The sequence below is a fragment of the Agelaius tricolor genome, unplaced genomic scaffold (assembly GCF_023055355.1).
Source record: "Agelaius tricolor isolate 1412-34295 unplaced genomic scaffold, bAgeTri1.0.p SCAF_5, whole genome shotgun sequence".
NCBI classification, from domain to species: Eukaryota; Metazoa; Chordata; class Aves; order Passeriformes; family Icteridae; genus Agelaius; species Agelaius tricolor.
The window spans coordinates 43,588,281-43,732,459 of NW_027269265.1; the positions used below are offsets into that span (position 1 = coordinate 43,588,281).

A 144,179-nucleotide genomic window follows, 5' to 3' on the forward strand; every position below is an offset into this window, starting at 1 on the left:
GGATAAGGCCAGACAGATCCTCTGGCATTTTCCTAACAGTTGGTAGTGGTGAAGGGAAGCTCCCCTAGTCTCAGGGATCCTCCATAGGTGACTGATGGTGTGAAATCAGACACTTACTTGCCAAAGAGTACAGCACAAACCTGTTTCCAGATGACAGTTCATATTCTTATACCCACTTCCCCTTCATTTCCTCCCCTTTGCCTTCAGACCTGTCACAGTCCATTTGGGAAAAATGGTCTGTGCAGCTTCTGTTTAAGGAGATACTTGGATCCCGTAATGTGGTTCAAGGGCTTTCAGACAGACTTAGTCCTGGGGCTGCCACAGAGGTTCAGCTACTGTCCTCAGTCACTGTAAGAGGACTGAAGTCCAAAGCCCTTGTATTGAGCATATTTAGCAATCCAAGATCTCTCCTCACATGGATCCCAGAACCATTGGCTTCAGGTGATTGCAGAATGCCAGATCACACTGCATCCACTGAAACAAGTGCTTGTTTCTTCAAAGGAATGTGAAACCCTCAAGTGTGCCTGTGCAGGCATGTCCTGTCCACTAAGAGGTAATGAATAGCCCCTGGAGCTGCTGGTGCTACCAGCCCACCATGCAGCAGGATTAGCCTCTGTTTACAATGGGGTTATAAGGCTCATTACCCAGCAGCTGAAGGGAGGCTCACCTGACACTGTTGTATTGCCCCCAGCTCTCACCTGACCTGGGATTTCACCAGGCACGTGGCATATACACACACCCCCAGGGAAAAAGCCAAGAGCAGGGGCTGCCTTGATGGGATTAGCAGGCAGCAATGCTATTAGCACTCCAACTCCCTGTCTGCCTTTTCTGCCACAGCCTCATCCTCTTAGGGTTTTGCATTTGGTCCTCTGTCTTGGTGTCACAGCACACCTTCCCTTTACAGCCCAGAGCAACCCAAAGCCCATCCCGCTGAGCACAGCAAGTGCTTCCCTACACTGCACCTGGCCTGTGCTGGGAACAGCTCCTCTGCTTACTTCATCAGATTAACACAAAACATGCTATCAGCACATTGGCAGGCTCTTAATATCTTTGCTGGCAGATTTTAATGGCCTCAGGTCTTCTAAGGCATTTCATTCATCTGGTGACTGTCAGGCTGCAAGAGCACCAGGGTGCTCTCCCCCCACACCCCCTTTCTCAAAGCAGAGATAAGAATGCAGCTATTTTAAAAGGAGGAGGTGAGATGAAAGCACTCACTTTAGTTAGGATGCTGCTGCCATTCCATAATTAACTTCACCTAAATTTTCAAAGGAAGGAAAAAAAAGCCATCCAAAAATCATTTTGAATCACTCTCGCCCACGTTAGCCATCTCATTCTTGATATCAGTATCAAGAAAAGAAAGTGGGGACTTCTTTTATTTTTTTAATATTACCCTTCAAAGCACTATCTTGAGCTAATTTTTCAAATGCCCGCATGAAAGGCAGCCAGGTCACACTCTTCTCTCTGTAGTTCCTTGTATCTCTTTGGGCTACCTATAAACTCAGGGTCAAAATGACATTTCTCCCTCCCACCTCCTCCCCCTCCTTTCCCCTGTTCCATAAAGCAGAAAATGTCGGTGCCAGCCACCTGACAAAGTGTTCCTTCAGTGCCTGTAGTACCTGTGGCCCTCCCTCCACACACTGTAATTCCAGTGTGCATCTTTAAACCAGCATTATTTACAGCAAATCATTTCCAGTACACTCCCCCAGCTCCTTTCTGGAGTCCACATATTTGTTAAGCTACAACCTTCCTTTCTGGAAACCTACAGAAATACCTACTCTAGGTTAAGACCTAGCCTGGAATCTTACTCTAGAGCAAATCCTTCTCCATGTGAAGAGCTAGACAGAGTAACTGTTTCAATGAGTCTGCAGAAATAACAGGGCTAACAAATACCTAAAAGATAGAAGAAAATAAGGAATTCAAAGATTTGTTCATATTTTTTTGATCACTACATGAATTTTCACAAAAAAGAAAAAGAACTTAAAACAGTTACCTGCACATCCAGACTTACCTCTTTTTTTTTTTTTCTCCATAAATCTGCAAAAAATCTTCTGTTAAATAGAATGGATTTAAAAGATTTCAAATGCATGGATTAGACAACACTATCCGGTGGTCAGGAAGCTGGATCTTGGAAGATGCAGGTTCTGTTATTCCTGAAACTCATTTTGATGTCTCTCCCTGTGTCAGCTGTCCCTACTTAAACAGTGCAAGTCTTCCTCCCATCCCTGCAATGGATAAAAAGGAAGAGAGAGTGGTTAGTTGCTTGAGAAACATGATGCAAACAAAGCAGCCAAATGATTTCCATGCAGCTTCCTGAAGGAAGCTGACAATTGGTCTGGAATGATTTTCACATATTTCAGGTATCAGATACTAGAGAGACTAACTGATGCTGCCAAACCTGAAACAACCATTGGTTTTTTGGTTTTTCCTCTGAGTGCTGCACTTGCAGCTTCACAAAGGGTCACAGTGCAGGAATTTCTAACCCTGACCTGCAGCCAGCTCCTAGACTGGCCTTGCTGATGAAGATCTGCTGCATCTCTCAGATTCACAGGTTTGCTGCCTTTTTTTTTTTTTCTGTAGAAGCTCAGGTACAATTTTATTTTATGTAATTTATGTCTCAACTAGCATATCTAACATGACACCTTGCAAGTGGATATGTAAGCCAGCTCCTTTATTTCTGAAGCAAAGCACTCTCCAAATCCACTTCAGGTAATTCATTGGTTCTGCTAACTCCTCTGCTCTGCACAGATTGCCAAGGGAGAACAATAAACACAGCAACAGAGGCATGGAGAATTTTTGCTCTTGACTATGCATCATATTTGAGTAAACAGAAATTAGCAAAAGAGCAGCCAAGTATCAACCATACTTCCTTAGTCTGCAAATTCACTTATTGTGCAGCACTTAAATAGTTCTTATTCAGGTAAAAGAGCTGGAACACATAAGAAATCTCCAAAGCAGTTATATATATATACATATACATTAAACAGCCAACCTTACTGTCCTCCCCTTGCCCCACACCTCTGTGAGATAGTGCTGCTTTGGATGCAGTGTTGGGCAAGAAGCATTTGAAGCATTTTCTGAAATAACTCTGTCACCAACAAATGAGAAGAAAAATCTACTCTGTCAAACACAACATCATACTTCTTCATCACTGTGCCACTACAGGACCCACATCTGTCAAGGAAATAGCAGGTGTTGCAAATAAATGTAAGAGGCTCAGATTCATTCAGTCAAAATGATACTGCCAGGGTGCTCCTGGAGAAGTGAGAGGTTTGGGTGAAGCTGAGCTGTTACCCCTGTTGTTCCTGCACAGGTGAAGGTTATTGTACTTTTGTGTGCTGAAAAATGACAGTGGTTTCAATCTGAAGGGGTTACAGGCTGTGGTATCAAATAATGAGAAATGAAAGGTTTTACCTCAGGGTAACTGATAGGAATTAACCTTAGGTAAGAGACTAGGGAAAAAAAAAAGAAAAGCCACCTGTGCAGTGGCTGTTGGGAAGAATATAGGAAGTGATGGTCCCAAATCGATTCTCAGTGAATGGGGGTCTTCTACACAGTATCCAGCATCAAAGCAACTGCACCTACTGAAACACTTTGCCCCCATTCCCACAGAAATGCTAAGGGTCAGATCAGCCCCAAAACTGCTCCACCTCTTCTTCTCCAGCAGTCCCTGCAATAAGGCTGTAAGGAATACTGTTAGGATTTTGGGGAGCAGAGAATCATGTTTCAGTTTATCTATTCACAGTATGTTTGGCAGATAAACAGAAAAGTTAATTCCCTAGAGAGATCCATCCAGTACTTTTCCAAAGTGCTTTATGCAATATGCATACCCTCAACTTTGCTTTGAAAAGCAAAGAAGAGCTGTGAATTTCCACATGAATATGTCTTTGCTTCAGTTAATAACAGCACATCATTTTGGACTACAGCTCCCCAAACAGTGAAAAGATGCTTAGCTCTCTCTCCAACAGATAAGTGAGGCTGACTGATTAACAGACTGCTTGCTTACAAACCAGCAAGAAAAGATGTTGCACTCAGAAATCACTGCTGCCCATTTAATTTTTAAGGTGTAAAAAATAGGAACTTTAAACAAATCAAAGCAGAGAGAACAAAAAAGATTAATTAGGGAGCTTAGCTGGAGACTATGGTATTTATTATCAACATTTCTCAAGCAAAGCTTTTGCTGGGTGTGACTGAATGAGTCAGCCCTGAGAGCCCAGTATTCCCTCTCCTGCAGAGAGCCCACTGTGGCAGCCTCAACAGCTCCATCTCCCTTGTGCTGCTGGTGTGAATTCTGGAGCCACAGCTATTTTGGGGCAGTTTGCCAGCACCACACAAAGATTTTCATCTGAGAATCTGAGTCAGAGCATGTGATTTAATTAAATGAGGATAACAATAAAACTGGATGCCTTTGTGAAGTTAGCAAGAGGAAAAGAATCACAGAAGTGGAATATGCCAACTTCTGTATACTTACAGAGATTCAACAATTTAGACATAACATTTGAATTAGTTCTCCTTAGTCTGGGAAAATAACTTTATAACGTTGGGGTACTTCTTACAGTAAACCTTTGACTGACAGGACTTTGTGGGTCTGGATGGTTCCCCTGGCAGTGGTGGTGCCTACATGGGGCATCTGTCAGGGTCAGAGCCCTGACTCAGGACCACAGGCAGACACGCCGCCTCCATGGAGCATCTGCACTTGAACCTGGCTCACACACCCAGCACGTGGATCCCAGACCTGGAGATAAACAAGGACATTGTGCTAGGAACACGACTGGTGGGAAGTGGCAGGCAGAAAGGGGGAGGTAGAGGCCGATGCTGACAGCCCCCGAGCTCTGCTGGTAAATCCATACACAGCAGCCAGCTCAGAGCACAACCTCTGCTGCAGCCTCCAGAGCTTTGCAACAAAGCAGACAAAACTGGTTCTGACACCTCATCTTTGATAGCACAAACAGGACTGCAAAATGAGAAATTATAATATTAAGAAATTTTCATTGGTATAACTATGGATCACTAGATTTTTATACACACAGGTACATGTGATTTCCAATATAATTTCATTTAAAAAATATATTTAAAACCCACAAAGAGTTAACAAAACTTAACATGGCATGTAAAAGAAATTGTAAGAAGCCTCATGTAGGAGGCTATAAAACCAGAACAACTGAGACTTTATGAGACAGGGGACATGCCCACTTGTGAACAGTATTAAAACACCAATTTTATTCAGGAATACAGAATACATTTTGAAGATTTCCAGTTTACAAAAGTTTAAGACAAGGATGGCTCTCAACACACAACCTCTTTTAAAGCATTTAAGTAACATCTCAATTTCAAGTTGACAAAACCCCTCAAAGAAAGAAAAAAAAAAGACAATTGAAGGCCACAGTCCTGTACTGGGATACATTCAGGCAGAATCCAGCACAGTATTGAAATTCTTCCTGCAGTCCATATTTTAGTCCATGGGTGTAATATAACCTTGTGTTAACAAAAAAAATACTGCAGATCTACTAAGAACTGCAAGAAAAGCCCTTGTTTTACAATTTTAGTTCCAGGCATTATAGGCAAAGTAGCTTCCAATAAGAAACAGTTAAAAACAGTATTTGTCATTTGATCACCACATGAAAAACACAGCATTAATTTTTTTCTTCATTTATACAATTTTAAATATTCATTAAAAATCAGAATCAGTGTCCTTCCATCCTTTTCATCGTTAATAGTTTTCCTTATCTACTAAAACCATTTGTCTTTGCTATGATGTCTAAAAGGAAAGAGCACAAGATTAACAAGCTGCAGCATTAATTAAAGTGAGAGTCATCTCTTTTCCTCCACTCAGTTTCTAAATCTATCACAAGGGCCCTATTAGCTGTATCAAAGCGAAGTCATGTAAATAAAACTGATTTGGCTTAAAAGTAGAGGAAGAAGGAATGCAGTTATTTAAAAATTGCAATGCAGTCAGTGTTTTTGTATATGTCACTGCAGACAAGAGCCAAGAAAATTATTCACAGGCTCTCTTTTAAAAGCATCAGTGCCAGTTTTCCATTTCCAATACCAGAGAGGCAAATGGCAATTCACCTTACAAGGAACTTCAGATTACTATCAAGCAGAATCACTAATGGCTTCATTTTAAATACACAGCACTCTGATTTCAGCAGAGGTTACAGTTGAAGCTCCTGAATTTTATTTATTTGTTTGTATTTAAATGACCTTTCCAACATGCCTTCATTTACTTCAAGTAATCAATTCTTCAAACTCTTTTGTTTAAATATATTAATAGTTGCACTGAGAACTACTCAATCCAATGGTCACCATTCAGTACAGATGTGGAAACAGAATTTGGCTCTTGAAGAGAAGTTTAATTGAATTTACTTTTGTAAGAATAAGTCTTTGAAATAACATCCATTTGTCTAAATATTAAGTAGAAAGGAAAGCTCTTGGATGACTAACATCAAACTAAAAGGTTAAGAACAATTGCAAACAATAGGATGATCAATTCCAATTTTGCCTGCTACTGAAAAGAAACCCTACCACATGGTATTGGATGAACATTTAACTTCAGCCCTACAAGCTGCAGGATTTTCAATGAAATATTTAATTTCATCAGCACATTTCCCAAAGATCCCACTGAATAATGCACCGTAATGCTGTATTAACATACTAGAAGTGATACACCATAAACAATTTCTGTGTGATTTCAGCAATTTCAAAGAAAACAGCCTAGCAAACCTGTTCTACAAACCAGAAAACTGGAGTAAGATAAGCCACCCCAAGTTTTAGCACACCTTTTTTGAACAAAACACTCAATTGCTGTAGTCCTTAAAGTTCAGCAGTCCCCATAAGGAAGAGGAAGACAAGACTTGTTGCTCTTTCTGGATCTCTAGACAATGACACATAACACCCAGAAATGCAGGTAACAGCTTTTCCAATCAACATTCAAACAGAAAGGCACAATCTCCTTTTAAGTTTTGTTCTCAAAAACTAGACAATTCCTATACAAAGATAAATACACCCTTAGCTGGAAGGGAAAACATCACACCATTAAGAATATTTTTTCTTCTTTTTTGGTAAAGTCCAAATGGATTATCTTAATGCAAAAATTATATGAATATATACATCCTGAAAGAGTATCTTTTTTTTTTTAATATATATATGTACATATATGACAGTGACTGACACAAGACAGAAGAAACAAGCTATATTCACTCTTTTCCTACTTCTTAGCAATGTGAGGCAACATTTTCAAATGCCATAGGCACACAGTATTTGGGCTGCCCACCCTCTGGGGTCTTAGAATACACATGGTGAAATGCAATCCCCTGTGGAAGGCTTGTTTGAGGGGTAGTGGACACAAAGATTTAGTTTCACTAATACAGCTTTAGGCAAATAAGCTTTTAAAATAAAAAAGATACCTAATTACAATGAAACTACTGCAAACTCTTCAATGGTGTGGGGTGTGTTTTCAAGGCAAATATGAAGTTTATAAAACTATAACAGAAAACCATTAAGGTTAATACAGCATAACACAGCTCTCTTACAGAGGCCAAGCAGAACCTCATTGAAAGGCAAGAGGGAGAGCAGGGTCCAGTGATCACAGGAGATGTCCCTGCACCCATCTGTACTATTAATTCATTCACATACTTGAGTCTGATCTACCTGTAAAATAAAGAATAGCTGTCTGCTCTGTGCAATGACAACAGTCTGCCTATGGCCTTGGTCAGTCAGTAATAAAGCTAAATCCTGCTTTGTGCAGGACAGCAGATTTACATTGCTTGAGTTCTCAGCAAAGATGAAATCTGAGCCACTCTTATACATTACTTTGCAAGGACCTGGGAGCATCTTCACCAATGCACTTCACCACAGGCTGCCTAAGCCTGTAATGAAAGCTGCCCTTAATCTGCTTCCAAAGTCAGCCTAGCCCATCAGCATTAGAATTCTCCAGGACTCTCCACCATGTCCTCACACCATGTCCTCAGTCCTGGAATGACCTGTGTTTGTAAATCTATCTGGTCCCTGCCTCTTGCATATTTGGAATCTGTGGCAACAGACTCCAAAGCTGGAAATGAAAAAAAAAAAACAAACCAAAAAAACACCAACCCAATAAGCAACACCCTAACTCCCTCCCTGAAAAATCAGGTCTATTTGTAAGAACTGAGACTGAACTTGAGTTGTTGCCTCACCTACACTCCAAATTCTTGGGTTCTGAGCATGTAACCTTTGGGCAAAAGAATCTACCTTACAAAGATGGGGAGGAAGAAAGCAGAAGGTGTGGGCAGTTAGCTTCCTTCACTTCCTTTAAAAAGCAAAGTCTGTTTAATGACTATTCTTTTTTTACATAGAAAGAGTGGGAAATGTGGGATAAACAAACACAAATAATTTTTCAAGGCAAATTTCCCTCCAGACAAGAGGAAGACACTGCACTGTGTTCTGTAAGTACAGCACTGCAGTGGCATTTAAATTCACAGCTTCTTCCCTCTTGCCTCTCTAAATACCTTTAACCTCAGAGGTGCTTTCACATGGTGATTCACCAAGGTGCACTGAAACACATTTGACAGGAGACCATTACAAGACTTATGAGAGAACAGACATAAATAGTTCTGCTGCAGAAGCTACAATTTCAACCAAATAAATGTGAAAAATGCAAACCCTGTGAAAACCAATGAGCTTATCAAAACCAAAACTTTGACATCAGAGTTCTTGTGCTCCAGCAGAACTAAACCCAAGTGATACGGTCTGTACATACCTACACACAGGTAGGTATCCATGTCTGTTCACACACATGCTGTAGATGGGATGCCAAGCCCACACCTTTCACTGCATGACCTGCTTTCAGGTATTTTACAAATATAGCAAACTACTAATGTAGCAAGCTACAATAAAGCTTTCTGTCCTGGGTGTTTGCCTCAAAGCAGTTTCAGTGTTGAAGCTTTTGCTGGAACAATTTGGGGGTTTGTTTTGTTGTTCAGTTGTGGGGTTTTTTTTAAAAGGGAATATATGGAGTAATGTTATGCCACACAGGAAAAGAAGCCCTGCCCTGTTGTTTTGAGATGCTTCAGTGCCTCTGTACTCAGCCTTGACATTTGACAGATAAGCCAAGCTTTGTGGTGTTGCTGAGACAATCCATGCAAATTTGGCCTAGATACTGGCATCTGGGGGAAAAAAATCTGACTTAGAGTTGCTGCATCCTCACAAGCTTAAACCTCCTTCACAGTGAGAACGTTCCAGGCCATGCAGAGATGGGTCAATAGGAGATCTTCTGCAGTTTGGGCACTGTTAGGAGACTGGCATTGGGCACCAGACCTCGAAGCAGCAGGAGGGCCTCTCATGTGCTCCAGTGACCACCAGTTGGCACCAGACAGTAAGAAGAAACAGCTCCCACATTGAGAGGATGGAAGGCAGTCTGAAAACAAGAGTCCTTCTGGCAGTTCTCCTGTGCAACTTCTGTAAATATTATACACACACATATATACATTCATATACAGTAAGCAGTCCAATAAATACACCACATCAGTTCTTTTGACAAAGCACTGATGTATCTCTTTGTTTTCTGAACCAGAACTTGCTCACAGAAATACTGTGGAGAGATGATGTGACTCTACGTTTAGCTCTCCTTGCTCTGCCTTCGATGAGCCCAAAATGCTGAATTCAAATATTAACTCAGTGTGAACTCAGAACAAGTCATCATTCAGGCACACGTCCCCCTGAAACCTATTAGCCACAGCAGATTAACCCAGACACAGTAAATGCCTTCTGGCCATCCCAACTACTGGAAAAGTTACACTTCTCTTTCAGCAGTGTGGCTGACCAGAGGATCACTCTGATCTACTGTCCTCTCCAGCAGAGTTCTGTGCCCATCCATGCTGCCATGGAAATCTCTCGTCCAGCTGTCGGATGTGCCCACAGGGCTTTCTGCCACGCGGCTGTCTGCGCTGGCCAAGCTTCCCGACCGAGAGCGGTAAGGAGGAAGGTCTGCCTGATTAGGGGATTCAGATTCAGAACAGTAAGGTGGTGGAGGAAGGTCAAACCAAGGTGGTCTGCTGTAAGACACACAACAGAGTAAGAAGTTACTGAAAACAGTGGGACAGAAGATTGTACACAGTACTCCAATGATGAAAAAAACAAACAGTATTTCTCAGCTTTTCAGTTATGACACATATCAAGAGATCTCAGGCCTGCTCCCATTATTCAGGTAATTTCAAAATATCCACACCACCACTGGGAAGCAAGTTTTCTGGCCAAGGTGCAATATAGTAATCACAACCAACCAATTTAACAATCCACACGCTGAGTTAGATGGCTGTGAACTTCCAACAAAGCTGGCTCAAAGACAGCTGTACAAGAGGTAAAAAACTTTTCTGTTTAACATTTACTCCAGAGAAAACACTAAAAGAAGTTACATTAAGTGGTGGATTTACACCTATATATGATGATGCAAGCAGAAGAAAGCTCCAAGGAAACTTCCACTAAGTGAGAGAGATTAATGGCTTACAGTCTACAAATAAAAAACTGAATTCTCCACACTGACAAATCACTTTGGCTGTCATGAGATCACGCACAGAACAATTGTTAAGTAGGCACAGGCAAGATGAACACTGCATTCAGGAAGACTGTTCTGATAGCAAGCAAGTAAGAGTTGAGCAGATTGGTAACAGGCACTGGGAGCAATTAGCTCCAAAACTGCTGATGGCCTTATCAGCTTAGGTGAGAAATGATTACAATCTGGACACCTGCTCATTTAGTTGTCCTTAATAATGAAAATATATCATTATTATGAAAGTCAACATTAAGACAAGGGACCTGCAGCTAAAAGTGGTAGAGAATAGGACTTTACAATTATTCTTATATCCCACAGTTTGTACTGTAAATACCAACAGGGTGATAGTGAACAATCTGAATTGTTAAGTTTGTACCATATCCTTTTTAGGTACAGGGGATGCCTGCTTACAAGTTTTGTTTGGAAAGACTTTACAGACAGAGGTTAAAATGAAGGTTAATTATCTACAAATAAAACCAGTGTCATAACTACATAACTACAAAAGCATCACATACAAGCCACACCCACACCAAACTTCAAAGCACTTTCAGCTATTTAAATTAGGAAGAGTCCTTTCCATTCCAGAGTTCTGTTTTTTTTCTTCTCTTGGTAAAAGGTAAAACAGTGCAAAGTAGAAGAATGATACAGTTCTTTATAAAAGAATTGAAGAACGCTCTCACCTTTATATCGTTATCATAAATGAACAGGGCTGTATTTTGTCAGTTCTATGACCTACAACTTACTTGGGTTTTTTTTTTGGTGAAACTTCAAATTCAGTTTTCACATTTTGATTCCAGACTGGCAGAGGTTATCACTACTAGACAAGTGATACATTCTCCTGCCATTCTTAAAATCTTACTACCAATATGTGCTAAGAGACTTGAGTTTCCCTCAAATCCCTTTTAATACCAGTAACAGTAAACAGACCCAAGGACCATGAATTTTTCATATACAGAATGAGCTCAGATTTACTGAAACTTGACCCTGTGCAGGTGACAGAAGCACAGCACTGGACTTCTGTCAACAGCAGCAGTAAGTGGGGAGCAGTAGCACAGGTTACCAGAGCTGCAACCAGCAGAGGGATGCTTTGGGGAGGCCACAATCAGCTCCTGTACATACCTTTGGTCGAGCACAGCCTCAGAGTAGGATGGTGGGGAGTCCAGCTCCAATGGCCTGGGGTAGGGCTGGCTGGCCATGTACTGGATGCCGTTGTTGACATTGTAGGTGACGCTGCAGTGGTGCGGGTGGTCGAGGACCACCAGGCGGGACAGCAGCACCGGGTGCTGCAGGCGATGCACTGGCAGCGTCATCAGATTGTTGCGCTTGCGCTGGTGGTGCAGCACCAAGGCCAGGAAGGCCACCACGAGCACGAAAATGATAGAGCTGCCAATGATGGCGTAGGTAATGCTCGGGTAGTAAAGCAGCTGATTTTCAGAGGTCACGTAATCCTGGCCGCTCCCTGCTTCTGCAAGACAAAAGGAAAAGGAAGCCTGAGATTGGTTTCAATATAAAATTGATTTTGTCCTATGTTATGTTTTCTGCTAACACGCTGCGTGACAAAGAAAGCTTTTCCCTTTTCCTTCAGATTATGACAAATGAGCTCATTAAAAGCACATGCATGCAAATTGGAGATGGTAAAGTATCCCTCAGTCCATCCTCACCCACAGTAGTGCCAGCATGTAAACTACTAGGGAGAGACAAGCTGAGATACACACTGTAGTAGGAAGCATGAGCATTATCATGGGAGTATCTCCCCCACCCATACCTAACAGTCACAGCTTTGGTTTCCAGAGGTGAGATACCCAGTTCCAAGCCATAACCACAATACTTCAGCTGCACCTGGCAAAGCTCACTAGAATCAGACATATAGAAGGCACAACATGTTTTGCTTTTTTTTTTTACCATACATTCCCCTGACACCATTTAAGCCCCACACCCACAAAGTCATGCAGTCATTGAGCAATGTATTTTTGGGCAGGAATTTCTCTTTCAGTGCAGCCTGTAATTCCTTATAGCCTCAAACAGGCTATTCTGACATTCATCTACCTCAAGAAAAATGTGAGGCTGAGTAAAAACCAAACCAAACTAAACAAACAGAACCTCAAATCCACACAATTGTGGATGATCCATCCAAATTCTTAATTTCCTACTGCAGAAGGCTGGCACAGTTAAGTCTTGGCATGTGATTTTCCTCTCTTTTCCTTATCAAGCAAAACTGCTTTTCAGTCATTCAGAATAGCAACAGAACCACTAACATATTTCTCTAACAACAGATAATGAAATATACACTGTGCCCAGCATAATGGAAGATCTTTACTCAAGCATCCATTGTTTTCATCCAAGATGCTTTAGGTATCTCTCTCAATATTTGATTTTGGTAGTTCACTTCCATGGTTAAACACCAAACCACAATTTCCAGCTTCACTAAAAACAGCTTCTGCATTTGTCAGTAAAACAATACAACATAAAATGGCTAATCCTTTAAACATCTCCATTTTAAAGCATACTTTCATAAGAAGAGATGAGATGGGGAAAAAAGCCTGTAACAGAACCAAGAAAACATGATTTCTTCATTATGAGAGTAGTGAGGCACTGGAACAGGTTGCTCAGAGAAGCTGTGGATGCCCCATCCCTAGAAGTGCTCAAGGCCAGGCTGGATGGGGCTCTGAACAACCTGGTCTAGTGAAAGGCTTCCCTGCTCCCAGCAGGGGGGCTGGAACCATAAGGTCTTTATGGTTCATTCCAACCCAAGCCATTCTGTGACTACTGATCCTGCTACCAACTATGAAAAGTACCACTCAGATAGAGCTGTTCCACTAATGATGCCACTACAACCACAGACCAAAGCTTTGCAGGACAGATGCAAGCCAGACTTTTCCTGATACTTAGCGTAACACCTCAGGGAGGATCTTTGCTAACCTTATTTCCCTGTGCAACTGCGCTAGAGAAAGCAGAAATCACTGTTTCCAGTCAACATTTGGTCTCTGGCTCACTCAGCAAAGTGAACCAAGTCTGCATGAGGAATGTAAATGAGAACAGAAGGAAGGAAAGGAATTGACATGCATTAGTAATTTTAATTACAGCTCATCACATATTACTCTGGCTCCTTTAATACACTCCCTAAATTCAACAGCTGAGAAATGAATTCGTGTCACGCATCGCAGACAAGGGCCAGTGCAGGGAATATAATGACAAGCAGATCATTTTATGCAAGCATCAAGAAGTTCTGCAAGGACTGACCCATGGATGAATACTACTACCTGCAGCAAGTGCAAGGAAGGTAAATCTATTATGACATCCCAGTAAAATACCATAAGACTCACGCAACTTGGCCCACTGGTTACAGTACATTGGCATAAGGCTGAAAAGAGGATGCCTTTGCAGACCTGATGAGACCTAATTAGTTACCATGGGGTCATTCTGCAGCAGAACAGTCTCTTCTCTGTATAATCTCCATCTTACTAAAAAGGGGAGAAAAATGAGAAGTGAATTATCCATCAACTTTTTTTCCCAAGCTTTTAAAGTTATCCACCTGTTTAGGATAACATCTTCTAGGTCCTACAAGAATCAGTTCTATAAATCCAAACAAGTTAACTAGACTGCTGAAGAAAAACTGCTTTGTCAAAAGTCAGATGGGATCTGATGACCAGCTTCAGAACAGTGTGAAACAAAACGTCTCTTATCTGATTTTACAGTCCTTTTCATACAACAACCATAGACATATTTTGCAGATATTTGGGATAACTTTGCAGCTAACACGCGGTTTTGGAGATTTGGGATTACTGTGGCTAATGAAACATTTATTTACCAGTAACTATTCCTTTTTGGGTGTTTAGATCTGTTTCTCGTATTCCCATTTAATTCATTGTCTTTCTGAAACCCAGAGCAATTTAAGGGCATGACTACAGATCTGTGTAGAGGTCTCTGAACCAGAAGCAGAGCTATTAGGGTGCTCTTTTGAAAGTGCTGTCTGGAGCAACCTTTGAACCAGCCAATGCAGCAATATTGCATTTGGGACTGGAATTAGCATCTCCATCAGTTCAGCTAATTCTAGCCTATGTGTGTCCAACATGAAGCAGCACAGAGAAGTACAGATATATCCTGTGAAGAGGAAAGAATCTGGTTCATTTGTCAAGTGCTCTTTCTTGCACCCCAGGCAGAGTTGAGGATTTGCATAGAGACACCCTCCCCACACAAAGGATCCAGCTCCCTAGACATGCATAGTCTTTACACCTGTCCAGGAACGCACTGTACCTGAGATGGAGTTCTAACCAGGAAGCTTCAGCTACCATTGAAACGAAATCTTTTTTCACCACAAAAACAACATTACTCTTACCTTATTGGTGGGTTTTCTGGGCCAGGAAGACATAACCTTAAGGTCCCTTAGCAATCCAGACTCACAAGTGAAGTCCGTTGGGACTTCACTTTTGCCGTGATATAATTTATTCCACAAAGGCCAACCTGTACCTAATCTCTCTTTTCTAGCAAGGCCAGTAAATCCAAGCCTGCAAAAGATGAAAGTAACATTACCTGAGCCTATCAACACTGCTTGGCTTGCAGTTCTAGAAAGGTGAACTGCCCTTAATGGTCTTCCAAAGTAACGTTTGACAAGAAAATTGCTCTATGGCACAGCTAAAGCAAAACATAGTAGAGAACTATGCATACAGTTTTGCATACAGGAGACTTTTGCATCAAGTTTTTGCTTTGTCTTCCTATGTACCTGATCATGTTGAAATATGTAACTTTTTAAAATTCCTTTATAACATTCTGGTTTTTTTGTATAGCCTGGTGAATATTCACAGGTTTGGAAGGGAATGAGAGGTACTGAGCTGAGACTGCCTGATGAACCTATCCATTTGGCACTTGCTGTAAAAGGAAGAAGGTGAGATAAAAAGAGCACCTGAAAACTGTCTGTAGGACATGCACGACTACTTAAGGAAACAAAATCCATGACTCTTTAGCTCTGCTCTAGTAACTTGCAGCAAATGTTTACACATCACAGAAGTCATTTAACCAAATTTCTTGGTAATTCAGTTATCGTCTCCCAGGAGAAGCAGGCATTATCCAGGTAGATTTAAAAAGCTCTGTCTGCTCTGCTACTAAGCGCAAATGCATGAAAAAGAGTGAGTGGGCAAACAAATTTCATCTAAATTCATGGAGCATTTACTATTTCGTGCCTTTTCCCCTTAAGAAGATCCATTTTCTATCATGCCACATATAAACAGTTTATCAATGCCACATATGCCTATTAAACCCCAGTATCTGGGAAATGCCAAATTCACAGATTAGAGATTTTTGGAATGTAAAAAGCCTTGTGAACAATTTAGGAAAATGCTGATAAAGGAAACATAGCAGGTTGTGCTTAGAGGTCTATTTTTGACTGTGAACAAATTGGGGCTGCAGCCCAGCGTTGGGCGCCAAAATATTGGAATACGATCCCAATATTACCGGGTGGAATGTGCCTGGGCTCGTCTGGTCCTTGCTGCTTGGCCAGAGGTGGTAACTGTGGTGTTTTCACCTCAGAGACACCTTTGGCTGGCTGGATGTTGCAGCTGGCACTTGGAACAAGTCCAGGCAAGCAGGAACTCAGTTTTACCTCTGGTGGAAAGGCTTTAGGCGATGGTGAAGGAGAAAAGGAGACGGATTCTGCCGGAGGGTTTAATCCAGAGCTTTATTCCAGGGTCACAGATCTCTGAATCTTGGTAACAGCTCCAACAGAATCCCAACCGCATGGTCCCGTGTCTTTTAAGCCCCCGGGGAAAGGGGGAGGGAAGGGAAAGGTGTGCCACCAACCAGGTAGGAGGGGGGGACAAGTGACACTTGGATAACCCAATGACCCCAGGGCTGAGGGGCACCTTTTGAACTTCGCCAATCACACAACGCCCTTGCTGGCATGCCAAGATTGACAGACAGCTCTCAGCAGGACGCAAGGGGAGGGGAAGGAAGAAGGTATTGGCACACCTGGGAAAGGACTGGGATAGCTGAAACAGGATATTGCATCACACTGCAACAAAAAAAGATCTGAGAGTAACTGCATTAAGTCTGCCAGACACAGGGATGAGAGGCTATTATTTTATCTTTCACAATCCTCTGCTCAAGCCTAGCTTTTCACAGTTCATTGGAGAAAAAGCTTTTGAAATACATAATCTGAGCAGACATCTGTAGCCTTAATGAGCACGAGTCACGGTCCATCTCCAACAAAGATGCTACTGTAACAACACATTTAAATTCCAACTGGTTAAAGTGCAGAGCTGCAGCTTGGAAGGTTAAAGAACAAAAATCAAATGCAGACAGGCAGAGCCTCTGCACATTATTTACTTTTTGTGTTTGGAGTTCTTAGGGCATCCAGCTAAGTCTCTCAAAACTCTTATTAAATTTTTCATCCTTGATGATTTTATGTGCCACTAAAACAAGTTTTTCATAGATTTTTGTGCACTGAACTCTCAGAATGTTCTTTATTCAAGTGATGTTTTTCTAACTGACTTATCTTTTTCCTATTGCCCTTCTCAGTGTTACAAACAAGATCTCTCTCAGACAACAGAGCACCTTGACCTCATGAAGCCTCCTGCTAGGTTACCACTGTTCCCCTCCTGAACAGCTTCACAGTTCCCATAGACACCAGAGACAAGGATTTGTTTTCAACTGCATTCAAAGCGTGTTTTTGCCCTGCTATGGCTTTCTCTGTTTCAGGCACAGAATAGAGATTCACTAATGGAAGTGTTACACATACAAAACAGGTCTTATCTATGGGAATTGGCCAAAGGAATACAATGTGATTACATTTTTGCTTAACAGGTACTTGGTAAATGGATAAGATTTCTGGGAAGGCACCAGGATGAAGCTCCTTTCAGGTATGTCTATAAGTTATGGCTTCACAGACAGACAACAGGCACCTGCACAGATGTCGTGGCTTCAAATGGCACCAAGGTTATCTCCTGTATTTAACTCCCTGCTAATCACAAGTATCCCAAATGCCCACAGCCCAGAACCACAGCAAACAGAACAGCCCTTCATCCAAGAAGCTGGAGCAAAGGGTGGATCTATTCCCAGCTCTTGAAGTTGCCCATCAGGTAATTTTCTCCACCTCTGCCTGGCTAGCCCCACCTGGAAACTAGATAGTGATGTTCCCACATTCCCAGGACATTCTCCAAAGCTGTTCCATACTGACAAGAACTACATTTTCCTGAAAAGTCTTAAGTGTTTCAAGTATCAGTCAAAAGTCTTAAATACCACTGGACGCTCTGTCTTTACCTATTCTTTCAGATGACTGGAAAGAAAGTCATGACCTTGCCTGCACAAACACAGCAGGACCTCTTGATATGAAGAACTTGTTAGCTGTACATATATATATATTTACATCACTATTATTATTAGTATAGCAACTTCAGCTCAGAGCAATGAAACAGAATTTCTCTGCATAATGCATTTTAGAGGCTCTAAGCAAAACAATGGTTATTGCTCCCAAGAATGTAAAGCTATGTGTAAGACTTGGAACTATATATAGTTATAAATTAGCTAGCAAGACACAGATAAATCTAAGGACAGTAGCAGTCAGCAGAATTAGAAGCAGTGCCAGCATGTCTCATTCAGTGCACCAGAATGGGTGCATTACCAGTGCCTTCCTCCCCAGACTTAAATCCTCATCCTGACCACACGCTGCAAGAGCTGTGCTTTCAAGTCTTTGCAGCTGCTCTAAATGAGCAGCTGAGTCAGCCTGAAGATCAAGAGCCTCACCTCTCACATGCCATCCTTTTTTATCTTCTGCAGGGCAGGATAATTACTCCATGCACTTCACACACACACACAAAGAAAAGCAGCAAACTGAGCAAATAAGTGGAGAACTAAGAAATACTTAGCAGTAGTCATAGCAACCAAAGTTCTAAAATTAACTTGGCAGCAATGTAAAAACCTGCAAAGCCCAAACCTGCCATAAAGCACAGAAGCAAAAGGTCCAGGCTTGGCAGCTGGAGGGAGCCCAAGGAGGAAATTAAAGTGTTACTCAGAAGTAATTTAGGATTACTCCAGCACTGATCTATGCAGCAGTTCCTGGACACATGATAGGATAGTGGTGTACTTTGATTAAATCACAGCCACTACAAAAACCCAGCCCAAAAGAGGGGTAAAACATAAAAAGGAAGAACTTTGTCCTGTAAGTCTCCTCTTTCTGGTTTGCAAATGTAGAGTCACCATTAACAAGGCTACCATGAAATTAGTTACTATAGAGTTCTTGCAACATTTTAGGACAGGAAGATGCCACTCAGGAAGAGTCTGGGGCACTGAAAGCTTTAAGGGTTTGTGCTACTATTGGCCCCTCCAAGCACTAAATTAAACGTGCTCTACAGAAAGAAAATCTCTAACTGCACCCACCAGAAGGCTCTTTGGTAGACCAAGTTATAAAATAAATCAAGAATCTGCGTCAAAGAAAGAAAGACAGTATTATCTTCATAGCATAAACATGCTCTGGTGCTCTTGCTGAGACACATGACAACTACACACCTCCCAGGCTCTAGTGCCATTTCAAACAAGGTGCCTAAGTTGAAGATAACAGCCACTGATCCTAAAGCATAGCCTGCTCCTTCCTCCAATCTCCCAAGAGATATTCCAGTCTCACACAGTATTCTCCAACTGCATAAAAAGTCCAGGTTTGGGGTCTTTGGCTGCTGCGTAATCTCTTGTGTGCCATTAGTGAGTAGTATAGGACAGTCTTGAAAGTTAAAACAATAGAATGTTTTAATGGAGACATTAACAGAACGGTGAAATTCAACCAGAAAGACCCAAGCACACTCAGTCTCCAATATTTAAGGAGTAATGGGCATACACTAAAATACAAGTTCCACCTCATCATGAAAAAGAATTCCTTTACACTGAGGGTGGCAGAGCACTGGAACAGGCTGTCCAAGGAAATTGTCATCTCTCTCTGGAGACATTCAAGAGGTCACTTCGAACACTAGTGATTCTTTGGTTCTGTAACATCAGCTTCATCTTCACTTCTTTAACTAATGCATACTATTTTCTACCAAAAAACCTTGGCATCACAGGCAAATGTATGTGCAAGTGCACTGTGCTGTCTTCTGCAAAGGTTAATTGGAGCTCAGAGCCAGGAAAGAGCCTGGACATTGTATCAGCTCCCTGCCAGTGCAAAGGCATGCCCTACCTTGATTAATTTTGAAAGGTCATCAGTACAATTCTAAGCCAAAAGTATGATGGAAAACAGGTTTGGCAAAGGCCGAGGGTGGCTTTGCCTTTCCTATTCCCTAAGTGTTTAGAATCCAAGTTTCCATGACATACTCCACTAATATTCCTTGGAATCATGTGAATATCTTAGGAGGCAGAAAAACCAACAAATAAAAAAAAAGTAAACTAATTAAAATGAAAATTTGTAGATGAAATGCTTGTGTTTTTATCATCTATCAACTGTGAAAAGAAATTACACCCATTGCAAAACTGTTACCAATTTATCTTGAGTGATCCATATGCCTGAAAAAAATGCATGTTATTTCAACAGAATGTATGGGAAAAGCTGAATGTGGGATGCTGTGCAGGACAGCTGAATTGCATTTTTATAGTGTTTATTCTGGAGGCTGGCAAGAAGAGACACACAGTGCTCAGCTAGAATGTGCACATTAACTTTTTCCTGGGTGCTGATTAGTGCTATGAACAGTTGGAGCGTAAGAAGGATAATAAGGCTTGAAGAAATACAGTGCAGGATTTATGGAGCCTGCAGTCAGGTATACATGGCAAGAAGTACTGCTTAAATGTGATTTAAATCTATTTTAGAGTAAGTTTATAATCAGTTTATAAATTTAGTCTAATCGTTCAAGAACTGTATTTTAATGGCTCTGATTTTTGAAAAAGTATTAGTACAACATCCATGTCCTATTTTACATATTAATATTGTCAATCCTACTTATTTTCTAGAATTGTGAAGAAGACATGTTGCCAGATACACAGTACACATAGTTTCACTTGTTCAAGAAGCTACTAACAATCTAGAAACCATGAGCAGGTTGTGATCCCGAGTGAAAAAAGAAACAAATCTGCAGAGACAGAGAGAATACCTTCCAGGTCACCTAATCTCTTTCCATCAGCCATTCATTCATACCTACTCAATGCCCCTACAATGACTGCCTCCAGGATGCCACAGAAGAAACCAGCAGCAAATCCACTCCAGCAAGAGCCTGCAGGCCACCCTCTGGCTCTAGGAATCAAAAGGAGATGGGAGAGGAAAGCAAGACTGCAACAACTGAGCAATGTGGGTAGACACTGAGTCCAAAACAAAATTAGCTCAGTGCTTGGCTCCAACAGACAATACACCTGTGTGAAGTTATATTCTGAGATGCTTTCCCTCTTAAAATTATCCTGACTTTGCATTACATTTGTTTGACATACAAACTAATGTTTCCTTTCAGGTACAAGCTTTGTAAACTCAAGAAACTCTTGCCAAACAGTGGCCTCAGCAGCTTTACTGTCTTCAGGTTCCACATTCAGGAAGGTCTTAAGAAACATTGTACCTGGCTGCAAACTAAATTCTAAATTTTTCCTTAAATATTATATGCACATACATACATCAGGGAAAAAAAGAACAAAATACAACAGCAGAGAAGACAGCAATTGGCTGTGAAAGCAGCTCTTGCACTGCCCTTTTTGGCCTTCCTGATCACGAGACTCAGACTGTCAAATGCCAGAGAAAGAGAGAGGGAGGAAAAAAGAACAGAGAAGCAAATGAGGCAAAGAGAAGAAAAAGAAAAAAGCTGCACTTGAAAGCTAGTGTACACAAATGGGACACTAACAAGCATCTGGAAGGCATTAACACCAGGAAGAAGATAAACATTTGCTTTTCATCCTCTGATAAAAATCTCACTTGATCAGAAGAGATGACACTGAAAATAGGGAGTGGGAGGGAAACATTCAAAGGCTATGGCTGCTGTGGCTCATTAAAAAATTGAAAGCTTTTCAGGGGAGTCCAAAAGGCTCTGCTCCTGAAACTATTCAGTAATTACCCGAATGACAGAGAATGATTATTCAGCTTGCTGTTAGGCACATCAACCCGGCTAGATGAGATCAAAATTAAAACTTATTTTAAAATAGCAGAAATGGTCAGGATCACATGTAGTCAGGTGTCAGCATGGAACAATATGTTCACTGGCAGTGAAAAATACAACCCCAACAGAATCTAGCTCTGGCAAGGTGTGTGCTCAAGCAGATATCCAGCTCAGGACATCACACTTTAAAAAAATGAGCAAAGGTGAATCAGCACTTGATGGAGAACAACATGAATTATCAGATGCCCACATAGACACTATCTACCAAGAAGGGATTGTTTAGGCTGAAGAAAACATTGCAGGGAAGCCTTTAATATGTTTAAATACAGAAGTTTGAAATTAATGAGAATCAAAACCATGCCTGCTCTAACAATGTAAGTGCAGGGCTTTCAAACACTGCAGGGAAGTGTCCTAAATTACTAATGTGAGAAATCACAGCTTTATTTCACACATCTAATTGATTAGAGCTGTCACCTCTGCCAGTGAATAAACACTAGTAGCACCACATGCCTCCATGCCTAGATTTCCAGTTACACTGATCACTCTAACAGTTTCTCCATAGGGACTATTATTCCTGTAAGTCCTCAGGAGAGTTTCTCAAAGTTTTTCTGATAAATATAAAAAAAATCCTATCAATTTAAAGTATGCACAATCCAGGTTGAATTTGAACCACTGACCTCCAAAGGGAAGGCACCACAGGGACTTTCTACCTACATGGGTAGCTCTGGTGTGAGGTGCAACTTGGAAAGTGGCAAGGAGAATGCAGCACTGGAACAGATCCCCTTGAGCTAGCAATGGTCTAGCTGTGCTTTGGAAATACCCTGAGACCTCTGACAGTTCTGAATGCATACACTGGCCTGCAGTCAGAAATAACAACACTTTCACCCTGACAATCAAATAACCCAAAACACCTCACAGAACCTAAATTTGGGTTATTTCTCCTGGTGAGCTGACAAATCTGTTTGTTTCACCAAACCTGTCTTCAGATACATAGAAAAAAGACAAAAACATCTTCTAACAATGAGGATGGCGGCCCTCTTGTAAGGAGCTTTATATCACTTGTTACATGATCCCATTATTCTCCCAAGTTCAGTAGGAGTTCATACTTCATTGACAAATCAATAAATTCTGTAAGCCTTAGAAGCTAACCATGCATTCAGAATGGAAGGAGGAGCTCATCCCCTCCTTTAGAGTGCAGAGGACACTTGGACACCTTTACCCTGTGAATGGACTTACTGTAACATTTCAGACAGTAAATCAAGATATTACAGTACCTGGGACTTGATCCAGAACCTTTTTTTTTTTGAAATATGCATTATAAAAATTTTGGTCTCACTTCAGCAAGTTTTCATATAAATAAATTAAGCAAAAAATATCTTTAATTACAGAACGGAGAAAATTGCTGCACTTGATGAAAGGCTGTTTATTCAGCACTGACAAATGCAGCCTAATGAATGTGAGAGTGCCAGCTTTTATTCTTGCTGAAGATGTAGTCTTCTTTTTGTTTCCAGAGAGATTGTGGAAACATTTATTTTTCCTTTGACCCTGGCTGACTGACTAAACTAGTCATACTGAATTGTGCAATTCTTGATATGAAAAGCATGTGTACAATGCAAGAAAGAAAAATGTATTTTAAAATTTGTATTAAGAGGCAAGAATCATAATTATTAATCACTATGTCAAGATAATTACTGTATGCAAGGGCAAATGAAGAGATTTTTGGTGGCATACTTATAGTTCTTGTTCTGCCTAAGAAGACTGGAGGCAAATAATAATGATTAGTACAGCTTAGCATAGTTTAAAAGGCACTGAATTAGCTAATGTGTCACATGAGAATGAACCTTTATTGACAGAAACTTCAGCTAATGCATAGCAGTGGTAAAGAAGGTTAATAAAAAACTGGCTTATCACAAGGAAAGGATATTAACTGCATTATGGCATGATTCTGCAAAACCCCAATGAAACCATGTTTGAACACTGGCAGCCTATTTTGGCCAGCTTACTTGAAGACAGAATTAGGTTGATGGAGAGTGCAGCCTGAGAAACAAAGATGATGAATGGGGGAAACAGGGCTTAAATATCAAGAGAGAAAAAAGCATGCTTTATTTAGTATCGAGCAAATATTATTAAGAGGAGATATGACTGAAGTATTTATAATAGCCACTGGTTATAAAAAATAAGCTCAGTGAGTAATTCTTAGATTATTGGACAGATCAGAACTAAAGGTGAACGAGGGTAAAAGGGAAAAGATGCATGACAAATTTAATGAAACACTTTTCAGGAAGAAAATAGGTAAAATGATGCTTCATGACTAAATTTAAACAAAAGCTGGGGGACTGTGTGGGCTGGGTAAAAGCTTCTAGGGAGCATAATTTGTAATAGTTGAGACATGTTTCCATTTACACACACACAAGCATCTGCTGCAATTTTAAAAATCATTCTTAACAAAGGTTAAGAGTTTAGCTAATTTGAAAGAGGAAGAAACAAAACCATTTACTACTACTCCTTTATAGTACAGATACAAATGGCCAACTATAGTATTTTTTTAGCACTATTCCTTTAAGTATTTAAAGACAAATCACATAAATGTTACAGTAATCCAACAAGATAGGTAAACCTATTCCATACCTAAAAAGCAAGACTTAAATTAATAAAACAATTCACTTCAAGTTGAAGAGCTAAAGATTGTCAGCCAGGATCAGAAAATGGAAATTCTCAGCTTCCATCAGCCATACCCTGCTCCCCACACACACAGAGACTTTAATGAATTATTTACTTTTTCTTTACTATCAAAGAGGAGGCAGCTTTATTGCTTTACTCTTAAGGTGCACTTAATTATCCTTGAGCAACCCAGTCCTGTCCTCCCCAGCACTCCCTGGTATTTTAACAAGCTGTCTATATACAGTGTTCACACGTTAAAGATGGAGGCTGATTTAATATGCCTACGTCTCAGCTTAAAAACTTGTTTAAGCTCAAGTTAGGAAAGAAAATTAAAATAGAAAAAAAAAGACCAAATCACACTGGATTCTAGTCTAAGTGGAACAAATCAAGTATGTTAAAAAATACTGAATAAAAATGCATAACAAACCACAGACACACACTGGTCTGCATGACTCCTTGCTCCCTTTACAAACAGCTTTTATTTTTCAGCTGATTTTGTAGCTGTAGATAAGCACTCCATAAACAAAGACCTCTGGATGCTGAAGGCCTGACTGATCATAACATAACTATTTAGCAGTCACTCTTACCTGTGCTTGATGGTTCCTCTGCATCGTGCTCACCTGTGCAATTCTACATGCTTCTCTTTGAACTTTTTAAATACATAAACAACAAATTGTGCAATTTGCTTTCATCAGGCTTTTCACAAAAGTTTCAAGAGCTGTAAAATCGGAACATAGTGATTACCTGTAATTCATAGAGTGACAGATGACCTGGGAGACCTCTACCTAGGAAAAATAAAACCTAAAATGCAATTTTCACACACTGGGGTGTAACTATCCTGCCTTGGGAGTGTCACTGCAGTTTTGAAGGGATTAAAACAAAGAGCAGTCTCCATAACTAAGCCAGCTAAAAGTTTAATTAAATACAATTGCTTGCTGTGCTTCCCTTCCCCAAACAGCCTCATACATATTTATCACTGTAATTACAGCAGTAAAAACCTCCACAACTAATTATGCCATGCTTCTCATCTTCTGTATGCCTGGAATTTTTTACATAATTACTACTGAAATTAATTGCAAGTTAGTTAATTTTGCACTTTGTCCTTTCAAGCTTAATTGAAAATTAAAATTTTTCAAACCAGTCATTCTTGAAAGCCTGGTGCTTTTACCTCAGATGGTGCCATAACCAAAATGCTATTTTAATGGCTTTTAGTAATACAGCATAGGGGAGTAGTGTAAATGTTATCATTTAAAATACGAGAGCGTTGCTCTAATGCATATGTACCATATGCTTGGTAGTGCTACACTTTCCATAGAATATTCAGCCTGTCCAGTGGCCCTTGGCCTCTGGTGCAGTGCATTAGCATGTCATCCCTTGAGGCAGAGACTGCTATCAGCCACAGTTAGCTTAGATCCAGCTCAAACCTGGAATTTCATCTGACTATGGTTTAAGCATTGTGCTAATATTTTAAGGGTGACTATTGATTTTGGATGTCCAGTTCTACAACTGATTTTGAAAAAGTAATGAACATTTCCTCCCTTAAGAGAGGTATGGGAAGAGGGGAAGAGCCAAGATTTGACTTGGTCTAGAAAAATAATTGCCCAAAAAGTTTTGACTTAGCCCAGGCAGCACACAGTGTCCTCATATTCTAGGGTAGTCTCTGCAGTCAATTGTGATTTATTGATTTGGGAGTGCCTTTAATGAAGGACAACACAAAATCTTCCTATCAACTAAGGAAGCATCTAAATGCCATGCTGTGACAACAGACAGAAGATGCAGAACCCCTGGATGGGGATCCCAGCAATTTCCAAAACACAACTGGCACTCAAAGAGGACCAGTGACACACCTCAGCAAACCAGAGGACATTTCAAGGGCTCACACCATATAGTCCCATGTAACTCAATCCATATTTTTATTATTTCACTATTATTTTCATTTAAACCTATGTCCTTAGGATCTTATAATAGTGGCAATATTAGAGGGTTTTGCCCACTCAAATAATTCATTATTGTTTTAAACAAAACAAAGTCTTTATTTCAAACACCTTTTCAATCTTAACTTCAAAGCTTCAATCTTGCTGTGTTTATTTTTTTTCCATCTGTCAAGAAATCTTGCAAATTTCTAATCAGATAGATGACTTTCAAAAGCCCAAGAGAACTTTGCTAGGAGAGCACTTGTTCCTCACTCCTTCACTATAAGTGTCCATAAGCCAGTGACTCAATGGGTAATTTTTCTCTTACAATCTTTCAATTCTGTAGAAATATTTAAATTTCTGTAGATTAGTTGAATATCTTGTTGCAACAAAAATCAGGGTGGTTGGGGAGTAATTAAAAAGGTAATAAGAAAAATCATTGTAAGTCAAGAGCCCAAGAATGCCAAGAAAGCTCTTTCAGCAAGTGTCAAAGACCTATGACAAGTGATCGCTTACCAGTAAATGAATAAAATATTTGTTCTGTCCCAGTAGATTAAGAGCTGCCAGTGAGTAGCTGTGAACCTGTGAGCCACATGTGTATTATTAGCTAGGAGGTTCTGAGCAAACTAGACTGGTACAGTGTCAAAAAGCAATGATTTCTGTTTTACAGATAATTTGCAATTCAATGAAGAAAAATCCCTACTTGTTTACTATGTCCAGTTTAAAAGTTGAAGCAAAACACGAATTCACTTGTGTGTTTTCATAGACTGACTATAGTTCAATACTACTACCCACATAAAACTGCAAAGCTTTTTGTAAACCAGTCCCACATTTTCTTAACCAAAGAAACTTCATTCTGGTAGCAAGTGTTACACAGATGTATATACAAAAATACAATGAATGATTTGGTGTGAAATTAATTATTTTTTTGTACTCTGCAGCTTTATCTGATGAAAGTCTTCTATGCTCTTATTTGAACCTCAGAAAACACGGTTCAAAAATTTCATGCTAGTTCAGATATTCTAAGGATTTCTCAGTGCATACCTACATACTATACTAAAAAGCATTTTTAAAACCTAAAAAGAACAAGGAAAAAAAAAAGATTCTGTCAGTGTTACAAATGTTGACAGTCATTTATTTCAACTACCCCACCACAATACTTCTGCTTTAATTAAACATTAAATCAGTCAAGTAGGCATGCAGATTTAATTACTGCTGTGGTTTAAAATGAGCTTATTTTCCCTTGAAGCCAGTGAAGGTTAGCAGGATGACCTCAGTATAATGGAAAATCCTCAGTCTGGCAGGATGCTGGACACAAATTTGTCCCTTATGGCACAGTTTAAATACCATTCTCAGTAATACAATGCTCACAAAGAAGTACTGGTTTTACAAGTTTAATCCAAACATACCTGAGGGTCTATGGCAACTGAATATTTGATGGAAATAAATCAACCTCTTTTAGGGAAACAGCCTATTCAGCATTAACTTTGTCAGCTCAGTAAGAGTGGACCTGATGCAGAAGTCACAAGACTTCTTCATGTTTCATTGATACTTTTCTCCTCTGAGTCATCACTGTGACCATTTCAGCCATCTGGGTGTGGGAGTCAGGGTCAGGTCACTTCAAGTGAAATAGTCAGAGCTTTCTTGGGGACAATGGGTGGTACAGCAAAGGGGAAAGAAGAGAGGAGTCTTTCAGTCCACATGGTATCAGTTCACAGCAGTTTCCATCAGACATGAGAGTGAGGATTGTCACCTTGAGCAGAGTCTTGTCCTGTTCACACCAGGAGATTGAAAGAGGCCAAGAGCACACCCACCACAATGATGGTAAGAAGTTCTGCTCTCTCCTGAGTTATGTCCTACAGGGACTTCTGGGAAGCTGTCAGCAATCTGAAACCCACCCACTGATTTCCAGACCTCTGCGAAGGACAATTTGTGTACATCTTCATCCTTTTCCTGCACTAAGATTTTTGACCAAGAATCCCAAAGGCTCTATGTCAGATGCAGACAGTGATTCTGGTTCTGGGCAAAACCCAAGCAATGAGGGCAATTACCTGCTGAGTAGTTGAAAATAGGGCAAAGTTGTTTAGTAGGAAGCAACTACAGACATCTGTATTTATTAAAAAACCTAAGTATGCAGTGAAAAGCAACTGGCAGCTGAGAAGGTAGTTAGTAATAGAGTCCTCTTGCATTTAAAAATTGCAGATGTTCCTGAGTATCTTTGCAACCATACTCTAATACTCTGTCTAGACAAAAACACCATAGAATGTATAACATATGACACTTTCTATATCCTCTGTGGGGATTCAGCAATAAATCAGGTTTTCAGACTCAGAAAAATTGCATTCTTTTGAAAGTGACTTGCCAAATTTCAGTAAAGGAAAGGTTTTCTGCCCTTGGGAATAAACCCATGATGCTTTAAGGATCACATCCAGGAAAATAACTGAACCAGTTTTGAAGTAATAGAACCTGTAGAGATCAAGGAGAAAACAATGACATTCTATGCTGCACACCCTCTTTTTAATGCTGCATCTTACAAACACTCCAAACTTGACACTCATTGCACAGAACAAATATTATGCATGTTCCTCATTGCATGCTAATTCTGTAACAGAACTGCAGCATTATGACATTCAACACAAAATCAGTATTCTTCCATTCTCCTTCTTCACTAGTATCTGATATCAAAAGGCAACTGGGGCTGTGTGATTCTTTAATCTCCCCAAGTTACTGAACCTACCTTCTAGGTTGTGGCCTAACAATTACAGAGCTCACCCAGGAAACGCCAAGTCTCATCTCTTCTGCAAGGACTGCTTATGCTTTCCTGTACAGTGCAACATATAAATACATGAACCCTACTTATGGAGAATGGAACACAGAGCTGCCTCCTCCCACACCTCTTCTGGATCATCCTCCCTCTTTCTCTCCCTTACCCACCCAAGGACTCTCAAATTCTCTCCTACAAAGCAATAAAATGTCATAAAAAGTGTTTCCACCCATATACCCTGAAGCTGTAGAGTTCAAGGCTCTCTCTTAAGGTGTTTTGCTCATAAACATTTTAGGATGAGCGCAGCAAGGTGTTCCATTCTCCAACAAAGATTTAACTAACCCTGATAGAGGATGAAAGGGAAAAATCAGCTTTTCCTGGGTATTTCTGAGGTAAGTGAATGCAAGTGTTACATTTCTGGTGGAAATTAATCCTGTTTGTGCATGTGAGCCCTCCACCTTGGGAGTCTTTGATAAATGAACTCCAGCTGAGACCATCTCAGTCAGATACATGTGTGATACCAAAGCCAAACTGCTTTGCTCCACCCAAATGGAAGCAGGTACAGAACACTTCAGCTGCATTAATCTAGGTCCCTCTTTGGACTAACAACTTACTATACAGTGGCACAGATCTTTCAAAACCACATCCTTCTCATTCTGTCATCTCCACCATTATCATCAGCGTATTGTAGAAAGATTAGCAACAAGCTTTCTTTCTGACTATGTCTTTGGCATAGTTTCTTTATTGAAGCTCTAATGAAACTAATTCATTTGCTCACTAGTTGCTTGTTGTTCCGCTGCTAACAGGATATACAGCATTTCACTCAATGAACTGTACATCCTTATTTAACAATCCTTTATACTGCACTGTTTTTACATAAGGGACCAAGTGAAAAATCTGCTGCATTACATCATACAAGGCAAACACTTTCTTAAACAACGAAAATTTGCTTTCATCTGAAGCCCACAGACCAAATTCATTGGTTCTATTTACTTATACTTGGTGAATGCATGCCACAAAGCATAAGTATTTGCATGGCAATACATGATGTGTGATAAACATCTTAAATACTTTATGCAAATTCCTTCTTTTCCAGCACAGGAAAGCTCCTATCCATCCTACACCTGAATTTTTAACACTTCAAGGGGTGACTTAAATAAACCCTAACTCAGAATGAATTGTATGGAAATAGCCCAAGGTTCTGACTTTCTCCTGTAACTAATGACACCCTTATAGAGCACATAGTACATGCTCCTAACTATTTTTCTTGATACCCTATAGTAAACCAGGTATCCTGGAATTTTCCTTTCACCCCTCCACTCTGACAAACTCCTGATCATTAAAATATCCAAAAAAGATGCAAGCAAGTGCTTTCATCTGTCGAGAAGAATATTTTGAGCTAGGCTGAAAATCAAGAAACAGAAGATACAGACCTCCACTATTCAAGCCACAACATGTCCATGGATGAAGTCTGTTGTTCATTACCAAAAGCTTTTTGGCAGGAAGAAAACATGCCAGGAACCTGTTCTCCAGTAATATATGTACGTGTATATGAAAAAGAACACATCTGTTAAGACTGCATTAATGTTCACTTTTGATTGCTCTGGACACACAGTTAAAAACTAACCTGCACTGTGGACTGAAAAAAAAACCAAACAAACTTTCTACCCCTTCTAGTTAATACAGATGCTTTCTCCTCAGGAAGAAAAACACATTTTTCTGTAGCACCCAGAATTGTGAGTGCAGGTTTGCTGTACTGCCTCGTGGTTATACTGTGCATTTAAATCATACACCATTTAAGATAAAATAATATGAAGTTTATGATCCTGTCAGTTTTTAAAAGCTAATGATATGTGCTACTTAAAGCAAACTGCAAGCCCAGTGGGAGGCATGATAATTAATACAGTTTGTTCAAAGAAAAACAAATGCAATTCCCCCTCATCTGTCAGCCAGCTGCACTGCAACCTGAATGCAAGGAACATGGAACAATAAAGCAAGAGTGTGAGAAAATCAGACAGAATTGGGGCTCAACAAAAACCAGTAAGACTATAAGCCAACTGCATCAATATCAGGCAGAAAAATTTGAGTTTGTAACACCTATTTAATAAATATAAAATTTCACCATCTGTTCTGATTTCAGGTTTATCTTTCCTAGCAGAGATTACAAGGCAATTTTGAAATGCTCCCTCCTAAGGAGAGCTCTTCAATTGTAATTAGAAATTATGAGAATTTGCAAATTCAGGCACAGAGAAAAAGCACCGTAGAAAACAGGGGAAAGAACAAAGGAAAGTTTGCACAGCAGAATAGTCCATAGGAATTTCTCCCCAGTCCCTGAAATCTCAGCCACACCAATCAGTGGGTCCCATTAGCCACTAATCTGATATTGATTTTAATCTCATTTACACCAGATTAATTGCTACAATACCAGATGACTTACTACTCATTTAAAATGGAGTATGTTATACTCAGATTAGGTCCTTAACATTTTGACAATCTTAATATTGATTCCCTCACGGCATCTAGTCTTGCAGAATTCCTCTCAGGATATCTACAAAGCCATTATTTCAATTTATTTTTTTTAAAACAACACCACCAACAAAATTTCAAGACTGGCTGTCAAGCACTCACAACAAATTTGATCAGTACTTGCTAACATCTTCATGCTCCAATATTAGTATGGTACTTCCAAGCACTTGCTGAGGCTTGAAACAACAGAGACATTTTAGTTTTTGCACTGACGCAAATGTAAATTTTTTAACGTGCTGTGCTGCTAAAGTTAGACAGCCTTCATCTGAGTGAGAAACCAGTCCTGTGGACTGCAGGCTAGCCAACAGCTTCCAGGCAGGACATGTGAACAGGTATCCTTGGTAGAAATCTACCTAGACAATGGCAGGGACACAGCCTCCTCCCCTCCTGCTGAGCCCAAGTGATCCCAGAGCTGTCAGCTGAATATTTAAGTTGAGGTGCACATAAATGTATGGCTGAGTTTAAAGTACCATGTCAGTACCAAGGTATTGCTGGGCATGTCTTCACACACATAAACCTGCACAGCTTTATTTTCCTTCATCACCGGGCTTCATTTACGGCCAACAGCTGTTTCTATCTTTAAATTATCAATACTTCATTTTATAAGATGAGGAAAATAGTCAGCCAGGTCTTCTCTACACTATTATAAAATTCACCTGGCCTGTGAGAGGAGTAACACCAAGAATCTTCCTCTTAGCACATTTCCCCTTAAAGCACAAGGTATGCATTTCTTTTTTTGTGTTAAAAGGAAATGGGTGGATAATGACATACACTGCAGATCTACTTAGAAAGAAAATTACTCAAAATTTGGCATTCAGGAAGCTTTAAATAAATTAATTTTTTCTTGCACTGTTTTTTCTCCTTCCCTTCTCCCACACCTCTACAGATGTGAGAAAAGTCAAAATCTTATTAATACAAGTCCCAGTATTTATCTTGGTACAAAAGTTGTAATAATATACTCTTTTTCAAGCAAAAGGGACAATTCTGACACCACACAACCCAGAGGAACTCAGGATGGCATCCCTCAGCACCCAACTAGGAAAGTGAAAAACCACTGGTCACCACCAGCATCTGATCTCCTCCTCAGAGTTGATTACTGCATTGTTCTAATTTTTGCTTAGCTCAGTATTATGTAACTGTGCATACGATACATGCATCATACTTGATAGGAAAATAGAAAACTGTTTAATTGCTCATTGACTACTATAAATGTTAATAACTGTTCCACAGCCTCTATTCTTCTTGCTGCTTCCATACTCTTTAAGGGAATGATGTGTTTGCCTCACACAACATACTGACCCCATTTGCTGGATTTTCAGCTTGACTGGTCATTTCTTTGAACTGGTGATTTAAAGTGGTAGACACTGTATTTCTACCACATTTATTTGTGACAGAATTAATGTTATCTTTTAAATTTGTGTAACCTGAGGACTGTTGCACTTAGCTATGCAGAGAAACTGAACAGAAGCAGCTGTATGAGCAGCACTGAACACAGAATTCACATCAATGAACTGCATAACATACATCATATTTTACATGATGTAGAGTTTATATTAAGTCTTTTCAGTATGTACAGAATCATAAAATTCAGAATTGTCTTCACAATGGTAAATGGGTTTGAATTTTAATGTGTTAGAAGTTTCCTTTACACTCCACTTCCAAAGATGCCAAAACAAAACAGTGTCTTCTCAGATATTGATTATAAGCAATTAACAAACAAGAGCTGTTCTTTGCTGAGTTGAGGGGGCACAGGAGTGTGCCAGGTTTGGATTGCCAATAAATCAAAAAGCAATGAGTTTCCTTTCCCTAGCACCTCCACAGCACTTGTGTCATCCCCCAAACTCCATGGGGCTTGTATGTTGTAACTCAGGGGAACAGAGGCTGCCATATACACTGACTGTGTCAGCGTGATCATTATGAAGATGCCAACAAAGAAATTACTTTCCAAGTAAAAAGCTTCAATAGAACACCAGATGTTTCTTCCTGTGGTTAATAAGCAAAACTTCTCCCCCACCTCTGCCTTCCCTGTTCTCATGTTTATTTCATCTTTTGGCCTTCATCACTGATTTGCAACAAAAATTCCTCCCTCTCTATTTCCAAGAAGAGCAGATCTGAATGAGCATAGACTTATCTTTTGAGGAAGCACACCCTGGAAACACTTTTAATTGCACTGTTTTAGTGAGAAAATATTAACCTCTTCCTGATAATTAGTGGATTTAATTAATAAGGACAGTCTTTCAAAAGAACTAAAATCTGACTTTCTAATGCACACCAAGCTTAATGAAAAGAAAACCTACATAAAATCAGAAGCAGGGATAACATATCTAGAGTCATTAAAATTATATGTCAAGACTACAAAAAGGAAAAAGGCTATCCAAGAGATAAAAATTACCTGTGTAAGCAAAAAAAACCCAATAAAAAGCCCCAAAACAAAACAGATAGTAAGAGACAAAAATTATAAACTTTGATTCATCATTATTTACTTACACAGACAAAGCAAAAGAGTGATTTAATTGTTTTCTGATGTTCTGATACTTCCATTTAATCACTGGACTGATTCCAAATGGAAATGTAAATATATGGAAAGAGATAAAAACATCTGGTAGATTTAGAGGCCAGAGTAAGTATTTTGAGATCATAATGTGAATACTTATTTTGCAAATACCCTCTTGTGACCACATTATTTTTTATACAACTCTAAAGTGTTCTAAGAATTCCTAGGTGAAATGGATCTTCAGTATTAGACTCTTCTTGCTGCTCAAGAGGATTAACAAGGCATAAAAGAGTCACGCTAGAAAACAAAGACTAATGCCTACAATCAGACTCTACTGATCAGAAGGGGAGCTATATTTTTTCTGTTGCCCTTCAAATTGCTGATTGATACAAGTATGTTCCACAAACTGAAAAATGCCCATTTCACCCATGCGGAAGCCACACAGCAGTTCTGTGTGTCAACATAATGAAGTATTAAAAGCTTTTTTTGGAAACTCCACATACAGGAACACCTCTTTGCTAGAAGTGAAATAATCTACTGGGAGAAACATGATTTGAATTGAACTGCAAACATACAGCAGGATCCAATCAAGATCACCCCCTCTCCAAAACACCTTGTCGGAGATGCCCTGGGGAACATCATGAATTAACTCCTAACATTTCCAAGGGCATGTCCAAAAGAGAAATGGACTCACTACTTCTTCCTGAACAATGTCATCAAGTGAACTTGTGGCAGTATGTTTCTGTCCTGCTGGATATAAGAGACAAGATACTAATGCTTACTGTCTTTTTAACGTCTTTTTACAAGGGCATGTAGTGACAGGACAAAGGGGGTGGCTCTAAACTGAGAGCAGATTTAGATTATGTATTAGGTAGAAATTCTTTACAGTGAGGGAGGTGAGGCACTGGAAGAAGCTGTCCAGAGAAGTCATGGAGGCACCATCCTGTTCAAGGCTAGGCTGGGTGAGGCTCTGAGCAAACTGATCCAGTAGGAAGTGTCCCTGCCCCTGGCAGAGAGCTTGGAACTAGATGATCTTTGAAGTCCCAACCCAAACAGGTGTTAATGATTCCATTATTAAGTAAGCAATCAACAAATAGTTTACATAAATCTCTAACTATACCCTTTGAAGATAAAGGAAGTGCAACTGCTAACTTAAAAGTTGGGGGAAAAATTATCTCAACAGAAACTTGCTGTAAGTCACATAGTAGGATCACAGATGATCAAGGAATTAAATTTATTCTCTCAATTCTTTGATTAGATGGCTCAAATGTCAAGGATGCCTTATTTAATCTTTATGATCTCTAGTGATGATTACAGTGTGCCAGGAAACCTTTAGAGAGATCATTCCTATATTTCTCCTCTAGCTAAAAGCAGAGTAGGAATAGAAAGTATTTTTAAAAATAAAAACTATATATTTCTTGATTTGCAAAACCAGTTGCTAACAATGCAGATCCTTTTAGTAACACTGACAGGGATCAAGAGCAAGAAATACCTTCACATTTCGGCAAGTAAGCACTCTGAATCGCAATGTCAAATGCGTCAGACTCCCTCCAGCAGCTCTCTTCCTTCTCTGGAGGATGCATTCAAAAAGATAAGCTCCACAAATATACCTAGAAAATCTTTCTTCCCTAGGAAAATACTCTGTATAGAGGAATCATTAGAATCATTACAATATCAATAAAACAGCAGATTAAGACCACAAGACTTATCAGCAATACCCTGCTCCTGAGTCTGTCAATGCAGCCATGGCTACACCAGCACAAGCAGCTGGGATGTTCCCATTTACTCTGCAATTGGTCTGAAGTACAAACAACAATAAATTCTGGAGCCACAGTGGACTGGAAAATTCAGCGTAAAGAAATGACATTAAAACATCCTTCTTTACATCTCTGAAGATTAAGACAGCTCCTGCTTTTAGGTGAAATCTATTCAGCATAGGATGGCAGTAAATGAAGCATGCAATGAGTATCTACTCACAGATGGGGCTTCAATACCTTTCCTAGATTAGTGACATTCTGCTGAGCCACTGCATCCCCAGCACAAGTCTGCAGTCTGAAATCAAAAATACCTGGGCCATAATGCAAAGTGCTACTTTGGGTTAATTAATTTAAAAACAAGTGCTTGCATCTGAAAACATTGTGCTGGATAGACATCACCAGTCTTTCTTCAGCTGACCTAAACTCAATGCTGCAGTTAACAACAAAAATATGGCCAAATCTGTACCTCTGACTGACAGAACAGCAAACATTCCCAGGATTAACAATTCTGGAACCATGGTCTCGAACTGATCCTATCCTCTGACACAAGGCACTTGGAAGGAAGACAGTATTGATCATCAATGCCTTATCCATGAGCATACATTTTAATTCTTTGGGGTAGAAAAATAGGGTGTTTTTATGAATTCTTTAGATTTGGTCATTTTTACAGTTACTGGCCACTTTTAGAAATTCTACTATAGTTCAGAGGCAATATTATTCCCATGGATCAGGGAACAAAAATAATTGAGAGCAGAGAAACAGAGTCACAAGGTTGGCATAGACAGTTATAACAAAAAAGGCAAATAATTTATAGTATGAAAGGGTGCAAACACAAAAAGCTTAATGTTAACCTGATGTGATACCAAAAAAATAAAACAGACTGAAAAGAAAATATTTGACAGTACATTCTCTGGATCATTAACAATGTCTAAAAATATCCTTGGTCAGCAGCTTTCCTTGACACAAGCAATCTGTTCAGAAAGGCAAGTCAGCCTCCCACTAAATCCTGATCAATAAAAAAATCCACAGGATACAGTAACATCTTCTCTTGGCAAGTTAAATAACCAGTGCTTTGAACATCTGACTAAGCATGGTAGTGAGGGAACTAACAATTAAAGCAGCAGAAAGCTGAGGAGGCACATGAGGGAGAAGTGCAGAGGACAGAAGCTGGAAATACCAGTGTTCAAGCTGCACATGAAAATGCCACTCATAAGCACTTGATTTACACAGCTGATCTGAAAACTCATGTAAATAAATATTTCCTTTGGAAAAAATATCTACTTGGCATACAAGAATCAATCACATGATTACATGTTAATAGACAGAAACAGAATGCTCTGAATGCATTTAATTATAGTAATGGGAACCAGAAGGGAAAACATTACCCACTGGAGTGACAGAGGCTATGGCAAGCTATTCTGATAGAAAATCAAACATGTTATTCCAGAGTTTTCTATGTGTAGCCCAGAGAAAAATGATCTTCCTTTTGCTCTAACAATTTTAAACACAAATACTCAGCCCTTACATGACACCATTAACAGCAAAACAGATTTACTAAAATATAACTAGCATAACCCTGGCATGGCAAAATTATTTGAAAGGCTGATAATCCCTGCAGAGTGACTGTAACACACCAGAAAATCTCAGCCACAACACAACCTAGAGCTGACTTCTTTATCTGTGCCACAGAGGCACAGCAGCTCTTGAAACAGGCACAAACTTACTTAGCAATAGCTCAAGACATTTCACTCATCCTTGACAGAGGCAATGTAGCTGTCAACACAGGAAATTATACACAACTCTGACATTCAAGTGTGAAGTTTCTAATTTTAAAGGTTCATCTTGAAAATGGTCTAGCTCAATTTTTACACAGGAAGGTGTCTGAAGTGGCCTATTTTCAAGTCATAAAAATGCGATGAAACAGGAATATCCACAGCAAAATATCTGGGGCAAAATATGGGAACCACGCCAACATTATTTCAGCTTTCAAATCAATCTCTGTATTGGACAAGGACAAACCAAAAGCTTTGACTGTTAAAGCCCATAGTGATGAGTTGAATATTCATGAACCAGATCATGGAAAATGAGCCCACCAGCAGCAGAGATGCTCTGGATCTGCTGCTCTCTGGAAGCCAAGACCACGCTCTTACAGAAGGTGGCAGGTTCCACCACTAAACATTCACACTGCAGTTCAGGAGCCTCCCCTGACAGCGAGACAGCACTTGGGGTGTGACAAACCTGTGATGGTTCACTGCTTCACAATGAAGCCTTATCTCCATCCCTATCTGGCTGCAGATGCCAGGACAACAAAAAATGCAACTGATTTATCTTGCTGGTGTGAGGAGGAAGAGCAATGTTCAAACCAGACTGTGCTGTAAAGACATCACAAAGGTTATATTGAGTAATTATCAAGTTACTGCTTTTCACTCTAAGCTTAAAACCACATGGAAGTGATCAGATTTAATATTTAAAAAAACTGACCCTGACCTCTAGCTATATATATAAATTCATTAAATATTGTGCAACAATCAAACTACAAGTTTAGTAGTGCTAAGAAGCTGCATTGTCCATGTTTTCAGCATAACGCAGACCTGGGAAGGAAAGCTCTTTGCCAAACACAAACCTCTCAATTTAACAGGTGAAATTCACTTCCAGCCTGAGCAGCAATCCCAACTTTATCCATTGCAAGCTTCAAAGTCAGAATCCATAAACTGACAACCTTTTAAGGTTAAAGACATGTTAACTAATGGGCCTCGAAGTATGGTCTTGAACAAGCTGCCTATTGAATCTCTCCTCCCAACCCTGAGAGCTAGAAGGAATTTGTTTTCACAGAAGGATGGGACAATTTGTGAATGCTATTTCCAATGGCACTTGACAGCAATCACAAAAAGTAGTTTTGGTACCACGTACCACACATTGTACCCTCACAGAAGAACAATATTCTCCCAGGGTAAATAAATCCTCCCATGCACATCACCAGTCCCTACCAGCTCCTGCATGTACATGACTAACACCCACAACTAGACTTTAATAAGCCTTCGAATTCTATTTTCTGGTAGGTGAACTACCTGACATGGGAACTCCCAGAGCTGCCCTCTAGCCAGGAAAGTTCCAAGCACTAGGATGTTTCATGTGGTGTTCTCATTCCCCTCATGTTGGATCAGACTTACAATCAAGAACAAATACATCAGGTCTCCAGGTGTAACAGCAATAAGGCTTTGTCAAACCTCACTCCCCTGACAAACACTTCCTGTGTTGTGCTAGAAAAAATTAGGGACCCAATGCTAATTTATTTTTTTTAGCCAAATAGCCAGAAGTTTTTGTTCTATGTATTTTCACACAGCCTCACAACACATGCCTTTCTTAAAGAAAGCCAGCAAATATGCAGCAACCCCCCAAGCTTTAGTGGAATACACACAATACCATGCAGGACACGGTCTCATTTGGCAAACACTGCCATCACACTGTTAGATTTGTTTGGTTTATATTGTCAGGGTTCTTTAAACTTTTAAAGATTAGTTATAAATCAAAGCAACATGACTCTTCTTCAACAGAACAGAGAGTCCTACCCAGCTTTTGCGGATGCATCTCATGCAGCTCTATAGACAGACACTAATTCTCCTGGCAACTGCACAAGTTAACAAAACCACATTTACATAATAGGATTGTGTAATAAACTCTTGGAAACCAAGAATCTCTACGTTAACAGTCAGCTCTTTGTCAATGTTAATGATGTGCATACTTGTGTGCATGTGAGTGGGCAACAATCATCTGCAAAATGAAAAAAGTGCATTAGCATTAAATTTTGAATTTTCTGTGTCTTGCTTGGGTTGCAGATTTAATTACTTTCTAATACAGGCTTCTTGTCCATTTTCTGAAAAGGGAAATAAATAGAGGGTTGTGAAAAACGAAATGCATCCACAGAATGTTATTGCTTTAGCCAAGTGATTATTTTAAACTGTTTTAATGTTTTGAAAGCTTTGTCTCAAGTAATCAAACACCACTTTAAGGAGGCTGTTCATGATATTTATGAATGCAATTGCTACAGCAATTTATTCTCAAGCTATTAGCTCATTGGGTCTCATGAGTCAAACACAGAATTAGGCTAAATGACTTTCCTGAGACGCTTGTGACAGTGCAAGACAGGAAAAAAGGGAATCAGAAAGCTACTGCCAACAGTAGAAATAGGAATTCAGCAAGCTAAATGCTCACTTTCATCAGGAATACTGCCACACCACCATGCCAAAAGAGTCACAATATTCAAGGTTTTGTCTCAGATGAAAGCACAAGATCCTCATTGAAATATAGTCCTGTATTTAAGTGTCAATACCTGATTTGCAGTTTATTGGCACTTTTCACAGGACCCAGATTACAACTTCCCTTCCCGCTGTGCCCCATCACCCTCAATGCAATTTCTCTGGAAAGCAAAAAAACCCCCAGAGCTGGCACTACCACAGCACCAAGTGTTCACAGAGAGCAAAGCAGTTCTTCTGTGTGAGCTCTCAGGACTCCCACTTTGCCTTCTGGACTTCTATGAACATGTCTCTTCCAAGCAAGCTCATGTAATGAATTTAGCTACTGATAGTTTGCAAGGAAAAACTGATATTAGGAGGTACCTAACCGAAGACAGACTGAAAAACTTGAGCTTTGGAAGCCCATTTGGAAGCATTTTAAAGATGTAGTAGTAAGTTGTAAGAAATTATGGTGAATCTGTAGAGTGGGAAATTCTCTCTCTCCTGTAGGAATGAGAACTACACCAACACTAAGGACTCCTGCTGCAGTGACAGCTGTACTTCGATGAACCAAACCTGTGCTTCATTTAAAGCCCACTTGGGCAGAACATAGGTGGCATCATAACTCATAATAGTAAATGCTTTCAAATGACAACAGACAGGAGTTTTGTCCTTGCAAGGAATAAACTTTCACAACCTTGGGTAAGCAAGTGAAACTAGAGAAAGCAGCAGCTTTCTCCAGGGCTGACAGAACAGATGGCTAAGGTGCAGCATGAAATCAAGAGGGAAAGACAGGTTGATAATCTCTTCTGAAAATGCTCCCACTTACACATTACTGCCAGAGAACAGACCTCTCCCTCTCCTTTCTTAGACTGCATAGTGGTAAAGGACCTTGTCTCCCACTTACATCTACTTTCGCACCTTTCCCACTACTTCACCACCAACAGAACGAAAACCACATCAGCCAAACTGCAGCCATACTACACACCATTTATCACCAGAGGGGGAAAACTACCCAGGGGAAGGTGACACCGAACTGCAAAGCCCACAAGGCCCAGCAGAAAAATCTAGAGCTTCTCATGTCACTAAGACACACTGTGCAACAGCCAGCATCCCTTTCAGATTCATCAGAAAATTACAAATAAGCTGGTGTAGAGGACACACCAGAGAATTTTCCCCAGTTAGAGAGAGATGAGAGTCAAGCCCTCAGAATAACCATCACAAGCAATAACCACTCCTTTTTGTGTTCTGCACTGTGTGACACACCCCCTCATCTCAGCAGAGCATCCCTGTGTCTCAGCAAACAAAGAGCACTGAACATCCACCTGCACTTTCAGACACTCTGCCCAAAGGGCGAAGGAAAGGATTTTCACCAGCATTGGTGAGACAGGGGCTGGAACAGCATTGCCAGTGAATCAATGTGAGATGACGTAAAGAATGACAGAAAGAAAACACCTTTTAACAAGCAGCAGCAACAATTGGAAGTTTTAAGAGATACTGGACAGAAGAAAGGAAAAGTAGGACTCAAACTTCACTATTAAGGCCAAAGAGATCTCCCTTTCTACCTCACTGAATTCCCTCTGAAAGTTTCTATTATTTTCTTCTTCTTCTCCTTCTACCCTCCCATGGAAGGTTTTCTAGCCAGATCTGTTTCCTGGATCTTTCATGCAATACTTGGCTAGTACAAATGCTTTTCTGCTGCTTGAAATAATTTTCACGCAGCCTGAGAGTGCCTAACAAAACAGATGCTGTTGAGCCCTTTCTGAGGCTGCAGCAGAGCTACCTTTACCCACAGCAGCTGGACACCAGGCAAAGCTCCCTCCCTGCAACAAACCCTGGCCATTCCCTGGGCCAGGCAGGGGACAAGGGCCTGGAACTGCATCTTGCCCAAGGAAGCAGCTAAATGGGGAGGAGGAAACACCAAGCATTTACCACCAGGATCATAAGATACATTTAGTGTTCCAGACTGAAAGTGTAAACTATGTAGGGCAAAAGTAAGGTTTAGAAATTGAGATCCAGCAAAAAAACACAAATAGGCTTATAATAAATTCAGCTGGACTGAGGATGGATTCATGTGATTTACCAGTCACTGACTCTGAAAACTAACCTCAGTTACTTACATCCATGGAGAGAAAAACTAGTGCCAAGAAAAATGAAAGAGAATCCTTGTTTGATCATTGTTGTGAGTTCCAGAGATCAAAAAAGCCCAAACAGTATAATAAATATAAAAAATGAAGTCATAACATCTGTATCCCTCCTGTACTCCTCTGAAATGAAGCACCTATGCAAACACATGAGACTTGCAGGAAAAAAAGACCTCGTAACAGATAGAATGCAGAGGACAGAATGAGATCAGGCCAGGTTGAACCATGCACAGAATGTCAACAGAAAGGTTGATGTTTGAAGATGAAGCCACAGAGCAGCAATTTAATAAATTCCTAATGGCAAAATGGGGCTAAATGCAGCTGATCTAACCACTGGAAAAGTAACAAGTTAAAGGACAAGCTCAGCGCTACGTGATCCTACCTCTAGCCAATGAGAATCTTCTTGCAAGAGCAATTTAGCAAGACTCAGCAAGAACTGGTCCACAAGACCTTAATTAAAAAAATGCAGCTGGGATTGAGTGTTCATTAAAAAGAGGAAGCACATTTAATATACAGTTCACAGAAAGAGTGGAAGCAGCCCAGTGAAGGGGAAACCTCACTTATCTCAGCATCGGTTTTCATCCAAAACAACTGAGATAAATTCAATATTCTATTCAGGATAAATCAATGATCTAGAAAGTTTATTCTGGATGCAAAAGACAAAGGAAAGGTAAAACTTAAGAGTCATTCTACACTACAAGCTTGCAGAGGCCTTGAAACCACATAGGCTATATAACACTTGAGTTTTCCTTGGCTTTAGAGCAGAGGTGAGGTTAGAACTGAAAAACATGTGAGAGCTGCAGTTACAATAATCCCCCAGAAACAGTAATTAAATCCTCACAGCCTGAGGCCTTGAAATTTAGACTGAACAAAGCATAGCACAGTGTACAGGACAGGGCAAACTGAATTGTCAAGGTATGGTGATCCTTCTTGAAGCCTCTAACAAGGAAATAAGTGGAAAGAAGGACTGATATCTGCTCCACTCAGCATTCTTCCAAGCAGGGAGAAGTCTTGCTTGTATTAAGTTATCTTTGGTGCTTCATTATTTACCTCCTTTAAAGAAAACCCACACTGACATTATATAAAGGGTGATCTTTTCAAATTTGCCCAGGAGTACAGAACCTACTAGAAGTTGACCTTACTTGTGCATCTAAACATATGTTTTGGAAAAAAAAACCACTTCATAATTTTTGGCTTTCTTATTGGGACAGAGCCATAGCACACGTAAAAGAGACACATTCCTTTCTCAATGTGAAAAGGGCAGAGGTGTGCAGCACCCTCTTCATTTCCTTGGCTTTCTCACTGCATAGTAAAAGTAGAAGGGAAAAGGGTATGGAAAAGAAAAGAAAGAAAAAGCAAAAAGCTAAAGAAGTCTGTCCAAATTATCAGAAGAAGAGAGAGAATATGATGTGATTGCAATTCCAGAGACAACTGCCATAAGATAAAATAATGGTTTTGGAGAGGCAGTCCTGCAGCCCCTGGAAAGGAACAAATTGAAGAAGTCTGAATAATTTTTTTCCCCTCCCCTATCTCCCACAACTGAAAAACTTGGGGAAAAGCACAGCAGAGAACTCCACCCTGTTACGCATGACAAAGACTTGTGGTTGAAAAAAGCCAAGGGAGATTTTTCTCTGAAGCATCACTCACAGAACTCAGGGCAGTGAGGGATGCTTCTGGACAACTGCTGGCAGCAGCCTGAGCTCAACCCAGCTGCAAAGGCTTCTTCCCCCTCCACCCTTTTAATGTATGAGTGGGCAACAGTTCCCGCTCTGCACCCCAATCTCTGCAAAGCCACATTTGCTGCTGTGTGCTGCATGTGGCTGGGGTTGGCCAAAGGCTTGCCCCCAGCTTACACTCCAGAAGCAGACTATTAACCCAGTTCTTGTGGAAACTTCCTCCTCCAGCAGATGTTTAATGCAGTAACTTCTTTCAAGACATTCCCCCCACCACCTCCTTCCACTGCAAGGGTTTGGTTCTGGTGTCCAAAGGGAAGGTACTGCAGCCAACAAACACACCTCATGTCAAAAGCATCAGGACACTGCCCCCACCTAGCAAACCACAGGCAGGGAACTGCTAGCAGCATCAGAGAAACTCATGACATATGCTATAAATCATGGCCATAAAATACAAGCAGTACAAATAATATGGTAAAAAAGGCAGAAAGGAAATTCCTGCTCTAACAGCTATAGCACAACCAGAGCAGAAACTGACTCCTTTTCTCACCTGATTGTGAACTGCAGACACCACTAAACTTACACTAAATCTCTGCTGAAAGAAACACACAACTGCTATGAATACTGCCAGCTGGCAATGTTCTTGTAGAGGGCCACTGTCTGGCAATCTCATTGGAGAGAAGAGATGTGGTCCAGAGATGGAAAAGAAAAGAACTCATAACCAGTCTTCTCAGGGAGATGTGTGATTGCTCCTGCCTGTGGGTTTTGAGTGTTTTCTTATATTTGTTTATATTTTAAGCCTAGATGATCTCCTGCTCCTCCAAGGTGACACTAAAATAGGAGAACAATGATTATGTAGGAGAGATTTACCTGAATAGGGCAACAAAACTTTGTGATGTTTTAACTAGCGGTAGTAGAGTGAAGTCTGGATATGGCTTAGTGCAAAGTTCCCCTTGTCTAACACATTCAGAAAAGGCAAAAACAAATGTGTGACAAAAAAAGCAAGATGCAAAATTTGAAGACAGAAAGAAACCAAAGCAAACAAACAGAAACAAATGAGGAAAAGCCCCTGATGTCTTACAGGAAAGAAGGCATAAAAAAAAAAAAAAAGCTGGGGGAGGGGGGGAGAAGCACAAGTTTGACTTAATTTCTTTACTTAGAGAGTTTTTTCCAACAAAAGAAAGTAGAGAGTATGGTGAAGGTGAAATGATGAATGAAAGAGCACAGGAGCATAGAAACAGGAGAAACAGGTTCAGTATGTTTCCTCTTCTCTGTATTTATACCAGGCTTTCTGGAAAGATTGACCATATTGCTGATGTACAGATAAGAGAGACACAAACCAAAAGCATTCAGGTACCTTCCTGGGAAATGCATTATTCAAAGGTTAACTCATTGCACAGTGGTTTTCCAGGTGCTTGGTTTCCACCTCAGACAGGCCATACAGCTTGCAGAGGCATCTGCTGGGATCTGTCTCCAAGATGTGGGCTCACAGCACCACATCTGCACGTTTCCTCAGGCACTTCCAGCCAGCACTCCTTCACATACGGAGTCTTGAATTACGTCCACCTTGGCCAGGAAGGCACTCCCTGAATATTTTCTTGCAATTATCAGTCATGGCTAGAACTTGATCTCATATGGCTGCCAACTAACCATCAACTGGGATTTACATATCAAGAGGTGCAAAAGGTAGTCTGGAAAACAAGGGAGAGGCCAGCAGTGGCTTCTACAAACACTCAGTGATTCAGTCACATGCGCTGTGAATTCAATGAAAAAAGCAAGATTTTGGGCTCAGGATTGTAAACCTTGGCAGCTAATTCATCACAAAACTGATCATGTGTGCAGATGAACAGCATGTTACTACCACCTCAGTCTTAATTATAGGAGCTGCCTCCCACACAACAGCAATTGACAAGACCGTGGCCCACTGACCCTTTCATAAAATGCAATTTAAAAAAAAAAAAAAGAAAAAACAAGGAAGGAGGAGCACAGCTTAAGCCTCTACCTGTGATGTGCAGCTGTGCAGTACTATTTGCACAGTAAGTTCTGCTCACTGCCACCAGGCCTCATCTTTTATCACAACAGCTGCTTCCATCCTCTCATTCCTGCTGCAGCCTCCCTGTCTGAGCCCATCTCTGAAGAACCTCGTTATCAAACCTATCCCAAACACAGCTGTTCCTATCTGGTCAGACAAATTCTGCTTTAATAGCAAGTAAAAACAACAAAGAAAATCAACCTGGAATTTGTTCAGTTTTGAATGGAACATATGGTCTTCTCATTCCCCTTTTTGTGGTTGATCACAGTTGACCAGTTTCTAAGCAAGGACACAACTTCCCTCACAGCACTGCATTCCTGAAATCACATACTTATTGTTTTCTAATTCTACAGTATGAAATAAAAAAATTAAATTTGATGGTGACTTACTGTAAAGACCCATATGATATTCCCTTGCAGTATTCCCACAACTATTGATTCTTACAAGTATCAGCACAAGGTATCTTGCAGAGCTTCCATTTTAATTGCACATAATGTTCCCTTTCCCTCAAACTAACTCCAAACCACATCCTCACAACCAGTCAGCCAGGCTCCAGCCAGCATGGACTTTGAAGTCGACTGACAAAACAGTTCAAGTTTTAGTTCAGAAAACCTCTGAGGTCTAGGATTTGTGCTGCAGCACAGTTCTTAGTCTTCTGTAGTGAACCATAAACACTATTTGCAGTGAAAAAAACACCTCAAAAAGTTTAAGTGTTTTCCTAACAGCCATCGCTAAATCAAGGCTGGTGTTTGCTTGCTCTTCAGCATGAAGGAGGCAGAGGGAAATGACAATCTACAAAAAAACACTTGAACAAATGGAACGAGTTAGTTTTTAATTCCCACAGGTAACACATTTCCTGCCTCTTAACAAAAACACCAGATCCTCAAAATTATGTCCACTTAAGAGCTCAATAATAATTGCATTTACTCTAGTGCATTAATGCTGTTAGAAGCTTTGAAGATGTACTTCAGCACCAATGACCAGACTGAACAGTGACTGGCTGGTGTACTGCAGCTGACTGACAAATTCAGAAATTATGAATAATGTATTTTCTTCAACTGGCTTAATAGTATTTTACACACCTTTTAAAAGTTGAAAGTTTGGTATTTTTCCCATGCAAAATAGAGATGAGGCATACAACTCAGACTCCCCAAGGTTATTTATCACACCAGTAGCAGTGAGCATCAGACAGCTCCAGCTGCTGCCACCTCTGTGCTCAGGACACGAGAACAGGCACTCCCAAGTGTCCCTGCCTTCAGCCACATTAATGGAAGCACTATTTAATCACAGGATGACACAGCATATGTCACAGTTGAGACAGCCATAGTACACAATTTCAGAAAGCTTCAATCCATACAAAATAACACCTCACCACATCAGAAGGCTTCAGGCATCTACCCATACAGAGCAACTTCACTTCAGAAGACTGCAAGCATCTGCTTCTCTTGTTCTTTAGCCCAACCTTTTATACCCCTCATGTTCATGCACTGCACCTGTGTGCCCTCTGTTCCCTTTGGTGGTTGGTCAGTGCCCCTGGGCACTCCATGGCTCATTGCTGTCAATGCTGCTCACCTGCTCCTCACAGCTGTACCCATTAGGGATGAGGGTCAGCCACAGCCCCACCCCAATTACCACTAACGGTGTCCCTACAATAGGGCATATGTATCAACAGGAGTTCTGAACCCAGTGCTTCCACTCACCAGGTTGTGACCTCCCTTAATAGCCCATACCTGTTTGGACATCTGAACTGAACAGAGATGCTAAAAGCACTTTATGGCACCATACCCTTCACACTTGTCCCCCTGCTCACTCTCCAGGTTTTACTGTTTGCATAGAGTCTATATTACAAACAAATAGAAAATTAATTATTCAGCTTCTAATTTGCATTGCATGTTGATGTTTATGTAATTGAAAACCATATAATTACTTTATGTTTTAACATCCCTCAAAAATATGGATTTTTAAACACAATGCTTTACAGCAAATTAGCACCAAAAATCTGGTAATGTGAGATGGGAGCATGAGTTACTTTGCCAAGCTGAGGGAACAGCTTGAACACTAAATACCGGTGTGATGTCTCTCATCACTTCACAATTTTCAGCAGGCTGAAGAAAATCCGCTGCAGTTCCCAGCTTTGCTAGGAAGCCCGATCAGACTCTGCGACACAAGTCTGAATGCAAGAGCAACAGAGAAGGAAAATCTAGAATTCAACAGCCTCATCCTTCACACATTTACAGGTACTGAAATGCTTGGCTGAGGATGAATCTCAGCTTAATCTAAAGCCTGGCAAGAAACTTCCTTTTCCATGATAATCCACTTACTCATCAAGTTTCATTTGGTAGTTTTAGATCAGGCAGTATGAAATACCTTTCTCTGGAACCCTGGCTGGCAACGGGATTGGGCTTTAAAGCCATCCTCAAGCAATGTGTGCTCCAGTGAATACAGCACACTGGCATAGCAACTTAAGCGTGATCTACGATAAAGAAACAAATGCTTTCAGCTGCAGAGTGTTAATGCTTCCATTGACCTGGCTGGGACCAGCACATGGAAGGAGTGGGCATGAAGGTCAGTAAGGCCTGGTAGATAACACTTTGAGATTGGTATCACCTCAGTGATTTGGCATCCCCCACAATTCAGTTTTCCATACCTTTATTTGTCCTATAGGATGATATAAAATAATATTTTCTGTAAGGCAGAATAAAACTGCCATTATGCTAGCACAGTGAAGTGAAACCACTTAGAGAAAAACAGGAACCACCCTAAACAAGGATTTCTCAAAGTAATAGAGACAAACTGCCAAGGTCTGTTGAGGTCCTGCACTTCTAGGGACAATTCTGCATTTCTACCTGCTCTCCTCCCTACAAACCAAGCGCATTGCAGCGGCACAGATTCCAGCTAAAGGGACATCTGGCTAACCTGGAGCCACTGACCTTGTTGTTGGTGAGCAAATGTCAGTAAAACTTCTCTCAGCAGAGCTTGGTAACCCTGCTCTAGGGGACTGTCTACACTGAAAACATACTGCTTTAGGTCAATCACATAATTGGCTATGTACTAAACTGCTACACAGTCTGAGTGGAGACCCTTTTACATCTGGCCACGTTGGCTCTGCTTGAGGCTTTAGCTTTGTGTAAGAACACACATACAAGCTCGGCCAGAGCTCACATGCCACAGATTATTCCCAGATATAACTGAAGTAGTGAAAATATACAGATTTTAACCACATGCAAAACTATTTACAGTTGGGGACAGAGTTGCAGCCTGACATTTTAGGAGCCACATCTTCCAACATTACTCTTGGCAGCTGCAGGTGGAAAAAAACCAAACCAAAATTAAAAAACTACCCCAAAGTCAGACACTCAGGTAGCTAAGATCTGTTTCCCCCCCACACCACACAGGTATATGCAACAAAACTGGTCTTCTTGCCAATTCCAGTGCAGCATAAAAAACCAGTCAAACTTCTTAAAAGAAAGAAAGGGACAATGGTGCTCTCTGCCCAAGTCCCAGTGCAAACTGCTGAATGTAGCCACCTTCCTCAATAATTCATCTTGGGAAATCATTTCTAACCAGTGGTTACAGACATGACCATGCCAGACCAAGATTAATAAAGGCACTGAAGCATAAATTAACCTCATACTTTTTGCTGACCTTGGTTAATGCACACAGGTCTCAAAGCTAGATTTAGGCTAAAGCATTATTACTATCAGAGATTAATGCCACTAATCAGGCTAAACAGCAAGGTTTAACTAAAAGTGCAGGGTTGATGGGGGCAGACCTGGTGGGAGAGCCATGCAGACCAGCTCCCAGCTGGGCTTGAAAGTAGAATTACAGGCTGGGGCAGGCCAGTGATGAATGAGGGTTAGAACATGAAACAGAAGACACAGCCAAGCCAACTCCCACTCTGCTACTGAGAGTGTCTCTTCAGTACTTAACCCAGGAAATCTTTGTGGAGGCTCTTCCATGACAAATGTTTGCTATGACAACTCCCATTTTCCAACAAAAAAGGTACAGTTGCCCCTGTACTGAAACTGCAATAACAGAAGGTTTCATTTTAAATACAAATGCTATAATCATTTCCTATGGCAACTATAGAAAATACACTTGGTCATCTTACCTGGAACTGATTTTGTTTCACAGCAAGTCAAAGATTAACATCTGTGCCTTTTATGTAGATTTCCCCCAGGGACAGCAAAAAGACTTGGTTCTGGCACCTAGAGTCCAGCAACAGGAGCCTTTTGCCCAATTAGATCACACTGACATAATGAAAAGTTAATGCAAGTCAGCAGCCAGGGCATGTCAATACGTACAATGTACTTCAAACACCAACACAATATTATAAACTTGTGGAAAATGTATTTCACAGGAATTTATTTATTTTTACTAATGAGAGCTCAAGAGATAATTTAATGAGCCTCAAGATCAATGGGGAAAAAGAATGTCCTTTATTTCACACTTGTCTTCCTCAAGTGTAACATTTTATAGCCTGTTTTTGAAGTTTTGAAGCACAGGCAATGAAACTGGATATCCATGTCATCACCTCTTTCGGGAACTTTTAATTAGACATAAATGCCACAAAGTGAAGGTAAGAATATCTGGACACAAGCGTTCAGAGCTCACATTTCATCTCTGCACAGGTGAGAAGACCCCATGCCTTTTCAAACTCAGTTCCCAGGTCTTCTCATCAGCTTGATGAAAGAAAAGTATCTCTGCACCTCCTGTTTTTGTAAGTAGCCTGAGAACTGCAATTTCAGTTCCAGCAACAAAAAAAAAAACAACCAACCAAAATTAAAAATCATGGTGTTACAATAAAAGTCCAGTAAGGCATTCCAGTGAGACCAGCACTTCCATGATGGGAGTAAGCTGTGCCTTGAGGGAAGGCATTTTGAAGTATACCTGTCTAAAGAACATAGTTAACACAAGCTGGAAGCACAATGGTAGTTCTTCATCCTTACTATCTTCAAGGAATTGCTTTCAGGTCAAGGTGACTGTTGCCAGATCCTATTCTTCTTCCCTATCATCTCTGATAAAGCTGTTGGTAAACATGGTGACTCCCAGTGACACAGCAACCCATCCAAGATCATAAAACTGATTTTTACAGTAGCCAAGTCATCATCTGCTGGTAAATCTGAGCTTGAAGTCATCAAAGGTGAGCTGAGCAGGAGATTAGGTAAAGAGCCTGGACACCTCCCAGATCTAGAAATACCTTTTAAAGTAAGGTTGTTGCCCATTTGAAGACTTGGAGTCATTGCTTTTCTATTGCCACATCACAGTTCCTTTTAATAGAACATCTGTGCTCCAAGCAGGGGCAGCATAACATTTTGGCAGCATATCTTTTATTACTCTGCCAAAATGACAGGCCTGTAGAAGCAACATGCTGGTCTACAAGGAGACTATTCCTCATCTACATTTGCCTGTTCTGCAACAAAACCTTGTCATACTCACAAGCTCAAGGAGCTAAGAGGCATAGCAACTCAAATCCACTTGGACCTCTCCCTGAGGTCCCCACATCTATTTTAAACTGCTTTAATTCCAAAGCCTCCATGCACAGTGAAGTAGGAGTTCCTCTCTTGATCCCACTCAGAAGATACCATGTTTCTGAATAAGTCTGGGCCCATCTACAGTAATGGCTGGTTATTATCAGCTGTTCTTATCAAGGGATCAACAATCCATTTTACAAATGATGGGAGGCACAACAGACCACAGAGTCCACGTGCAGTCAAAATTAACGTAGAGATGAATTTGCCCATCACCTGAAAGGTCAGTACCAACCACATGAACATCTGCCTCCCATAGCTCACCCCACCTGTTAGACCCCATGTTAGTCCCAAATGGATACATTTCTTCCATGACAAGAACCTTCTCAAATAAATAATCTTTTGAGGAGAAAAAAAGGGAAAGAAGAAGCATGGATTCAGGGAATGAAGAAACACAGGAAAGAAAAAATTCACAGCTAACAAAACCATTTCCATTAGTAAGTATTACAAAAGAAGGATATCAGAGAGCTAAATATGGTCAGGCAAAGCCTTCATTTAATAAAACATTCAGTGACATTTTATTTGTGTCCTTCTTTATGTTTCTGCTTTTATTCAGTCTGCCTCTGAGTATTAAATTCCTGCTGCAGGCTGAATCTGGGCTAAGATTATGCATAATAATTGCAACTTGAGCTTCAGTTTACAAACTGAGACAATGAGTCAGAGAGACTCAATAAAACTCTGTATACAGACAGGATCAGACTACAAAGCCTTGGGATGTCTAAGTGATACCACAGCATTTGGGAATTTCAGAATTTCAATTTATCATGTGCAAAGAGCTGGTTACAAGCTCCACACAGAGCAGGATGTTCTGGGAGCTATTTGTGCTTCATAAACTAGGTTTTGTTGTATTTCATTGAAATTTAGAGTACGTGCGTTCCACTTAGCTGTCAGTTCTAAAACCCACTTTGCATTGCGACTCAATCATGCAAACAGTAGCAACGGCCTTGGTGCTTACTTCTACAGCCAGCCTACTTTCAGCTTTGCCTATAACTTAATCCACAGAAATTATCATCACAGAATTCATATTATCACTTAAAGATTCATTTTAGGAAGTCATCATTTTGAATGATTTTCCTCTTATTCAACACAGGTCAGATTTTTTACTATATACTACGCTGACAAGTTTTATATAAGCAATTCATAAATGCCCCAGAGAAAAGAACAGAGACTTCTAAAACTATGTATGCTTCTGTTTTAGAATACTGGGGTATATAAAAATCATAATGCAAATTCAATGAAAAGATACACAAAAAATAAAAGGAGGAGGTATCCACATGGACAGCAGTGGACATTACCAAATAGACAGAACAAGAATTAACTTCTGAACACTTGCAAAACATTTGGTTTATAAGGTGACCACAACAGTACTGTTTGCAAACAACTGCAGAGCTAGAATTTCAGGAATATAACTTAAGTCAAGAGCCTCTCTTTACAGTAGCAGACAGAGTGAATACAGACTAGCAGCAATAAAACTCTCTTTCCTAGGCAACGGGGTTAAAGCTACTAAAGGTATTTAGCAACTTCGATGGAGAAAAAAGAAGGGCTGTGAAAGAAAAACGGGTTTGAATTAAACTACCCAGTATGCTTTTGTTAGCATTGAAGTCTTCTAAACTAAAACTACAAAATGGAGGAAAAGAAGAACTGTGAAGACACATTTAGATTAAAAAACATCCAAACTAATTAAGAGAATAAATTAAACACAGTCCTTGAGCTGAACAAATTTATATGGTTGTTGGAAGATACTGAAAAGGAGTAATTCCTTCCAGATTGAGTGGATGCCTGTCACAGAACAGGAAATCCCCCCAGCAACAGACAGGCCTGAGGAGTACACCCAGAGTAGATGCTATGAATGATTAAGATTAACTCTGTCAGCTAAATAGAAGCATAGGAGAAAAGTGTATGGGGGAGAGAAACTTTCCTCTGAATTGAGATCAAAAAACACAGAACAGGAGCAGAAATTTCTAATCACTGCTGGTTTTGTTAAACCTGGAGTAAAGCCCTAGAAAGAACAGTTCTTAAGTAATTCATGTATTTGATTGGTATGGATAATCCAAGCAATTATGACTTCCATCCAATCCCAAAACTCAAGCACATACTTTGATGAATATATCGCATTCCGGATTAAGGGAAATATTGTGCCATGCTACTTCACTGCTGGAAAACTGAGATGACCAAAGTATAGCTGGAGTGGGATTAAAAGAATTGGTCTGAAGTTCATCATGACAGTGACAAGAGCTACAGATAACTTCTGTGAGGAATTAGTGAATAATTCTTTGACTTGTTGCTAAATTGGCACTTTTTAATCTGACACTTTCCTCATGACACACAGACCTTTGTAAAATACACAACACTCAGTTACAAGTGGTAAGGAGAAAGGAGGACAGGAACATCCTCCAAAATTTGATGATCTTCTCATTTTCACAACTAAATCATGGGGCCCTCCCTCCTGTCAAATGAATCTGCTCTTATTTGTGACTAAAATTAATCTTTATAAATGCATGTCTTCAGGTTCATCTCAAATTGCAGCATGCTAGCAAAGCTGTTATTCATCGAGGATGGCACATTTTGAAGTGTTCCATGTTAAAGCTGGGTCAGTACTTTTTCAGTAGGAGGCCACATTCCCGTTTTCCTCGTCTGCAGAGTGACCCTTCTTGACTGAAAGGATCCTTACGCATGGAGGAGTATCTGACACAAACCAAACTGATACACTACTGGAGCTCTGCAGTAATGACAGCAGGATAAAGGAGGCCTTTGAAGTTCATGGAAGAGCAGGAAGAGGTGATAATTTAAAAAGCTTGTCAGTATACCCAAGAGCAGAAGGAGAGCAAAGTAGCAATTAATAATTCACGCTTCTAATTCCCATGTTGTCATAGTATCTCAAAACAGTTTGCAAACATTGATTAAGTCTAATGGCATGCCCCTGAAGCAGACAAGCACAGCTGAAGCTCTATTCCTACCAGTCAGGATGGCACTCTGGGAGCATTTCCTTTAGCTGATCTATGCCCTCTCTTTCCCAACTGGTAAATGGTGATGACACTATCATGCAGTGGTTCAGAAGCTTAATGACTTCTAAATCAACACATTTACAGATGGAAAAACAGCACACAAGGACAATCTCATATGTCAGATTACACTCAATTACACTGAACTAAAGCTACCACATTTGACATAACACAGAGTGGGAAGAAACCCCTCTATCTTCATTTTATAACACCCTACAGATTTGCCTTGCTCTGTCCCTAAGAACCCACAGCACTTGAGTTCTAGTTAATGACCAGGATACTTGGGTACTGTGTGAACACGAACACATTGTAATTACAGTAATTAGATCTGCTGTAGAAAGAATTGTGAGAAATTAAAGACTGTCCACAGTAGCATCTAATTCCCAATTAACACAAAGTAGTTGCTGCATTTGCAACCTAGGACAGACATTACCATAGCTGCAAGCTCCAGAGGGAACCGTCAGTTATATTCAGATGGGAAGCAGATGAACACATCACACTGTTTTAATCCTGGCTTTGAAAGACAGGTACCCACACATTGTCCACTTACAGACTGTGAAACAGCAATTCAGGGAGGCTCTGAGCTGCCAAAGGGAAAAGCCAATTACACAGGTTCCCCACAACCAGCATTTCACTGTGGGAACTCCTCATTCCCAACCCCATACTTTGACCATTGCTTTTTTAAATTAGCCCACAACCATGGCTGTTCTTGTCCTAATGGAGAGAGTTTCTTCTTCCTTGTTTGGGTCTCTTTCACACATATAATCAGAAAGAATTACTTTGCTTACCCTCTTACTAGTCTAACGTTTCCAGAAGGACCAAATATGAAGACAAAAGTAACAGCTTCATGAAATACAGCTCTTTTCTTCTCTTGAGCCTGACAGTCAGTTCCAAAAGCAGATTGTCATGACAACAAACAACCTGGAGGCAATCCAGCCAATTAATCTGCACAGGAAGCAGTCATCCCAATCTAAGAGAATAGTACTGCTGTTTTAAGCTTCAGAAGCCAAAATAAAGAAGAGAGAAAGCAAAAGAAACCTTACCACCCACATGAATGTGATTAGGCTGCCCTAGAGCTGCAGTGAAGAACAGCCCAGCCCTGGGCACGTGCTAGGCCCTCGGCAGCCCTTTCGTCCCACTCCCGACAGAGCAGGGGCAGGCCAGCCCCTCTCCAAGGCTCTGCTCTGAGCACAGCTGCGTTCCCAGGCTGTGATGTAGCTCAGCACGCAGAAGAGTCAGCAAGGTGATCCCCCCAACCTTTACATGTGGAGCCAAGAAAAGAGCTCATAGGTTAAGCAGAGGTATGACACAGATGAGTCTGTCACACACCACTGCTATAAACCCCTGTTTTGTTGGCATTGCTTTTGTGTGTTCTTCCTCTTCCTCTGTGAGTTGTCAAGAATATTTATCAGCTCAGGATTATTTTTTATCAGCATCTTAAACTCAGGATTATTTTATTTTCCACAAAGGACTAATTTGTCAGTGCAAGTCGATAGTAAAGTAATTGTCCTTCAATTTCACTAATTACAACTTTCTTCATATGCTGCTTTATCTCTCTTCATCTGTCCTGCTTTCTACAGGCTGAAGCACACCACATCTCCCCTGAAAATATCCACATCTCCCATATTTTTTCTACTCTGGTTTCTTAGTAGTAAGTCAGACATTAAAATGTTTAGCAACAGATGCCCAATACACACTGTTTGTTAATCTCAAGTCATTCATATATACTTCTTGTTTTATAAAATACTGTGGTATTAAGTAACAGAAAACAAAACTGAAAAACACTACCTTGTAGTGTTTTTCAGGCTAAATGATAGGTTAAAAAGAATAAAAATGTCACCATGTTTTGAGATTCTCCCAAGACTCAACACACAAAAATTTTCAAATAAAAATTTTCTTCCCTGTCTTCAGGAGAAGGGTAAGAATAAATGCTTTCATTGTAGATCTGTCCTGAAGTTAAACATATCTTTCAGGAGGTAACTGAGCAATGAAGATCTAAAGCTTTAAGCATACACAACATTTACTCATCCGGTAAACAGATAGATTCACTTCCAACTCAAGTTTTACTATCAAGCCCCCCAGGGTCCAATCCATCTCCCAGAAGTACTAAATGGATTCCCAGCAACTTCAGTGAGCACTGGATCACAGATTACAAGCGCTTCCTGCAAAAGTGTATTTTTACTAACCTGAAAAAATGCCACTCTTCTGAGCACTGAGAATGCAATGTATGCATGTGCACACTCTCTACACATTTCACTCTCACTATCTGCAGTGCTAGCCAACACAGAGCCAGCCAAGAGAATAGCATTTTCAGCTGAGCCTGTTCTGTGTTGAGTTGGTATAATATTGCAGAAGAGAATAAAACCCCTGTGCCTACCTTGAGGGCTTTCACAGCTTTCTTCATCGCTGTTGTCTTGGCAGTTATTTTGACTGTCGCACACAAAGCTTTTATCAATGCAAAGACCATTTTTACAGTGGAATCGGGCAGTAGAGCAAAGCAAGGGATTTGCTGCTGCAAAAAGAGAAAGTGAGACCTTCCATTAGGAATTCTCTTGCTCAGTCAGTTAAATAGCTGATAAGCATCAACCACAGGTCACAACTCAACAGCTGGTCAATTCGCTGAGTATGTGGGAGTAACCTGGCAATCAAAGCAGCCCTGGCTCTCTAACCAGGGAGAGCTGAAACTTCTAATTTATGCAAGATTCATTACAATTAGCAGAGATTTAGCCCACCCACAGTTGTGATAAGCCTTCTGTTCATTTTCATGAGGGCCCAATCATGATCACTGTTCCACATTTGCTCACACTGAAGACATATGGAGGGTAGAACTGCCTACCATAAACACTGCCTGTTGATTCCTATTACAGAAGGCTCAGTTTAGCTGAAGTTTCATATTATAAGACAACAATTTTGACTGAGAACTGCTAGGCAGTGGTTTATTTACCTCTGATTCTCTTCCCCATTCTCCTCACTATTTTGAATTGATATAACAGCAATGTTAAAATCTCTCAGCCTCTCACTGTTTGAATTTCAACTCCTTTTCCAGGAACAATGTTTACATCCTTCATACACGTCATAAATAACCATATCCTTCAAAACAGTCATCACTTAGCTGAGATATGCATAATTTAGCTGGTTTTAATATCTACTCATGAATCAATCTCTGTCCTTTAATACCTCTTGGCACTCTTCTCTGAACTTCAAACAGGTTTTGGTAATGGGGTGACTGAAACAGAATGCAACTTTCCAACTGAAAATTTTTAAAAGGCGGCTTAGATGCCCTGTCAAACTGCTTCTCTGCCACAATGACGAAGGGGATTTGTTTCCAAATACTAACTGGCTTCCATTTTTTTGTCTTTAAAGTAAAAGCTACATTTAATTTTTTTTAAAAATAAAGAAATAAATAAAACTTTAAGGTCTTAAAACTGCATATAACCTGCAGGAAAAATAACAAAAACTACCAATTTCTTCAGCTCCCCAAGAGTTTGTTTAGCATAAACATGCTAAAACTCCTTTGGTTTGAAACTCCTGCACACTTGCATAGCACACTGATTTTTGAGGTCACCTCAGAAGCTAAATGATTGTTCCTCTACATAAGCAGTAACTAGACATTTAGACATGCTAAAAACACCAACTGCCTTACTGGCATAGAATAATGGGGAGATCAGTAGCATGTTATCATCAGCTTTAAGGTCCCATTAGAGCTACATACTACAAGCTCACAGGAAATTGTGCCATTCCTAATGAACTCCATAAGCTGGTGCACTTTCAGTTGAGACCAGCCACTTGTCAGTCCACCACCTTAAGGATATTCAAAGCACTTTTGTCAAGTCTTATTTTTAGTCCATGTGTTCAAGCATAACCCAGAGTAATTTCCTTAGCCTTCAATGCTTCTTTGGCTTCACTTTCTCCTCAGAAATGCTGACTCCTTGCCACAGCCACACAGTCCTTGCAGGGTCCAAACCAGACTCTCCAGGACAACAACAGATGCCACCTTGAGAGGTTCACGCTGTGGAAGCACACCAACCACCAACAAGAAATGCAAGTCCTCCACCAAGCAGACAGTGACAGATCACGCTAAAGATTGCCCCTTTTGTTATCTTTGAAAACTGCTGTCTGTTGTCCTCCTCCTGACCTTCAAAAGTCATTGAAAACAAAACCTCAGCATGCCTCTGACAGGAGAATGAGCAAGTATTTTGCTGCAAGCTTTCACCTAGAGACCCATGCTTTTACCAGCTCTTGATAGTAACAACAGAGCTGCTGGATTCAACGTAACGCTTCCCTACTGCTACGCTATATCCCTGCTAGACTTACAGATACAAATGGATCTGTGTAGCCACATGCAGAGGGTTTAGCCCAAAACAAGCAGTACTTCAGATCATCTCTCTGCTACAACCTCCCTGCTGCTGTGCATTGGCAGGCATGTCTGGCTTCAAGAATCTGGCTCTCCTTCCAAGAACCTGTTTCACTAAATATACCATTATTTGCTTTTTGTTGTTTGAGAACATGTATAAACAGAGAAACTCAGATGCACTGATGACCAAATACATCATATTCTTCAGTGACATGAAACAGGCAAGTAAAAATAGAACAATTCAAATTATATTTAATATTTGTCCAATCTGAATTACATCTGAGTACAGAGAATGTGTTCAAAGCAAACATGCAGCTTAAAACTAATTTCAGGGGCTTGTAGTAACACACAGGCATTATATGCAAAGCAAGACTGAGGTGGACCTTAAAAAAAACAAACAGCAGACTAATTTTCATGAAGTGAAAAACCAAGGATCGTCTGGGTTGCAAATGACAAGGAGAATATTTGACTCAGAAATGGAAGGCTACTGAATGTTTCCTTTCTAAGTAGCATCAATCAGTTGAAATAAGCAGGAGTGCCCTCACTTGCAAGCAGGCTCCCACTTACTGCAGTTCTCCTCATCGCTGCCATCAGGACAGTCCTCGAAGCCGTTGCACCGGAAGCGGCCAATGATGCAGTGGATCCCACTGGCACAGGGGAAGAACGTGGCACCACATTTGGATTTGGCTTTTGCTGTGAGGAGAGACAGAAGTGGGCAGAGGTGAGGGAAGCAATTTACAATGGTTAGAGATCCTGTTGCAGCAGTACAGTTAAGGGTGTTCTATGCAGTGCTGTTGGCACTGATGTTAGGTGCCTTACAAGCAAATTAGTGTCTTTGTGAGACTAAGAAACACAAGAGACCATCATAAAAATATTTTTCAGGCTGCAAACACAAATAACACTGCCTTTATTTAACATGATTTATATAAAACAACCACTGTATCTCATGTTGCACAGCACAGTTATTTATAAAACATTAAATACTAACAATAGCATCAAAATGTGTTTAACATGTGATTACAGAATCTCATTATGATCTCAAGTGCTACACATTTTTTACTTTACTGCACAGCCACTTTTCCTAGCAAGAGAACACTGCCCTCAGCCATAGTAATGCAGACAGTTCCACCACGATGCTCAAGGCAAGCACCAGTTAAGTACTGCAGTATCATATCACCAGCCTAGAACAAAACAACTCCCAGCAGAAAAAGCAATTTTACAAGACAAACGGTTACATTTTTGCTTTTTCAAATTATCTCATGACTTGATAGACCACACCACAGGACACTGAAGACTTTGGACAGTCCACTCTAAAGCAAAGGCAGTCTGTGCAGGAAGGTGTGTATGGTGCAATAAGGTAACACCACTGATGGGAGAACATCAGGAAAAAAGCCAGATACAGAGCTTGCTGGCCTTTTAAGAAAATGTTTCCTACTCCTACACCAAATCTAAGGCATGCTTACAACTCACAAGTACCACAGCAAGAGGCAAGTTTTTTAATGTGGCCCTAAGGCACATCAATACACCAACCTGCACAGTTTTACAAAGCCAGGACAAGGTCAGGTACTATCAGTGTACAGACCAAAAAAAAGTATCTAATAGGGATAAACAACATTAATTTGGAAGGAATCCTCTCTTCCAGGATTAGCTACTAAGTACAGCTGTAGCAAGGCTTTCTTCAGTCACTCAGTGCATATAAATTGTTTTAAACCACAACTACAGTAATTCTCACTTGCTTTAGTGTCCTCCAAAATCAAGTTCTTGCAGTTCCTCTCTTACATGTTTTTCTTCACTTTATTAGTAGTTTTCAATTAGAATTATGAAGTAATTATGATGAAGTAAAATAAGATATATCACTAAATTGCATATATTCAACTACCGCTTTTTCTGAAGACTATCCGAGGTCCACTTGGGGAAAAGAAAGTGAGCCATTACTTTGCAGAAAAAATGATAAATTACCCTGAAGTAGCCACTGTGCTTCACACCTCTGGCTATAGAAAACCATCAGCAGAGACAAGGCCCTGCAATTCTTCACACAACTTCAAAGAGCAGCTCCTGTGTTAGAATTGAGACAGACAGATCTCAGCTAAATAATTTAATAACCTCGAGGTGTGAGGCAACACCATACCCCCAAAAATCTTTAAACAAAGGCAGCAAAACAAGCTCAGCAACAGATTCAGTGTCATCAAAGCAAACAGTCCATACTAATGCACTAACAAGCCAGCCAAGATGCTGCTGGAAGAGAGTGATAATAGCACACACATGTGAAGAGGTGCTCAATGTTTCACATGTTGTGCTTTTGTTGCTGTTTTCCTTTCTATAAGAGCTAACATCCTTCTGAAACCCCACAGTGAACACACTCCAAGTACTTCTGGACAACTTATTTTAGAGATGTATTTTGAGCCATAACAGTTCCAGAGGGGACAAAAGGAAGAAGTTCCAAGAGTTTCAAGAAGGAGAAGAAATAAGAAAAGAGGGAAGCAACTGTACTTTTGCCTCTGTTAACTTTTACTGGATCCCATTTCTCCAAGCAGGTTTACTCTCGTCACTTGGGGTCTGAATTCAGAGGCTATCAACTTTCTGGCAAATCATACTCAATGATGCTCTTGGTCCTTTTTGAAAATCTTGACTAATTAAGGCTTCAAAATTATTTACTTTTAACATTTTTAGCATAGACCATTCTCTTACTCTTGTAGCCTATCTTCCCGACAGATTTCAGACTGTGAATTGTCAAAACCAGAGCCTCTGGCCCTCTGAAGAGGTCATGCGGCTGCACATTCCTAAGCAGAGTGAACGTGCAGCCAGAAGTGGCGGTGAGCTGTGCATGAACCCCATTTCAGGCATGACAGGAACAGGTCACAACATCCTGGGCTGCTCTGGCCCCAGAGGGTACAAAGCACATCTGGGACATTGCCTTGAGCTACCACAGTAAAGCCATAAGTAATATTTAATGTTTGGCCACACCTGGAAGAAAATCATGCTGGAATGACCAGGAACAAAATCAAGAGCTCTTTCTTCTGTATAAAACATATAGATACCCCACCAAAAAAGAGGGAGAAACTGTTCAGGACAATTATCTAAGATAAGTATTACTTAGATAGTTATACAATATTTAGTTAAACATTTTATGCCCAGACATCTTTCTATCTTCTCCTTGGGAGACAGCTGCCAGAGCACAAGAAAATTCTGGTTTAGAATAACTGTTCATAAAAAACCACATACTAGTAACCACAGACCAAAAACAAACAAGGAACTAAACACCTTCAAATTATCTCTAAGTTTCCCTTTTCTATAGTCCACTAGTTTTGTTTTGTTTTTTACTGAAGAGAAGGAAAAAATAACAAACAAAACTCAAATTCAATTCTCAATATTTGCAACAGACATAACATATAAACCAATCCCAATTCAAACTCACACTTATATTAGAGACTCTAGGAATATAAAAGAGCATTTCAACCACCAAGGTGATTCACAAGTCAGTCAGTCGCTTACTAGACACAAGTCTTTCTCCCAAACAGAACTTAGTTTTCCAAGTTCCAATTCCAGACACAAAATGCATTTTTCATATGCTGTACACAAATGCAGAAAAAATTAGAAACCAGTAAAGGCTAAGTCCAAGTCATGTCCCCTGACTCTGGAGAACTCCACTGAAGAATTTCAGCTTTATTTTCAATTTGACATCTTTCTTGTCCCCTGGCATAGTTTTCCCAAGGTTTTCAAGTAAGTGTTTTTTTGGTCACTGCTCATAAAGTTCCTATGGAAAGGACAATAATTTCTTCCAGAGCAGAAATCTACCTTCCCATTCTGCAGGATCTCTGGAAATACTCTAAACACGAAGGGCTATCATTTTCCTCAGGTCTTTGGCACCCTAAAAAGTAACAGATACATATACCAGGATCATGACAGCCTATAGCACATTCAAGTCATGTGCTGCACTATCCCAGCATTCCTCTGCAATTCCAGCTCCCATTACGTGACTGTTACAAAAAGAGTTTTCTTCTCCTTTGCTCATCATTGTGTCTCCTACTGCACAGGTTAAGAGTTTTCAGACAGATCTGTATGTGAGAAGCTTTATATTTATCTAACAGCAGCTATCTATTTGGCTATTTCAGCCTCAATAAGCTTTCAAGAACAGCACTGTCTTTGCAATCTATATTCTTCTCTGCTACGCTTGGTTGAAACAGGCTCAGGGTAATCAAGAATTACAGGGGTATCTGGAAATGACAGAAGAGAAGTGAAAAAATGAACAGGTACATGTGGATTGTTTGACCTTATTTATCCAAGGTATTACAACCAGCTAAAGGAAAGGGAAGGGAGGAAGATGGTTGTTTTTAAAGGAACTTGCAGGCAAGTCCCCTTGAACCCATGTCTCCAGAAAGGAAGAAACCGAGAGACCACACACTGGACAGGAAGGGGAGAAATACAGCAAGAAAGCACAGAGCAACTTACAAAACTGTCACTCTGGATTCAAAATAACAAGTACAAAATACACCCCAAAAAACTGCCATTCAACCAATTTGTGAGCCTATGTCAAAAAAGAATCAATTCACTCCAGTTCCACTCTTCATTTGTTACCTGCTCATAGCAGAAGCGACCCATGACTGGAAGATTAATGTGAATCTGTATTTACATTACACAAAAGGGAATTGCCGTGGTATTTAAAAAGAGGCGTCAGTGAGCTACCATGAACTTGAGGAGCCTCCTATGACTCCATCACCCATGGGAAGAAATTGCTCTTCACTAAAATATTCTTTTCATCTCTTAAAATTGAAACATGAAGCAAATGGTGAAGGATGGTGGCAGAGGGCTGCTGGCCACAGTACAAGTTTGCCAAATGTTCCCTCCAGGTTGCTTTGCTTAAGTTAAAAAAAACTATTTTGGCAGTTGTACGTGCAAGTGCGTGAAGTCGCTCCTTATGCTTCACAGAACCTAATCCTCCCACCCTCTACTTTCAAACTCTAAAAAAACACTAACTTCCCATCAGGACCAGTAGTACACTCCACTGACAATGTGACAGTTTGCAGGCATAGCTCTACAGCAGTAACAGAAAAACATTTTGCTATCTTTAGGATCCCAAGTGTGAAACTGTACTATTTTTAAAAACGTGTAATCCGTTTTATTATTTCTCAGCATAGATGCACAATAGCAGAGAAAAGAAATCAGATTTGGCAATACTATGTAAAGCCTTATGCTGTATACAGATAACACTCTTGAATAAAAGCAATTTTCATAGTCACAGCTACAATGACTTGGAACCTGATTAGAAGGTTACAACTGATCTGCAACGGGCAGGTGATTTTTCTTTTCATAGATAAAGCAGCAAAGACATCAAATGTATTTTATAATTAACAGTATTAACTGTAAGTTTAACAAGACCAAGTGCAAAGTGCTGCACCTGGGTCAAGGAAAACCCTGATATGAAAACAGGCTGGAGGGTGAATGGACTGAGAGCAGCCCTGCCAAGAAGGACTTGGGGATTCTGACGGATGAGACTGGACATGACCCAGCAATGTGCACCTGTGGCCCAGAATGTCAAATGCATCCTCAGCAGCAACCAAAGCAGTGTGGCCAGCAGGGCAATGGAGGGCATTCTGCCTCTTTACTCTGTCCTTGTGAGACCTCTGGAGTACTGCATCCAGCTCTGGGGATCTCAGCATAGGAGGGACACATTGATCTGTTAGAGGGAGAGCAGAGAATGGATCACAGAGCTGGAGCACTTCTCCTATGCGACCAGGCTGAGAGAGTTGGGGTTGCTCAGCCTGATGAAGAGAAGGCTCTGGAGTGACTTTACCGTGACCCTTCTGTAGCTGAAGGGGATCTACAAGAAAGCTGGAGAGGGACTATTTACAAGAGCATGTGGTGACAGCACTTGAGCTGAAAGGGAGTAGTAGATTTAGATTGGATACAAGGAATAAATTATTTAATGTGAGGATGGTGAGGCACTGAAACAAGTTGCTCAGAGAAGCTGCAGATGCCTCACCCCTGGAAGTGTTCAAGGCCATGTTGGATGGGGTTCTGAGCAATCTGGTCTAGAGAAAGGTATTCCTGCACATGGACAGGAGGAGTGGAACTAGAAGATCTTTAAGATCCTCTCCAACCCGAACCGTTCTGTGATTCTATGACTGTTACTGTTGAGCCAGCTTATCGACACCTCAAGTATTTCACAGGTAGTTATAGTGAACTAGGCACTAATTACTGAGTGCAACATGCAAAGACCACACAGCAGGCACCCCACACATGTGGCCAGTAGACAAGCTTATTTCCTTTTAACTTTACAAACATTTCAGTTTTAAAATGTTTCTCAATTATTTTGTAATCTGAAGTGAGGAAACAGGATGCAGCAGATACAACATACAGACAGAAGTAAGCTACAGAGAACCTGAGCATCTTTGAACTAAATTGTTGCCTTAGAACCTCTCCAAGCAGCAATCAAGTAACTTTATGCTGCTTCACAGCTATGCATCTCAACATTACAAAAACTCAACAACCGATAATGATTTATTCAGCTAATCAAAACTTGATTACTTGCATGCGACAAGAGCAACTCTCCAGACAGAAACCACTGCGTGCAGATGCTGCATTATTGCACAGACATCAGTATTTTCCTGACTTTGATTATACACCACCTTAAAACTCCTCTGTTGTGGGTAATTTTAGTTAGGGATGTTACAGCCACATCAGACAGCACTGTAAAACCAGATTCTTTTGATGAATGCATGGTGAGATGCAGCATTTCAGTAAAGGCTTTACATGAAGGAGATAAGGGTTTCAACTTTAATTTACAAAGAAGGACTGATTTGACAACAACATGTAACACAAGCTGGATAGCACCAGGATCTGATTCCTTTCACCCCAAGAACTGATATAAACCCTAACTCTGTTAACACAGTTATTTTGCATCAGTTAACTGCTGTTTGGACCCTACAGTATTTTCAGTTCTGTTTCCAATGGGAAAGCCACTGAAGGCAAATGCATCATTTGTTGGTTCACAGAGCTCTGGAACAGGGCTGTCCTGCAGAACAACACAAGTTTCACTTCCTCTGCTTGCTGTCTCCTATCTAGAAAAAAAGCTAGCACTTGAGTAATATTGTCAGTATAAAATGCACTCAACAGCCCACTATGTCAGAACTTCTCCAATTCAAAACTAAACAACTATTTAAGTTACTGAGTTATGATACAAAACACAGCCAACTGCAGAGCATTCACTGCACCTATAAAAAGCCCTTGGGTCACTCTTGCTTTTGCTCCCTGTTTAACAAGGCAGGTGAAAGAGCTGCTATTCTTAAACTGCTAATGCAAACATTATTAAAAAAGAGCCTAAGATGTGCTTTATTTTAAAGGAAGCAATTTTATGGGTTTTTAAGTAGTGAAATTAGCCCAGTAGGAAGCATCAGAGGTTGCCTCCAATACAGTAAACTATCAACCACTTACATGAGTAATATTTACACTGTAGTTAGCAGTAAGAGAGAAAGGACAATGCTAAAGCAAAAAAAAAGTCAAAAGTCTGCTGCCATGAAGAGTATATGGCTTCCTTCTAAAAAAAATGAAAAAAGAAAGCACTTCAGAGCTGAATTACTATGAGTCGGTAGCCTTTAATTCTTGCCAGACAGTAAGGCCCTAAAGTAATCTTTCATGGTCTAGGAGTCTATGTTTTAGTCCTTCAAAATCGCCACAAAGCAGAGATGTCAGAGGAGAGCATGGACAAAAATCTTGGTTTTCAGACATTCAGTAAACCAGTTTCTCACTAAGAGAAGTATTTTAGAAGTTACTGCTCACTAAGCAACCCAAACAATAACATCATACTGAAGGACAAAGTGAGCACAGTTTCAGAGCTGTTAACTTACTCCGGATGCAAACAGGCAGGACAGAACACCACCCTTAAGGCACTTCAGTAGCAGTACTCCTCAGGAACAACTGTGTGCCTGATGGGCTACAATCCCTCATTCTATTCTGGGATACTACCTACCTGTTCTTTTTCTTTCAGTTGTGCCACTGATTCCATCCAACTGTTAAACCTGTCCAATCCCAAGTTCTCCAACCAGGCTATTTACAGACCTCCATCAAGAGGATTAAATAATTAGCACCACAAACCCTTTTGATCTCCCTTCATAAAAAGCTATCAAACATAAGCAGCTATTGCACTTGCCCTTACTCATGTGTAATTGAGCTTCAAATGAAACATTCACCATGGTCACTTAATTACAAATCTTATTATAACTACTAAGTATTTGGTTGCTTAATCATGAGTAAAATAAGAGCTAATTTCAGTTTGATATTCCAAGTTTGAGAGCAGTCTGAGTAAGTGGCAAAAAGATCAGCAGCTGTCTTACAGCATCTTCCCATTTAATGCTGATGCTCATTTCATGCACTGTTTAATATCCAGCTTTGCTTAATAATTCTGATGTTTTTTACCTACCTGCAAGAAATATTCCAGGTCAACCTGGAGATGACAGGAAGCAGCAAAAAACACAGGAAGAGACTTAAAAGCACTCATTGATTTTGAGATGCAACTAGAAGTCCAGAGGCCTTCCATGTGTATATGTGCATCTATTACAAAACATTACAAAACCTTCATTGAGAAATTCCTAGCTTTCTGCTATATATTCTAGTTATCTAGAAAAAGAGGTGTTAATTTCATTAGATTTTTTCACAAATTATTACTGGGTTCTAAATAAGAATGAGACATCTAAAGACTGGTTTGCTGGAATCCTAGCACATGACAATGCTTATTAACATTAATACACAAAATCTACTGACAGCAGCTTTTCATTGCCGTGACCCTTTCAGGATGCTAATTCTGGTAGAATGCTTCTCTCTTCCTAAGTTCAGGTCCTGCTGTTAGATTTTCTCCTTCCATAAACTAACACATTCCCCACCAAAAGTTGTCAATATAAAAAATAATTCCTATTTATCACTGGAGGGGTATCGGGGATGGAGGAAGGTGATACAGAAACTCTATCACCAGAAGGCATGAAAAGACACTTTATTGTTAGAAATCTATAGTTCTTAGAGAAACAATGGGGGACTTAAGACCTGATTGGCCTTTAGGAATCTTCTCTCACACTATTGGTGAACTATGAATAGCACACTCTGGAGAACCATATCTCTAAACAACGGTTACAGAAAGAATCATACCTCTAAACAATGGTTACAGAAAGAGAGATAATAATTGCTTTCATTCTTTCCTCTAAGTTTCCCAGGCTCAGCCAGTGAGAAATTATCTCTATTCTTTCTTCAACCAAACGGAGAATATCCACACCTATTTATCATCCTTTAAGGGATCCACCTGTTTAGAAGAGGCAAGGGGATCTTTGGCAGACTGGCCAACTCAGTGAGCAGGCATTAAACTGAAGGACTCAGGGTGTGAGGTCCAAAGTGGCAACATTCACTACATCACATCCAGCTGGGGAATAAGCCAGGCCAACCACAGCAACAACAAATGTTCCTGATCTGACTACCAAGATGAGATCCAGAAGGAAAACCATCTCAAGGGTGTCCATGGCTTTGGCAGATCCTCCTGCATCCCTTTCCCCAGGAAAACCTGCAGGAACCATTACCTCTCTGAAATGCCTGTACACCAACACACAGCACAGGGAAAAACCAGGCAGAATCAGAGATCTGTGTGCACATTCTCTGCAGTTACAGAGACATGGTGGGATAGCTCACATGACTGGAATGCTGTCCTGGATGGCTGCATCTTTTTAGGAAAGACAGGCCAGCAATGTGAGGTGCTGGAACTGCTCTTTATGTGAGAGAGCAGCTGGGATGTATCGAGCTCTGCCTCGGGCTGGGTGAGGAACCAGACAAGAGCTGGCAGGTAAGAAGGCAACACGAAAGGGACAACATGGGTGACACTTGAGTGGGTGTTTGTTACAGGCCACCCTGTCAGGAAGGGAAAGTCAATGAGGAATTCTCCAGTCAGCTGGAAGGAGCCTCACAGTCACAGGCTCTGGTGCTCATGGGGAACTTCAGCCACTCTGATCTCTGCTGGAGAAACAACTTGTGGGCAGGCAGGAGCCCAGGAGGCCCCTGCAGAGCACTGATGGTAAGGTTTTGACACAGGTGGTGGAGGAGCCATTGAGGAGAGGTGTGCTGCTAGACCTTGTACTGACAAACAAGGAAGGACTGGCTGGGGATGTGAAGACTTGGGGCAGCCTTGACTGCAGTGACCATGAGATGGTGGAATTCAAGATCCTGAGTGAAGGAAGCCAGGCAGTAACTGGAATTACAGCCTGGACTACATGAGAGCTAACTTTGGCATTCTCAAGGCCAAAGGAATCCGGAGGAGAATCCTATGAGTTATGGCCCTAGAAGGTAGGAAGGTCCAAGAGAACTGGTTAATACTCAAGTAGTGCTTCCTCCAACCTCCAGATTGTTTAATTTCTTATTCATAGGGATGCACCAAAGGGGGCAGGTGCATCCCTATGAGTAAGAAATCAAGTGAAGAGGACAAAAGACCTGCATGAATGAGCAAGGAGATTCTGGCAAACCTCAAACAAAAAGAAATGGTATCGAATGTGGAAAAAGGGACAAGTCACTTGGGAGGAACACAGGAACACTGTCAGAGTAGACAGGGAAAGCTATAAGAAGAGCTAAGGTCCATTTAGAATTAATGGACAATGGATGTCAAGGACACCAAGAAGGGCTTCTTCAAGTACATCAATAGCAAAAGGAAGGCCAGGGAAAATTTGGGTCCACCCATTTGGGAATGAAGTGGGTGCCCTGGTGACAAAGAATACAGAGAAGGCTGAGATACTGAATGCCTTCTTTGCCTCAATCTTTGCTAAGGGCAACCCTTGGGAATCCTAAACCATGAAGGCAAGAGAGAAAGTCTGGTTTTCCCTTGGCTGAGGAAGAACAGGTAGGAGATCAGGCACACCTGGCACACACAAATCCATGGACCCCAATGTGAAATGATGCTACTGCTAAGCCATTCTCTATCGCCTCTGAATGATCATGGAGAGCAAGAGAGCTACCTGAGCACTAGATGAAAGCCAATGCCACTCTACCTTGCCTTGGTGAGGCTGGGTTGGGAGGAATCTGTCCAGAGCTAGTGCTGCTCAGAGAAGTTCTATAGTCTCCTCCTCTGGAGATATTAAAAAAGCCACATGAACACGATCCTGTGCAATTGGCTGCAGGTATACCTGCTTTAGCAGAGGAGTTTGACTATGACCAGCCTCACCCCCATGCACCTTGTATTCCCTCACCTAGGGTTGGGCTTATTCTTAGCATTTGGGTTAAGCCTAGTTTGTATCAACCATTTGTCTGTCTTTGTACACATCCATTTGCAGCAGAGGCTTGTCATCACCTCCACAACCACACACAGACAATGACCAAAGTTCACAGCCACCTAACCCTCTGGTAAGTACTTTGAGCCTTATCACAGACACTCCACACTTCCCAAAGTAGCAGACAGAGGTTCAATGAACTGAAGACTACAAGTTCAGCTGTAATACTTTTGAATTGTGTTACAATCATAAGGTTGTAACAAAATCCTCAGATATGAAAAAGTGATTTCAATGCTGGAATTCCCTTTTTAGTATTTTTTGGGTTTACTTAGTTTTTTTTTTAAGTGCCAGGTCACTAAATCACTTACATGCAAATAATGAATACTTATCTTCTCTAAAAACGAGTGAGCTTTGATACAAGACCACTTCACAGCTACTTAGCTCACACTGCCTATAAACTGTTCACTAGAAAGACAGAATACGACTTTTCAGCAACAGTATCTTCTCAAAGCTGGCTAGGAACTGCAGACTGCAGCAGCTGAGATGCCTTCAACTTTATATATGATAGGACAATCCAAAAACTTGTTGCAGGTATGCAATGCTGGATCTTAATCCCAGGAATCTGAAAGCATCTCTTCTAAATATCACCCTGCCCTGCCCCTCATCTTCTGTAGAATTACTCTTAGTCTACACCTAGCTTTAACTGATGCTTTAAGCATAATTTTCTGGGGCCACTGAATATTAATTCAAAGTCAGTAGTCTTTACTGGTGGGTAGGATTAGTCCTGCCCAAGTCATGGCCCACTGCTGTATTTCTAGATCTCAACTGGTTTAGACAATCCCTTCTGAATGAGGCAGACATTTCTATTTTCTTTTCTAGCAAAACACCACATCTCATTCTTCAGTGCACTGAGCTCTGCTTGTTGAACTGAAAGCCTAGTATTTAAAAGGATGAGAGCCAGAGTTACTTTGTGCCCTTTGTTCCTGTACATGAAAGCCAATCATCAGACTGACCCTGCTAAGTGGTTAAATCCAAGCAAAATGTCTTCAGCTGTAATAACTGCACTGTCATAATAAGCACCTATTAAATACCTTATAAAGATTGTAGCACTCATTGTCTTTACAAATTTTTTTTCCTCTGTCTTTAAAAGTAGCTATTAAAGCTGGTTACTTATTCTCAGCAGTGTGGAAGTCATGATTTTAACTGCTCTCAGAGCAAACCTTAACAAGTTGAGAACACACATCTAAATTCAGACTGTCACCAGAATGATTTGAGTTGTTAGTAATGACCATTTAGTACTAAAATTTGCCTTTGCCTCTATTGTAATTTTGGGATTTAAAAAGGGAAAAGCACACAATGTATCTTAGTCTATCAACTTGTGAACTTCCTATAGAGCAGTCTCAAAGCATGCTCTTGGATTGAGGGCAAACCCCATGATTTACCTTTGTTTTTTGTTTTTTTTTTTTTTTAAAGCAGCAAACAGCAACAAATCTAAAGGCCACCTCCAGAAATATACCCTACATCAAAGAGGGCAGGACAAGGCAGTCTGACAGTCCTCATTTGAGGCTTCCAAGCATATGACAGGGCTTTGAAGCTGTTGCAGCCCCCACTCAAACCACCTTCTTCCTACTGCAGCCCGTGCCAGCAAGTGTAGGAGGTTCTTGCACTCAAGAGTTTCTCCAATGACAAACTTCCTCAGACTTGACTTTAGTTCCAGTGGGATTTTTTCTTTTTCAAAAAACTTTCCAGCCCTCAGATGCAGTTGTTAAAAAAGTACCTCTTTTGTAGAAACTGAATGCAATTAAGTCAGTTAAAATTCACCTGAGAAAAAACCCTAGCTAATCTGCTTTTGTTCTCCAAGAGTTTCAGTTTCCCAAATGAAAGGGTTTAGAGCACAGTAAAATATTCTTCACATGATCTAGGAAACCCGGGCTACTAATTGCAGAGCGTGGGTTTCATTTGGCATTCCTGTGAAAAGACTCTTTCTCTCTCTCCCAGAGCCGTGTGTAGCTGATCATTACGAACCCGTGGCCTCGCTACTCCTCAGCGTAGGGAGCTCAACACCTGTTGCAAGTGAACGCCAGAGGGAGCAGTAAACATTTGTCTGGTAAGAGAGCTTCATATTGGAGATGAAAAAAACAAGGAAAAAAAGGTACAGCAAACCTCGGGGAAACTTAAAAATGGTTACTATGTGCTGCACTTTCAAACTACACTATACTGCTAATCCAGTTTAAGTCCTCACCAGTGCAGAGACAATGAAGATTTAGAGCAAGCATGCAGATACAAACACTTTGCATGATGCAGACTTAGTTGTGCCACATCTCCCACCCCAGCATTCCACACCCCGATGACACCTGATCTATAAAATCTTCTGAGACTATAAAGCATTTATACAAAATCCTGTGTGCACTGAGATAGATTAAATGGAAATGCAAACATATTCAACATAGGAAAGAGACACAGAATGGAACGTGACAAAATAGGTCATGTTTACTATACATAAACACACAGTTCCAACTCTACAGGGTAAAAGCAAGAACATAGTTTAAAGACATACAAGAGAAGATGAAATCAAAGATTAATATGTTAGCATGTCAGCAATTAACAAATAATTACAGGACTATCTCAAATATTATTCTATGTACCTGACAAAGACAGTTAAAAATGCTTCTGCATTCTTGCAAAACCAGCAACAGAAGCATGGCCACAAGCATAACCAGAACACATTCCCACCTCCCACCTTCATCCTTGCAACTATGGCATGCAGCCTACCAGGTGTAGAAGTTCCTACAGTGCTTGTCACCAGACCCTGGCTTCAGCAGGGGTACCAAGGGATTAAACTTCCTGACACAAATGGAAATGTTCTTACCAGATCTACTGGACACTTGGATTAAACTGGTTTCTCAGATTGCCCAAATACAAGACACACTATTCAGGACCTTGAGAGTTAGCCTGCTGCTGTGAAAGTGCAGAAAAGCTTGGCTCACCACACCATGCTGAGTGCAACCCAGGATTGCAGGTATGACAAAACCTTCAGTTCTGATTGCACTGAGTTCCCTGCAAGCACATGTGTCTCAGGCAGAGAGACAGAACTGACCTTTAGCGGAAGCCTGCTTGGCAGGTGGCTTCAATACCTGTCTGGGGAATCCTAATTATAATGGACCATTTTCATGCAGCACTTCATTTAATAAAGATATTCTCCCCCATGGAGGAGACTTGCTCTGTCTGAAGGACGATCAGAGATCAAGGTTTGATGACAATGGATTGCGGGTGATGAAATGAGCTTTTTATTACCACAGTTCCGGATGCTCCTACAGACCAGCTCTTGCTAGCCAGCCCAGGAGTGCATTGGCAGCACATCCTTACAAGCATGGATGATACTCCATTGTTCAACACAGACATCTATACAACCCAGTCACAGCTTTTAGCATTGACTCAGAAACCTGCTTTACCTTTATGTTTGTGTTGAATGAGCAACAGCACCAACTGGAAACAGAAACAAGTGAGACAGAGGTTTGAAGGTGAGAACACGCTGCCCCCAGGCTATCCTTGCACACAGTGTTCTTCTAGCCCACAGCCTACACTGTTCAGCCCTTGGAGTAACACAGATAGTCACTGCTTCACTCTGTGCCACTATTTGCTCATAGCTAAACATACCAATTTGGCATCTCTCAGAAGAGCAACAAAGGAAAATCTAGACTCCTGGGTATTTGGTATGTCTCTAATTCTGGCTGCTGTCATGCCAGGCACTTAGCGTGGATGATGTGCCATGCTCTGAATCCCCACCATCTGCTGCTCGTTAGCTGACAAAGGCAGCACATGCCATCTCCCCACTAACTGCTGCTCATTAGTGACAAAAGCCATTCTATGTTCACAATGTTCTCTCTGTAATAATCTAATACAAAGATGTACAAAGAGGCAAAAGAAAGAGGAAATAGAGATGACAGAGTAAATTATGAGCTTAACTAAGAATATTAATGCACTCGTAAACCTCAAGATGAGAATCCTTCCAAGAGCGAGACACAGGTCTTGGCTCCAAATGAATAGGTCAGCAGGTAGGTATAGAAGTCAGCACCAGAGATAATCCATTTACCTCAAAATGTTTCAAAACATGCAAGCACACATTTCTAGGCTCCTTCCATTCAGGCTCTTTATTTTGCAAAATTTTGTATCTTCCATTCCTAATAAAAGAAAGAACTGAGTGCTGACATCATGTAGCTCCCAACCTGACCAGGACAAGCACTAACACCCCAGGTATCTATAAAGCCTGGTGTGCAACCAGAGGAGGATTTAGGATCTGTGCAATCAATTCCTCCAAGCTTCACAGGAAAGTCCTGTTGGTAAAGATTCTGCGTTTGTGAAGAAGAGCCTCAGCTTCCTTTATAAATCATCTAGACAGGTGAAAAGCAGTAATAATAGCAACACTTCAAAGAAATGTGTGTGACAGATACTGGACAACAGGCTGAGAAGCAATCCAGTCGATGAGAACCAGAAGATGGGAATGAACTACAAAACAGTTCTCCACTGGGAGATACACTGATGACAGCAGTTTACTCAAACTACTGAGAACTGGAAGTACTCACAAGACATTGACATTGATATGGTAAATTAATCCTTTTCAAGCTCAATTAGTTGCTTGGAGGAAGAAACAAAGCAAGGTTGTTCTTCAAGAAGTAGTTCTTATGTACTACAATGAGAAGTCACTGTCTCAGTTTATTCCCTCCCTTCCATGCTTTTCCTCAACCCTCCTCCCCAGATAAAACCAGGTAACATTTTTCAGTCATCACATCACTATTAGAGAAGTAAGAGTATGAGAAATGTTCTGTGCACTAAACAGCACAAAGACAGCTGGCATGGGATGTGTTAAGGTGACAGGTAAGGGCACAGAGAAAGCACAGAAGATGACAGATGGTATGTGAGTGTGTGGGTTCTGGCAAGTGTGGGAGGTGAAGGAAAGGCCATAAGCAAAGTGACATGGTTAACAGAGATGGTCCTGCAAAAGAGACAGAAAAGGGACAAAAGAAAGAAAGGGTTAAGACATGAATGGACAATGTGCAGGTAATTCTGCTTTGCAACTTATTTCCTCTTCACACAGACCATCACTTTTCCACTTGCTGGCCAGAAAAATCCAGAACCAGACCCAGAGTTCAAAGTTTTCCTGTTTAAAGGGGAGCAGACAGGATGAGATGCTAGAGCAACAGAATTGATAAAATATTGTTGGACATCCACATTCAACTGTAAGACAAATCAGAAAAAAAAGACATTCCACATAACACACGTGTGCATGACTACTTCCTCATGCTCATGCCACAACACAGCATACTCATCTTCACAACAAATGAACCCTGTAACCAAGCTCCTACTCACACACACATTTTTAAGCAAGATTAACACTTTTCAGTGTGAAATAGTTACTTGATGAGGAATCACAGACAAAGCAGCCTAAAGTACAGCTGTGAGTAGTAACACACTGGGAACTCAGCCATCTCATGCTGCTAATGCAACTCCTATGGCTTTGTGCTCACCATCAACAGCTCAGCTACTGCAAAGCAAAATCACAGTAGAAAACAAAGAACTCTAATTTTGCTGCAAGGTAAGTTTTAGGAAGTAGAGCCCTGTTCTGATGGAAGGAAAGTAACAAACTATAGACTAAAATGCTGGAAAAAAATATGTACCTATAAGGCTGCTTTTCAATGCCTTATCTCTGAGCTAGGAACAAATCTAACACCAGATTTGGTCTGTATAAGCCCATCCAACCTCTGATTACTTTATAACCTAAAAGACTGGTTGGAAACACTACAAATGTGGAGATTCAAATGAGCACTATCTGCATTCTGTTTTGGCTTATCTGACCTGTTAACAGCAGGCCAGCATAGGATTCACATTGATTGCTCTCCCTGCAAGCCTCTTTTGTATGCTAGTTTTACATTTGTGAGGGTGATCCAATAACAGATAGATGTATGGCAAGAGGAAAGAACAGTCTAATTATCTCCACCAATTTGTGCAGGATCAAAAGACTGCTCATCCAGGAAACTGTCAGCCAATCAAGCCAGATAAAAGTATTTGAAAAAAAACCCAGGAAGGACAGTTCTGCAGCAACTTAAAATTCAGAGCTGCAGCATAGCCTACATCACTGAGGTTTATTTGAGTCTGTGGTGACAAGAACAGCTTTTATGAACTGCCATTTTACAGCTATTTATATTTTATTGTCAGTTACTATGTTTATTACTGTCTGCAATTCACCAGACCCAACTGATTTTGGTAAGGAAATTTTTGAACAGAGTCACAAAGCATATTTTCTTTTTACTGATTCCTGAGTAAATACCCAGTCCAGCCTTCATTAGGAAAATCTTCATAGACATCATCTAATTGTATCAAATGAAAAAAAATTAAGCAAGCCAGACAAGGACAACATTCTTAGAGACACAGAAACTCCTGGTGTGTATCCTATAAATACAAAGAAGTACTGTCATTCAGCTTGCTTTAAAAAGTAGAAGCAGCACACCAAAAGTCATGCCAGCAGTCTATTCAGGAGCCAAGTAATGAGGAACCTGAGTCACACAGCTGTTGTCATCAGGAACATCTCACTGAAAGGTACAGGTTGAACTTTAGATATTTTTATTCTTGCCAAAGCTCCCACTGATATAATTTTCTGCTAGGGTTTAAACAGATATGCATGACACTGATCAATCCTTACAACAGGCCTATCCTTTAATATCAACATTTAAGTGTGAAAAAAATTAAATTAACCTGTCTTCAATGCTACAACACAAGCCTGATGCCTTACAAAGACTGCAAAGCATTAGATACTTCATACAGACAGTTTTAATTCTTTAGAAAGTGAGCAAAGCTCACTGGCCTAAAGCAAAACTATATATGGAGATTTACACAGCACAGGTATTAAGGCCCCATTATTTAAAAGGGATGGATTACTGGCATTAAAGAAGAGGAATCAAGTTTTAAAAAGCAAGAGCATTTAACAATTCAAGGATTTCTAGTCAGGTAATTTGAAAGAAGCTATTCTTTTTCCCTTCTGCTCTATCAGCAAAGCTAATGCTGTCTTGGATGCCCTGGGAAAGGTAAGCTTATTATAAATACAGTTTAACTGTAATGAAAACCTCTGTAAAGTATACACAGAGAAACCACATTTGCTACATGAAAACCAGTAATGTCGCAGAAATTTCTCAGTTGCTCTAGAATCACATGAAATTTGATTTTTTTCACTCTCAAGTGGATTTCATTATGATACAGCATAATTTTGCTGTCTGGTTAACACATGTAGGCTAGAAATTTTCATGTTGTGGCAGAGTAACATCAACTAAATCTTGCTTAATACTAAGAAAAAGATGAATTCACAGACAAGAACCAGACTTTCTTAGCTCTCTAGAACTAGAAGTTCTTTAGGAAGGATTAAAACTTAAAAACGCCAATTAGCAAATTAATTTAGCCCACTTTTTAGAAAGTTATTGTTAAAGTTCATAGAGTTAAGAATTGCATTTTGATTGGAGATAACAAAAATCACAGGATACAGTCAACAAGTTTGAAATGGAAGGAACTAAGTTTGATGGTAGTGAAGGTCAACTTACAGCACTACACCAGTGTGCTGAAGCAGTACATACAAGATACCTGAAAATCACAAAGCATCATGGAAGAATTGTAAGTCAAGTCCACCTCAATTTATCCATCAGTTCTCGTACCTCCCCAAGTGCTGTATTAAAACTGGACATTGAAGAATATTAAAGACCTGAAGCACTAAGTGTTTTTTCCAGCAAGATCCAAATGAGGAAAGTGGCAGCAGCTTTGTTCCTTCTCTAACACAGAACACAGCAGTAAGACCAGTTAGCCAAGCCCTGTGATAAAAAGCATGCTAAGGTCACAGCAATGGTCACTTACGGCATTCCTTCTCATCACTGTCATCAAAGCAGTCTGTCAGCCCATCACACTGCCAGGCCCCTGGGATACAGCGTCCATTGCTGCACATGAAGTTTCCAGGAATGTTGCATTCATTGGTGAAGTTATTCCCAGGCAACAGTTGGCTGTCTGCGGGAAATGAAAGAGAGGTAAGTTCATTGAGGATTTAACAAAGGCAGCAAAAGCTGTTACTGAGCAAGCTGTTTATTGGTGGTTGAATGAAGATTAAACAAATGGACCCTGATCCTGGTTATTTTGTCATCCTATCAGTATCCTGTGCCTGGTACTTGGTAGCACTTTCTTTTTCTTAAATTCTCATTTTATCTGTTCTCCATTCTCACACACTATTTTGCCGATTTCCTCTTGCTATTTTCTTTCTAGGAACACATACCCAACTTCTATCCTGGTCAAAGCAATGTTCATTTTTAAAAAATTCTCTCTTCTTCACAGGGTCAGTCTAAACAGAATTTAAAAAATGAGGCTACATTAACTCAGCTCTATCCTCCCATGCTTTTGTCAGATTAGTACTTAGCTTGCAGAATATTTTGTTGTTGTTGTTATTAGCCAAGGGCTATGCACAAGGTAACACACTGACTAATTCATACTAGATTTTCAATTAAGCTTTAAATATAGTGCTTCTGGTCAAAGTTAGAATTGAGCTTCTTGGTGTCAATACAGTCCCCTGGCACAATTTGTCCACAGGGTAGTAAGGCAGCTGGCACACTGAGTCTGCCAAGTGGAGGGGGGACAGTAGCAGGATACTGGAGATCAAGAGAACAGTGAGAGAAAGAAACCTAGAGATCTGCTATCAAGGTTAGACACAGCATTAGTCAACCATTTTAATCTACCATTTTTCTCATTTTGTGCATTTTCTTTTGGAATGCAGATATCACAGAAACATGAACGAACTTCAGTGAAGGAAGAATAATGACACCCAATGGCTTTAATAAGCATCAAAATGGCATGACCTGTCAAAGAGCTGGGAGGAAGCTGCAAGACAAGGCAGAAAGTGAGAAATATAATATCCTTCCCCTTGTCTTCCTGTCATATTCCAGACTAGTCCCAGGCAACATACACTTGAGTAGGTAAAAACCGTAGAAATACAAACCTTCCCAGGTAAGGATGTCCTAAAAACATGTCTCCCCTGCCAATCTGCATACCCTCATGGGTCAGAACCAGGAAGAACAAACTAAGCTGACACTAAGCTTAACCACTTACCTATCATTTATCTATTTTTAGGATAACCACATTATTTTTGGAACTCTGGAGGAATAGCAGAGCTGTAGTTGGTTCCCTCCACTGCCCATCCCTATGTCATCTTGCTTCCTGTTGCTCTCGGAGTCCAACTCCTTCCTCTCCCAGGAAGGCCTGAACACCAAGGGCAAGGAAAACTATTGTGAACACAACATGGCAAGAGCCCCATTCTTCAGTGCTGCACAGGGCACAGAGCAGATCACAACTGCCAGCATAAGAAGTTTCAGGTAAGCCCTTTTTCCTAGCTCATTCCTGAAGCCCCAGGGAGGAATCTGCTTTGTACAGGCACCTTTGGAGAACACACCTACCAAAATAATAAGTTTTATAGCATGATTAGTGAATGAGGCCTTTCAGAAACTTCTGAATCAGCCAAATGTAGATTGTTCTCTCCCTCCCCCACAACACATCACAATGCTCCATCCATGACACAGGCAAAACTGCTAAGTTTCACATCACTATTTCAAAAGATACAGAGGAATGCTTCAGGGAGGCAGTCTCTTTAAACCTATGTCTGTCTCAAACAATCTACTTCCTTTCAAATGTTATTTCTTGCAAATGGCTGACTTTCCTGGGGATGTTTCAAGAATCTGCCAGCACAGAGCAGATGCCTTAATGGAAATTTGCCCTGAGCTGTTAAAAGACAATGTAGTTCAGAAAAAAAAGGTGGAAATAAGGTCTCCAGAGCCACCTGTAACCCTCATGCTGTATGTAGCACCTTAAAGAAAGAGAGCGACAGCCACCAAAAAGCATGCCCAGGCATGCAGCTGGCAATTAGACATCTTTTAGCAGTGTCATTCAAACCTCAGTTTCATTCCCTGCATCACTGCTCTTCCCATGGAGAAACAGCAGGTTTGCTCTCCACACTGTTACAGCCTACAGCACACTGGAACAGACTCATCTCCATCACAGTCAGGCAGGGCCCTCACTGCTCCCAGCAGCTCCTGGGGAAACGCTACACCAACTTTGCCTCATGCCTGAGTCCCTGACTTTAAATCAGCAATTGCACCAGTTTGTCCTTGGCTACCCATGCCATGCAACACTGAACAGATGCCACGCTGCCAATCAGCACCCCCAGGCTAGGGCAGCCTTACAGCATCCCTGTTAACTGAGTTTGGCACTTCTTCCAACCAGCAAGGACTTTGATGCTGTTTAAGGCATTTTTTTCCTGTTACAACAGTAATCAAACACACTCAGCTCAGTCTTTGTATCACTGACATGTACCTGCTAAGTAACGACCAAGTGGAAATCGCCACACTCAAAGAGCTGCAGGGTGAAGCTCTCAGCATTAGCACAACCTTTTATTAGCAAGCCACTCACAGAGCATGAACACCTCTGCCTGCCACTGGAGAAAACCTACCACAGTAAAACAAAATTACAGGATGCCATTATCAGATCAAAATAGGAAAGAGATACCTCAGTATTCTTTGCAATGCAGAAGTTCAGTCAATGTACTCAAGCTAGTTACAAGGCATGTAAGAACTTCAACAGTAGAATCTAACTAATTCCCTTCTCCACAATTCCCCCTAAAAGCAGTTTCAGGTCAGTATGGTACTACGAAACTTTCCTGGTAATTTTTTTAACTTTCATTAGAATTAACAAGTTCTCAGATACTACAAAACAAATGTCCTGGCTAAGAATAAACCTCATATAAAACAGCTTATTCAAACTTGATATGAGAACTAGAAATTACCAAGGCTTTTGCTCTCTCAGAAGCTAAGAAACTAAGGCAGACCATTTAGGCAGCAACAACAAAAAGTCACCAGCCTCATGGCATCTCTCCCAATTGTTCTGCACTACCTTCTCATCTAACCTCATATATCTCTCATCCAACCTGTTCCCCCTTCCACATGGAAGCAGCATCTATGTAAAATAAGAAGTCCTTCTGTGAACACTTAAGTGGGATTTCTTCTTGACATGGGCAAGTTGTTGGGTAAGAACCAGCAGCAGGTCTCACAGCCACCTGTCCCAGCTACAGAACTGCCTTTGCTCCATGAAGCATCCTGGTGTTCCCAAGAGAAAACGTAACTGGATATATCTCAAGCACTGTAACACCTTCTGTGCAGAATAACCAAACGTCAGCTCCTATCAGATCTACTACTGTTATCCTGCTGAAAAGTTTCAGCCATGATCTCCACATTCCTTTAATGAAAAAATTTAGACCAATCTAACTAATTTTAGAAATTTTTAGAGTTTCAAAAAACATGAACAAAAAACAACTTCCCTAAAAAAGCATTATCAAGTCCCTGTTTCTTTTAACAACTCCTTTAAATAAATGGCATACTTCTACCCTATTAGACTGAAGCAACATTCCAGGAACAAGTATCAAATTTTGTTATCCAGTAAGTTATTTACAGGATTTCCTTTGTCATATAATAAACTTATCCTCAATATTCTTTTAAAGTCAGGATGCATTATTAACCCTTTCACCAAACAAACAAAAGATAGCAGCAGATCAAGATACTTGCCAACAGCCCTACCCAAGCTTTGCTGAGGAATGGGAACATGGGAACTCCGACTCGATCTAGTTTCAAAGCAACCAATACTTCTCTTAAAACACGACCTTCATCAGCTCCTAGGAGAGTTGCATGTTACAGAGAGCAATTTGAGAGTCACAGCCAATGCGTCTAGAATCTTGTTTAGTGCATTACTCCATGCCCAAAAAATCCATTGGTGGATTAAAAAACTGTCAAAACAATAGCACATGTGGAACTGCTTTAAATGGTATTACCCATTCTGCTTCCCTCACACTTTGCAAGTCTCCCCTAATGGATCTTAAAAAACCCCCCAAAGAAATCCTCAGTGTGGTCCTCAGCTTCCAGCCCTCAGGAATGCGATGCTCCTGCCCACCCAGCACACAGCCCAATGCAGGACTGCACACGCACAAGGAGAAGCAGTGTCACAGATACCCAGTACAGACATGGAGAGGACCAAAACACATCATCGTGTCCATTTTTCGAACAAGGTCCATAAAGATGTCAGGTTTTGTGTAGCCAGCTTGCGGCACTGCCTGTTGGCAGGGGCAGAAACTCCTTCAATCTGGCAGAGCTGGCATTCCAAAGTTGACATATTTACCCTGCAGCCTCTTTGATTAATTTTGAATTCAACCCAAATAGGAGCTACACGGATGCGTTCAGTTAAGTAAAGGAGGAAGGAAAGAAGGGGAAAGTAGTCCATTTTCACTGCAACACATTGCTCACTTTAAGCAGCATACCATCTGGGCTGAATATAAAAAAACGGACTCGTGTTTCACTCTGAAGGGGACTGAGTAAGGAAAATCAATCTGTTTTAGCAGCCACTTGCAAAAATGTTGGTATCTAAATATTTAATATTCCCCAAAAAAGAATCAGGGGAAAATAAATGAAAGGAAAAGTCATACTAAGCAAGCACTTCACACTGTATTAAGAAAGCAAGTCAAGGATATCCTTCACAAAACCACCTTTACCTGAAAGCACTCCAGAGAATTGTGCACATTACAGAACAGATCATTACTGATCACACAGCTCTGTATCAGAAAGTATAATCAGTAAGAGCAGGCAATCAGCTTGGCCAAGGAGGTTTTGAGGAAGAAATACAGGACACGTGTTCATTGCCCTCAAGAACAATGCCAGTAACATCAGCCTCATGGCAAGAGGGATCCATCACCAAGGATGAAGCATGAACACCTCACTGCCAAAGCTTTGGCATGTCTTTTGTGGGAATCATGGGATCTTCACCGGATATTCTCAATGGATTGCTGCTTAAAGCTTTACATATGTAAACAGAATTATTTTGATCAGGCTGGTATGTAGCTGTGAGGCTGAGAGTTACTGATGATACTTTCCTGTGATGCCATGCACATATTATACGCCATACTAATTTTTAATTTCTGCTTAAACCTTTCCCAGGTATAAATCCACACTAGGTTTGATTTAAGCACATCAGAAATCTGTTTTAACTCTACTGAAATCTGCAACATGTTACGAAAACAAATGGAGAGAGACTACAGCAAGTCAGTAATTGGAATTTGCAGCAAGATGGCATCCAAAGAAATACCTTCAATACCTGCCAATACCTGATCACCAGCAAAACACATCAGAAATAAAGAAAAGCCAGCAATATTAGTAGACTTCAACAAACATTATTTAATCTTCTTCTGTCATCTTAAAAGACTGCAAATAAGCACAGTCTGGTGACTGGTAGGCTATTACAAGATTTGATTCCTCAGAGAACACAAAACTACTTCCAAATGCTTGCATCCAGTTGCTTCTGTGAAATTAGCCCCACAGGACAGATGTTTCTTTTCATACCTCTTTATGTTCACATGAGGCATGTGACTCACTCCATGTCCACTTTACAGAGATCTAATGCAGGTGATGCATTCAGAAAAGGAATTCAAAAGCTGAGCATGAAGAAAGTGCTTTGCCTATAAACTTCAGTTTCACATGTGCATGCACAAACTTCACTGGCAAGAAAAGTATGTTGTCAGCAAGATAACAGCAGTGGCATTAAGGCATTGGATTAATGCTCACTGCACTGAAACAGAAGGCAGAGACAATTTGTGCTTATGGGAGAAAGTCAGGACTTACACAGTCACCCAGAGAGACTGTGGGACAAACATGTTCAACCTCTTTATTACAGTTCACCCCTTGTTTAAATGAAAACAAGGAACTAGCTTTGAAGAGGAAGGCACCCATACTGAATTCAAGCACGTAGGGTATAAAAAGATTGCTCATTAACAGCACCAAAAGGGTAAGGAAAATACATCAATGAGGGGGAACTTTACGTTCCATCTCTCAAATAAACACCTTTGGTATTACCCAAAAAGCTCAATGTTCGTAAGTGTATCATGTAAATCAGCAAAAATGCCAGTCTTCACTTTAATCTGCTTTCCTATGCACTGCTGCAAAGGTCCTTGCCAAAACAGAAGAAAAGCATGCCTGTGCACATTCATGCTGGCTTTGGGAAGCAAAGAATAAGACAAGCACTCTCTTGCTCTGCAGTGAAACCTCTGACAACACCTAAGCCATCTGCCACGAGTAAAGGACACCTGCCACTAATTATCTGACAACTTAAATCCCCTTGAGTAGTTTTAATCCCTATACTCCCCTATCCTCATTTAAACTGCCTGATGATTACAGTGCTCATGCTATATTAGAAGTTATGAGGGTTATTTGTAAGGGCAGATTGACAGTCCCACTGCAATACAAGTGCTCAAAAACGTTTCCTCACTGAGGCAGCAGGTAATTAGTGATTACTCAAGGAACTGCTCATTGATCAGGTTCAACTTCCCCTCCTTCAGTTTTCCATGAGATGAGGTATATTTGGTATCTGGCATTCTCAAGATTTACCACAGATCAGTCTTCACCAAAAGACCAGAAGCTACTATGGTAACTTCAAATTAAACACTAAATATTACTGAGGCAAGTCAAAGACAGTGGGAAAACCATCCCTTTCAGAGCACTAAAATGGATAGCTTCTTTGAATTTAGACAGAAAAACTACTGCAGCAAGGAACACTGACTACTACCCAATGTCCATCATTCACCCATTAATTCCTCACTGCAAAACCTGACTTTGTTGAACCATAGATCAATTAATCCATCATGGTCTCCACCATAAATAACACAATATGCATAGAACAGAGTATCTTCTTTTAAATATCTTACAGCGTTAGTTGAAGCAACTGACACGTTCCCAGTAGTAGGTGGCTGCATTTCAGCACTCAGCTGTGGAAGCACCTTAATTAAATATAATCTTCTAAATCATTCCCTATTAAACAACCATTTGCTTTTTCCTTGTAACAACATGTGCAGGAAGTGAGCTGAGGTGAATAGGCTTACTTTAAACCTGCACCCTTCATGGATGGATTCTATATTTGGGTGACTGAGCACTTCACCAAAGCTTCCCCACTTGCTTGCCTCAGCAGCAGTGCAGCTGCTTGAGTATACACCAAAAATACATCCCCCAGGTCTGCAGGCTCTCGGCACACTTACCATGATGGAAGGGAAACAGGCTGTGGGCCATTAACAGGGCAGAGCTCCAAACTAGTACATGTTTAAATAGAAAAAGGAAGCAGAAATAAATAAAGAGGAAAGAATAGTTTAGATTACTGAACTTGGTGCACCTCGAAAGACAAGCATTCCCCAGCAAGAAGGTCAAATGGAGATTTTATGCTGCTCTTATCCAAGCTAGAGCTACCCACACCGCTTCCCTTAAAAAAGCAGCAAAGATAAAGACATTTTATTTTTAATACCTTTAAAGGACACCAACTATGCAAAGTCTAACAAGGCAAGGTCAAGTGCCAGATTCTGCACCTGGGACAGGGCAACCCTGATTGCTGGTGTGTATAGATAGGAAATGAGAGGCTGTAGAGCAGTGCCACAGGAAAGGGACATAGGGGCTCTGTTTATGGCAAGTTGGATCTGAGCCAGCAGGGCCCTGGCAGCCAGGAGGGCCAGCCCTGGCCTGGGGGCATCAGGCACAGCATCCCCAGCCAGAAAGGGAGGGGATTGTCCCCTCTGCTCTGCACTGGGGCAGCCTCACCTCGAGTGCTGGGGGCAGTTTTGGGTGCCACAATATAAAAATGACATGAAGCTGTTAGAGAGGGTCCAAAGGAGGGCCATGAGGATGGTGAAGGGCCTTGAGGGGAAGCTGTATGAGGAGCAGCTGAGGTCATTTGGTCTGTCCAGCCTGGAGAAGAAGAGACTGAGGGAAGACTTCATTGCAGTCTGCAAATTTCTCCTGAAAGGAAGAGGAGAGGCAGGTACAGGTCTCTTCTCTCTGGTGACCAGAGACAGGACCCAAGGGAATGGCCTGCAGTTGTGTTAGAGCAGGCTTAGGTTGGATATTAGAAAAAGATTTTTTCACCTGGAGGTGGCTGGGCACTGGAACAGGCTGCCCAGGGAAGTGGCCACAGCACCAAACCCGACAGAGCTCAAGAAGTGTCTGGACAATGCTCTCAGGCACAGGGTGGGATTCTCAGGGTGTCCTGTGCTGGGCCAGGAGTTGAACGTGATGATCCTGATGGGTCTCTTCCAACTCAGCATGTTCTATGATTCTATGGCATGTTGCTACAACAACACCCTGAGGAAAACATTATTTTTGTCTCCACAAAAACAAGACTAAAGGATTTATGCACAGTTATGCAGAAAACCTACAACAGATCTTAGGACAGAATTTAGATTTCATTGTTCCTGTCTTTCATTTAATAATACACTTGTAATTACTTGGCATCAGTTTTTGTATCTAACAGATGTGCCTATAAGAAATGAAATGAGGAGTAGGGGTAAACAAGTAGATAATAAGCTCATGTGATCCATCACACTACTCCAATTTCCCAAAAAACAGGCCAAGCTCGACATTCTGCCCAGAAAATACTGAGATCATGCCTGAAATATGACAGCAGCAAGACTGAGTCTGATTCATTCACCATCAAATTTAAAGGAGTAACAGAAGAGCAACAGAAGTGATTAAGAAACCCCTTCCATTTAACAAGAAGCACTATGGGTATTCTATTGTTTTTCTAACAACTGGGAGGGACTAGGTTTAAATTTCCTCACATGACATTCTATGCCAATAAAAAAACCTACCTACCATAACTAAGTTTAAGTTTCCCAATCAGAATTAGAACCTTAGCTTTCAAATATCAAAAGCTTTTAATTGCCTTTTGAGACTTGTTTCTGCAAGGACTTTTTTTGCAGTGTGCAGAAGCAAGAGATCATAAACAGCTGCTGTTAACCAGATTTTCTTGCTTAAAAACATGTATTGAATTACCTGCATTTCAGGGCCCTCAGAGAAGATGGGTTAGCTGTGCAAATTCTGGGATGTTCAGCCTTACTAGCTGGGCAAATACATTTAGGCGTTACACATGATGTAAGAAAAATCCCACAGTTGCTCTGTCTGGAGAAAACAACTGAATTCACTATTAGGTTATTTCCCCACAAGCAACTGGTACTTCAAGCTATTCTGTTATGTCACATGGCAATCACTTAAAGCGCTGCTCCAATGAGAAGTAACCACAAGGACTGGCAAAAGCCAACTGTGAGGCTGTAAAAGTGTTAATTCTCTGAAAAAACCCAACTCCATAATGTCAGTTGCTCTATGAACATTTTACTGTGGTAATGGTTAAAGTACACTCTAACTTACAGGCATAAAAACCCCTGAAGTCCTTTGGAATTGGTAGCTGACACTGGACACACTCCTCCCTCTTACATCCCAGCATACAAAAGCAACAATGCCCAAATATGCAGCAGTACAAGAATGCAGAAAGGGAGAAAGAGTGCTTTAGCAAAGTATCATCTTTCCTCTTCTTCACTGAGTAGTTGCTCAGCACTTCTAACAATATTTAATATTTCTGTGGTCTTATGTCTCAGCACACAGATCAGACACAGAATCAACCTTTGCAAGTGAATGCAGTTAAAGAAAGAGCTACGTGTTACAGGAAAAACAAACAAACAAACTGATATCAGTAACTGGTAGACAAAAGAATGTTTCAGCCAGGAAGAAAAAAAACTCAAACATACAAAATTACAACCACTGCACCTATAGAGAGCCCACAGAGTCCATGTCCATGCAATGATGACAGTATGGAATGCTATTGCTGCTCAGGGGCAGAGACACCATGTCAAACTTTTCTGTGCTGCTTTCTGTGCATAGCTGATTAGCTAAAGGTGCATGCCCTCATCAGTTCAAGCTGATTTAAATCAGAGCAAATAGCCCCATCTTTCTTTAAACCCAGTCATAAATTCCCGTCTTCCTCTTACTATCCACTTGCATGAACTCCACCACAGGTGAGCAGCAAGCTTTAAAAAACACTTAACCTAGAGCCTGTAGCTCTCAGTGCTGCCTGAATCAACCCACTACAAAGTTCCAAGAGCTTATGCCACCACAAAACAGAGAGAAAGGAACATGCATGCCCTCTCCAGATTAAGAGCACAACAAGGACTGTAGCCTTTCCTCAGGCTAAGTCAGGCAACCTAAAGCAAATGCTTCTGCCATTTTCAACTGCAATAGACACCACTTAGTCTCACAAAGTTGCTTATCTTCAACAACTATTCCACAATTGCTTCTTTAAGCAGCAAAGTTTTCAAGAGCACTAATTTCTTCTTGACAGGTGTGTATCAATCTTCTCCAGCAAGGAAAGCTTCCTGTCAGAACCAAACATGCCACTGTGTGCCCCAGCATACATGTAAATGGTGAAGGCTGGTTTCCCACACTGACATTTACTGGTGTCACAGGAACTTTCCTGTCCAACCACCAGGAGTCACTCTGGCAGTCACACTCCTACTATCAGACTCTCTCACTGCTGGGACTGAAACCCCTACACAGTGCGGGGCTCAGTGACCCAAGGGGTGCACTTGACTCTCTGAACACTCACACCATCAGACAAGGTTTCCTTACCACATTAATCCTGGTTTCCCATCAGACAAGGTTTCCTTACCACATTAACCCTGGTTTCCCATAGTGCACTCTCAAATCTCTGTTCCTTTAAGTAATTTAATCATGGTGCATAACACAAAACCAGCTCGAGCTGGTGCCTCTGGAGAGGGAGCCTGAGCAAAGGAATTCCTGTGCTTTCATACCCTCAGTCCGTGCTGCCAATAGTCTGGGGTCTTCCTACTGAATCCTCGGCTCCTGCTGTGTCCCAGGGTCCAGTCACTTGGCCACTGCCACAGGTCCCTGTGCCCTCTGCTGTGCAAAGGGTCAGCACCAGATCACAGCCCCTTCCTTGTCTGGGCTCCCAACATTCCTCCCAGGCAGGGCACAACCTGCAGCTCCCACTGCAGCTGCACACTCAGCGCCTGCTCCAAGTGTATCCCTCAGCACTGGTCACTGACCATTTCAAAGGTGTGCTAGAGACAAAAAGTGCAGGGCTCTGAAAGCTAACTCGCTGTGGAATAATGGTGAGGAAGGCAAACCAAGATGAAGCTGTGGTAATGATTACCTTTCTGATGATAGAGATTGGCAGAGGGACCTCCCCTCTGCAGAGTTTGCATTTAGGATGTGACAGCACTAAGCTCTACTACTGGTAATGAGGGGAGAACTTGGGCTCTGACACTGCATGAAAAGGTCACACCTCAAAGAGCCTGGAAGAGACAGATGCATGTGAGGCTCCAAAGAGGAACCAAGCCCAAGGAAGGCCAGGATGCAGATCAGAGTAACAAAACAAAACATCAACACTGTCCTTAACAATAAAGAAAAAACTCATAACCCTTCACTCAACAACACTGAGCTAATTTCCAAGTGTGAGAAGATTGATGACAGATAACCATGATTTTCATCTAGACAAGAGACAGATCTGCAGACTTCCCTACCCTAGGAAGGCAACTCAGCTCCTGCTTTGAAGTCTTGCCCTCAGAAAAGAAAACAAGGAGACCAGAAACCTCTCTCCTGAGGCTCCTAAAAAAATCTGGAAAAGGGACAAGTACATTTTTCTAAATACATTGAATCAACAGTTAAAATCAGAAGAACTACCAGAAGACAATCAGAGCCAAGGAAAGGCAATAGTATAAGAAAAGGGACAGACTGTACTAGGTGGTAGTGATAGCACACAGACAGTGAAGATGGGATAGTATTCCTAAACAGAAGCATCACCTGGAAATAGATGATAACCTCTTCATATACATGCAAATCCAACTAAGAGGTAGGAGTGAAACTGAAAAGAGGGCATACATGAAGACCATGTGTACTGGGTGACAAAAAATGATGCAAAGTGAACTTAGAACATCCTTGAATCTTTAAGGAGAAAGGTAACTCATTGCTCATCAGCTGCAGAATGGAGAACTGGACCCTGTTAGAAAAAAACCCCAATTTTAACAAGACAAGCCAAAACAGAGCCTTGATTTCAGAGCATCACCAGGCTGGGTTATAATCAGCTGATTTTCATCTACCCTATATAAATGAAACCATGACGAGCCATGAGACCGTCACAGCAACATCCTTCAGACAGTCCAGGAGCTCTCACCACTCTCACAGTATTTTGGAGACCCCTGCTAACAGACTGGTCTAATTTAACCACAGGACACAAGCCTCTTCAAATGTCATGCTCCAGGTCCACTTGAAGAGATTTTGCCATTACTTTAGAGTTGAGAGCTTTCTTTTTATACAAGAGTGTGTATTTGCCCTTTTCCTCTACCTCTGGTCACATGTCCTCCACTAGGTAAGCCTCAAAGAGAGTTAAGTGGGGGCAGAAGATGGGGCTTAGGAATGACAGATGTATACAAGTAATGGTTATTTATTTGAAGTTGGAAATTTCCCATCATCACTACCAGAGACCTAGAAAATAATAATTTCAAGTGAGAAATAACAGCTTTTATATCCACTTACCTAAAGTATGATTTTCTCCCACTCAAACTGAACTCTCTGATGTGCTTTATACAGCAATAATAAAAATTTATCCAGAAGATAAAGTTACTCAGTGTTTGCTGCATGAATTAGACTGCTGATGCTTTCTGTAAGCAAATCAAAACCAGAAAAATAAGCATCATTTGCATTTTGTCAATAGGAAATGTGCTGTTAGGCAGATATATGGCAGGGATTATATTGAAGGGAGGGTCTCACTCTTTTCACTGGAGTTTAGTTTCACCTTATGTCTTTCACTTCTTGTGCCAGACACCATAGCCAAGAGCAATGATGTTGTTTCCCTATAGAGGAATATACAGAGTGCCTCCACACGACAGGACATTAACATGGGGAGCACAGTGGGGCTATGCAATCTTCCTGCAAGGCACTGGTGGCTGATTCTTTCCAGCAAATACTTCCACAGCAAGACACCATTCCACACACCACGTACCCCAAACTGCTTTTGAGCTAGCAGTAAAATTAGGGGGTTCACTGCAACATAGGTAATCTTGGAGTTTGGCTCTTTCAACAGCTGCTGTATTTAACAGCACAACAGAGTGAAGAATACAGGAATGAAGGTAGACAGAGGAAGATGTAGCAAAAAGCAGAAAAGCTTTTCACAAGAGCGTCAGAAAAATGAACTTTCCCTAGGAGCTGTGGATGCAACTGTAGACAAGTGACTCTGGAAAGGACCACAAAACAAAAAGACCAGGATTCAGTGTACGTGGTGTACCAACTTTCTTCCTTTTCCCACTTTTTGCTTTCTGACAGTTCTGTTTCCTTTATTTTCTAAAATCCTCTGAAAAACTCCTCAAAAGAAAAGTGGCTTTTTAGATACGTATCCTGGTCCCAAAAGAAAAAAATATCCTATCTACCCTATTCAAACTGCCTATGACACAACAAGCGTCAGAAAAAAGCTTCCCAGTAGGCCCTAGTTAAGAACAATTACATATTTCAGCCCCTAATCCAAATATTTTGGGTGCCTCACTTGAGCCCTCTTGCAGCTTCCAAACCTGGATGTGTTTCATTCAGATGACTCAATCCCAGGCACAAATCAGTTAACAAAAATGAATACATTTCCAGTTAACTACCATTAAAAACCATTCTTGCCTTTTAAGGCTTCATTCAACATTTTTTTTCTAACAGGTACTCTCCACTGAGCCAAATCAAAACTCAGGAGATCTCTAAAACCCAATGCTATAATGCCACATATCATTTTCCTGGCTAAACAAACAAAGTCCACATTCCTTCTGGCACCCATCATATTTCTGTATGCTACAAAGTGTACATTCTGCAGAAGCTGGGGCAAAGACATGTCCAGGCAGAGTGCACCATACTGGCAAATGCTGTGAGGGCTGCAGGGCAAACCCACGAGCTGGGGAATCACCTACAGAGCTGCACACACTAGGATCAGAAGAAACACAAAAGATCTCAGGAACCTCATGAAAAAAAGATTTTTGTTTTGTTGAAAATTATCTCAGTAAACCAGAGAACTCAAAATGCATAGACAAAAGACATGGAATCTACATAGTAATAAATTTTTGATTCGCAAAGTGCACAGGACTTGGTTCCAAGGCAGGACACATCTGTTTTCACACAAAATCCAAGCTGGAACTTAGGGTGCACTAAGCTCATAAATTTGCCAATCTTTTCTTCAAGCTTCTTGGAAAGTAAGCACTATCGCTGCAGTGGCACCTGAGGCTGGCCAGAACAGAGGTTCTTCAGCACCTTGCTTGACACAGTAATGAACAGCAGTTTCAGCATGCTGCTATAAGGGTTAATTTTAATTTTGACTCTTGTTGGCCTGGTTGGCTATTTCCATAAATACCAACCCAGCAGATATAATTGCAAAACAGGTATATTTGGTTCCAGTCCCTCTGCCAATTTAGTGGCAACTAATGTTTGAAAATTGCAGGGTGTAAATTTAGCATGGTGGGTCTCACATCATGCTTTTACCGCCGGAGACTGTATTTGATTAATGAGAATTAAAAGAAAGATACCAGACTTTATGAAAGCTTTTCTGTTTTTTCCCCAAATCTCTGGAAAGAAAGAAGTAAGAAAAATCAAACTGTATTGACTTGATAATGATGAAAACAGTACAGCTCTGTGCATTTCTGAGTTTCAGCAGTCATTTTTTTCAAGTTGATGAACAGAGAATTGCTACTGCCAAGCAATGCCAAGACTTCTGCCAAGCATCTATCAAATCTTGGTAAGAAAAAACAAGCAGGAGAATATGCCTTTGGAATACAAGGACAACCTGAACATATTTTCTCTGTAACAACAATATTTAATTTTCTTTCACAGCCCCAAGAAATCAGTGACTGGCTAGCTCTAATTGTGGCTCTCCCAGAACTACTCACATACACATTTGCACCTTCCTGTCCTTGTCACTCATTAGAAGTTCAAAAGACAATGAAAACTGTACATAACAGGTATTTTTAAGGACACTTTGTTAAGTAATACACAGTGCCAGACTGATACCCACTGCCATCAAAAGAGACCACCAGTGTAATGGATACAGACACTACTTAACAGAAGTTCTTCTCCTACTTAACAGAAGTGTGCACCAGAAGCAACAAAAGCAAAGCAGCCTCCAGCCTTTGCATTTCCAAGAGTCAGCGTGGCAGTGCATCACTGCTGTTATGACAACTCTGATTCCTCCTTGGCAGAACAATGTCTCAACCCACTCGCAGTCTTTACTTGCTTCTGCTCATTTAGAGTTGACTTTTCTAGCCAAATATCTAAGCAGACTTACTCCAGACTTACTGAGATTTTCAGTCCTTCAGCACCAGAGTCTCTGTCACACATACTCTCTCTTTAAACACAGGCCTATATTTAAAAGAACAGGAATCTTGCCAAACATTGAAAACTCACTTTTCTCCTGAGGAAACCTGAACTGAAGACGCTTGGGAGCAATAAAGTTCTTAATAAGGCACCTGAGATTCTTCACAGACTCATTTCTCTAATTTTGACTCCCAGTTACTGCAGTAATTTTCTTAAAAGTCAAGGTGACAGATTCTGCTCAGATCTTCTGTTCAAGGGTCACAGTCACAGTTGCCACCTCCACTGCTGGAAAGCCCAGTAAACTCCAACCACTCATACACTGAGGCTTTGCCTATTCTCTGAAGCTACTCCATTAGCATCAGAAAAACAGGCTTCACAGGTGAAGTACAAAGCTCTGAGGTAACAGACTCTGCTATAACTGGAAAATTAGTTAAACACTTCAGAAAGGTTTCACATACTTTGCATCAGACAAGATGTAAAGCAAATGGAAAAAAAATTAAAGAGAGTGAAGACTTTCTTCCTACAAGACAAGTAGGAGGGGGCTTTCACTTAGCACAATTATCTTCCCTAAATTTTCCCTTCAGTTTTATTTCCCAATACTGGCGATTTACTGAAGTATGTGAAGATCAGCACCTAAGCAAAAAAAGCACTCTCACAAAAGCAAAAAATATTTGGCCGACAAGACAAATCCTGCGCTTATATCATAAAGACCACAAACTTGGGACCACTTTCAATATTTTTTTATTACACACAAAAAAGTCACTATCTTCCAAGATGCTTCCAAAAAAGGATGCTTTCATTGTTATTATCACTAATGCTCAATTTAACAGGTCAGCTGTGCCATCCTGTTAGCAGGAGACATTACACAACACTAAAAGACAATAAGCCATGCTGTCTAGGACACAGGATAAGCAACATGATGAGAATGGTGATGTCACTGGCTAACCTGTGATCTCATATATTATACAAGACACCAGGCTGCTCTGTTTTCAGAGACCCCCAAGCAAGCACCTTGCAGCCCAGATCATTCCAGACATGCCTTTGTTCATCAATCTGTATGAGAACACTCATAATTCACTGCACCAGAACCTAAACTCCTTGAGTTTAAGGACCCAGAAGAGCTGAGATTTGTGAATGACACCGACAACTCAGTCGCATTCTCTTCAAGTCCAGAAGAAAGCCTGTCTGCATCTCATACTGCTCCATGTGGAATGAGACTCCTGTGACCCTGGTGACCAACCCAAACAAAAGAGAATGCTGAGAGTCAGAAGAAGCTTCCTTCAGACTACCTCATTCATAATTTAACTGTTAACAGCCATGTAACTGGAGTGGCTGCAGGAAAAATTAACTGTATAGTTCTCTGTTATGTTGAAAGCACTTCAACTGTGTTTGCTTTCTACTTAAGCAACAGGACTTTATTTCAGAGGTTAGTCCCTTTGGGAAAAAAAAGGGATGAAGCTCAACTAATAAATAGAATTAATTTAACTTCATTTTTAATCACTCAAGAAAGACTATAGTAATCACATTCAGCCTTTCACATTCTCCTAATCTCCTAGGCAATTAATTTTCACATATTCAATCACAATATAGTCTATAACATAGAAAGGAAATATTTATGCACTTGTTGCTTTGCTGCAAGTTTTGTGTATGGATATTTCTGATTCAGGGGGTTAACTCAAAAATAGCATTCCTTTTGACCATGTACACTGACCCATATTCTGTGAACAATCTGAAAGTATAAAGAGAAAACTAACACAGAAAACATAATGGAGTGCTAAGATTCACCCAGGACCAAGAAACTTTGTCCAAGCTGTGTCATAGATCATATTGTTGTGTTTCACACACAAAGCAGATTATATGGCTCAACCAGAAACACTTAATATTATCTATTAGCTCTTTGCACTATGGCTGTGCTTTTTTCCACAAAATAAATTTAGAAGTAATACACTAAGTATTGACTTCATTACAGCTGATGACTGCACACACAAACTTAACTGAGGTGTTACCTCCATCAAACAACATCCATTCATTCCGTGTGTGAACTCAAAAGAGGGTCATGTGAAAATGTCTATAATACAACACCCCTAACACAGAGATCCTTAAGATAAGGTGAAAAGAAGCAAGAATTTATATCCTCATCTGATCACCAAGTTCATTCATATGATCAGAAATGGTACAGTGTATCCTTCAGCAGTCTGGAAGCTTCATCCAAAAGCAGGAAGACGTTCTCAGAGACTGCTACCACAAGGTAACGCTGCAGTGTCATCACTGCCATCATTTGAATGGCCATTATAAATTTTTCAGTGTATTGCAGATCACTCTCTACCTGGCTGACATTCTTCATCACACTCAGACACAACAGACTGTCAATCACAGCAACTGCCAGAGAAGGGTGGTGACACAACTTTCCCAGTATGCCCACATAACTTCTGTGTGTCAGGAGCATCTTGGCAAGAAGCACACACTGACAGAGATGCTTACTTAGCACTGAAAAAAATCTGTATGGCAAGATCAAAACCACAGAAAAACTTTAAATGTATGGCAGAAAAATTTTCCTTCCCCCTCGTATTCCCAAACCAAAAGCACAAAATTCACTGTGCCACTGGAAACCAGAAACTAATTACTCCTTCCCCAAGCCTTAATTCTTCCTTCTGCTGCACCTTTATATCAGAGCTTCTCCACTAAACATGTTAAAATCGTACTTGAGAAAAGCACTGATTCAAGGATTACTCTTGTTTGTGGAAAGTGATGTTTTAAGCCATTGTACAGACTTAAAAAGTACTCTTTTCTCAATTTTCTGCCTAGAAAGGTTGACAATAAATATTCCTGTTAGTATATGGAAGAACAGATTTAGGAACGTAATGCAGGTACATTGTTGTGCAAAACATCCTAGCTGCAACACATTCAAGTCAAAACCCTCAGTTTGACAACTCCTCCTTGGGAAACTATTTACTCAAAGTAGCAGCATCATTTGTGTCCTCTTTCCCTGAAGACAGGCAAGAGTGACTACAGACCTAACAAAGTACAGCAGGCTGAAAAGATTAACTTCCTTATTTAAATGAAATATCATCATTTGAAATTTCATTTTGAAACCAACACTTTTTAAAGGAAGCTTGGTTAATGGAAACTGAAGCAAGACTGCAGTAGGTCTTTAAGGAATCACACAAAGCAGATGATTGACACTGATATTCTTTCTAGCCTAGTCCCTTTAATGAAGTTTAAAGACATCAGAACACATTAAAACAAAACCAACAAAGGGTGCTTGGGCACTTGAAGAGGCTCCCCAGGGAAGTGGTCACAGTTCCAAGCCTGACAGAGTTCAAGAAGCATCTGAACGATGCTCTCAGGCATAGGAGGTGTCCTGTGCAGGGCCAATATTTGGACTTGATGATCCTTGTGGGTTCCTTCCAAATCAGGATATTCTTTCATCTCTGAGAACTGAGATGTCAATTCATTTTTATTCCCACAGCAGTTGAAGGCAAGAAGTTAATGCACTGAAACAAACCCATTGAGGTTATTTTAAAGAAATGTGATGCAAATTCTCAAGAATGTAAAAAAATAGCAACAAAATCATTCTTCATGTGTGTTTAAGATAGAACTGTATTAGTCTGGAAGCTATGTGTGTTTATACAAAAAACCCACCCCAAAAAACAAACCATATATTTCCCTTTAATGCCTCCTTGGCAAACCAGACTCGGATGAAAGACATGCTCCAACAGACTGAGCACTGTTTTTTAGGATGCAGCACAGTGTTTGAAAACATTTGGCACTGCCAAACCCTGCACAAGTGTTAAACAGTTCAGATTTTGCAAGGTGAGGCAATGTCCCAAATTTTAAGAAAGTGATCAGAAAACATATGAATAAAGTCCAGTTGCAGCTATTTATCTTTGGACCTTCATCCAGGAAAGTAGATGAAAAACCCTTGCAGTGTCCCAGGGGATAAGCTATATAGATAAATTAATACTTTTTCCCCATCTCTCATGTCTACATATCAGAGAGCGTGATACTACCCTGCTTCCTCATTTATATTTTAGTTCACATCTTACACAGAACAGAGACTGCCCTATGCTAATAAAAATAAGCACCACATATTTTTCAGGACATCTATTTTAAAGTTCCCCTCTCTAGCATCCAAAAAGAAATCTGCCAATGCTCCACCCTAGGAGACTGGAGGCACTAACTTCTTGACATCAGGAAACACTGGAAGGAGAACCTGCACAACTCCAAATCCTTATCTATGACTCCTCACATAAGAAAGCAAAACATGTACAACTGTTATCCACTCCCAACCTACATGTTCTGATTATAATGAAAAACTATCAGAAATAACTCACATATGATTCAAAGTAGGGATATAAAAGGGACAACTGAAACAGCCTTCTCGCACAAGCTAAGAGACAAGCAAGCACTTTGAGCATCAGCAAGAGGAAAAGACAGCAGTCTAGAAGTAGCCTACTTGAAAAAAGAAAAGAAGCAAAAGTAACAAACAGTGATAGTCTGTCACACACGCAGGGCTGAGTCCTCCAAGTTCAGCCTGAGTTTCAGCCCTTCCTGGACCTGCTGCTTTGCTGATGCAAAAAGAAATCCACCATCTCACCTGATGCTGTTTGTTCCATTCTTCTCATAAGCTACTACAATTTTATTGGGGCTTAAGGGCAAAGCATTCATGGAGGAGAAGGAAAAAGGCATGTGCACAACAACCTCATAAAACATTGGGAAAAGTAGAGAAGTGGAACTGACAGTGGCAACTACCACTTCCTAGCGTCTTACTTAGCAAATCAATCGGAAACCAGCTCCAGCAATTAAGCGATAATGAATTATTGATGACACTCACTTTGGGGAACTGAGCACTTACCAGCATTTATGAAACTAAAGAAACTGAGGTGGGTAAGTGCCATCCCCATTTTGCAGACGGCACAAAGCCAGGCAGACAGCAAACAATTCCACGACATTACGCCTTGCCGACGATCACTTATCTCTAGCACGTTATCTCAGTTCTGTTTGTACATGGTCACACATTACCTTGATTTGTAACACACTCCTGCTTCAGAGAGGCACAGTGAATGCTCCAGGTACAGAATTTAATAATTTCAGTAACCACATCCTACTACCATTTCAGAGGTGGGGAGAAAAAGGCTGCTCAAAATAAAGGACAGCAATATTGGAGCCAGGGAAAAACCACTTTAAAATGTGATCTACAACATATGTTCAGTGGCAGAATTTGCCCTTGAGAAAGCAAAGAAGGTATTCAAGCTCTACTATTTCAAGATACTTTATGTCTGTGCTTAACATGTGTTTAAGTCAGCCAACTAATTTTGCCAATGCAAATATATTCAACTAGAAACTCAGAAGAAAGCCAAGAATTCAGTCTCGGATTTAAAACACTCTTGCCAGCCACTCAAGGCTGTCAGTAATGCCATACAGGAACATTTCCTATCACTAACACATAAAAGTGATCTAGGAAAGAGAACTCACTCTACTCCTACCATACTTCACAACTGAGCTTTCCAACTGTTGCCATTATCTATTTATATCATTAAAAACCAGACAAAGGAAGATACGAGCATTCACTGCACATTATATATCCTGCCTCTTCACAATTTTTCATTAGACTTAGCAAGCAGACAGGCTAATGTCTACATGCACTTAAAGGTAAGTCTCTCACACTTATACAGCTTTCACCCTCAACAGCAGCTGCTAGAGCTGAGGCAGACACAGATGCAGCTTTACAAATTAGCAGCCGTACATCATCCAGCTGGTGTGAAACACCATGACATCCCTTCAAACACCACAATGGTTACACCCATGCGAGTGTGCTGACTTGTAGTCAGCTCTCTGACAGGAATGCTGGTGACATAAGCTTCAGAAGGAGGAAGATGAATGTCAGTACCTGCCATGTAGTCCAGCCTTGCAGACAAGATGTCTTTCAGGGAAGGGCAGCTTTCTGTGTGGAATTTTAGATGACCAGAGATAGGGTTCAGCCCTGCCACAGATGTCTTACATGATCATATTATTCTGCTTTTCTTGGCTTCAGTTTTCCTTATCTGTTAATGACTACTAATGCTCTCCTATCCCATGGGAATACTGCCAGCATCCATAATTTATGTTTCCACCCTGCTTGGATGCTGAGAAGATGAGTACCTGGAGATATATACTGATCAGTTGTCTGCCAAATATATAAACTGTTTTTAAAGAAATATTATAAAAAAATGCAAACTATTAATATTAAAGCCCATCTGTGCATCATATAATCATTAAGGAAGGAAAAGGCCTCAATAATCACAGAGTCCAAGCATTAACCCAGCACTGACAAGTTCACTACTACATCATATCTCTAAGGACCACATCTACATGTTTTTTGAACACTTCCAGGGATTGCGATTTCACCATTTGCTGGGCAATCTGTTCCAATGCCTGATCACCCCTTCAGTGAAGAATTTTTTCCTTATTCCCAATATAAATTTGCCCTGGCACAACTTCAGGCCGTTTCCTCTTGTCTTATTGCTTGTAACTCTGTCTACCTCAGCTCACTACAATGTTCTTTCAGGGTGTTGTAGAGAGCAGTAAGATTTCCCCCCAGAAAAGCCTCCTTTTCTGCAGGTTAAACACCCCCAGCTCCTTCAGCTGTTCCTCACAAGACTTGTCCTCCAGACCCTTCACCAGCTCCATTGCCCTACTCTGGACTCATTCTACTACTTCAATGTCTTTCTTGCAGTGAGGGGCCCAAACCTGAACACAGGATTCAAGGCGTGGCCTCACCTGTGCAGAGTACAGGGGACAATCACGGCTCTGGTCCTGCAAGCCACACTGACTCAGGCCAGGATGCCAGTGGCCTTCTCACGTTCAGCTGCTGTCAACCACCGCCCCCGCCAGGTCCTTTTCCACAGGACATCTTTCCAGCCACTTTCCCCCAAGCCTACAGTACTGCACGGGGTTGCTGCGATCCAAGTGCTTCAGGACTCAGCACCTTGCCTTGCTGAACTTCCACACAATTGGCTTTGTCCCATTGATCCAGCCCACCCAGATCCCTCTGCAGAGCCTTCCTACCCTCCAGTAGATCAACATTCCCACCCAGCCTGGTGTTGTCTGCAAACTCCATTTACTCCTCAACAGTAAACAGGCATTTTTATATTTTTATAACCAAAAATCTTTGAGTTATGCAGGAATGCAGCTGATACACAGATTCTGACTAAAATAGGTAGGACCACTCTGTAACAGATAAGCAGGAAGGAGTTTGGGAAATTGCAGCTTCAACTACCAACTAGACTCAGTTCACATGGTAACTCTAGAGATAAGTGATCCCCTAGACCTAAGAAACTCAAACCATTTTAGATACAGAAACTAACTGCCCTCTTATTTACACTTACAGGGTCCAACAAGAACACCTGCTATGGTTCAATTTCTGTTTTCCTTTTGCACATACTCTTTACTTTGTTTAATGTTGGGATGAGATTAGTGGGAAAAGGGAACAACTTGGGAAGCTTGTTTGAAAACAGATTATAAATCTGTATATTTCAAAGTATCCAAAAAATCACTCCACCCTGGAAACATGCAATGACTAGCTCTTGGTATAGCTGCTTACACCTAGGGTTTAATTTTGACAGTTGAGATCACTCAAACGGTTCTCTAACCAAAACATTTACTATAGCATTTCAGTAACACATTTTTTCCAACACAACAGGCCAACATAGTCCTTCTAAACCAAAGCAAACAAAGCTGGAACAGTAACTAAATCCGTGCCAAGTTAGTTTTCTTACAGGAATGTGCAAAGTAGCTTGGAAGGCTTGTGTTTGCAAACACCCAACTTATTCCATCTTCAAGGGCCAGACTGGCAAAGGCGCAAAGATCATTCTATTTCCTCAATGTTACTGTTCCTTTGAGACATCCCATATAAGACACACTTCCTTTACAAAATGGAGATAACCACCTGATATTTTAGAAGTCTAAATCATGCACTCTTTACTGGGTTAAAAACTGGCTGGATAGCCAGGTCCACTGGGGAATGTACATCCAGCTGGTGGCCACTCCTAAGTGGTGTTCCGCAGAGCTCAGTGTTGGCTCCAGTCCTGTTTAATACCTCTATTAATGAGGTATTAAATTGAATGAGAGGAGCAAGCGTCCTGTCAGCCAGTTTGCAGACAGTGCTAAGTTGGGCAGGAGTGCTGATCTGCTGGGCAGGCTGGATCAATGTGCCAAAGCCAGCTGTATGAGGCTCAACAAGGTGAAGTATGGGTCCTGAGGGAGCTGGTGTTGTTCAGCCTAGAGAAAAGGAGGCTCAGGGGACCTTATCACGCTCTACAAATGCCCAAAAAGAGGTTGTAGCCAGGTGGGGTTTGGCCTCTTCTCCCAGGCAACCAGCAATAGGACAAGAAGACAGCCTCAAGACAGCTGCACCAGGGGAGGTTCAGGTTGGACATTAGGAAGAATTTTTTCACTGAAAGGGTGAGCACTGGAACGGGATGCCCAGGGAGATGGCGGAGTCACCACCCCTGGAAGTATTCAAGAAGCAACTGGACACGACACTTAGTGCTACGGTTTAGTAGATGTGGTGGTGTTCAGTCAAAGGCTGGAGTCAGTCTTGGAAGGCTTTGGTGAGTCCATGATTGTATGTGGGCCTAATTTTAACAGATCTAATGGGCCTTACAGAGGTCTCTTCGATACAGGCCCAAAGGAAGTTACACTGATTGCTTCTTCAACTGGAAAGTTTGCTCACAATAGAAATCTGCCTAATTTTACAACTACTGATGAGAAAACAAAGTACCAACACTGCAGGGAAAAAATAGCTAAACCATGGCCGAACAGTTTCCCCATGAGACTACTCACAAGGAGCAGTGGCAGTCAGCAGGTCAGCAACTCTGGATTCAACCTCAGTTAGGACATGAATATCCTGCCAATGATCATCACTGTTTCTTGTGTTTCCAGATTTTATTTGACTCAGCTAATTGGCCATTAAGGTCCAATGAGGTGGACATTTATCTACAGATAACACAAGGAAATTGGAAAGTAAGCAGCCTGAGGCTACCCTGAAGACTGTTAACCAAATAGCAAGGCAGAGCTCAATTAAAACAATTCATCAGAAAACCTATATAGTCCATTGGCAGATTTTCAAGGATCCCATTAGCAATTTTAAGGATATTCAATCTGATTAGACGCTGAAGTCTATCTCATGTAGAAACCATTAATAAGTAAAGAGCCCTTAACTTTGAAAGCCTGAACATTACCAAAGCCACAGCAGGAAGAGACACTGGGCCTTTCCTGTGTAACTAATATGCACAATTTTGCATAAGAATGGCAAACCCTTTCTGTACTATATTGAAAAACGTGAGACTGATGAAAAGGTAGGGCTGTGCAAACCAAGCAAGTTTGTTATCAAGTACCCACCACTTTTGGGTGGACTCTGTTGATGTAACTAAGAGACACACACTCTTACATGCTACCTCTAAAAAGCCTACATGCAGGATCTCTGAATCAGGAGTATTCCATGAAATGTCTAATACCTCAGTTATTGAAAAGGGCAGGCATTTCAATCACTTGAAATTGCGGTGCAAATAGGAAATTACACTGAAAAACATTTTGTCCCTCATTTTATGAAAACTTGAAGAAGAAAAATGTCTATTGCGCTCTTAACCTTAATGGACATATAATTCAAGTACAAAATAAGGTCACTGCTATTCTGGACTCTCTTTTTGAAAAGAAAGGTTGCAATGAAAAACATTTCAAAAAACATGATACTGACAGTAATCCCTATAAGGGAAAAAAATCTGACAACAGTCTACTTCAAACTTGCAATTTTGAAGCTCACATTCCTCATGGAAGATTTTCAGGGTACAACTGGTACTGCCAACTCCTATTGTTCAAAAATACTCTTAGGAACTCTACTATCAATGTCTTTTTTGTCTTCCAAGTACTCTGCTAATGTTCTAGACAGACCACTTTGATCTTTGGACAGAAGCAGATTCTTAATTTGTATACTGCACATGGTAATTCCATTTTCAGAGGAGATAAAAAGAATAGGTTCATGAAATTTAAATACTGCTTGCACATAACAGAGGGAAGTCCTCCATCTGAGGACAAATGCTTGTGGTTGGATTAAGAATGTGTAAGCTGAAAAATATTACAGGGATGTACTTTTCTCTTCCCTCCACACTTGCTGATATTCAAAGCCAGTATATTCACAAGACTGAAAATGCCTAAAAAGAGTATGTAGATCTCACCTTTTAAGACACGGCTACCAAACGCTTCTTAGAGAACATAAATCGGAATTCCAACAGGACTCGATTCAATTAATGTCAAGTTTAACATCTAGAACCCTGGTTACACAGTAAAATGAATGATCTGCTCATTTAAAAGTTCACAGTGTTTTGGATTGGTTTTTTTCACAATTCTACCTGTAACTCCATTTATGCTTTCATTTCATTCACAAGCAGGTACTGAACATCAGCCATATGGATTGTTTTCCTCCCTCTCCACCTTCTTTTTACCTTTTAAAAACTTGCTGAAAGGAAAAAGAAGCCTTTTCTGAGTTTGAAAGACAGCAATCACCACAAACACTGCTATTCTTCCTTAGCCAATTCTGAATTATGCCTACTTAGTTTAAGGACTTGGTCTTTTAAAAGTAATTGAGCAGTAAGTTCTTCCAGACTCCAGGATTTCACAAGCGCAGGTTGCTTTCTACCAGACTGAGCAGATCTCGATCTCAGCATCCGTACTGTGCCTTTCCAGTTACACAAACAAGCAAAGATGTTCAGATTTTACATGATGCCAAGGCCTTGAGAAGACATTTCTTACTGTTGGATCAGATCATGGAAGATTCAGTTTGGCATCTTCAAGATCACCCATCCAAGATCACCATCAGAGCCTCAAACTCAGTAGGTGTACAGCCATTCTCCTCAGGACAAAAAACATGCACATCAGGTTCCATATAACCATATATTCAGTTTAGGAGTGTGCAGTTCCACTCAGCTTTTAAGATTTCACTGTTTTGGACCCAGCCACCACAGCAACTTGTGTCACTGGCAGGAGGCTGCCTAACGGGACTTATTTGGCCATTGAAACTCATTGATTGCAGTGTGTTTCCTTTGAAGGTCACACATGCTGACTCTACCAATTATGTGTTTATGAACAACTGACGTGCTTTGGCAGGTGAAGCAACTCTACATATTTAACTCTCTAACTAGTCTATGACTGCACATATTTAACAATGCATTCACTAATGATTTAGCAATTTATAAAACATGTCTTGCATTGTGAACATTACCTGTTCTTCATAAATGATCCCTGAGAAATGGCTCATTTGCTTAAGATGCACAATTCACTTATAAATTGTACCAGAAACTGAGTAAGACCAAGTCCCAAGTAGTCTGCTCTTACTAAACTCCACCTCTCAAACACAGCAGCAAAGTCCTACACAGCCTAAAGCTGAGCCTTAGCAAACAGCATTGTGCTAAGCAATGGACAGGGAGAAGAAAAGCAAGCCCAGCACTGGTGGTAGAGTGAAGCAGAACATCTGCAATAGATAGAGGCAATGGAAAAATGACAATACCTACCTTCAAGTTTGGCATAGATATAGTAAGTATACATAACAGCCTCTTTCTTTTTAAGTACGGAGGCATGATGAGGAAATCCATGGCTAGCTCTATGCTTCAATGGGTACAATTTGGTGAGGTCATGAGGCACGAAGGAAAAAAAGAGGAAAGGATACGGAGAGGAGGAAGGAAGTGGCACAAATCATCTATGAAAAGAAGCATGTAAAGCCTAAGTCATCAGCATGCAGCTTCACAACAACAGATCAAGGATGCAGGCAAAGAAAGAAAAAGAAAGGAGTTTGAATCTGACAAGAAAGGGATTCAAAATCCAAGAAATAATGGCTATCTTTAGCTGCAGAATTTTAGCTAAGCTTATACAAAGAGAAGCAGAAACATTTAATAGCCTTTAACATAACTTCTTGCATTGGGAGACAGCAGCAGAATACCAGCCCTGAGACTGAATTAGCAGCCTTGAAACTCAAAAGTGCAAGCTCAAGCATTCCCTTCTGTAGCCATGTGTGAGCAGTAACTGCATTCCCTGTCAAGCAGCCACTATTTCGCAGGTTTGACATGGTCCTGAATCATGGGTTCCCTGTGCAGAGCACCCTAGACAAGCAACAGTACTTCAACTTGTCAGCTCCTGCCCTGCCTTACAAAAGGGAGAGAAAGTGCAACTTGACAAATACATGGATTTTCATAAGTACATCAATTTGTGTGTCTCTATCATGCTTCACATCTTTGTACACCTAACACTCCTATGTTTGAGGAATCTTAATGCCTTTACGCTAACAACAAAAAAGAAATGGAAAAAAACAGGAATATTTGACTAAACATTATCATATCAAGAAAAATCTACTTACCTCACATCAAATCCGTACCAGGCAAGGCAGAACATCTCTTAAACGCCAAACCCACTATTTTGAACTGTAAAAACATATGCCTGATATTTGTGGCACATAGCTCTTGACTAAAACTAGGGTAGCACTAACAGCATCAGAAAAAGATGGTAAGAAAGCTGGTGTCAAAAAAAAAAATTAGACAAATAAAAGAGGAGGGAATACAGTGAGGAAAGAATTAAATCTTGCCCAAAGTCATACCCTGATCAGTAACACAACCTGGAATAGATCTGTTGTCATCTCATTGCAGGGGCTCCATACTGTTGTCTTCTTATCACAAAAGTTTCATACCTTCTTGGTGCTTCTCGTGGGCAGCTCCTCAGAGCACTGACTCTTCCTTCTTCACAAAGCAGCCAACTGACTCCAGTTCCCCTCTCAACCAGCCACCCCACTCTTTTATAGCACTCTTCTTCTCATTGGTTATAGCTGTGGCCTGTTAAAGTCAGGCCTGTTCCTAATCTTTGATAATTGGCCCAGCTGCAACTCCTTAGAGGTAAGATTACTTTCTACACTACCTTTATTTTCTTATGTTCTATCCCCCTATATAGATCCTGCAGCAGTAAGATGGTGAATAGCTTTGCCCAGAAGAATGCAAGTCTTCAGTTGACACATATACACATGGCTGGCGATGGTGTTCTGTCTGGAGCGATAAGCATCATCTGACTCATTAACAATTGAAGTGATAAATTCATCTAAAATACATAAAGCAAGAGAAATTACTCCAGGGAATGATGGAATCTGAACACAAATACTTAATAGCCAGAATTCACATCTTAATTTTTAATGGAACCACAACCTACTTGCTGCAGCAACACTATTACATTTTATGAAAACAGAGATAGGGCCTCACAGGAAAATGTTACCTAAAATCGAACTTTTCATCCAACAAACCCAACAGTTTCAAAATAGACCAACACAGGATACCTCATGTGATTTCCATCTAAAATTTTCAATAAGAGAATCTTGAACCAGGAATCTTCCTGATCACATTCCCTAGGAGCCATCCGGAATCTGTCTAAGCAGATGAAAGATAACAACGCAACACCTGAGACCCAGAGCAAGGTGCAGTACTTAGAGCTTTCTCATTTAATTTAAAAGGAAAAAAACTAATCAGAATCCCTACTAAAGAATAAAAATAGCACTACAACCTGAAAAATTATATTTTTGCCCCTATTGAAACAAGCTATTTTATAACACAACAGCGTATTTCAACCATATTCAACTTATAGACTTTCCAATCTTTAATAAGTTAAGTCTCACAGGCTACTTGAGAGATACCAAAGCCATTTTAAAATAGAAATCTTTTGGCTAAGAAGACATAGTATCAGGACCTTGGAGTTCATTAGCTCCCAATCCTAAATGATCCCAGATTTTAGCAGTTTCACAGCCACATCACCTTCCATTCATTACCTCAGCTCCCTGTTCACTCTGACATGTGACACAGAAACTTACTCAACCATTTACACATTGACAAAGAGCAGCTTTGCTTGATATGTTTTAATTGTGACAAGTTCACAGCTGTCCAGCCCATGGTTGGAAGAAGGCTTAAGAAACACAGAGGAAAAAATTACCAGCAGCCACTCCACCCCATCCCCCAAATTGCTTCAATTTTCATTTTGTTCATGTGGAGCCTTTTGATTATCCACCCATATGATTCCCCAGTCCTTCAACACATTTCTCACACTAACAGGAGCTATCTATTATTTCTCTCCAACTTCCAAAGAATACACATTTGTATAAGCTGCAACTAAAATAAATATGTGATTCCACAAGTTCCTTTACAACCAAGAAGTGGGTAAGTGGGGATCTGTATAAGCAACAAGAACAAGAGACCAACGGCTCCATTTAGAAATTTCACTGCCTCAGCATTTCCCATGTGCAAGTTAAAACACACCCACACACCAAGCCAGCTACTATTACACCATCTTCTCTCCTAAAAGGATTTTTCTGTCCTGATAGACAACACTGCATGCAAGGTGAGGTTGGCCTAAAATTCCTTTTAGTCTGACAGTTTCACTAGCACAAGAGGCTGCATGAAAGAAACTAAACATCTGATCAAGTTACTGTGGCTTACAAGCTTCTAGATGTCAAATAATCTGGACACACACACAGTCCTGGCAAATGCAAAACCCCATTGATCATATAAATCAAAAGTTTCACTATCAGAGGTAACTAATTTAGACAAATGCTTTCTGCCATGGTGTTTTGTTTGCTAGTTTTTCTTAAGCTGTTTGTTATTTTCAATTTTGTTATTGGTTTGGGTTTTTTTGTTTCTTAATATACATGAGCTGCTCCTCAAAAATTCTATAGCAGTCAATAAATGTATGATAAACTGATTATCCTAATGGCCGACTATACAATTACCTCCAGCCACGATCTATTTACATTTCAAGCAAAGGGCAATCTGTCATTCCATGTTTCACTTGAGAGCTACCTTAAAATACATAATGAAAACTGTTTTCACTTGAAATATTCCATTCTGCATCTTAGATATAGCCCATTATGAGGTCCTGCCAGGACAGAAGAGTTATTTTAATACTTGAAAAGACAAAAATGCCAAAACCCAACTATTGAGACCCAAGATGTTTCTCCTTCCTCATCTTCGAAACCTGCCAGCTGATAATGAAGCTGTTTTCAAATCTTTTCAGACCCTGAAAATGTCAGTTGAAATAGCTATCACAGAGTGCCTTGTACCAAAGGTAGAATATCCACAGCTCCAGTCTGCAGCAAGCAGGACAACTGAACAGCCTTCCAGGCTTTCTAGCAATTCATAAAACCCATCAGCTTCTACAACAGACAAGACACTGAAATGGAGAGCACTGCTACCATCACAGCAGATCTCACACTACACATTTTTCAGGCCTACTCCATTATTGCATTTCTGCTCACACGGACAGAGAGAGTAACCACAGAACAGGATATATGACAGACACTACTCTGGTAAAATGTACCAGTTTGGAAAAATAAATTAAAATTTTAAAAATATAAATAACACAAACAAAAACCAAAACAAATTCTTTCTCCAGGTGACAAATTAATTTTTAATTAGGCCTTCCCACATTGCCCTGAAAGACAGAGATGCTTGAATCTCAGCTCAAATTAATCACTGCTACTTAACAAATCAACATAACCCTGTAACAGTCCACCAGATTTACAGCAAAGGGAGCCATTTTATTCCTCACCCAGTAGATAATCAGGATAAGAATGAAGGCAGGATGCAGGTTCCTATTGTCACAATAAAAACATTATAGTACCACCAGGAAATTTTTTTTTTCTCTAAAGAGGTATGGAGCTTGCTGGTCTCAGTGTATCAAGCACTACAGACTGACTGCATGCTTGTAACAATTTATTCCACATTTGTACAAAAGGCGCATTTTTACTGTCTATTTTCTTTGTAACAATCTCCACTGCCTATCACAACATGTGACTACAACATTGCAGTCATGCTTCCTCCCTCTCAGCCTGGCAACTGCGGACTCTTTGCAGCAATTATGCCAGGCGGGATGGGTGGCTGGAAGCTCCTGGGCCCTGCAACTCCCCACATTCAGTGAGTAAGAGAAATCTGTTTAAATCTAGCCAAGGACACACCTCCCCCAAATCATCCTCTGCTTATTTCACTCTCTGCACAAAAAATGTACTTGCAAGAGTAAAGTCTGACAACAGCCTCAAACATCAAACACTGAATACCAGAAACTCATTCAAGACAACTCGTGTGTGGGCACAGGCTCCTGTGACAAATCCCACATTCTCCTCAGCATGGCTGGGGAGCTTTGCATTGGAGTGAGTACCCCTGGCTGCTCTCATTATGACCACTGGCAGACTCACATCCTCAGCAAATATCCAGTGCTTGTTGTTTATTGCTGTCCCAAGCTGGAAGTTTCTCGACTTACCCACTCCAGGAATCTTTCTCCATCCCTCCCACACTGATGTGCTACCCATGCTCACTGGCTTATGTACCAAGAAAGACAAACACTGGTTATGAAGCACTAGACTCAGTTTACGAGTTTTTAAGAGGACTGCCTGAAAAACACAGAACAGACCTACTGAATAAACAATACAGACATGAGTCTTCAAGTAGAGAGTGGCTTTTTTCTCTCTACTTATCTAACAGTGGAGACCACTACTCAGCACTGCTGATTACTCCTGCCATGCAGTACACAAGGTTTTCAGCAAAGAAATTCTATTAGCAATACCTCTGAATGTCAGTGCAAATGAAGACTCAGTTAAGGAAATAATGGCTATCTCCTTAACACCATGTGGAAGTTTTAAGTTAGCAGATATTACACAATGCAGACTAATGTGGTAACATGACTCTTCAAATAGCTCCTACACCTCCTTGATTTTAGGGATGTTCTGGTTTTTTGCAAGATTTTGAGGTGAATTTGGAAAATGTAATGAAAGCACACGTGTGGCCCTTCATGTTTATGCTGTCTGTGGAATGGGTCCTGGTCCTAACAATCTTAGACCAAAATACTGGAGGGAATAAGACACAGAAGCTTCCCCTTAATACAGAGCAAGCTGAGTATATTTTAAGAGGCATAATATCTACATTATATATTTGACTAATGTATCAGAAAGGCCCTTATATTGAACTGTGACACCTGGGGATGATACTTAGAAATCCCAGCTGTGCATTGCATTTTGATTCTCCAGTCAAAGACTAACATTGTAAAACCTCCTTCAGTTAAAACAGGTCTGTAATTGTCAGAAAAAACAGCGTCCCTTTTTGCTCACTTTGTAAAAGCAGTTAATTTACCTGAATGTTTGTGACTCCTGCCATCATTTCTCTTCTTAATGGATGATATACAGGTTGAAGAAAAAAAATACATAAATCTATGTTCAAAACATGTTCAGTAGGATTTAGGTTTCTTTAAATAAAAAAAATGTCTTGGATACACAGTACAGTGGCAGTCAGGATTACAGAACTCATTTTTCTGTTAGGGATTGTTTACATTTTATTGGTTTTTCAGCTGTAGTGTACTTGCAATTCACTGAAACAATCCTTTCCAAAACTCACTGTAACTGTGTGTAGATCAGCTTCCATTACTTCATACAAGCAGTAGAAGATAAACATAGATGTCTGTTTTCTAACTAACAGACCTCCTTCTATATTAACTTAACTTGATAATGTTGTTACAGTCTGAGCTGGAAACAGGAATCCTTGCAGGACCTAACCTACATCCAGGAACTCATGGGCTGACACTGAGCCAAAGAAAAGTGCTGGAAACTGGGTCACACTATGACATGTACAGGACAGCAGGAGGGGATCCGAGCTGAGCCTGACCTGCTTATATTGGCAAGAGCACGAGAGATGAAAGAAACTGGGTGCATGGTGTGTGAGCTGCCCAAGAGCTTGATGAGACTTGAAATGAGATGGGGACTAGAAGAGGAAAGGAAGGTAACCAGGAAGCTCCTGTGCTGGGAACAGAGGCTGAAACTTCAGATCCATAGTCTCTTTCTGATCAATTACCAGTTAGTTACCAACTGAAATTAACAGCCTGGTGTAAGTTCAAACTCAAATATCATAACAAAGTAAAACCTTTCCCATGCAGATAGGCTCTTTCAGGATGAAAAGCACTATTTGATACAACTACAATATTATGAATAAAGACAAAAATAAAAGATCAACTTTGCCTTGCAAAGGTTCACTGCCAATGCAAGTCAACAGTTACTTCTGCACACTTGCACGCTAGCAGAACAACTGTTTAGACAGGGACACTATACTCTGTTTATCTTCTGTTAACTGAAATTCATCCCTAGGGTTGCAAGGTTTCCCATCTGTACCCAAAAAAGATTCAATAGGAAAAGAAGTATTTATATTTTATATCAAGAGTTACCAGAAGTAAAATTCAAACCAGAGTGAAGGCCAGGCAAAGACAAACTTATGCTCCCTGTGGGAAGCTTGCAGAGGTGCCAAAATATACAGAGGAAGCAACATCTAAAAAACAAATCCCTGAAGACCCCCTACTTTATTTTTCAAAAGAAAAACAGAACACATGAAAAAAGAAGTTTCAGAAATTTCTTTGAATCTGCCCCAAAGTAAGCCAGAGTCTCTGGTTAAGTAACTGCAAGAATGTTGTGCAAGAACCACAGCCAGTAGTCAAAAAGCTGAAGTACCAACTTCCACACAAGAAACAGGTCTTTGTCACTGCCCCCAAGCCAAGGTGGAGCAGGAATATGGGGTGTGGGTGGCTGGGAAACCTTCAGATGTAAAGATCAGTATCTTGTAGATGGGATCCCTCCGTGTTAATATAAGGGTGGTATTACAAGAAAATATATTCAACACATGGAAACATATAACTTGCTGTGAATAATTAGATGGAATTTTGGCAGTAGTAGAATGGAAATTAATAAGGAAGAAGGCAACACAATCCAGGTAAACAAAGCTGAGCTTCATCTGAAGTCTCCCAAAAATGGAACGGCGGAAATAGTTTTGCAAAGACACCTAAACCTCCAAAGACTTACGAATGTCACAGTCAAAGTTTGCAGTTGTCTAATTTCAAAACAGTGCAAGTCCTGTAACTCTTCTCCTTCCTACTTGTCTACACCAAACTCGAACTTTTACCATAGAAGCTGTGAAACTTACGAGTTCTTCATGACAACAAATACTCTTAAAAGACAAGAAAAGAAAATAATTTGAGCTTGATAATCTGAGTTTTACACACTGTGTGTCATCACTTCATCGCCAAGGCGTGATTCGGAAACAGACACAGCAGCATGCAGCCAGGCTACTTACACTGTCTGGAAAAGTGCTCGCTAAGATCATGTTGCAGAAATAATTCACACCTGCAGCAAAGCTGCACAAAACATCACCAACTCGCCAATTTTGACAGGCATATGCCGACCGTGGCGGGGAGAAAGAGTTTCTATATAGACGAATATGAGCAATAAGTATGAAACCCCCTTTCCGCACCCCAAGCAAAGCCAGGCAGGACCCGAGCGCTTCACTTGGCCGTATCCCGCCGCGGGCCCACCGCCACAGGGTCGCCCGCACCGGCCACGGCCTCCCTGGCCCCGAGGCGGCCTCGCAAAGGAGAAGGGGGGCCCGCCCTGGGATGTACCAGCGGAGCCGCGACCCTTCGGCCCGGCGGAGACTTCGACGCCCGGTTCGGCCCCGCTGCCCGCTCCATGCGCCCCGCTCCATGCGCCTCGCCCCACGCCAGCCCCGCTCACCCCCGCTGCGGCCGGGACCACCCCGAGCACGCCCCGAGGGGCGGAGGGGCCGAAACGCACACGCCGCACCCCCGCCGTGGGCATCCCGGCCCGGCCGGAAAGAGAGGGGAGCGAGGCGAGAGCAGCCCGGTGAGGGGCGGCCGGCGGCGCCCCCGGCCCGCCACGAGCCGCCCAGGGAGGCGGGGGTGGCGAGGAGGCCCCGGCGCCCTCCCCCGCCGAGCGGAGCCGCCCCCTCGCTGCCGGGCAGCGCCCCGGGGCACCGCCCCCACCCGCACTCACCCGCCGAGCCCAGCAGCAGCCACAGCAGCCACATGGCCCCGCGCCGGCCGCCCCGCAAACTTCGGGGCTGCTCCGCCAGTCCGGCCCGACGGAGCCTGCGGCGGGGAGCGGCGGTGCGGGGGCCGGCCCGGGGGAGGGCCCGGGGGTGGCACCGCCGCCGCCGCCCCGCCCCGCTGGGCGGCCGTGCCCACCCGCGGCTGCCGCCGCCCGGCCCGCACGGCTGAAGGGCCGCCTCATCTTCCACTCCTCTGCTACCCATCAGACCCCCCCGGCCAGCTTTGACGGCCGGGTTGCGGTGGCATTGGCGTGTCTTACAACAAAGTCTGCGCTTGCCGTGCAGCGGCGGACGGGAACCCTTTAGGAACACCTGGAAGAGTTTGGGTCGGAGCCGCACCCCTGCGGACATGCAGGGGCATACGGGCTCGCTCAACACTTCTGCAACGACCAAGGGGCATATTGCTTCCAAAAAGCCTCCCCTTACATCTTCTGATGCATTCTCCTCTAAACTTCATTCCCTAACTAGAAGACAAGGTATTTCCATAGCCAGTCAGAATCACTTCTGAGATCATCAACTCCGATTTATGACCAAACACCACCTTGTCAACTAGACCTTGGCACTGAGTGCCATGTACAGTCTTTTCTTGAACACTTCCAGGGACTCCAGCACCTCCCTGAGCAGTTCATTTCAATATCTAATCACCCTTTCTGTGAGGAAATTCCTCCTACTATCCAACCTAAACCTCTCCTGACTCAGTTTAAGACTATGTCCTCTCATCCTGTTACTGGCTGACTGGGAGAAGAGGCCAAGCCCCACCTGGCTCCAGCCTCCTCTCAGGCAGTTGTAGAGAGTGATAAGGTCACCCCTGAGCCTCCTTTTCCCCAGGCTGAACACCCTCAGCTGCTCCTCACAGGACTTGTGCTCCAGGCCCTTCCCCACCTCTATTGGCCTTCTCTGGATTCACTCCAGCACCTCAATGTCCTTCCTGAATTGAGAGGCCCAGAACTGGACACAATACTCGAAGTTTGGCCTCACCAGTGCCGAGTACAGGGGGAAGTGCCAAGGACAAAGGAAAATCAGAGCCAGATTAGGCTTTACTATCCTAGTAAGGCTCTGAGACACAGCATTTGGGAAATTTATATTGCATTTTCAATCTAGTGGCCCAATCCTGACCCTGCTTGGTTTCAGTGGGAGCAGGAGTGGGCCTTGTTTCAAGGAACAACATTTTTCAGTATATGATGACCAGGAAGAAACCCAGATTACTGTGTGCCATTCTGCTTTCATGTAAAAATCATGAGTGGTTCATTAAGTGGTACTGTTTAGTTGTAAAATATTCCCCTGTGTGAGTGTCAAGGACATAAGTAGATCTGCATGCGTATAGAATAAAATTTTAACTCTCTAAAAAGCTTGTGGCATGTATTTAAGAGCTGGAGAGGAAGGCTTAGTGCAGAAGGTATTTTAGCTAAGAATTAAAGCCAGTTTATAGCAGTAAGAAGCTGCCAAGTGATTTCTAAAACTATGCCCAGCTGATCTGCACAATAATAATGTTTCAAGCAGAATTCTTACAATTATGTTTAACATACTCGGAAACTTGTGGAGATTTACTGATAAGGGTTTCCCAGCATTTGGAAAGATGAATTTAATTTTTTATTTAAAATAAGGCTTTTATGTGAATACTTAGATGTAGCTTCTGTTAGTTTTTCAGTGGTATTTTAACCACTGATAGCTAATTCCCACATAGAAGTCAGCTTGGGAACTAGTTTCCAGAAGGGGGTCTGAGGAGGAGTGGTTTCTGACTCCTGAGCGATGTGGCTCTGGGAATTTCCTCTGCCTGCCAGGACACAGATCCTGGGTCCATGTGGCACCCCAGTGTGACCATCTCACCACCTGGTGGGCTCCTGCCAACTCACCCTGACTACATGCAGCAATTGGGGTTCAGAGGCAAAGCAAGGGGGATGGGAGCCTCCTTAGCAGCTCCCAAAAAGCAGGATCTTCTGGTTTGCTGAGATTAAGTGGGAAGCTCTTCATCTGTAAAAGCATTTTGTACACCACAGTTTCTTAGCCAGCACAGAATAAAAGGTCCAGTGTGTGTGATTCCTCGTTACCTTTTGGATGTTGGGCTGTGTGACTAAAAGTGTAATCCCTGTTAACACAAAGATTCAGGGAGAACAAGGACAGGAAGAGAAACCTCAGTAACATCGTCAGGGAAAATGGACCAGACAACACTGGCTGCTCCAAAGAACATCAGATAAAACTGATTAAACCTTGGTAGCTGGTGTGAAGCCTGCCAACAAACTGTCTCCCAGATGCCTTACAAACTAAAGGTGATTATTGCTTGTGGTATAGGACTCATGAAGGGATTCAATGGGAACAATATTTTGGGAACCTGCAAGATTTACTGTGCAATGTTTAGGGCAAAGAGCACAGGTAGGGAGAAGGAAATCTATGAGATGGGTTGAGGAGGAAAAAATGTGGGAAAATAAAGGGAAAAGAGGATGAAAGGGGCTGGCCAGATCTAGCTGAGCCCTGTGTTTGATCACCACAGCCTATCTTATATTCTAATTAAATCCTTTTTCTAGCTATCTTACATGTAGGTGCACTATCACTTCTGAGTGTTCTGTGTGAACACTCATGAACTTCCAGCTAGATTAGCCAACAGTCTGAGTATGTGTAAGTGAATAGGACACAGGCCTCAGGTCAATAATACACACTCTGATTCTCTTTAGCCTCACATGAGGCTGCCTTCTCCTCTCTCACTAGGGCAGATTTCTGGGTTTGTCCCTCAAAGCAAGATGTGATCCCAGCTCTGCTGCAGACTTTGTACACCCACAAGCAAGTCACTCTTGTCAACCCATGCTTTGACTCTCGATGAAACTACCAGCCACCTACACCACAAAGATAAAGGACAAATAAATAATTTCAGATTGCTCAGAATGTGGCTAGATTCTGAATGGCTACCAGTAATGCAGCCTATAATCAGGAAAAACAAGGAATATACTCTGAAAAAGAGATTAGCTTCATAGTAAATTATGCTGAATTAATGACAAGCTGTCATAGGATCCATTCCGAGAAAGCCACATCTTTCAGCTGTGTGCACTGTGGTTAAAGGCAAGAAAGGGAAATTTTCTTCAAACAAGCTTATCACAGAAGACTCATTGGTATTCCTACAAGATCACAGAATTACAGAATTACAGCATGGGTAAGGTTCAAAAGGACCACTGGTGGGACCATATGGTCCAAATTCTCCGCTCAAGTAGGATTTCTCTAGAACACATCACTTGGGGTTGTGTCCAGACAGCTTTTGAGTATCTGCCATGAGAGAGACCCCAGAGCTTCTCAGGGAAATCTGTTCCAGTACTCAGACACCCACACAGTAAAATTCTTCTATATATTCGGGTGGAACTTGCAGTGCATCAGATTCTGCCTGTTGCCTCTCATCCCAATGCTTGGAGCCAGCAAGGAGAGCCTGGCTCCATTCTATTGGTGACCCCCTTCAGATACGCAAGTACAGATACATTGATGAAATATCCTCTCAGCCTTCTCCAGGCTGAACAGGCCCAGTTCCCTCCTCCAAGCCTTGTAAGAGAGATGCTCCAGATTATCCTTGTAGCCCTCCAGTGGGCCTGCTCAAGGAGCTCCATGGCCTTCTTGTACTGAGGAGCCCAGACTGGACCCAGTGCTCCAGATGTGGCAGCAGCAAGCCTGAGTATAAAATTGTTCTTTTTTAGGTTTTGCAGGTCATGGAGTATCTCCAACAACTCACATTGGAAGCCCTCTCAGCTCTTATCTAGGGGGACAAATGATTATTCCTAAGTACATTGCAGAGGATCTGCATCCCCAAGAGAACCTGACCTCTCTAGGAAGTACCAATTCTCAGCGTGTTGTAAGCTGAAGCTCAAATTTTTCATTTCTTGTTTCTAATCAGCTCAGTATACAACCCTTATTTATTTTCACAATCATTCTTATAAGGTAGAAGTTGATTTTTTAGGGAGCTGACACTGGTTTGAGGCAAAAGAGCAAAATGCAATAATCTCTCTAGGTACAATCTAAATTTGCTGACTTCCATCTGTAAATGGAACTCTGAACAAAATTAATACTAGTAGTTTATATGTGTCATGCTCAGTGACAGGATTGATAATGATGAAAAGTCAAGACTGTTGTAATTAAGGATAAAAATTTGTTATAATGTATTGCAATATTTTGTATGTGACAGAACTGCCACTTAGCAAGCCTGGGAGTTTGAAGCTATGATTAGCAACAGCTTTTTGAAGGATTCAATATAATAATAATCAAATTTTTAACACACTGCAGCAAAATTATAAATGTGGATCCAAATATATTTATGAACTTGTCATCAGCATTAGCATCTATCAAGTTAAACAGGTATATTAGCATATCAGCCTATATCCATCTATCCATGAGAATTCATCTTCATTATGGCTTTGTAATGTTCTGATCTCTAGTTCACCTGGCTGTTGAAGCAATATTCTCTCTGCAAAACAGGGTTGGAGATCAGTTTTTAAAGGAGGAGTCATACCAGGCATTCAAATTCCCTGAAATGACTCATTTGCTTCTGTCATCTTGACATGTGAAGGGCTAGTAGCTGTTTGCATTGGTATGGTCCTCATCACTGTGGCAGTTTAAAACATAAGGATCAAAACAAAAGTAAGGGACAGTTCTCAGACATGTGCAAATACATTGGCAGCCTTGTCAAAGAAAGCAAATTGAACTAGGATGGAGCGCAAAGAGTGAGACAAGTCTCTCCTGCCCCCTGTGGACCATGGGCTCCAGAGCCTGCAGGGGCAGGAAGCGCCTGGGCAAACTCATGCATCTTCCCTTGAGCTCCAGCAGTACCAGCCTTGGATCCAGGGATCCACCCAACCTCCTTGGCCTGCCTCTGTGCTCTCAGGAGCACACTACTCACTGCTTCCTCAAGCAGGCAAATGGTTAATTCTAGGACTGGTCTCTAGAGATGTGAGCTACTCTGTAGTTTGTGTACACAGAAGGGATTTAATAAGCCTCCAGAAGGAGTATGTTATGATGGACCAAATCTGTGATAGTCTGCTAGTATGGATGAGGTTATCTTACATATGGAACCCTCTTCCTCCTCTCCTGCCAGGTTCTGGGCTCAGCAAGTTAGAGACTCATAGCTTTCAATAGCCACTGGCTTTTCTGCTCTAGTGATATGAAAAGGGGAGGTCCCAAAGCCTTGGCCCATTCATTTTCATTTCTTTCTTTGCCCAGTCTGCAAAGGGCCCTCTGCTGTGCAGCTTCTGTTTAGCCTGAGCTGCAGCTCTAGCAATACTCCCTGTTTGGGTCTCAGAAACCAGAGATGAAAAGTCTTGTGAAGTCAATTTGTCCATAACCTGGCAGTGCAGGACTGATAGTGCAATGCTTTTGTTCTTGAGCTATCCCTACTGCCATTGTAGGAGGCTGGAATCCTTGGCAGTAGAACCATTTCCTGACAGCAGCCAAGGGGCTTAGCTCACAACTCTGCCTACTGTGATGGCAACTTGGGAGTGTTACTGGGTGGTGTCTCTGTGTTCCCTGCTATCACAAAAAGGTGCAGGATCCACCCCTAATTTTTATCACTCAGGTGGCACACAGCTGTTTCTCCTCATACTTATCTTACTCTGAGCTATGTTAAATTTCAGCTGGGTTATTTTCAGAGCCGTTTTCCTCTTCCAGCCACCCACCCACAAACACACACACCCCCGTACTTGCCAGCACCAGTCTGTCTATTCCACATTGCTTGCTCACGCCAAGTAAATTCCCAGTTCCAATTAGTCTGATACAAAGGACAGTGTTCAAAATCAGAAATGGCAGTGGAAAGTTCTGATACCTGTTTTATCTTTTAATCCTATTCTGTGGAGTGTCAGAGGGGGCAACAGAAGCAGAATCAATTGCAAAATAATAACACTTTCCAAACTATTGCATCCTTTCTACTTTACCTGTTGTGCTGGTTTTGGATGAGGTGGAGGTGATTTTCTTCACAGTGGTAGCATGGATCTATGTCTTGGATTTGCACTGAAATCATTAATAATAGACATATGTTTTTATTATTTCTGAGCAGTGCTTGCACAGTGTCAAGGCCTTTTCTGCTTAGTGCATTGCCCCACCAGCAAGTAGGCTGAGGTTGCTCAGCTGGAACAGCTGACCCCAGCTGACACAGGGTAGCCCAGACCATATGACGTCATGCTGAACATAAAAAGCTGGGGATGGTCGAAGGGGGACATTCACAGTGATGGCATTTGTCTTCTCAAGTCACCATTATATGTGAGGGGGCCCTGCTCTCCTGGGGATGGCTGAACTCCTGCCTGCTCTTGGGAAGTGATGAATAAAAACCTTGTTTTGCTTTGCTCATGTGTGTGGCTTTTGCTTTCCTTATTGAACTGTCTTAATCTCAACCCATGAGTTTTCCCACATTTACTCTTCTGATTCTTTCCCCCATCCCACTGGAGGGAAGGGAGTGAGTGGCTGTGTGGGGTTTGGTTGGTGTCTGCCAAGTCAAATCAAGACACCTATTTATAAACATGGAGATCGGTTAGGAAGTTCTGTAGTTACAGTTCTCTAGCTACAAAGCCACACAGAGTTCTTGTTTACAAGCTCCTCACCTCCCACCTCTCCCCTACTCAGGTCACAGTTTTATTTCACTTTATCTTCTGAGTACTTGTTTTTTCTGGAGGGACTCATTAAAAATCCATTGCATTTGCGGGGGAAATGGGTGAGTTTAATTCAAAATATAAGTTTTAGTCATTACCTAACATGTCAATATTTTCAGCCAATGATTTTGAAGGAACTATTCATAAAGAGCATGTAGAACAGCAAGATGATTATGCTGTTACCAAATCTTCCAATCACCTCTTGGACAATCAGCATATCAACACTTTCCATTGAGGTAATGGGCAGTGTGTGAAATTTCCAGGCTGCTTCCAGAATCTAAAGTAAATGAAGACAAATAAACAGGGGGGATTATTTGGAAATAAAGTAGCTAATCAATAAATGAATGGATCAATGCTTATCTCCTAGAAGTTTAACTCCAGCTGTCCCTTAAAGAGCATCTAACAAGTAAATAATAAAAGTCAAATTGATTTGTCTAGGTAATGAAAATTTGCTGCAATTTGCAGCAAAATTATCTATAACTACATTATGCATGTAAATCCCCTGTTAACGTAATGTTACACCTCCCATGGTGTCTGTGTCACCTGAAGGTCTGAAAGTTTAAGTCTGCCTCTGGTTTAACGTCTATTTTAGAAGTAGAGTGCCTGTCTTTTGCTCCAGGTCATAAAAGAATCACATAATGAAAGCTGCCTTTTAAGTGTATACGTGGGAATCTTTTTCTAAATATTTTCACAAAATATTTGGTGCTATCTCACACTGATGCCTTTGTATACAGGGCAGAGGGAAGGTAACCAGAAGCAGGCAAGTAATTAAAAACACAAGGTGGGAGGCAATGAAGTAGCCAGGATTCTAAAAACTTCATAGGAAAATAAGCCCTAAGCTAAAACTGAATTTTCTGAGCGCCAGATCTTAAATTAATTCTTTTGGAATTGAACCCTGAGGTTCTAAATCAGTCCTTTAAAATGGTCTTGACCACAAAATTACTTTGTGATAAGGTAAGAAGTGAAGGAAGGAACGCATCTTATCTCTTCGAAGCTCTCCTGAAATACAAGGCAACAAGATGTCAGAAGAAGATAACCTACATGGTGTTTGCGGTTCCTACTGAGAACATGGATGGTATTTGAAAAACTGTGAATTAAGTAATTCTATGTTTGCTAACAAGGGTAAATTGAATGGGGTTTTTACATTAGAATGTGTGTTTTAAAGGTTTGATTTTTAAATGATAATCTGAAATTTGGATTTTGTCCAATATTCAGTCTTTTCAATGTTCCTCAAGCTGTTCATGAATAAAGTCCTCTTAAGCACTTCTAGGGTTCATCTGGCTTTTTAAATGTCTGCTTCAGGATGAGCTAAATCCCCAGAAATGCCTAGTTCTCTCAATTAAATGTGAAAGAAGCCCACAATGTCTGGCTCCAGTGGAAACAACTGCACTGGAAATGTCTGGAGCTTATACAGATGTAGAGCCAACACCCTGTGAGCTGCAGCCCTCCTGGGGCAAGAGGGGGTGCTTAAACTGGGGCTCAGATCCTTTCTCCCACCCCTGAGGTACAATCATCAGAGGTGAGTACAGAAAGAAGTTTGCACCCTGGAAGGCTCAGCAGAGGAGGCTCAGCAGAAATTTATGACCCACACAGGAAATTGTCCAGGTTTCTCTAATTTTCTGAAGGATGAAAAACTCACTGGTTATTTCAAGAACCCCGTAATGAAATACACTTTTGTGTCCATTCCCTTTTTGGGAAAAAGGAAAACTTCAGTATCTGCAGCATTTTCAGTGTGGTGGTTCTAACAGCCCCAATTTGAGGAAAGTGCATCTTCCATTTCTTTGCCACTGCTTCTGAACACTTGGATGCTTCCTAACTGAGAAATGCAAAATTGTGTTAAATGTGTAAGGCTAAATTGTGTTTAATGTATAAGATCGCAGCACAAACTTGTATGACCCAAGTCTGATGCAGGGGCCAGAAATGCTGCATCTCCATTTCCTAGAGAGGAACCTTTAGAGGAAGAGAAGCAGCAACAGAATGACTGTGTCCAGCAGCTCAGTCATCTCAGCTTGACTGCACACAGCCTAGACACAGGTATGGAATGGATTTAGACATGTGTTGTGGTTTAACCTCAGCCAGCAGCTCAGCCCCATGCAGCAACTCACTCTCCCTTGGTGGGTGGGGGAGACAATCAGAAGGGTAAAAGTGAGAAAATTTCTGTGTTGAGATAAAGTTCTATATGTAAAGCAAAAAAACATGCACACAAGCAAAGCAAAAGAAGGAATTCATTCACCACTTTCCATGGGCAGCTGTTCAGCTATCCCCAGGAAAGCCCCAGGGCTCTGACATGCATAACAGTGCCTTGGGAAGACAAACACATCACTCTGAATGTACCCCCTTCCTTCTGCTTCTCCAGCTTTATATGCTGAGTATGAGGTCCTGTGGTCTGGAACATCCCTGTGGTCAGCTGGGGTCAGCTGTTCCGGATGTGTCCCCTCAAGGCTTCTTGTGCCCCCCCAGACTCCTCACTGGTGAGGAGCAGAAAAGGCCTGGGCTCCCTGTAAACAGTGCTCATCAGCAAGGAAAACATCCCTGTGTTGTCAACACTGTTTCCACCACAAATCCAAACATAGCCCCATGCCAGCTACTCTGAAGAAAATTAACTCTATCCCAGCCAAACCCAGGGCAATAAGGGGTATGATTCTATGATATTTTTATTATTGTTTGTTTGTTTGTGACCAGTGCAGGGTGTTGGATGGGAATAAGACCCCAAGTTGTAATGGGGAGTTGCTCTTATTTTACACAAGAGAGCAATGGCATATTGAAACACTCACTTTGATGGTTTGCCTTGTCTGCAGGGAGTGCTCAGTAAAAGCTTTCTGCTATGTCTGGATCGACATAACTGGGATTGTTGGTCCCACATGAATTGAGCCAGGAAGTACTGCAGTACAGAGATGGTGCAGATAGGAAAACAAATGTCAGTGACAGACAAGATCTAATTTCAGCATTAGGCTAACAATGTGACTGATGCTGAGCCAGTAGGAAATTATTATGGCCCAGATTAGATTATGCATGCAATGTCAGAAGGGCCCTTCTCTACCCCTGCATGCATCCCTGCCCTTCCCCACAACTCTACAGTGAGCAGTCAGCCCCTTGCCTCTCCTCCATCACACTCTTGTTAATACAGGTAGGTTAGAAAGCTGTATAAGCAATTACAAGCTCCATCATAATGTTCTATCACCCACCTTCCCTCACCCTCTCCTGAAATCTCATTAAAGAAAGAAAAAAAAAAAAAGAAAACCTGTCTGTATGGAAATCCAAAGTGACCTCTCTTATGCATCCATTGGTATTTGCTTCACCTGACAGAATCACAAGACTTTTCAGGCCCAGGAGCTACTTGCAATGTCAGCAGGGCCAAGAACAAAATGAATGACTTTGCCACAAACCAGAATGGGAATTCAAGCCCTAGTGACTCTTGTCTCACCTGAAACTCTCCAGTCAGCAATTCCCACTGGCACAGCAGGACTCCCTCAGCAAAAAAACCTCTCCTCTCTTTCTGTGTCCAACAAAAAGAGCAGGTTTGAGTTACAGTAAAGGACAGTTATGTTTATGAAATATTGTTTCCAGCCTCACTGATGAGGAGAGGCTGGAAACAACATCTTTTCTCATACTCCAGCAAGAATTAACAGAGCACTATGCAAAGCCACACATCCACATGTGGTAAATGAAGCTCACATAACACAGGGGTATGGTAAGATATCCAGTAAAGGACCATCCAGCTGACTTCATGGAACAGTGGACAGACTTCATGGAAAGAGCTCCATGGAAACACCACAGAATCACTAGGAATCAGGGAAACTGTTTCTGTCATGTAGGGTTACCATCAAACCTCAGCACAAAAGCTGGAAAAAAAGTACCAGTCTAACAGGAGCTGTAGGAGAGGATGTAGCAGAATAAAGGAGTGATCCCTGTACCCTGCACCCACATGTGGCTGCATAACAACAGGGATTGTGTAGAAAGGAGAGAAACTGTAGGGGAGAAGGTTTGGGTTTCCCCACTCAGCAGCACGTACTTAGATATCTGAGAACCCCTTTGCTTGGACCCAGGTGAATCTGAATCAGCTCTGCTGACCCAAGTGTCTCATAGGTGTGCATCAGACTTAAACTGAAAACAAAGTAAAGTTTTCACTGGTTTGAAATTTCATATAAAACCAGTGCAAATCTTTTGGCAGTGATATTGGGGAATTCTTCATGGCATCTGTGATTCCTATTTAACAGTGTGTCTTCATGAGTGTCACCGTAGGGAACCACTGAGAAATGCAAGAGCAGGCACCTGGGAAAAAAAAAAGGCGGGGTATTAAAAATATACAATAAATCTTTGAATTTAATCTGAATTCAGAAGAGAGAATGGAATCTTATATTAGGAATGGAAAAATAATTTCACACTGTAAAACTAGCCCAGAAAGTCTTTGCCTTGGTGGAGTACTGGGATGCTGTTATCCATTTCCAGTGTGAGCTGTATGAGCTGACCAAGAGGATATCCTATTCCATCTATATTCTCTTTTGGGAGACAGCAGCATTTCGTTGTGGTTGTTTCTCTGCTGCTCTTTACCCATTTGGATAACAATTTCCCAGGGTGCTGTTCCTGTGCTCAGCCCAAGGAAGACACCACCCATGACTGTGACCTCTGTACAAGGGTGCTATAAAAACATTCTTGCCAGTGTGGTGCAGCACCTGGCTACTTGCCCTTGGTGATGAGACAACCTCCCTGTCTTTGGGGAGGCAGGCAGCTGCCTTCCTGCTGCACTCAGGCAGTGTTCAGCTTGAGGTCTCAGGTGGCCAAAGCTTACCAGCATGGCAGAGACCAGTCCTTCCCTAAGGAAAGAAAGAGACCATGGGGCACAGGCTCTGGGAAGCCCCCAGGCTCTGTTTTTTCTAACCTGGGCTAAGAACCTGTCAGGGCTTCTTCTCCTACAGCGTTTCCAGAAGAGAAACTTAGACTGGTTCCTGGTGTTAGCTTGCCAGGGATTCATGCCCCACCAAGGGACCATCAGATGGGACTGGATTTCACAGATTAGAGGCCCCATCCCTGTCTCCCAGGCCACCCCATCCATGCTGTGGTTGGCAGTGCAGAGCAGCCTGGCACACATCAGCTGGATCCTGTACTGTGCTTATACATTATGAGTGCCATAATGTGGGGTGCCTGCTGCCAAGCAAAACAGCCTTGTGGCCTGCTGCCTGCTCCCTGCTCTACCACAGCCCACTAACAACGTGTCATAGGAGCAATGGAGTGCCCCTGTCCATTGTGGGCCATCTGAGGCTTTATCTTCTGAGGCGGCATTCGCTGCCGGGAGAGCGGAGGGTGCAAGGAGGGGAAACAGGGGCTGGGGTAGCTCCCCCAGGTCCTGTTGGGCCCCACAGTGGTGTCACCCCAGGCAGTGGGCAGGGAGGAGAAGCTGGCAGCAGGCACCAGACCTGCCTGCACTTTGTCTCAGAGGACTTAATGCCCTTAGTCCCCTTCTCCACCTGATGTGTCTACATACAAAGCACTGCCAGTCCTCCTCTAACAGGCATTATATTATTATAGGCATTTATCTAAAGCACCCAGGACCTAGACACTGTAATTAGAGAGCAGTTAAGGTCAGACAAGTGATAAATTAACAGTAGTCTTTGACTCAGCTTATATGCCTTGTTCATCTTCACTCAAAACTATTCAGATGGCTGACAGTCATATAATTTTCTGCTAGGTAATCCTGAATTTGTGAGTGTTTGGCCCTGAAATCTTTCACAAAATTACCAAGGTTGAAAAGTGAGTTACTGTCTTTCCAGACAACATTTCCCCTGGCTTGCCAGCATAAAGCTCTCCTACGTGAGTTTAGTCATCTCCCATGATGTCCTGTGCCTGCATGCACATGGATTAGCAAAAATAAATGGCCATGACAGGGAGGAAAATACTTTCCTTGATTTCATATCTTATCCATGGTAATTATTTCCTTTTCAACTTAATGCTCCACTTTGTATCTCCTTCCTTTTTCCCTATCAGCCTTGGAAAAGGCTGATAGGAAAAAAGGAAGGAGATACAAAAAGGCTTGCAAGGTTAGCTGAGATTTTTATTTTTTTTACTATATGAAGGGCACATCAGCACATTAACTTACTGGACATGTAGCATCTATAGCTGCTCAGAACACTGCATCAACAGCACCAACAGCAGGCAACCCAGTATGCTCTTCAGCAAAGACACTGTCCTCTGGTGCCCAGGGGAGACAGTCCAAAACATTATGCAGAGGACCAGGATGACTGTAAAAGTCATTTTGCCCTTAAAATATGCAAGGCTTCACATAAGGGAAATGATTCTTTTGGAGCAGAAAGCCTACCCCCTAAATGCAGCTCAAGCCATTAGAAAACAACCTAATGCAGAATACTTGGATTATTACAGGACTCATATTTTCAGTTTGAACTATTTGGTCAAAAACTACCCCAAAACCATGTTAAAACACAGTTAGAATACTAAATATATTCCTAGAGCTGTGTTTGCTTTTTGTCTCTCTCCCATTGCACTATCCCACTTTTCTCTCACCTGCTACGTTCATCATCTGTCTGTTACATCAGGTATGTACCAAACCCACCCCTGCTCTGCAGACATGCTTCTGGGAGATGAGCTGGGCCCTGCAGAGATCTACAGGGAGCCACCATGGAAAAGTTGCCATGTCCTCACTGAACTGCATGTGCTTGGAGAGGACAGCCATCCCACCAGCCAGAGGGGAGCAATCATAACAGCTAAATCATGGGACTTCAAAGCTTTTGCTGCTTTGTGAATCCTCAGCACAGCAGCTGATGGGTATTGTCATGGTGAGCAAAACTGATCAGTCTCATTTAATCATGTCACACTTCATTTGTGCCACAAGTGTCAGGAAGCTGGTCAAAACAAGGTTAACGGGCTACAGCTCGTCACAGGCCAGTAATCAGATTAAGTGGGCAGTTGCCCAGTTACTGGCCATGATTATTTATACTGCTTTTAACTGTTTGTTACTGGGCTGCCAATCTGGTATTAGAGGCAGGAAGGACAAGGCTGAGAACCCAGGGGAAATTAGTTATTGCTAGAGATTAAATGAAGCTTCCACAAGTGAAAAATAAAAACGGACAAGAAAGATATAGAAGTATTTTCATTTTCATGCATAATCCCTTACTCTTTTTTTTGTATTGTGAGGGACCATTTGTATGGACACAATAACTTTGAAGCTATCATTATACACACATGTATTTACCTCAGCACAACCCATTAAGCAATCTATTAAAAACTGAGAAAAATGCACAGGGCCTTTTCCTGCTGTTTTATAGGTCATAATAAAACAGAATCTTTCCTTTGACACCTCCTTGATTATTCAATTTGGGATGCATTTTTCTTAGCTGTCAGATTTCATTGCTACCTCATCAGTTCAGTGGGGACAGAGCATAAACTGTATGGTGTCAGTGCAACTTCAGGTCATGTTACAAATCCGTGGGGTCCTGCAGACTACGTACACAAAGAGAGTGATGTAATTTGAAAGGAGACACGGGTCAGTCCTGCTAATGTCCCTGGCTGCCTGGCATCAGTCTAAATGCTGGGCCCCTGATGTAGAGTTGCTATGGGAAATAACAATGTAATAAATTCAAAGATTTAAAAAACACCGTGTTTTAAAGCCAGTGTGATAAATAAAGATAAATAAAGTCTCCTCCTTCCTCTTCCTTCAGTTTTTAGAGGATAAATCAGAGGATTTTGCTGAGGAGGGCCAGCGTGGGCAGGAGGGTCCTGGAATGGTGGTGCCTCCTGATGGCAGTCGGAACAGCTGCTGTGCTCTTCCCTTGCTGTTTCGTAGGCAGATAAAACAGAGGCACTAAATCAGAGCTGGCCACCCACCTCACACCATGAAGTACTTTCCCTTTGCCAAGATGTTAATTTAAGGGAGAGTAAAACTGTTCCCAAGTTTGCACAGTAATACATAATTAATGAAAAGATAATTAAATTGGTTTATTATTTTGGGAGTCTGACCTTTTCTACACTGAGATTCATATTCTCTGCCTTGGCATGTGTTCCTGTGAAAAGTTAGACATCTGTTTCTCTTCTGTGACTCTGGCTTAACTGTCTGGAAAGTGTATTTGATGCTATTAGATATGAAGCCTTCCTATGCAACCAAAGCAACTCAAAGATTCACAAACAAAGCCCTGATTTTCCTTCAAGTACAGTTTTGCCAACAGGTAGAGCTCCTCCTATCCAGGGTCTCTGTCTCAAGAAGTTAAAGTATTTAACACAAGCAGGAAGAAGTATTCCTCTATGCACTTTACTTAGCCAGTGAAACACAGACCCAGAACAAAGAACAGTGCCAAGCTGAGAATGATGCTGAAATGATAGGAGATAACAGCCCCATGGTGTTTGCACCCTGGCCAGCAAGAGGCAGGTTTGCACCTAGCCTTGCCTTAAGTTAGGGCTGTTTAACCAGTGAGGCAAAAAGCACTGCTGGAAATCATCTTAACAGCAGAAGAATCGAGGAAACCTCCTGAAGCCAGGCTTTCTCAAAACAGCCACAGCTGCTGGAGCATACGCTCCTGGGTGAAGTCAGGCCATAGGAACTTTGCATTTTGAGGCTGTCAGCACATCCTTCGCTGTCACATGCCCTCAGATCTCCATCTGGCATACACCTGTGTCTTGCTCCTGGCTCTTGGTTGTGCAGATATCTGAATACAGGAGAAGCCTTTTCTTCAGCTGGTTCAGAGAGGGTGAAAAATTGATTTCTGCCCTGACTTCCCAGTTAAAGCACCCCTTAATCCATTTCAGACAAAATTATCTGGACTAATTTAAAAAATGTAAGAGGCTGCTGTGAGTTATTCTGGTTGGTTTTGCCTGGAACAGGACCAGGAGTGCTCACATAAACCAGTTTGCCAGGTGAGCTGATGAACAGTGGTGGCTACAGCCAGAGGAGGAGGTACCACCTCTGACTGGCACAGTTGGATTGACAACAGGACTTGTGGCCTTAGCCCTGCACCTGGCAAGAGAAAACTTGGTCCTTTCATCTTTCTAATTCAGGACATAGGTTTTGTCCTTGAGGGGACGGGGCAGAGGCCTGGTAAATCAGCGCGGTGGAGGACAGTTTCAGTGAAATGGTTTCTTTTAATGTAGAGTAGGAGCAAAAGGAAATACAGCTGAATGAGAGACACTCCCCAAAATTCCAGTGTTGTCCAGGGAGGGTGGTACAGGCCTGCAGGGACTGTCTGGGGAGAAAGCTGATAATGGGAAATCTTGCAAAATCCAAACTTAATCTCTTGCGCTGTAGAGAACTAATCCTCATGCTTGACATTAATCTTTTCAATGGAGATATAACACCCTTATCTTCCATGTTGCTGACTGAGACAGAAAGTAGGGCCTATGGTCTTTATAGATTGGATATAGAACTGCAGAAATCCTTACACTGACATTGTCTTTCTCTGGGTCTTTTCAAGATTTCAGTATGGACTGGGCTCCCTTTGGTGGCAACCTGCCTTTCCTCTTTTTAAAGAAACATTCCCACGTGTAGTCGTGATACAGCCCCTTCTCTTGACATAAAAAAATATCTCTTGACCCAGCAAGGAAGAGACCATTGGCAAGTAGGACTGTGACAGCTTGAGACTCACAGCATCGCACTGGATGATCTCCAGAGCTGGAGCTGGCTGGCAGTGGGTATGCCTCTGGTTTCTTCCACAGTCTTCCATTTGGCGTCACCTGAAGGGTCCTCATAGTTTGGGTTTGCTGCCACAAAATCAGTACTTGTGTTGCAAATGAGGGCAGCCAAATTAGCCTTGAGACAAATCCTTCTTTCCTCACTGGAGCAGAGGCCAAACAGTTTGCCCTACATACAGCACCCGAGCCAAAACTCACTGAGTTTTCTGGTCTTCTGGACTACAGCTATAGGTTCATCCTCCTCTACCTCTTTGTGACCCACCGGCCCTTCTGGAGAAATTTTGATTTCTCTTTTTTATCCCCGTTTCTTGTTTTTGCTGTTCTTAGTTTTGTTTCTTTAAAGAGAAAGGCTCTAAGTGGATACAACAGATTGCACAAGCCCTTGCGCTATCCAGGGTCTTGAGGGAGGGATATTTAGATACTCACCAGCATCTCTATAAGCTGCAAGATAACATATAGGTTTCTATGGAATCAGGAAATATTGAACTTCATGGTGTGAGATAAAACTCAAAGGATATAATGCCTCATTTACTAGCAGACATGTTGTGGCAGAGCAGTACAGCCTTTCCAGTATTTAAAAGCAAAATGGTGAAATAAATCTGAATGTATGAGTCTTACTGTGCATTAATTGCAACTAGAATCAGACTTCATTGGAGAGCCAAAATTATAAACACAGTCAAAATCTTCAGGGTTTCCAGATAACTCTAGGATTTGTGAATAAGAGAGAAACAGGCAGTAGCAAGGAAAGTAATCGAAGTTCCTATATATCATATTGATTAAAACAAAAGGACTGCCCTTCAAGGAGGAACTTTGCATCAGGAGGAAGATATATTGGCTGCTCTCCTAAGCTGCTTCTGGCTCTGCCAGAGGCAATTCAGGACATATGACTACATTGTCACAGATAAAAACAAATCTGTGTTTTCAGTCTCTCTACAGTAAAAATATAGCCCAGGAAGGATACATGTCTTAATTAACCCCTTGGGAACAGAAGACAAAAACAAATAACAAACAGAATACCGCCACACATGGAAAGCATTTTGACAGCTAATCCATTGAAGTCAGGTGATTTTTTTTGTTTGTTTTCCTACAAAAGAAAAATTCACCTCTGTCTGGCAACCTAGCAAAAGGTCACACAACACCAGAATCTTGTTAAGAGTCCAAGCTCAAAGACCCAAATGAGGCACTGTGTGGATTTCACCTACCTGCTGTTGTTCTTTTGTTGGCAAGGATTCCAGCTGTGCGTGGGTTGCTGCTTCACTACACAGAATGCAGGAGCAGGAGTGAATTATGACAAGCTGACATCACTATTTCCTTTGAGAAACAGATGCCCACATTTGACATCCCTTGAATCTCTTGCTTAAAAAATGAGAGCAAATGGGTCTATTTAAAGTTTGTACAAGCAGGTGCATGTTGCCCTTCGGCTATACACAAACATTCGGAAAGCACAATTAAAGCAAGAAGAAAACAAAACCAGTTTTTCCTTTGCAGCTCAAGAACAGGACACCTGTGCAGCAGGGAAAGAGCAGAGGGGGAGAAACAAAGAACAGTTTGTGCTGGGCTGACAGAGATGAAAGATGTTCTGCTTTTTCCTGAGCCACTTTTCAGCAGTTTAAGAACCTGATCAGATCCTAGCAGACTCCAAAACAACAATAGTTTGTCTCAAGTATTTAATGGAAACTGAATTTTCTTCTGAGATATCTTCTAGTTGATTTTCTACAGAACAGAAAGAAAAGCCCTCCCTTTGGTGAAAGAATTACTTGGCCTCATGGGCATTCATCTGGTGGCAGTGCTGCTCACATCACATCAGGGCCTTACCTGTTGATACCTGGGTAGTACTCAAGGGTCCAAGCAAGCTGCCAGGAAGGCTGCAGGAAAATCAGAAAGGTGATTTTGCTCAAGTAAACCACTGGCAGACCGATGCTCCAGCTCTTTTCTTCCCCCACCAGGGACAGCAGCAGTGCCTACACAGGGAAGCCACCACAGTGGGTCTTCCTCACAGTCAGAGTGGAGTTTTACAGTGACTATTTGCCATGAGAGCAACTGTTTCCCAAGTGAGATGTAAAACAGGAAAATTTTCTCCATTATATTGCAGCTGCGGACTTTATTAGGAAGATGCTTCCCTTTCTGCCCCGAAACTCCACCTCTTTGGTATATCAAATAACTGTCAATATACATGTTGAGGAATCTTGTATCTCTTGGAAAGGAATCAAATCCTTTGAATCGTACAACAGAAAAAAGAATTTTCTTGAAAGGAAAATTCTAATTCACACAACTGGGAAGCAAAGTGCAGCTCTGTGTTAGTTATCTTGAACTGCTTGGACAATGGAGAGAACTGCCAGGGTCACCTCAGTAAACAGCATCAGCAGCCTGGGAGGGAGCAGCCTCGAAGTAGGTGGCAATTGCCTTGGGACGTGCCTACAGGCCGAAGACTCTGCTGCCACTTAGGCCTGGCTTCTCTGCATCACTGAAGCATCACTACAGCTAATTAACAGCAAACACAGTGTGAAATGCTCTCTGCATATCAACATATGGTCACCACAAGCAATCTAGAGCCCTGAGCTCACAGACAGCATTTTGAAGTAAGAGCAAGAGCCAGGATCCATGCCAATCCTGGTTTAACTCAGTGTAGCAATGCTACTTTCCCACAAAGTTTCCATGAGTTGTCTTCTCATCTGAATTTCATTCCTTTATTCTGCCACTGCATGAAGCACTTGTAGCCAACAAAGTCTCAGAATCTGGGTAATCCTCTGCTAATGTAAATAACAGCAGCCTCTTTTGGTAAAGTGCTGTCAGCCCGTCTCTTCAGCAAGCAACACTGGCAGGTGGGGTCTTAGCCTATCTGCACAGGAAACGAAATCACACTCAGTGTCTCTCCCTCAGCCCAGAAAAAGCCTGGAGGCTTTTATCTTGGGCCATCTGACTTGCCTTCATTAAGTTTTCTCTCCTGCTTTGCACTGCACAGTCTGTAAGGTAGGTCGACCATGCAAGACTGAAGCTAGCAATAAATATGTCACGTTGAACAAATAGGACATGCAAATTGGAAGGAGTAAGAAACCTCTGTGGCACTAGGACTGCCGAGGGGTCTCTGCAAGACTGTTCTTCATTGTGACAGCAAGAGCCTACAAACTACACTAGCAGTACAACTGTGGATATACAGCATCTAAAATGCAATGTTTCTGAATTTCCTGAGAAATCTTAAATCCTTGAGCTCAAGTTCTCTCACACACAGAGGGCAGTTCTGATCATCCAAATGAGAAAAGAAACATTATGTATTGACAGCTAATAAAATTTTCAGTGGGGAAGTAGTACTATCATAGCAAGCTGTTGTTAGGCCAATAAGAATTTAACTGAGGATGTATTGTATGAATGTTGTATTCACACAACTTATCTTTGCTTTTAGAAACATATCTACTTTCTTTAGGTTAATAATTATGAGATGTCTCATTATATCCCCACCAAACACCTCAAGTCAAACTGCAGCATGTATGCCAATTATGTTTTCAGGGCTTCAGCCCTCTTTTCCTGGCTTTTTTGTGAGTATCAGCTTGACTTATGGCATCTCTCCTTCAACACCTAGGACAGCCCACACAGCCCTGGGTGTGCCAGAGCAGTTCAGGGGGTGCAGCTAGGCCAAGGCAGAAGTTGTGTCTGTCAGTTGTGGTCAGGACCTTCTCCAAGCTCTCAGGAAGCAGAGACAGAGAGTTTCCCTTGGTTTCTTCTCCTGCTTCTCCAAACAACTCTGATCCTTCATCTTGTGAAATCGGCTTATCTAATAAAAGTATCATATTGCATATAATAACAAGAAGCAACCCCAACCACTCCTAGTTTTCAAACTCTAAGTACTTCCTCAGCTGGTGTCACACCAAATATATCCATCATCAACAGATGATGCTTGCTGACTTAAAATGAACAAAGTTACCTTCTTCAGCTACTTCCAAGGAAAAAAACCCAAATATTTTTAGGAAGGCAAAGAGAAAGAAAATATGTGTGAGCAAGTGACAAATGTAACTGAAGTAAGGAGGAGCAGTGCTTATTGTTTCATAAAATTCACCATACGTGAGTGGCTTCATTTCTCCAATCTTGCATGTGCTTATTTGATGATTTGATCAGCTGTTGACTTCATTTCATACTGCTGCCAATTCATGATTTGGTTGATTTGATTTGAGATGCATCCCTAACCAAGGATTGCATTTTGTTCATTTTCAGTCACTTTAGTTATGAAGGGGGAAAAATGTAGTCTGCTTTAGAAGTACTTTTTATGATTTGTGTGTGTGGTTATTTCATTTGCAGTAAAGACTAATAAGAAAACACAACCCAGAGCCTTACAGCCAAGGCCCTGGAAGAGCCACCCACCCACTGGCTAGAGATAGGCAACTATACTGTTCTGCTTCTCCATCCTTCACACAAGCTGCTGGGACATTTAATGACAAGGTAAGTTTCTTGAAGATTACTAGGAGTGTAAGGAAGGGAGTTAATAGACCACCAAGGCCAGCTTCCTGCAACTACAGATAAACATATTTTTTAATCTTCCCTTATACACTTCCCATGTAAACTTACTTATGTGTAACTTTCAAAATTTCCAGTATTCTCTCTTGGGAGTTATGTACTGTTACCTATAAACCATGGAGTAAGATTATTGCTTTCTTGTAAGTGTTTTAGAAAATTTACATGAATAGATGACACCTCAAGCGGTTGTCTCAAATCTAGACATTTTTCTTCAACAGCCTTGATGTCAGACAAAACCTAATGGAGCTGTGTAGCATCAGTTCCACTTTTGCCCTTGCTCCCCATGACAGCCTGTGCCTGTGGACAGAGACATCCATGGTCTGAGCAATGATCACTATGTGAGCACAGGTAGGGCTGCACTTCAACAGAGGGAGTAGAGGAAGTGTGCGTTTGTGCATATCAGACTGCTGAATGAGTCCATACATTTTAGTGATATGTGGATATGATTCTGGCAAGGTGCTGAAAATGATAATGCACCCTCTGCTAATCTGGGCCATTCAACATTTGTGTGTTCAAACCTGACTATGAAGAAGAAACCTGGACAGCTTTTTTCTGTTTTCCAGAGAGTGAAGAAGGCTACAAAGATTATGGGGAAATTATCTTTTTTCTTTTCCATATCAAAGTCATCTGCCATGTTGCAGATGTTACCAAAGTCAAAAATATTAGTTATTAATGAGTAATAGCTCCATCCATACTGTGGTGCCCTTCTACAAGGGCACACAGCAGTGCAGTACTGATATAGGATGGCAGAACAAAGTGACAGGGAAAAGCTGGTGAAGAAAAGCCGTATCTGGACAAGCTGCAATACGCACCAAGGGAGCATTTACTCTTGAGATTTTTGTTTTCTGAATTTCAGATCAAGATGCAGAAAAGGCATTAAACACGACTGTCTTTCATTTGAGTGTGTGTGTCTGGCATGCCTGGAAGTAGAGAACATGCAAATAAGAAATCCTCCCATGATGCACAGAAGAGCAGGCAAGAAACGGAGGTACAGCCCCGGCAGCTCAGCGTGTGCTGCTGTGCTCTTTGCTCACCAGCTGCTTTTGAGCAAATGCAGGAGGCTGTAAGGGCTACATACCAAACAGACCACACACGGCTCAGGGAACAGTGCACCAGGCACAGCCATGGTTACTCATGGTTACTTGGCTGTGGGGAGAAAGAAGTCAGGGGAAAGGCCTCTGTCTGAGAGGTGTTGACAGGCAAATATGAAGGAGCAAAGCAATGCAGAAAGTGCTGTAGATTACACATACATACACAGGGAAAGAAAAAGAGGAAAAAGAGAGAAAAAGAAATATGACTATGGATGTGAAATGTTGGGAAAATTTCCATCTAGGTTCACAAAGTGAAAATATATCTCATTTCACTTGCCCTCTCCCCTCTCCACATTTATTCACCGGACCTGGTTTAGCAGCAGTAGTTATGTGGACCTGATACAGTCACACAGCCAGCTCACCTGAAATACCACTTGCCACCAAAGGGGAGCTGCAGCAGCACAGAGCTCAATGAGGCTCACAACTCTTGCAAAATGAATTTCAAAAACAGATTAATTTTTTCCCTTAAGGCAGCAGGGATACAGTGTGTTCCAGATTTCTGATCATAGCACTCACCTGAAGGACAAAAGGATCTGAGCAACAGAACCTTAAACTGTATTAATGACAATTAATTTCCAGATCCCAGAAACCATAGAAGGCAGAGTTTTTTTAATTAAAAAGTTTGAAGATGACACTGGTAGAGGCAGAGAGATTTATGACCTGGTTTCTTTCTTCCAGAGGACCCAAGCATCTGCACCATCTGCTAAAGCTAGTGGGATTCTTGGGTGCCCAGCACCTGTGAAAACTAGGTCATATTTGTCTTGTCTGCTCTGAAAATGGGGAAAGAAGCCACAAAAATACGCTTTTTACTGGAAAATCTATTTTTGGGGTTTTTACTTGGTGGAAGGTATCAGTTGACTGATGTATTATTTCTCCCTCTGCTGATATTCCCACAAGATCCAGAACAGAGAGGCATGGGAAGGGTTTACTCTGTGTCCTTTAGGGTTGCCAATGATCTCTCCTGCCCTCTTGAAATCTGACATCTGTCCATGTGACAGGATGTACCACACAGCTCCTGGGCCTCCAGAAAGCAGGGTTTATCTTGTCAGGGTCCTCCTTTCACCCCTGCTTCACTCCCAGCCAGCAGAGACATGGGGCTTGCCTTTGGGGTCCTCATAACTCCCTGTTGCTCACCCTGGTCTTTCAGAATGACATAATCTCTTTCAGCTGTGAGCAGCACCACAGCTCTTCCACCCAGGGGTGGCAGAAGTCCACAGGCAGAACCTCACATCCCAGAAAGGCTGTGGAAGCCATGGGAACAGTACAAAGGCTGGGTAGGAGGCGGGAACAGGGAGGTACCTCAGTGGATGAAGCCTCGGGGTGTGCACTTGAAATCCCATTCATCAGGAACATTGCCCTACTCCAACTCTGAGCAGAGCCAAAACATTGCCAGAGCTTGTCAGCACTATGAGGAGCTTTGGGTTTTATGGGTTGGAACATGACAGAACAGAGCTTCCAAGGGTGCCAGATACACCCTGCTCCCTAGACCCTGCCCTCCCCAAGGCTGGTCCATCTGGTGGTGGTGGTTGACAGGGTTTTACACTAACTAGGGCAGGGAAAACCCCGGGAAGTGTCTTTACACTGAAGGGGTCAGCAGGTTTCCAGGTTGGCCCCAGGGTGCCCTGGCCTGGGGGAGTCCTAGGTTGAATGTGGTGCTCTGGGATCCTGCTGCTGCTCCAGCAATGGCCCAGGTTCAACTCCCAGAGCCCTCCACATTTCAAGAAGGATGGTAAGTTCATCCTGCCTGTCTGAAAATGCAGTTTATATGAAAAAAGATTTTCTGTGGAGCTCAAGTGATTTGCCAGTGGTCATGACCTATCTGTATGCCCACAAAGAACCAGTTAGCAATAAAGACACATGCTGAAAACCTGCTGGCATGGTGTCTCCCTAAATTAATATATTTTCTCAAGTAGCATGAGGGCTTTTGCTTACAATGTATTTAATATACTTTACTGCTGACAAGGGTATCCAAAAAAAGGAGAGGAAATTAATCTCATGATTTACTTTATCTTCAAAAAGACTAAGAGACCAGTTACTGCTGTTAGGAGACAGGGCACAACATTTGTATGCATATGTATTGTGCATATGTACAATATTTGAGTCCAGTGCATAATCAAAAGGCTACACCTGACCATAAAATGAGTGTCACATTTTTCTTTTAGGCCCCAGCATGTGAGAAGTGTGGCTGATAGAACAGCCACAAAAGACACCCTGAACCTGACAGACAGTGGGCAGGAGTTGCTTGCCAGCTTACCTCTTCCCACACACTCAGTTGCCTGCCAGTGGGATTTGTGGCTTTGGAATTTCACTCCTCAGCCCAGTAACACTACCTACAACTAACCAGAGTGCCACTGCAATTCCCACCTGAAAAGAGACTTTATGACATCTTTTCTCCTATCTCACCTCTTTTTAAAGTGGAAAACAAATGAACAGGAGCACAGAAACACAAGAAATGGGCAGACATGTGACTCTGATGCCTCTGACTGTCTCACTGCACCAGGCTTGAGCCTTTGCTCCACATTGTGGCTACTGACCAGCATGGCTGTGGCCCTCATTATGTTTCAGAGTACACAGAGGTTTAATGAATATGGTGGCTTGCTGCTCTTCAGCCCTTCCCTGCTATTTGGGTTCACACTTCATTAACTGAGAAATGCTTTTCCTTGGGGGATCATACTTCTTCTTCATTTCACCTCAGCTCTCAACTAATTTCCAGTCTGCTTCTTGCCTGGCCCTGGGAAAAAACAAAGTGATTATAGGCTGGATCAGCAGCCAGGGCAGGAAATTGATGTAAGAGATGAGATGCCATCAAGATTGGTGACTAAGGACTGCAACTTCAGGAATAGAAGTCCCACTGCAGCAGAGGGAGCTGGTGTCCATCAGAGCAGCACCCTGAGAGCCAGTACAGCCACCCTACCAGTTCTGACCCTGCCACTTTCACCTCCCTGCTCTTCCAGTGCTTTTGGCACGTCTTTGTGGCTGTTCCTACCTCAGGAGGAACAGCAGCATCCATCACTTCGCTTCCCTGCTTTCAGTCAAGCAGGCAGCTGATTCTTCTTCCTGGGAGGGGCTTTGCTACTTTTCCTACCTCCCAACAAAGATCCATCAGAGTGCATTAGCAGACCTCATATGTCAGTTGTTTCTTCAGCCCTAGAGGGGTCCATAGGACTGTGGGGTTTTTATTGGACAGGGTAAGTAACACTTTCTGCCTTGTCCCTTTCTCAGGGGCAGCAAAGCTGATAAGGAAGGAACAAAGTGGTCGGGAGCAATGTGAGGAACAATGTCCTCTGTGGCTTACCCAGGGTAGGCTCTCAAAGCTCCAGCATCAGGTGTTCCTTGTCTCCCTCATCACCTGCCTGCATGCAGTGGGGACCCAGCATCTCCAGTGTCACCAGCAAAGAGGTCACAGTGGACTCAGGGGAATCACCAAGGCCATGTCTAGGACTGAGGTGTGAGGATTAAACACCGACACTTCCCAGATCCTGCATGTCCAGGCTGATGCAGGAAAGTTGGCCAGACCCAGCAGTGAGCATCAAGAGTGGCACCAGGCACCTGCAGGGAGCTTGGAACCCTGGAGTACCATCCCCTGAGCTGGGAAACTGAAATAGGGAGTAGAATAAAACCCTTGTGTCATGGTTTAGAAATGGTGCTCCCAATTTAGTGCTCCCATTAAAAAGTAAACCGTGAGCTGCTCCTCCCTACTCCCCTCTGATGGGTAACACCAGGCAGAGATCACAGGCTGAGATAAGAGCAGTTTACTGGAAAAAAACAATGCAATAAAAAAACCAAACACTAACAGCAGTGATGGTCCCCCTGTACTTCCCACTGATGAGGACTTGCCTCAGGTCCTATGTTCAGTCCTGGGCCCCTCACTACAGGAAAGACACTGAGGTGCTGGAGTGTGTCCAGAGAAGGGCAATGGAGCTGGTAAAGGGTCTGGAGCACAAGTCTTGTGAGGAGCAGCTGAGGGAACTGGGGGTGTTTAGCCTGGAGAAAAGGAGGTTCAGTGGAGACCTTATCACTCTCTTCAATGATCTGAAAGGAGGCTGTACACAGGCAAGGGCTGGCCTCTTCTCCCAGGTAACAAGAGATAGCACAAGAGCAAGTGGCCTCAAATTGCACCAGGGCAGGTTTAGATTGGATATTAGGAAACATTTCCTCACTGTAAGGATGATCAGGCATTGAAACAGGCTGTCCAGAGAAGTGGTTGACTCACCATACTCAGAAGTGTTCAAAAAATGTATGGATGTGGCACGTGTGGACACGGTTTACTGGTGAACATAGCAGTGCTGGGTTAACAGTTGGACCAGATGATCTTAGAGGTCTTCCCCAACCTTAACTGAGACCCAGATATGGGATATTTCTGCTGCTTCCCCACAGCCTGCCCCTGCATATGGCTGCACTCCCTATCCCTTCGCCTGTGGATGCAGAGGATTTATTTATCACGTTTTTGCAGTGGCTGTTGCTTCATGCCTCAGTTTCCCCACTTAGAAATACACAGGATTTTTGTGCCTCCTCTGGGATGCTTTGCCTCTTTGCTGCATGAGTCTCAGGGATAGGAACCATCTGCTGGCATGTCTCTCCAGGGCCACACACAGTGGTGCCCCACAGGACCTGGCTGCTAATATTAAACAGGGCTTTGGAGCCAGCTCCGACTATAAATTCACATTAGCACCAGGGCAAGACTGCACACAGCAGACAGAGCTGCAGGCAGCCCTGGGTGTTCACCCTTGCCCTTCTGGCCATGGCACTCCCTGGGTGTGTGAGCAGGCAGCTCTGGCAGCTCCTCAGCCCTGTCTGAACCACATCAGCAGCCCCTGCCTCACCCTCTGCCACAGAGGAGCATGGGCTGCTTCTCCCTAGCCCCCAACTAGGCTGCTTTGCTTTCACCCTTTGTTCTTTGCTGAAACCCCTCTGGCACAAGGAAGTGGACATGCTCTAAAGACACTGCCTTTTCTAAAGCTGGGAAACAAAGCCTTTATTTGCAATATACCTCAACAGGGAGGAATCAATCATTTTCAGTTTCTTTGGATTTGCACATCAGGGAGCTTGTTTCTTTTCTTTCCCCTCAAACACGTCGTGGGTGGTTTCCCTGCAACAAGCTGGGGAAGGGAGGAAGGCCCTTATTTATTTACTTCCCTATGGAAACATCTCAGCTGGTATTAGTTAACAATGGGATTTTGTGGTGGGAGATAATATTCTGAGGGGAGGCTCTCTCTCAATGGCCTGACTCGGGGCATCTGCGCACTGAGGGTATTTACCCTCCCCAGTGCTGCTGAACAGAGAGCAGCAAGGAGATGCCATGGCTCCTCATGGTCCCTTCATGTATGCTACAGAGATAAATATTTTTACCTGCAGTTGTGACATTTAGCTGTACAGAAAAGACAAAGCCAGCTACTGCACACAAGGTCTGTTCAGTGCTGCTGCTCTTTTAAAGCAGGGTTGTTGTTTTTATTTTTTTGTTGGTCTAACCTCACTCAGAAAACCATAAGGGGCTTGAAGCACAATATTCAAATATGAACTTTTCCAAAATATAAGTGAATTTCATGTTTTAAACATCAATATTTGCATTTAAACCCTGATGGATCCAGGATAAAAAGTCTGAGATCTCTTTTCCTATGTGCTGTAGTGCCTCCAAACACACTGCTGGGAAATGTCCCAGTGCTACAGAAGGAAAAGGTGACCATATCCAGGTGTTTTTCACCACACGTTGCAACATGGTAATGACCAAATAGCAGGGTGGGTTAAATCCTTATAAATCCACACAGCCTAATCCCAACTCTAGCAAGCCACATTCCTGTCTTTCTTTGAACTTGATTTTGTTTCCCTTGTACCCTGTGAGGAGCATTTCCCATTCAGAGGAGGTCAAATATAACCTTTTCAAGTCTCAGCCCACAGAGGATTAAATACTTGGCAACTCTGGGAACAGCAGGGGATGGGCATACATGTGTTCCCAGGCAGGATCCCAAGCCTGTTCCCTCCTGCTTCAGCAGATGTTTCAGCCTGGTTTAGGCACTCAACCAGCTGCTAAGACCCTGAATTCCTGTCTTAGAGCCAAAACACATCACCTCATCTACCTGGACTCCCTCCCTGAAACCAGGTCTCTCTCAGTGAGTCAATGGAAGAGAACTGTTCATAGGTAGGCAGCTTCTTAAGGAGAAAACAGAGAAAGAAAACCAGCCCTCAAACCAGTTTTTTGACTACAATCACAAAGAATATATGTAGGAGCTCTGAACATAACATCTTGATACCTTCAGAAATGCATGGTCTCATCCAAAAGAGAGGACAAAGCCTCAGCAACTGCATTGAAATGCCCCTGGTTTGCTGCTTGCAGCATTTGTCTTATAGGTGAGCAGGTCAGCCCCTCTGAAGCAGTAGAGGAAGCTCATTGCCCCTGGAAAGAGACTAACAGAAGCAATAGATAGAAAAGAGAAGTGCCAGCACCAGCACAGGCCCCTGTCTTTTGCAGTCAGCCCCATGTGCACAACTGCACCACAGGTGCTGCAGACCTACCCATGCACCACAGGGCTCACAGGAGAGCTCAGGACTTCACTGGTTTAGGTACATCCATCTGCAAATATTTTGCTACTTAAAAAGCCTCCCAGCTGAAATGTAAAGCTTGTGTTAGCATAGCAGCCACTCAGCACTGATGTTAAAGACCAAAGGTTTTCCTTCAGACAGTTGGCATCACCAAGCTGTGTCTCTTTGTTTGCCTGTCCAAACCCATTTCAACTTTCCAAGAGCAACGATTTAATATTGCTTCAACCCCCCTCTTCTCAAGCCAACCTCTTTCTTAGCTTTGGAGAAGCAATTATTAAACTTTTGTTTAGGCTTGGGAAAAGCTGAAACAGTGTGAATTTATTCACCAAGGAGACATGCATGCTGTGTACCCTGGCTTTTGTTGAATTGCCATTTTGACACTGGCTGCCTTTGGAGAACTTCCAGAGGTGCCTGGCATTGTTTGGGTAAGTGTGAGTGTGCTGTGGAGAGCAGATCCTGAACAAAAGCAGGAGCCCAGTGAGGCTCCTCTTCTCTCCACCATTGATTGTACTAAAGCATATTACAATTTAACCCCTCTAGCAGCAGGTGAAGTTACATTTAGTAAAGAATTTGAGAGCTGCACTCATTTAGATGCAACAAGAAGCTGTTCTAACACAGGCACAATGCTACAGGTACTTTCAAAAAAATACCTGTAGAACAGAAGTGCATATGCATTAGGTGACTGGACACTGAAAGGACAGGTGAAGAACTGAATCCCCTTCCCTTGGCTACAGATTCAGGCCAAAGAACACAAGCACTCCTGTGGTTTGAGGACTAATTAAGCTGCTTGTGAACCAGCAATTAAAGGAGGTGGGAGCTGTGTGAGAAGGGATACATCTATGAGATGTTCTGTTTCTGTGAGGGGTTTTTTTTTTTCTGCCTTTGAAAATACAATTTTGTTGGCTCTAATCTTGTGTCAGCTTGCATTTAATTCCTCTCATGTGAAAGCAAACCACAGAACAACTGATGCAAAGTTGCCTCACAGGGTTGTCTTCATGTGCTTGTGTGCCGGCCCACTAGAGGCGGTGTGCAGTACTCACAGATGCTGTGCTGGGACTGTTCTGGGTTCCTTTGTGGTTTCTTTTTTCTCCGGCTGCCCGAGGGGAAGAAGCATGTTTCTCATCCTTCTTGGCTGTAACAGAAGTGGAGGCAAGCGTGACTCCTCTGTCTGGCATTGCTCTCCCTCTGTGATCAGCTCTCTGCCTGCCTTGCAAACAGCAGATGTGGATGAGGGGAGCCACTGCCTGGCTGCACGAGATGCACTGGAGGCACTAGAGACACAAACTGGGGATCAACTGCTGTAGCAGTTGATTTCTGTGACCTGTGAGAGCCATCAGCCATTAGGGAGTTAAAGCATGCAGGCAAGTCTTGAACAAAGATCTGGTTTTGAGGTGATTCAGAACAGTATCTGCAGCTCTGCCGAGTTAAAATGACAATGTCCATCAGCTTTCAGGCTTCAGGGCTTCCAAGTCATTCACAGGCTGGAGGTAGGAAAAATGTCCCTTTAAGGAAGCTGCACCTTCCTTCAAAGCAGGTGGAGCTGCAGGTCCTGCTGGCAGGATGGTGCCCCAGCTGACCCACTGGTCTGCTCAGGACAGAAGCTGGGCCTTGATGAGCTGTGAAGCAAAACCATCCCTGTCTCCTGCTATACAGTCGGGGCTGATGTCAGAGGGAGTGAAGTTCCTGGCAAGTCTGTGATCTCAGTACAGCTCTTCATGGCAGGCTGATCATTGTGCCTGAGCCTCATCTCCTCTCTCCCTCTCCCCCTCTGGCACACCAAGCACATACAGGGCTCAGACATGATGCTGCTTTTGGGTAAAGAGTTGTCTTGTTCAGTTTAGGCATCTTTTCACATCACGACATTTCTTTGTCAGCCCATGTTCACCTCTCCCATTGCTAAACAACTCACAGCTTCAGAACCCACCCATATTCTTGCTCACTGCACACGTGCAGAAGTTACCAGAAACTGCAACCACATAGATACCACAAAATAGCCCTTATATGTGCCTCCTCTTGCCAGTTTGATTTACAGGAACTGGTGTGTGAAGCATCACCATCCAGCAGTGCTTGCTGACCAGCACTGGAAAATGAGACACTGCATGTACATGCATCTGCTCCAATTGCTTCCCTTCTTTGGGTCTCCTTTTACATATAAAGCCTATAGAGGTATAACAAAATAACCAGAACCTTACATTTGTATCATTAAATCAACTTCAACCAAATGCTTTCTAAGGAAGGAGGAAATAAGGAATGCTTTACATCCTTAAACCTCTTTGTTTTGCCAGAAGATTTCATTATTTAAGGCTTAGTGAAACAAGGGGGTGAAAGATGTCAGCCGGGGTAGCCCTCTTGGCTCACATTCAGCTTCCTGTGCTTAAAGAGGTTTGATGTGGCCATCGGGAGAGTGTCGCTTCCTATTGTGGTCACAGCCAAAGCCTGGCAAGCAGGGAGGGAGAGGAGGGGAGGCAGACAGTGCCTGGGAGCTGGAGGAGTGCACAGAGGCTAGAGTGAGTGCTGCAGCAATGCAAATTCAGGATCCAGAACCTCACCCCAGGGCGCTGAGCTCATGGTGAACTCCTCACATGCCATCAGCACCAGTGGGGATGTTTCAGCTGCACTGGGGAGGGAGTGAGAACCCCTCTTCCATTGCTATAGAAACGACAGTATGAAGCAAATCAAACATGCTCTTTTTTTTGCATTCCAATAAATTGGATGATTAAGAAGCACAAGGTTGAGA

At 41.8% G+C, this 144,179-nt stretch overlaps 1 protein-coding gene across 5 annotated transcripts; it reads right to left on the reverse strand.

Annotated features, from left to right (window-relative positions):
- Nucleotides 1-5,046: 5,046 nt before the first annotated feature.
- On the reverse strand, nt 5,047-113,144 carry LDLRAD3 (low density lipoprotein receptor class A domain containing 3). 5 transcript variants are annotated; one of them, XM_071427612.1, is made up of 6 exons: nt 113,019-113,144; nt 77,772-77,918; nt 59,218-59,343; nt 56,674-56,805; nt 11,645-11,990; nt 5,047-10,025 (listed from the first exon to the last, which is right to left on the reverse strand). In XM_071427612.1, the coding sequence occupies exons 1-6, from the start codon at nt 113,050-113,052 to the stop codon at nt 9,767-9,769; spliced, it is 1,044 nt and encodes a 347-aa protein (XP_071283713.1). In that variant the 5' UTR covers nt 113,053-113,144; the 3' UTR covers nt 5,047-9,766. The 5 variants fall into 5 exon arrangements, with proteins under 5 accessions (XP_071283713.1, XP_071283712.1, XP_071283711.1 ...); XM_071427611.1 differs by having other exon boundaries at nt 56,674-56,808; XM_071427610.1 differs by having other exon boundaries at nt 5,047-10,028; nt 56,674-56,808.
- Between the last annotated feature and the right edge of the window lie 31,035 nt (nt 113,145-144,179).

What these genes read in the sequence shown, in the direction of transcription:
- LDLRAD3 (XM_071427610.1), bottom strand. Translation starts at nt 113,052, where the DNA reads ATGTGGCTGCTGTGGCTGCTGCTGGGCTCGGCGG. An exon ending in CAGTGATGAGAAGGAATGCC is followed by an intron (nt 59,344 to 77,771) that starts GTAAGTGACCAT and finishes CTCTCCTCACAG; the next exon opens with CAAAAGCCAAATCCAAATGT. An exon ending in GAGGCTGTGCTCGACCAAAG is followed by an intron (nt 10,029 to 11,644) that starts GTATGTACAGGA and finishes TGTGTCTTACAG; the next exon opens with CAGACCACCTTGGTTTGACC.